General features: G+C 36.3%; 1 protein-coding gene and 1 long non-coding RNA gene across 9 annotated transcripts; one reads left to right on the plus strand and one right to left on the minus strand.

Moving 5' to 3' along the window:
- Positions 1 to 12380: 12380 nt before the first annotated feature.
- On the minus strand, positions 12381 to 112455 carry LOC5578392. 8 transcript variants are annotated; one of them, XM_021838338.1, is made up of 5 exons: positions 112265 to 112455; positions 85658 to 86026; positions 40342 to 40424; positions 15226 to 15350; positions 12381 to 15153 (listed from the first exon to the last, which is right to left on the minus strand). In XM_021838338.1, exons 1-5 carry the CDS (start codon positions 112270 to 112272, stop codon positions 14896 to 14898), a joined length of 843 nt encoding a protein of 280 aa, XP_021694030.1. In that variant the 5' UTR covers positions 112273 to 112455; the 3' UTR covers positions 12381 to 14895. The 8 variants fall into 8 exon arrangements, with proteins under 8 accessions (XP_021694030.1, XP_021694023.1, XP_021694067.1 ...); XM_021838331.1 differs by lacking the exon at positions 112265 to 112455 and adding an exon at positions 87824 to 87909; XM_021838375.1 differs by lacking the exons at positions 85658 to 86026; positions 112265 to 112455 and adding exons at positions 40779 to 41205; positions 67328 to 67454.
- On the plus strand, positions 45696 to 47988 carry LOC110674223. The gene is made up of 2 exons (XR_002498745.1): positions 45696 to 46204; positions 47473 to 47988. It is a non-coding gene; the product is annotated as an uncharacterized LOC110674223 (long non-coding RNA).
- Positions 112456 to 144179: the final 31724 nt, after the last annotated feature.

Consider the following 144179-nt stretch of genomic DNA (forward strand, 5'->3'; position numbering starts at 1 on the left):
CTTTGCCTCATGCTCAATTCTAAATTAATAGTGAATAGAATAATATTCTATCAGATGATACAAAAAAACGTATGTGTGCTTGTTGTCAGCTCAATGCAAATTCCAATGGCGGAGAAATGGGTGAAAAAATGTAGGGGATTATGGGGGAATAAAATATATAAGAATCTATGTCACTTCTTACTCCAGCTTTGAAACGAAGAACCGTTTGGGCAAAAAGTTCTAATATCTTTTATGAATTTATCAAAAAAAAAAAGTAATTTCCAAAGGTTGTGCAACCTCCCATATGAGATTAAAACCCCAAACGCACTCACAGCGAAATGGCTGCAGAATGCCAGTACCCTCCTCAGTGGTAAATTGCTGTTTTCATACATTTTGAGGCTCTCAACTTTTTTCGAAAATTTTAAGTTTAGGCAAACTTAGGCAAGAAGAATCTTCTTCAATCGAATACTTTGTCTTGAAAACGCGTTTCAGTATTTTTAGCATTGAGTGTTTATGTTTGTATTTCGTTGAAATTGATATAAACTAAAACTGATTATTGTTCAAGCTGGTACGTCTGTTTGTCTGTGCTTCAATCGTAATGTTCTTCCAATTTCACCCCCTTCCCTTCCAGCGTGATTCCGTACATAACCGTTGACGCTCCGTATCGCAGTTCCCGTCTTATCTTGAATTTCATGTGGCTCGTTTCCTAAATTTTCCCATTGAAGTTTCACATATACATGACGGGAAAGTAATGCAACATTAAGAGCATAGGCCAGGGGAAGTGGTTCACCCAGAGTGTATAAATTCACAGAGAAAAAGTAGATTTTTTATGAAAATTTATAGGAAAATGAATGACAAGTTCATCCACTTCTCCTGGCCTATGGACCAATGCACGAGTTCATTATATGACGTTTGAGCGGTGCCGTGTTATATATGTGTCCATGGAAACGAGTGAATTCGGCACCGCTCAAACGTCAAATTAGTGAACTCGTGCACTGATCCATGGATCAGTGCACGAGTTCACTATCTGACGTTTGAGCGGTGCCGTGTTATTTACGTGACCATGGCAACGAGTGAATTCGGCACCGCTCAAACGTCAGATTAGTGAACTCGCTAATTTGACGTTTGAGCGGTGCCGAATTCACTCGTTGCCATGGTCACGTAAATAACACAGCACCGCTAAAACGTCAGATAGTGAACTCGTGCATCGGTCCATATTGAATTTGTTTAACAAGAGGCAAAATAGAAAAAAAAAACTTATTATGTCAATGCTTGCTGAGAAAGTTTTTCCATAATTTCAGTTAATTGCATTTTATGGCATGTAAAGTTATAGCACGTTTGGCGCACCTCGGCGCACTGACGGCACAGCTGTGCCGAATAAAGTGCGTAGAGTGACCTCCCCCTTGTGGAATGAAGAATCTGCTAGATTGGATTATCTCCCTTCTAGTTACCTTGGTCAAAAGATAAAACAAATAGCAAGATTGCTGAAAATGGAAAAATGGCGGAATCGCCGTCACTGCAAGTTCACAGTGATCATGAATTCTCGATTACTTTTTCAAATCGACGTAAGTAACTTCCATACGGTTTTGAGAAAATAAATTCAGAAGAATCACAACCTGTCTTCTAAAACTGTTTTAAAATGAATCACTTTTTTAACATTTTTTGCCGTGTACATTGCTTGAAATTTGCATACAATAAGCTCGCGTTCAAAAACTAGGGAGTTCCTGTTATTTCCCACAACAATTCAATTACAAAATGATAAGCCGATTTATTCAGTTACTTTCGACGTTTTTGTACCAGTGTAAAAACGACTCAAGCACAGCCCTGTCGTCATAAAATTCGAGCTTCTTAGTCGTCCCTTTTTGAGGGGGCGTTGCTATAGCCCAGAGGGCGTTTTTATTCCCAGACGTTAATGATGTCTTCTCATAAGAAATAGCACAAATAGTTTAATATATACGGATCAACTGTGACCAACATTTTAATATATAAATATTGCAAATATCACAAATACTTCAATTCACATTCCTAACAAACGAAAACCAATATACTTTTGCACTTTTTACTTTGTGTTCCACTTCTATTAAAATATGGAACGAAGTACATGAACTTAAACATTATTTAGTTGAAAGATTTCCTAATGTAATAAGTGAAAGTTATGCTGTCCTTGTATCAATTGAATCTACCACAAAAATGCCTTATATACTACTGTATATGCTATGTGACTATTTCCTACAGTCTAACAACTAAGACTATTACGATATGCCCTTTCAAAAGAAATCTCAATCAATGAAATCAACTTAGTCTGTTAGAACCTACCACTCAAAGTAAAACGGATCATCTAGTGCCAATCCAAAAACCTCACCGACCGATTATTTCAAAACGTTTTTGTGTTTGCCTCAAATTTCGAATTTATTTCAACAAATTTCTTGAAGAAACATTGAATTTATAAAAAAAAGCTGAGTCTTTAGCAGACTAACAAGCTAAGGTCCAGCAATTTGAGTTAACTTAAACACTTCTCCTCTATATTTATAAAATTCAAGCGAACTACGACGCAAACTGAAATTCTAATTATGTATGCCGATGGTTACCGCGTTTCAGCGATAATAACTCAACCATAACTTGAAACATTTTCTAACGAAATATTATGCGTATTCTAGGAAAATTCAGTCAGACTAGGAAAATTTGTAGGCTTGACTGGAATGCAAAGAAAAGTTGTATAGTTAAACATAAATAAATACTTAAGATTCGATGTTTCAATGTTTGATTATGTTTGAACGTAAAATAATATATGAATCATACATATAGAAATATATTACATTTTTTTCTTTAAAAAAATGCATCAAATAAGGCTGATACAAATATTAATTTTCTTTTATGTCACCCCCCCCTTCGAAAATCCGAAAATTTTGAAGGGGAGAAAAAAAAAGATTCATCATTTTTTTGACATCAGTTAGGTTTTTTCAATTTACAAAGTAAAAAACAAGTAAAATAATGATCCAGAGGATGATTAAAAACAGTTTAACAACTATCATTAGAAATAAAAATTTTGAAAAAATAAGTTTTTTTTTCATTTTTATTTTTTTGTTCCTTATTTATTTTTATTCCCCCCCTTGTACCTTCCAAAAGGTCTCGGACATAAAAGAAATTTAATATTTGTATCAGCCTAATTAAGTTTACAAAGATTTTTTTGAGTGCTCTAAAAGCAGGTCATCGAGATCGTTTGAACAGTTTTTTTTACTTAAAGAACAGGTGTTCGATTATCAGCCAAATCCATGGCTTATATTAAAAATAAAATATCGCTCTTGAGGTAATATTAAAATGAAAAAAGTCAACATTTGCTCTGGATTTCAATATAATTCGCTATGATTTTATCTTTTGTAGTTTTACGTTAGATATATTAGTGAATATTGGAATTGTCAAGTATCAATTTAAGAAGACTTTCAAACTAATTTCATCAAATTTACAAACACGAAAATGCTGCTATTGGCGCATACTTGATTACGAAAGTTTATCATTATCACATGGAAAATTATTGGTGCAAAATAAGCTAGGCTATGAACTGACTGTCTTAAGAACATATAAGTTGAAGATTTTTTCAGCTTTCACCTTTCATCAAACTTTGAGAGTGGTCTTGGGCCCTTTAATGATCAAGTTCTTTTATTGAAGGATCTCTCGAGATATTTTGTGCTACTTTGCCTTAAATATTGATTCCCCAAATGTCGTTTCATCGAACGTCAGTCCCTTGAATGTCTGTTCTCCGAATATCCTGTTTCACAATTTCCTACATTTCAGAACGGACCGGTCATATGGTACGCAATCTGTCACTTCTCGAAGAGGCAGGTCATTCAAAAAATGGGATTCGAGGAAAATGGTTATTCGGAAAACTGTCATTCGCAGAAACGACATTCGAGGAAAAGTAGCACAATCGATTGACAAATAGTATGGAATAATAATATGATACAAAATATGTATAGATATTGTAAACAACATATAAAATGGAAAGAACTTACCAATATAATAAATAAATTGCTCGGCATACCCAATACGCTAATTGATCCTGATTGCATCGCTCGTTCCCGCATGAGCAGATAGCGTTACTGAAGGACCAAATACACTAAAGTTCTTTTTACACAGTTTTTTTTTTGCACGTTTTATTTTTACACGCCTTTCGGAATTTACACGGTACGTTTTTTACACGGATTGCGAAATTAAAACGGTTTTTTAATTCTTTACACGGATTGCGGAATTAATACGGATTTTTTTCTTATTTACACGGATTCCAGGATTGACACGGTACTTTTTCCACGGATTCCAGAATTAATACGGTTTATTTTTACACGGATTCCGGAATCAGCACGGTTTTTTTGTGTGGATTTTTTTTTTTGCACGGCACGGGGGACCGTGTAAAAAAAACCTTAGTGTACTACTCTTCACTTGATATACGTTACGATAAGGTCATAACCAGGAGTCGCATAACAGTTAACGAACAAAGTCGTTTATCCATACAAATTGCACCACTCTCGCACTTCATGATGGATGAAATCGTTTAATCGCTGAGTTTCCTCGCATAAAACGCTCTTTCTTGAGCTCATATGTACTTTTCGATTCGTACCGTATATTCGTTCAAGTTAAATCGGATCAATCCGTACCAGCCGTCAAATCAAATTGTTATCACAAATTGAGTCACTTAAAGGTACAGATAAGTACGCAACAAAATCTGCATTCTCACATTGCATGCTATTTTTCATCATATAAAACATGCACGCATATCGCCTCCACTTTTGTACGTATAAGGCTTTTTCGCAACATCTTATACGTGAAACTTTGCCAAATATACATTGCATAACGCAAAAGGTGATTTCGTAATACGTACATTCTGGTTGTCTGGAAAAGCAAACAAAATTTAATTGGTTTTCGATAGGGCTCTAAGAAGCAGCTGATCTACGTGAAACAAAGTATAATCACTTCAAGGCGTTGATACAGATTAAAGTTTTTTAATGGTTTTGATGTGCTACAGGGCGTTGAGATGTACCGGATTTTCAAAGGATAAGGTCAAATTACTCCAGGGTGTTCATATTGCTCAGAATGCTTGCACATTTTACATACAACTGATGTTGTGGCGAAGATTTCCCAAATCTTAATGAAGCAGACCTTATGTTGTGGGTTAAGCTTTGAGCTAAAAATAGAATTATATTTAGTGATTCATTTTCAACAAATTACAGAGGTCGTCTTACAATTTTGGTGAAAATCCCAGGAAAACTTTTGCGGATCGTGTCACAGACTGACTGCTACGAAGACCTAATTGAATAATTGCAGGTTAATTTAAAGCTACCTTAGTTCTAATTCTATGTAATTACCTCGAGTCTCCTATATATTCAATTTGAAAGGTATAATAATCGAATTCACTGATTGAATATTCTTAGAGCATAACTACAAAGAGCAAAGGTCAAATTACTCCATGGCGAAAATACAGTCTGTATCATACATGACCTACTTAAGATTTTCCAATTGATGTCCTAGAGGACGATAAGAAGTACCTAATGTACGTGAGAAATGAACAAATTAATCCCAGGCTTTGATATATTTTGAAAATTTCGGTGACATCAATCAGAGCGTTAAGATGCACCTGATCTTCAAAGGATAAAGTGACCAAATTACTCCACGGCGTTGCTAAAGCTTGGAGTTTTTAATTGATGCCCTGATCTACATGAAATGAGGTCAAATTACGCCAGGGTGTTAATAGGCTTGAAGTTTTCAATGGATATAGGGCATTAAGTTGCATCTGATCAACGTAAGAAAAGGTCGTAGGACAAAGAAAATAGATATCGAATAATATGAAGTTGATTTACATGACACGAGTTCAAATTACTCCAGAACGTTGATACAGTATATACAGATACGTAAGGCAAGATCAAATTAGTGGTGGGCGTATATACATCTTCACATTTGTCCCCCAGGTTGTTACAACGCAGCTTATTTAAATAGAACAAGGTCAAATCACCCCAAGGCGTTATTAAATCTTGGAATATTCAATTGATATCCTACAGGGCGTAAAGATGCACTTGGTCTACGTAAATGTGGTCATATTACTCCATGACGTTGATAAAGCTTGAATTTTCTATCCTACAGGGCATTAAGATGTATTTGATCGATATGGGGTTAGGTCAAATTACTCCAGGGCGTTGATAGAGCTTAGAGTTTCTATTGATGTCATACAGGGCGTCAAGATGCACTTACATGGAATGAGGTGAAATTAATCCAGGGCATCTATATAGCTTGAAATTTTTAAATAATGTCCTATAGGGCGTTAAGATGCAGCTGATCTATATGAGACAAATTCAAATTACTCTAGGGCGTCGATACAAATTGAAGTTTTCAATCAATGCAGGGCAGTGAGCTGCACCTAATCTACGTATGACAAGGTCAAATCAGTCAAGGGCATTTATACATCTTGACATTTGTCCCAAAGGGCGTTAAGATGCAGCTGATTTACATGGCACGAGTCCAAATTACTCCAGGGCGTTGATAATGCTAGGGAATATTCGAGTGATGTGATGTGATGGGGCGTAAAGATAGACGTAACGATTTACTTGTCCTACATAAGGGAGGTCAAGTTACTCCTAGGCATTGATAATGCTTGAATTTTTAATTTATGTCATACAGGACGTTAGGATGCTACGGATTTATATGGGACAAAGTGAAATTACTCCAGGGCGTTGATACAGCTTGGAGTTTTCAATTTTGATCTACGTGGAATAAGGTCAGACTACTTCGTCAAATTAGGGCGTTGATAAAGCCGTATGGAAATGGTGAAATTACTCTAGGGTGTTGATACAGATTGATTTTCTACAGGGCGGTAGTATGATCCTGTTCTATATGAAGTTCTATATGAAACGGGGGAAAATTATTCCAGAGCGTTGGTAGGTACAGGTTGGAAATTTCGAATAATATCTTATGGGGCGTTAGATTGTTGTTGATTTCGCACATAATTTTTTATGACTTCAGGTGAAACATTCTGAGATAAGCTTCTTAGTCGTCGACTAAGCGCGACTAAGCAGGACGACAGGGCTGCTCAAGCAGTGTTTTGTTTTGATTCGTGGTTAAGTCACTTTGTCTCTCCATACAGCGGAGCGGCGAAAGTAGTGGTTACGTTGCGAAAGTTGAAAATCTTACTTTCGTCGTTTTGTTAATCCGGAAATTGAACGTTCTAAAAATGAAAAATCAAGTTGGTTTAGAGCGAAATGTGTAGAATTTTGTCTGCGAAACACGTAGAATCGATAAAGTAAGTTTGTATAATTTTTTGACTTGAGTCTGTTTGAATACGTTTTCGAGAATTGGCGGGATCGCTATAAGCAGCATAAATGGCGCAATCGCCGTAAGTTGTAATAGCTCACCGGAAATAGAGAGATGTTTGGATATAACCAATATATTATTTGATTTATAAATGCTCTTGATCAACAAAATGAGTTTGTTATTTGTGTGACATCTATGACATTTTGCCAGAGAGTAGTCACATTTCACACGTTTTAAATGTGTAAAACTACGATGTAATATTACCGCGATTGCTAAATTGGATTCCCATTTTGAAACATTTCACCGCCAGACTTATTGTGCCATCATTTTATACAAATTGCTCAAAAGCCCGCCGAGAGATTCTCTTATATTGTTCTTCATCTGGGAGCACAAGTCAAATGATGTGAGTATGGAAAACCAGACGAAACGATACTGGACCAAATCGTCAAGAAATGTGTGTCGGACAAGCTGCGTCAAAAGATGCTAAAGAAAGGTATGACTCTGGATGAAATTGAGGCTATGGAACATGTATGGAAGAAAGTGAGAAAAAGCTGATGGAGTTCGAAACCACTAAAGTGACTGAAGATGTGAACAGAGTATCAGGAACAGTGCTGTAATCTTTCGACACATTGCGCGACGTTCGATTGACTGTCATGGTCAACAGACGTTTTATTTTCTGCATACATCCGCCACCGTCACCTCTTACACACAGCATGAGCGGTGAAACGAACATCAAGAAACACAAAACAAATGTCAATTGCCTGTCGTCTGACCGATGACATTTGCATGAATCATAATTTTTGCATATAATTCAGACATCTCGGATCATAAACAACATAAATAGATTGATCTTGCTCGATATGCTACATGTGACATACATACAATGGACCTATGCACGGGTTCACTATTTGACGTTTTAGCGGTGCCGTGGAAACCAGTGAATTCGGCACCGCTCAAACGTCAAATTAGTGAACTCGTGCATCGGTCCATGGACAAATAATGAACCCGTGCATAAGTCCATACAGTGTACAGTGAAAGCAGCGCCTATTACGAAAAATGACAGAAACATACAAAACCCTAACATTTCCTAGCAAAGCTTTCGTGGTCAGAGGCATTGAATTGACATTTTTCTTTCCGACATTCGTTTGATCGCTCGTGTTGTACAAGAGAAGCGCTGCCGAACATAGCGGACACTTGTCGACTTCCGTGATTGCTTGCAACACTGATCTGGAAAATCTACGACAAACCTATCGGATCGTGAGAGGCATATTCGTCAAAGAGGATTCACGCGAGAGTTCAACTAGGTATATCGACCATCTCAAAGAATTTTTTTTGGTAGCCGTTTGGTGGTCGGCGTGGACATGCAATAGGAGCTTCGTATTGTCCAGCCAAACAAGCTAAATGTTTGAATTACAAAGGGTTGAACACTTTGCGCGGCAATGCCGCCAACGTCTTAAGGCGAAGTAGGCCATCATTGAAATTTGTACGCGTCGTTAATGATTGTTGCTAATTCATCTCACGATTTCGAATCAAAGAAAATCAGTTGGTTTTGCACTGACACAGCTGAAAAAGTATCAGCATACTTTATGCATGTTAGCGAGTATAATGATACTTTTTCAAGTCAATATAAACTATCAAGACTGAGTTATATCACTTTGCAATGCTAGCTGAAAAGTCATCATTGTTGCCAAAACGAATGACGGGCTACTTAGCCTTAACAGAGATCCTCATCGAGAGCCAGTGAACCCTCTTAGCTGCTGGCTCTCGCTCTCGTGTGGTTCAAGAAGACCGAGAACAATAAGGAGATTCACACTTCAAAAATATCATGTAATTTTGTGTCATATAGCACCGACATATTAAAGCGAGTAAAATGACACAAAATTACGTTAGATTCTCTTTTTCACTCGTAGTTTTGTGAGCAAAAATTGTAATTTTACTGCTGTCAATGTTGTGAGCTGTAAATTGCAAACATGACGTAATTAGTAAATGTATATTGACATAACCTCAACCATTCAAAGGGATTCCCACTCATTTCTTTCGGACACTGAATATAAGTAATTAGAAACACTGTCTTTGACTGTTCCACATCTTGTTTTATTCTTTGCATAAATGTTTTACAATTAAAAATTATTCAAAATATCTGTTGGATTATTGTATCGGTGAGCGTGGGTGCAAAAGAAAAATCTTCTACGAAATCGATGGAATCGGTTGCTCCACGATGACACTAAACACTGTCGGCCACGATGACACTAAACACTGTCTTACAAATTATCACTAGCAGCTGTAAAAACGGATTTCTTGCACTAAATTGTGTATAATTTCGAGGATTTCACCCCAAAAAAAGTATTCACTTGCTCCATATGTTTTGTTTGATTCCAACGGTGTTTGACGTTTCACGAACATGCAACCGTGGATTATGTCACCGTTCGTGTAATTTTAAGTTATTGGCGTGTAAAATCAAGTGAAGTGATTGAAAAGTTCGAATCGCGTCTCAAAATGGAACTGGATTTACTGGTTTTCAAGTTTACGTCATCGTTATCTCAAAAATAAATCAAATTTTAATTTGCGTCATGAACAATTACGTCAATCTCGATGAGTACGTCATCATTAAAAATGAGAATTTTTTAGTGTGAATTGATTATGTTTTCTTTGCCATGGGAAAAACACTTTCTCATTCTCCGTGTGAGAAGTGGAAATACCCTTGGTAATAGATTCCGGAGCTGCTGTATAATAACTCAGTCAACATGGACAGAGATGAAGTGGCAGGGAGCAATAGGTAGAATATGACAACGCAGATTGACCAATCGCTTACGTGTTACGGATCAAAAGAACCGATGAAAATGGTTGGTTGTTTGACGGCATCTGTTGCAGGAGGAGGACGTTATCAAGAAGGGCCAGCAATGTCTTCTCAGAGGTGACACAGCGAAGCTACTACGGGTAGGGTCCTAAAATTTTAGATAAAAACTAGTTTTTATTAAATAACACTGTAGAGCGTTTTCTTGCTACTAGTTTGACAAATCTTCCCACTCAATAGCTTCAATTTCAAAAATTGGTCCAATATTGAACTTTGGCACTTTTGATCATGTTTGACGTTCACTTAGTCTACAAAAACGCCACCACGGCTCAACTTTTTAAAACTTGGGTTGTTCCTATCTGACATTTCGAAAGGGACACGGCAAACAAAATACATCCAAAATTTGAGTTTAAAGCGACAAAATCTCAAAAATCAGGAAAAAATGTCCTTTGGTCGTAAATCAACGAAAAGCATTTCAAAATTGAGTGAACATGTGTTTCTGGCCTAAACTCGAGCGTTTGGTACTAAAATTGGTACAGGGCTTTAGGACCCTATTGAAAGTGCATAAGGCACGCGTCATACTGCGTGGGTTTCGTTGTTGGTCGAATTTCGGGAGATTCTACGTGGAGCATCCGATAATGATGTGGTTGTCGAAATACCAGTGGATCAAAACGACCTCTAGTTAACTCGGATTGAGTAAAACCAACAGCTAAGGAGTTTTTTGGGGTTGGTAACATATGTTGGCCGTTTCGTGCCAAATCTGGCAAAAAAAAACAGAACCTCTTCGTAAACTTCTGTGAGCTGCATCAGTTATCCGATGGAAACCGGAACATAGTGTGGCATTTCAAAAGATCAAGCAAGCAGTTTGCAACATTGGATACTTGGGGTTTTTCAATCGTGTTAATCGAACATCGAACTCATGACAGACGCAAGCCTAGAAGGCTTAGGAGCTGTACTTCTGCAAAAAAATGAGAAAGGTGAAACTAGGATGATCGCTTTTGCTAGCAAAGCGTTAACGGATCTGGAGCGTAAATACTTCCAGGCGGAGAGAGAAGCACTGGCGAATGTATGGACAGTGGAGAAATTCAGCCTTTATTTGCTGGGAACGCGATTTAAACTCATAACTGATTGCAAGGCTTTTAAATATCTTTTAGCCCTCTATTTCGCTCTTGCCTATGAATTGAGCGATGCGTTCTGCGGCTTCAAGCATATGACTATAAGATTAGCTACGAACCAGAATCTAACAGCTTCGCTGATTCATTATCACGGTTGTCGTTATGTTCCCCAAAAGCGTACGACATGGAAACAGATGCTTATATTCGAACAATTGATAAATTGATAAGAATGATAAAACCTTCAAGAACTTATGCAGGCTCTCGAAACAAACATATAACCAGAAAGTGTCAGAGGATACAAGCAGTTCATACCCAAACTTCACACCGCAGTACAGTGATGCGAGGGCGGAAAAAAGTCGAAAAACCAAGTAACCAATAAATTCAAAAAAGATCATGATCAATATTTACCTTTCCTTTCAGTAAGCTTGTCTTAGACAAACATTGTTTTCATAACAAGCACTAAACTTTCATTGGCTCAACGTAAAAATGTAAAAAAAGATTATTTTTCAAATTATGCCAAATGGGGTAGAGTCATTCTTGGCCAATATCAACAATTGGCATTCCTAACATTCCTCCCCTTCCCACATGTCCGTAAAATGTGGTTGACAGTAGTTCTGATCACTTCCGGATAGTTACCTGTTCTTACGGAGAGGAGAATAAATGTTAGTTAGATACCCGTTGTTACTAAAGACCAAGAATATCTCCAGGCCAGTATTGTGAAAAACTTAATTTCTAACAACTCACGCTTGAGATTTTTCATGCGTGAGTTGTCAATCATGCAACTCATCAGTCAAAAAAATCATGGATGAGTTGGCTCACCTTTTTAACTCATTGTCTCGTATTTCCACAGTTTACTCACACACGGCAATAATTTCTTGTTAGTCTGGTAAAATTATGTTAATCCTTTCTAATGTAAACAACAACATATGGGTTTCACGAGTTTTTGCCGGGTTTTGCGATTGAATCACTTTTTACGGTTTAAGTTGATTGAGTTGATTTTGCATCAAAATCTCAAGCGTGAGATTTGTGAAGCAGATCTCTAATGAATTTGCTCTCACGGGAGAGCGTATTGATTGAGATTTTGAGTGTGAGTCTATCAGCACTGCTCCAGGGTTGTCACGATAGTAGTTTTTCCACTAGACTTCAATGCTTTCACAACTACAACAGCGTATTCACCTTACTTTTCAGAACCATGTTAGTTTTTTTAATTTAATTTATTTCCTTCAGGTTTCTTTATATCAGTTTTAATTAGGTTCTGGTTGTTTGTTTCATCTCTTATTCTCCATATTTCTGTCCATTAAACGATTAGGTTCTACTCTGTCGGTTTTAGACACACACTCTCTCGCTCGTCCTCGTTGGTAGCGACATTTTTTCGCTTCTTCGTCTTCTACTCCGAAACGCTACCAACCTTCTTTGCCATCATTTTCCAACCATTTCCGACACTCGTGACACACCACCGATCTCAAATCTCAAAAACCCTCTATCTCTGTACATTCGCTTTTCCGTTTTTTTTTTGGATTTTGCCTACCGAATCCAGCTTCCCTATTTGGTGGTTAATTACTGTTTCGCGCGCTTCTCTACATTGGGTGTAACGTGTGTGTTTGTTATCGCAATGTCTAACGTGACTTTTTGTTTCCTCCCCACATTTCTGTTTGATTTCGCTACTCGCGTCTGTTTTGTATTGTTCCACACTCCTGACCCTGGTTACTTTCCATACGGTTTTTTATTTCTTGTTCCGATTCTCTTCTCTACTTTGTATGCTTCGTTTGCTTTTGTTTCTTTAGTACGAAAATATATACGTTTAATAATCCATTTTTTGTGTGTGTTTGTGTAATTGTTTTTTTTTGTTTAATTTCTGTTTCATTTGCTAAGTAAATATGATCCTTTTATAGTTTTTTTTTCATTTGCTCTTAAATAGGATTTTTTCTTATTAGTTTTTTCTCTTTCATGCCATTTAAAGATGTTTTATACTTTTTTTTGTTTTGCGTAGTTGTGAGTTATGCAAAAAGTGTACAGAAGTTTGTATTTTGCATTTCCGTTAAATAGTCAATGATGTTCGATTTTTAGAGTAGTGAGTTGTTCTTACGGAATTGTAATGAAAAGTATTTTTTGTTCTCTTATCAAGTTGTAGTTTAACACATTAGTTATCGTTTTCGCAGTGTGATGTTATTACTTGTTGTTGCTATTTGGATATCGTTTGGGTACACGGTTTTTTTTCTTTCTTGCTGTTGTCAAAAGTTTACGGGAGAGCGGAGTGGCGTGCAGGCGCGTGAAACTGTTGTTTTGCAGGGATGTTTGCATTGATTTTGTTAATCCCTCGATTACAATACTCTTTTGTAGCACATAAAGCATGCTGATTTTTCAGTTTTCGTTAAACTATTTCGACACTTTAAACATTAGTTTTTTTTTCAGTTGTTTAATTATTATGCTTCAACTAACAATCACGTGGTTCTGTTTAGTTACGATTTAATGTTTACTACAATGTTTTTTTTATTTATCCAGCGCCTACTGCGTAACAGCGGTTACCATTATCCGTTATCGCTGCAGCCTACTTTACCGACTGAGTACCTGATGTGTGTTCTTGTATTTTCGATTCCAACAGACAGGAGGTGGATTCTACAGTTCTAATGAATGTGTGACTCTGTTTACAATGCTTGCTATGATTTACGAAATAATATACACATTTTAAACACATTGACTGAGAAAGCTCATTCACTGCTTTACGTTTGATTTCTCGCACAATTCAAGCCGTGATCAAATTCAACAATATAGCATTTGTTTGGAGTGGATATGGTTGAAAGTTCCTTTTTTGCAAGAAAATGGCAAAGTCAACAACATTTCATCATTTTGGCTTGGGACTTCTCTTATCCCATTGTTGACTGAAAGAGCTGCCAAAGTTCAGGAACGGGATCACGGCTGTTCCAAATTCGCACCTTCTATTCTAGCACTTCAGAATATCATCCTTTCCAACTTCCGAACCTAACATTGCTTAACTCAATACTAATCATAGAAGATTACCATTGTTTTGTATGCTTTAGAATATATAAATAAGAAACTGAGTCTGTTAATTTAAAATCCTATATATAAAACATAGTTTTGTGGACCGTACCGATAGCTCCTGAAAAAGGTAGGATCCTAACATTCCTACCCTGACAGAAACCGGCACAAACCCACGCTCGAAGCATTATTTGTCCTAAATTACAGTAAATTGTTACATAGGTTTACAGTTACACAGAGATACATAATCGTAATTGTTTCCTTTCCAAATTATGTTTTCCATTCTCTCGCAGCATTCGTTTCTGTCATTCACAAGAAAACATAAAATAATTTCGATACTTTTCCACTGTAAAGTAAACAACTTGCCCTACTCTTGTCCTAATTTCCGACTGACACTATTGTGAGAATGTAAGAACTAAGGCTACTTGCAACTTAAAATTGGCATTAAAAACTCTTACAAAACGAACTAACCAAACAAAAAAATAAACAATAATTTCGACAACGATGAAAGCAAATTCCTCCGTTTCTCTCTCACTCACACACGCGCATAGCCTGCTCATCGAATAACAAAAACCATCATGGATACTCGCACGCACACATCCCCGTACCGTACGTAACTACGCAACTCTCTCGCCTACTGTTCCTCCTCCTCCTTCCCTATGCACTTTGCACACGTGTGTCCAACCGGACACGACAATGGCGCACGCAGCGGGAAAATTACTGTATTACGCAGCAGGCGCACTTTTTCTTCTTCTTCTCGTCGATGACCACGTGGGTTGCCGACTGTGGTCCCGCTATCACCTGGTTGCTGACGGGGGTCGTCGTAGTTGTCTGAGGGGCCGCCCCTCCCTGGCTGGGCGTCCCCTGCGCCGGACCCGTCGAACCGTTCTTGTGGGGCGAGGCGTCCCCGCCGCCGCCGGCGCCACCCTTCTGAGGAGATTTCGTTCCGTTTGGCTGGCTCTGGAGTTGCGCCGCCTGAGAAAAAGGAATTGAGAAAGGGTTGAGGAAAATGGGCACGAAAGGGTTATTTTGAGGTTATGGGCATACATCGAGCTTTGTCGCAACGCCGTCCACCACTGTGCTGCCACCGTTTTCCGCCGGGTGACTGCTGTCCTTTGGTGCGCTACCGTTCAGCAGGTTCTGATCGCCAGTAGGTGTGATTGGTTTGCCACCTGGAAGAAAAACAGAAAGGAAAGAAGAATGTAATGATTATGTAGGAAGTTCCGGGACTATTTTGGTAAATGAGAGTTCGGATTCCCACAGTAGAATACACTTCAAAGGTCCAAAAACCTCGTGCAAAGATCTGTTCGGAACTTCTAGCTGTCTAAAAGATTAAAGCATGCTCTCGCTAAAAGTGCCCATATTTCGAGGAACATCTTAAGCATTTTTGAAGCTTAATAAGGGTTTCTATGTGAACATGTTCATTTACCGAAGACACTTCTCTTCTATCTATTTGGAATCTTAGATACGAATATTCAAAATAATAATAAACGCTCACTAGCGCTACCTAAAACCAAAACCGCTACTTGGAAAATTCAGAATCAGTCGTGAGTCTACTGGACAGTCATTTCTCTTTGTAGTGTTCAGAGGAAGGAACCGGTATAGGGTAAAAGCACCGGTTTTGGCCAGCCTAAGAGAAAATGTCGGTAAAATTTCAGTGGGAAGTCGTATTTATACTACAAATATGTCAAATGCAAGCTTCCAATCCATATTATGTGTGTGAAATATCAAAACTGAGCTAAAACCATTTTTTTGCCTTGAAAATTCCGTTGGTCAATATAGGCCAACGGAACTAGTTTCGGCCAGAGATTTACCTTTGGTTCCTAAAATGGCCAATTGCATTGATTTCTCATGAGAGTGGCCAAATTAGGAGTGCCCTGGCCAAATTAGGTGTATGGGAGTTAAAATTATAAGGAAAATTAATTGTTTTTCTTATGTTTTGAATCAATTTGGACGAGTAAATCAATGTAGCTGTATCATATGAATGTGATCTACTGAACACAAAAGGTTTCATGCTGATTGGCTATGTAAAACGGTGTATAATCCACTATGGCTACAATTGGCGTATGGCCAAAACCGGTGCTTCTACCCTATGCAAAGTTAATGGCTCAATCAGCCGAATTGCAACAGGAGCAATTCCAGCGCAACTTCATCACTCGAAACACTTTATACAGGGGACTGACACGGCTACATTTCGGCTCTTCCTCACATCGTTTTGGTACTTCGAGTTTTGGTACCCACTTTCTGGTCGGTTTGCCTTAACCTTGCTCCTGATTGTCGAGTATACGGCTCATACGCTGCTAGTGCTAGATTCTGGCAATTAAACATATCGCATTGAATCGTCGTATTTGATGACGCTTTTCATTAGTGCATTATTTTGTTTAATGTTTTACGCATGATCGAGGTGTACCTAATTGATGTCTCCTACCCATAAAAACATATGTTTTGTCCCTCCCAAAATAATCAAAACAAGAACACTGGACGCCATGTTGAATTGATGTTAGGTTGGTAAATATTGGCTCATGCCACTCCCCTGACTTTATAAGACTGACGTGTCATTCGTCTCTTCCCGTTAGCTTAGATTTTCCTTGTTACTCAAACTATATGCCCTTCTGCTTAATTTATATTTTAATTTTTTTTTTTTCTAAAAATTCTAAAAACTTGTTTTATTTCCGTTTAATATTGTAATACAATAAGTATGTATGTTTTTTGTGTTTTTTTCTATTTTGTTTGACATTGGTTGCGTCTTGATGTTAATTATGTGTTAGTGAGTTTATCCCTTCTCGTTTTATTTTTGTTAAAGTGCCAATTTCATGTCTTACAGTTCAAATTAAATACAAGTTCGGACAAATCCAGTTCTTCTCTGCTTCTGCTTTTTATGTAATTCAAATATTCAATAAATATTTTTGAAGCTTCCGTTCTTTCAAGCATATTAAGGCGACTCAATACAGGAAATTTAAAATCGTCGAAACTCAAATTTCGAGTTCGATTCCTATTTATCAATTTTATCTGGGTTAAGGAATACCACCAACATTTCCGCATTTTTTCGCAGTTTGCATATCTGTGCTTCCAGTCTTCAATCTCTTGAGGACAAAACACACACCTTTCACTTGCAGTTCTACCGAAACGAAATTGTTGTTTACCACACGGGATTTTTTCATTTACAAAAAGATACCATGATACTTGGTTTTCCGAAATGATTTTTTTGTTGAAAACATTCTTCCAAATCCGTTGCCACGTGCACTGTGGATATTTTTGTTCGATATGTGGTGATGGTAGTCTAGCTATATAATGATTATACAAAGCGTTAGCTGTTGAGTTTTGTCTGATATTTTCAGGAATGTATGGAAGCTCCAGATATACAGTTTTGAGAAAAGGTGAATTTAGGGGAACATCTTTTATGTTCGGAGGATTATCTATTTGATTAGTTAAGTTGTGGAGAAATGGTGATTCAGACTCTAAGCGCAAAAATCTATTTAATAAAAGTGCATTGCTTTTGAGGTTGGGTGCTATCAAACCCAAACCTCCACGTTTTCTAGGCAAGCATAATTGATCAAAAGCGACTCTTAGTGTAGCACGGTACCAAAGAAAGTTACCATAAATGTTCCTGATCTTAGCATTCCGTTTTTTGTCCAACGGCACCACCGATGAAACATACCAAATTCTTGATGAAGCAAATGTATTTAAAAAGATAACTTTCTGTATCAAATTTAAGTTCCGAAACTGGTTATTCCATGTTGAAAATTTTAACTTTTGTATTACGTTATCCCAATTCAAATTCATCATTGTTCTGCTGTTGTTGTGATAATAAATGCCTAAGATCTTAACACTCTCGGCAAGCTGAATCCAATCCGGCACGTTTGACGTATTATTTGTTCCTATACACATAGCTTTAGTTTTCAAGAAGTTAATTTTTGCCCCCGAGACTTTTCCAAAATTTTCAAAAATACGTTTGACCTCCTCAAGTTTAGTGAAATCATTCAAAATCAAACTAATATCATCCGCATAACTATACAACATATCTAACTCAGCATTGCAACATCTCTGTAACTTTTGTATTAGAGGTTCCAGATATAAACAAAAAAGTAACATTGAAAGAGGGTCGCCCTGCCTGACTGATCTTCCAATTTTTATCTGGTTAGAAAAACGACCATTGACCATAATTCTGGAATATGAATTAGTATGAATATGTTTTAAAAAATCGATGAATCTGTTATTAATTCCCATTCTGACCAAAGTTTTTTCTAAAAAGGTGTGACTGACCCTATCAAATGCTTTCTCGAAATCAAATGATACGAGAATGCAAGTTCTTCTTCTGCAATTTACTTCGAGTATCTTATCCCTGATGCCACAAATTGTATCAAATATGGTGTTTGGCGCATTAGCACATTTTTGTGCTTTAGACAAGAGCAACGGACTAAATTTGCTTAGACGAGTTTTTAGAATTCTTGCAACAAGTTTGTAATCAAAATTTAACAATGTGATTGGTCGGTAATTTTCAATACTACTCCTGGATCCTTTTTTATGTATTAAGATTATGATACCTTCAACAAATTTTTTTGACATTTTCCCATTGAGTACATCATTAACAACTTCAACTAACTCTGTTTTAATAATATTCCAACATTTCAAGTAAAACTGCTTGGACAGACCATCAATACCGGGGGATTTTCTGGATTGACTGGTTTTGATTGTCAACAACAACTCTTGTTCGGTCACGGGGCTCATCAAATCATTGTTGGCAGGTAGATTGACATCAACTGTTTTTTGAGGATTAAAACTATTATCAGATGTAACATCTGACGCTGAGTAAAGTTTTTGAAAATAATTCACTACTTCTTCTTCTATTTTATCTGCATCTCTTTCCGTGTTCTCTGCAATATCCAGTGATTTGATAAACGCCTTCCCCTTGTTCTTGATTTGCTCACCGACATGGAATATTGAAGCATCTTCCCCCGCGATCATTGTTTTTGAGTGGGAGTAAAAATTGTTTGATATTTGCTTCTGAAGTGCTAGCATTTTACCTTTGACAAGATTTATCTCACTAATCAAAGCTGGTTTATCAACATATTCCCTGTGCAACAGGTTCAAAGCTGCATAATAAAATTCCATGGTGTCATGATTTCGTTTCCTAGCAATGCTATTTTTCCATTTGAAAAACGAAACAATTTTCTTTTTCGCTAACTCGTTCCACCATGAGAACCAAGAATCATAATACCTCCTCTGTCTAACCCACCACAACCATTTAGTTCTAAATTCTGACAGAACTTCCTCCGTTAAAATTTTGTCGTTGAAACGCCAGAATTGTTTTCTGTAAGGCTTTCCTAAATTTGGTAATTTCACCTTCAAAATCACTGATTTATGATCAGAGAAGCAGCACACATTAGATTTAATGTCTACTACGTTCTGTTTAATTCCCTCTGTCACATAAAATCTGTCCAACCTTGCTCCGGATCCGTTTCTAACAAAAGTGTAATCTACTACCGTTTTATGTACGTGCTCCCATGCATCCGACAGTTTCAAAGATTCTACGAGAAATTTTAAAGAACTACTGTGATTAGAAGTGTGATTAGCATCTTTCTTGTTGATAACAGCATTAAAATCGCCCCCCAAAATCAGTTCGCCAGTACCATGATTGATATAGTGTGGAATCGTATCCGTGAAAAACTTCTCCCTTTCTGACCTCAAAGCATACCCTGATGGTGCATATATGTTGCAAATGGTTACATGTTGATCTATCTGAAGACTGATGATACGAGAATCAATACTGCGTTGAATCCCTGATGTTTTTATGTGCGACTTAACCATTATCTCTGTACCCCGCTTCTTATGATCGATATTTGAAAAGGAATCAAAGCCATTAAAATCAATTTGCTCAGGAACCTCCTGAAGCATAACTATATCTAGTTCCATTAAGTGAACGAATGCTCTGAGAGCATCGATCTTGTTCTTGTTGGAGATCCCGTTCATGTTAATGGAACCAATGTTATACGAGAGAGCGTTCATTTTCGAAATTACTTCGAGGTTTTTCTGGGTCTACTACGTTTCTGAACTTTTTGGTGAGAGGGAGAGGTGCTTCTGCTCCGAGTACCGTCATTATGCAATGACTCGTCGTCTGAAATGAGTGCCATAAACGTGTTGTTGGTCGGAATTCCCAACTGAGAGCCTTCTGCTAAGAAAGATGGTGATTTGGTGGCTGAGCTAACGCTCTCCGTGTTCATCTCATTACCCACAGATGGATCCGTGGTGCGATGAATAGTGACGGAATTGCCTTTTTTCGTGTGAGGAATTTCTGAGTTTGAAGCGTGAATAACTGGATCAACCGACTTGCTCGTATTAGCATTCTGCTCTACTCGGAGCAGTTGATTGAGACTTGTGAAATTGGCACTTACCTGTTTGTTAGCGCTACCTGTTCCTACGCTTGTTACGGGTTCTTGAGCCACTTGCTTTAACGCCCCTGCGTAATCTACGCCAGAAGCTCTCAATCTATCGCTGATATTTCCAGTCAACCCGGTCTGCAGTTGTAACTCCATGTAGTTGGCCTCAATGCACTTTCGTCCCCAGTGCACCGGTTTGTTGCAATGCCTGCATGTCTGTTGTTGGTTCTTGTACGTGACTAACGTGACTTCACCCCGGATGTTGATGTACGACGGTATGGCAGAATGCAACCGGATACGAACCGATCGGACTCCACTCTTGATTCCCTTCAAAATAGCTGGTTCAGTCCATGTTTCCTCCTTCAGCCAAATTACGTCTCCGTACTGCTCCAACGCTTGTTCAATAACCGAATTTTCCGATTGCGGTGAGATATCATGAATCCTTACGGTTGTTGCTCCATCCTCCATGTATACATTTACTGCATACTTGATGTTCTCGATCGTGATCTCGTGTTTTCCATCGTTTTTGTCCGCAACTGCCAACGCTTGCTCTTCAGATTGGCATTCCAGAAATACCAAGGATTTCCCCGTATTGTGTTGAAGTGATTGAACTGACGAAAATTGTATTTTCAAATTGTGATTGATGAAACGTACAATCAAGTCCATCGTGACCTTCCTCGTGGGCACTGTAGCCAAATCGATGACAATAGTATTGATTCGTGGTCCATTGGAGGTGAGGTGATATGGCGATACGGCCATTGTTCTCACGTGTTGTATTGTGTTGTGTTGATGAGCACAGTCTGTATTGACTGGCAAAATAATAGCTTCACTTTTAAACTCCGAACAATTGCAAAAGCGTGCGATCTCGCCGGCTGCCAAAGCGTAACTGTAATTAGTACCCCTCTCAATCCCTACATTCTCCTCCTGATCTACTCTTATAATAATAAGATTGTTTCTTCTATTAGGGTTCATTCACAAATTTCATAACGCCGAAAATGGCCATTTTCGACACCCACCCACCCCCTTGTAACGCTTTTTGTATGAATATTGTGCGAGTTATGTATGACCTGTAACATATTGAGAACACCCACCCACCCCCTTCAGCGTTATGAAATTTGTGAACAGGCCCTTATCTTTCAATGAAAAAAAATCATATTATCATTCATTCATCTCTTGCTTTCCTTGAGTTCATTTTGTTTCGACATCATCATCATCATGTTCCACATCATCATTCCTCATTCTTCATTACCCGCTTCTCACTTCTAATTCTTTATTCCTTATTCGTCATTCTTCACTCTTCACACCTAACAAAAACCCTTTTCACCTATTTCTACCTACATCCAAAACTGCTAAACCATTCATAATGTGTATTGCAATACTAAATTATCTCAAATTGATGCATATAAACTGAAAAACAATAATATCAACAAACGTACTCCGGATAATTGAGTCTAAAATTCCGGATAATCGAATCCTGGATAATCGAGTTGCCGGATAATCGAGTCTCCGGATAATCGAGTCCGACCTGTACCTCATTCCTCTTTCTTCACTCCTCCTTGCTCATTCCTTATTACTTACTCCTCACTCTTCATTCCTCATAACTTCCTCACTCCTCATTCTTCACTCCCCATTTCTAACTCCTCAATCTACAGCTATCATTTCTCATTCCTTAAATCACTCTTCATCCCTCATTTCTCGTTCTTCACTCATCACTTCACATTCTTCATTCCTCATTCCTATTACTCCTTACTTCTCACTCCTTATTCTCATTTCTTGTTACTTACTCATCATTCCTCATTCCTCACTCCTCACACTACAGACATCACTTCTCATTCCTCACTCTTCATTTCTCGCACCTCACTCCTCATTCCTCATTTATCACTCCTCACTCCTCATCTCTCATTCCTCATTTCTTACTCCTCATTTCTCATTCTTCACTCCTCATTCCTAATTCTTCACTTTTCATTCATCATCTCTCATTTCTCTTTCCTCATTTCTCATTCCTTAATCTTTATTCATCATTCCTTATTCCTCACTCTTCCTGCCTCATTCCTCACTTCTCACTTTTCATATCTCACTCCTCATTCCTCATTACTAGTAGGTAATGAGAGAATGAAAAATGTTTCATTCCTCATTTCTCATCCATTCAATTTTTTTCAATTCATTCTCATTTCCTTGATTCTCACTCCTCATTCCTCACTCCTCACATCTCATTTCTCACTCCTCACTTCTCATTCCTCATTTCTCATTCCACATTACTCACTCATCATTTCTCATTCCTTCCTTCTCACTCTTCAATCCTCAATCCTAATTACTCATTCCTCACTCCTCATTTCTCATTACTTACACCTCATTCCTTACTCCTCATTCCTCATAGAGTAAAGTGGGGCAAAAGTTCGAGTGGGGCAAGAGTTTCTTTTTAAGATTTCTAGCTCAAATCAAATCAAAACTTAGAAATGTCATGGTGGTTCGAATGCTATTCAAGTAAGAGACTTTCACTCCAAATATCATAAAAATCGATTGAGATTTGGAAAATTGATTACTATTTGTTGTTTTTCGACGTGAATATTGTAATATTTGGTCAAACTTTCGATGCATGGAACCAAATGAATATAAAATCTTTTTCAATATTTTATGTAAGGGCGTTTCTAGGCCTATCATAAGGATGCTTTGACGTGGATTAGATTTTCCATAAATAGTTGGAATCAATTTTAAGCCCATAGCGGGGCAAAAGTTTGACCCATGTATAAACCCACGGAATTTTTTTAAAATTTCCTGAAATCTACATATTATCTTCAAATTTAGCGAAATTTGCCTGAACGTACGAAAAATGTCACAAAAATTTTACATTTCCCTTAGTTTTGCGAAAAACTGCTATTTTTTGGGTGTATTACAATTAACCCTGTTTTGGGCATTTTTTGATAAAAATTTAGTGTGTATTTTTCGGCAAACATAAGTTTACGGCTGGTAGAAAGTATGCCTGGCATAAAAGTATTGATATTTTGTGTTTTAGCCAACGAATTTTTGCCCCACACTAGATTCGAACTTTTGCCCCACCGGTGGGGCTAAAGTTCGAATAAGACAATCAATTTTGAAACTGTTATAACTAATAATGGGTAGTGTAGAACTAGCCCTCGTGCGTTAAAATACACTCAAATAAAGATTAAAAAAAAAAAAAAAAATAATAATGGGTAAATATTTTGACACAAGTTTGTTCAGCAAAGTCATAGCCAATATGATGAAGGTTCGCTGTATGGTATTTGTTTTGTTTCGTCTGCTATTATTTTCCTGGAAACTTTGATTATACCACTAAGGTCGAACTTTTGCCCCACCTTACTCTACCTCACTCTTCATTCCTTATGTATCATTCCTAATTTCTTACTCCTTACTCCTCTTTCCTTATGTATCATTCCTCATTCCTCATGTATCATTCCTCATATCTCACCCCTCATTCCTATTTTTTTCTTCTTCACTACTCATTCCCAACTCCTCATTTCTCATTTCTAACTTCTCACTCTTCATTCCTCATTCCTCGTTCTTCACTGCTCACTCCTCACTCCATATTCCTCGCTCCGCATTCCTCACTCCTTACCCTTCACACCTCACTTCTAATTCCTCACTCCTCATTTCTTTCTTCTGATCCCTCACTCCTCACTCATTCTTCTTATTTAACTTCTTATTTCTCATTCCTCGTTTTCTACTTCTCAAAGACGGATGGTAGTCTTTAATTGAGCATTTTTTTTTCGATTTTTATCGACATCCGTGATTTAGATGTGCGAAAAATCCGAAATTTGACAACTTTTGAAAAAAATAATGAATAATCCAATTGCATGACTAGCACCGCCAGGAGTCAAAGTTTCGAATCTACAATCTTGTATTATTAAATAACCTGACGCACTGAACAACTTTGTCGAAGGGGCATTTTTCTAATTAGTAATTATTGAGGGGAATTTGGATTGTTTCGCGGAAATAACGCGCAGCAAGCAATCCCCGCAAAGGGGAAATGAACCACAGCAAGCATCGCAGGCTTTAGGAGATAAGGGTCAATGACAAAAGTTGCATACCGATTTTCTGCTCTTTCTCCTAGAATTAATCTATCATTTTCTTCACAAAGTTTGGGGTGGTTTGGAATTAACATTGGTGATCAGCAAACGAACTGAATCAGGCGTTCATGGATTTAAAAAGTCATCAGAATTAAAGAAAGGTGATCTGATCCTGAATTCTTGAATCATACCAGAGTCTTTGAAAGCATCATTCCGCCAACGATTCTTTTCTCACGAGAAGCGTATCACCCTTTCAATATTCTTCTTACAATTCGTAAAAGAAATCCTGAACGTGCGATAACTCTTGATACAACCTATCAAAGCATTGCTGAATCTCTTGATGATTTTTAAAACATTAGAACTCCCAGAGTGTCGAGAATTTCTTGGCCAGAAGGAAGTAGTTCTTAGTTAACTCTCAAAAAATGATTGCATCAAATTCCCACTGATATTTTCTGGTCTCTATTATAATGCAAGTTCCTAAAAAGTCTCTACTTTAAAAGAAGATCTTTGTAGGTTTTTTTTCCTTATTCTGCTTCCATTGACCCTGATGCAAAATTGTATAGGCGCCAGAGAAATTATCGGGTTTAACACGCTCTTCAAAAATTTCGTCCCAGATTCCTCGAGGAAAAACTTCAGAAATTATCATAGTGATTTTATTTAGAATACAGTAATACCTCGATATAACGTAACCTTGATATAACGTAACCTCTTTATAACGTAACTCGATATAACGTAATTTTTACCTCGATATAACGTAACTTTTTTCAGCACCCATTTATTTTTCAATTTTTTAATAAAAACATGATTTATGAGCTAGAATTAACATTTTTCAAGTTTCAAACACCAACCAATAATAAATCAAAGCAATGCAAGCGTTTAAACGCTTAATGCAGTCATAATATCGAGTGAGCTATAAGCTCAATGTTAAGAACAACATTTTGTACATATGTTTACATCATTCTTCTTTATTTTTGCTGCATTTACGCTCCAACTGGATCCAAGCCTGCTACTCACTTCAATTTTCTACAAAAACTTTTATGATTTTTTATTTAGACTTTGCAGTCAAAAAGACTACATCAAACTCAGATTACACTTGTGTGTCGCCGGGTCACTTTGCTCAATATGAACTTAACGGATTTCCGTCTTAAGAATTAATTGAGGAATTTCTTCAGAATGTTCTCATTGAATTTCAACAAAAAATGGTTCAAATATTCCTCCAGGAACTTCTCCAGAATATGTCTAAGGAATTCCGGATTCTATGCATTTTAAATTCAATGATTGTGGATTTCTCCAATAGTGTTTTTTAAATATATCTTTGAATTTTACTGTACCTTTACTTACACCAAGTAATTTTTCTATAGATTGTTTTTATTACAAAAATATATTCAGGAATTCAATCAAAAGCTGAGCCAGTTCCCTAGTTACTCCAGAGAATCCTTCTAGAATACTGCCGATAATTCCACCACGAATTCATTCAGAAACTTTTCCATTGAAAACCCCTCAAGGATAGTTCTTGTTTTTATTGGAGCGTTCTTTGGTTCTAATGACTTCTTCATAAATTCTGAAAAAAAAAATCATGAGTTCTTGGGACATTCATTCTAAAATTCGGTCAAAAAATTACCAAAGAATTTATTTTAAGAATTTTGCCACAAGCTCCTAATAGCAAAATTATTGAATTTCCATAATTGCCTACTAAAAATGTTCATGGACTGCTCCACATTAGTTTGTTTAAAGGTTTCTGAAAGATCTCATTTATGAATTTATTTCAGAGATTCTCCGAGTATTTAAGGATTCTTTCAAAGATTTTTCTTGAAAAAAATTTTCTAAGGATTACTGTAATAGAGACGTAAAAATAAAAAAAATTAAAAATTAAAAGAAAAATATAAAAAATTAGACACGAAAAAAAATCGAACAACTATGTAGGAAAGACTGAAAATGCCTGTTAGGTCAATAATATCAATTCAAGACCCATTCCTCGTCAAAAAATACATACTTACTTGATACTTGATGGGCTACAATCCACTACGTTGAATCTACGCCGAATGGATAATTCTTCTCCACTGGGCTCGGTCCTGAGCCAATCGCTTCCAGTCGCCCTGAACGTTAAGTGTCCTTAAGTCCTCTTCAACTGCAAAAAGCCAACGTGTGCGCGGCCTACCACGAAGCCGACGGCCTCGTCCGGGTTCTCTACTGAATATTATTTTTGCTTGTCGTTCTTCCGGCATTCGTACCACGTGACCAGCCCAACGCAGCCTGCCGTGTTTTATGAGCTTGATAATATCCACTTCTTTATATACTTGGTACAACTCATGATTCATGCGACGCCGCCAGATGCCATTTTCATGTTTACCGCCGAGTATTGTTCGCAGCACTTTACGCTCAAAAACTCCAAACGCTTTCCGGTCGACCTCTTTTAACGTCCAGGATTCATGGCCGTATAGAGCAACCGGAAGGATAAGAGTCTTATATAGCGCGAATTTTGTTTTCGTCTGCAGGCTACGGGACTTAAGCTGGTTACGGAGCCCGTAAAAAGCCCTATTCGCAGCTGCCAGACGCCTTTTCACCTCGCGGGTAACATCATTATCGCAAGTCACTAAAGTACCAAGATACACAAATTCTTCCACTACTTCAAATTTTTCACCAGCTAGCAGCACTTCACTACCAACGTCACGATTGGAACCACGATGTCTACCAGCGATCATGTACTTAGTTTTGCTGGTGTTGACGGTAAGTCCAATCCTCGCTGTCTCCCTTTGAAAAGGCACGAATACGTCTTCTACGGCTCGACGATCAATTCCGATTATATCGATATCGTCCGCAAAACCCAGGAGCATATGCGACCGGGTGACGATGGTACCGCTTCTTTGCACGCCCGCTCTCCTTAAAGCTCTTTCGAGAGCAATGTTGAACAAAAGATTCGAAAGCGCATCTCCTTGCTTCAATCCATCTAAGGTTACGAAGGAGGTTGAAGTCTCATCCGCAACCCGCACACTTGATTTCGATCCATCCAACGTTGCACGAATCAGTCTAATCAGTTTCGCCGGAAAACCGTGTTCTACCATTATCTGCCATAACTCATTTCTCTTTACTGAATCGTACGCCGCCTTGAAATCAATGAACAGATGATGTGTCTGCAAGTTGTACTCCCGGAACTTATCAAGGATTTGTCGCAAGGTAAACATCTGATCCGTCGTTGATCGGCCCTCACGAAAACCAGCTTGGTATTCGCCGACGAAGGACTCCTCCAGCGGTCTCAATCTGTTGAACAGAACACGTGGGGGCCCAGATAGCCGTAGCGGTAGACGCGCAGCTATTCAGCAAGACCAAGCTGAGGGTCGTGGGTTCGAATCCCACCGGTCGAGGATCTTTTCGGGTTGGAAATTTTCTCGACTTCCCAGGGCATAGAGTATCTTCGTACCTGCCACACGATATACACATGCAAAAATGGTCATTGGCATAGTAAGCTCTCAGTTAATAACTGTGGAAGTGCTCATTAGAACACTAAGCTGAGAAGCAGGCTCTGTCCCAGTGGGGACGTAACGCCAGAAAGAAGAAGAAGAACACGTGACATTATTTTGTACGCCGAATTGAGGAGCGTTATTCCTCGGTAATTGGCGCACTCCAATCTGTGGCCCTTCTTATACAGAGGGCAGATGAGGCCCTCCAGCCAGCTAGCAGGCAATTCTTCTTCCTCCCATATCCTTAACAGAGTACGGTGCAGCATTTCGTACAGCTGCTCACTACCGTGCTTGAAAAGTTCGGCCGGGAGCTCGTCTTTTCCAGCAGCCTTACAGTTCTTCAACTCCTTAATCGCTCTTCTAACCTCATCTAGCGTCGGGGGCTCCACAGCTTGTCCATCGTTGCTGATGATTAATCTGTTCTCAGACGCGCTCGTGTCCTCTCCATTCAACAATTGCTCGAAGTCTTCTTTCCACCTGGCAGCCACCAAGATTTTGTCTGTCAGCAAGTCACCGTCGCGGTCATTGCACATGACGGGAGACGGCGCAGTTTTTCTCCGTACACCATTGACAGTTTCGTAAAATCTCCGTCAAAAAATACATATTGAACGAAATTCAGAAAAAAAAATATTTTGCTTCGATATAACGTAACCTCGATATAACGCACATTGGGGAATTCCGAACCCAAAGGTGGAAAAAATTGATAACTTCCACAAAAGAAAGAAAAAAAATAAGCTTTATAGCTCATTCGAAAGGAAATTTTCTCAGGAATCGATTGGTGATGGTTTCATGAGTGTGGGGTCACTCTGGGATAAGCTATGGTGCCCGTTTTGCCCCGATTCCTTGAAAATTTTAGATTTTCATGTTGTTTTGAGTAAAACTGTTTTATTGTGGAGATTATTTCCCATGAAATCCATCATTTCTAGTCCATTCAACAATGTTTCACAGAGAACGTTATAAAAAGATGGAAATTTAGGGGATTATGGGGCCAAATGTACAATGCAATATTTTTAAAGAGGAATTTTTGTTTTAAATTTTTTCAACGTGTTTTTATATTGATATAAATTTTAAAATAGTCTTATAATCATGAATATAGCTTGCAGAAATAAGTTGTATTAAAATTTTTAGAATATGTGTAATCATTATTTATGCTCTATGCAAAATATTGTGAATAATTTACCTTCTTATATCACAAATTCCAAACATTTCCAAACGATGTGCGATAGTTTGGGTAAACGATATTGATCTAAATGATCGATTGCCGTTAGCCTCATTGATAGGAGATAGTGGGAGCATATAGTTTTTTGGCTATGTTTGCCCCAATTCCCCTAAAAATGATTTCTTTCATAATTAATTGAACAGATATCTCCAAATTAAATTTATTATGTACTAAATTGTTTATTCAATAGTTGATACAGTATTTAAATCATAAAACAATGGAGATTATGGGGATCTTTTACACATAAATAAAAAAAAACAAATAAAAACACTCAAAAATGGATCCATTAAGTAACCATCCGCAGTTTTTTTTCTGATTGAAACAAATCACTCAGAATTAAATTAGTTACACAATCATACCTGAAGAAATTTCATGAGAATAAAATTGCGTGGAAGTGCCCAAGTAGCTCTGCCTGTACCCTACTACTGAAAAAGTGATCATAAACAAACAAAGTCTTCCATATATTTCAATATGGCACATTTTGATTGAAGATGTAGTAGTTAATAATGCTTAATTCAAAATAAATTGACGCTTATATTGAGCTGTTCGGTAATCCTATCCGCATGGTTATTAACCCTCTAATACCCAAATTTTTATTTTCGATTTAAGTATTATTTTTCGTTATCTAAAATCGTTCTAAACACGGTTTGGGCATTTATTTATTTTTATTCGCAAATTTTTAAATTTTGGTTTTTGATTTTTATAATTTTTATTTTTGAACATCCCTAGCTTTTTTAAATTTTTTTTTGAAGCCTTTTCTAGTTGTTGATTTTTAGCAATAATAAAAATTTAAATTGTTACGGTATTTTGAAAAATATAAAATTTTTAATTTTTTTTCGGAGCGTATTTTATTTTCCGTGTAACTAACGGAAAACAGGTTTGAAATGATTTTAATACCACCAGGCTCTTCTTTTGTGATAGGTTAATCGTAGAAAAATATAAAAAGTACGATTTTTTATATTACACGTTAAATGAAGCCCAGGCATTTGTAGGTTATATAAGAATGCAATTTTTCAAACAATTTCTAAAAATACAAAAAAGTTTCAAAAGTCATAAAAAACTTTTCCTATATGCGTGTTATGAGTCAAGGTATAAGCCAAAAATAATATCATTTTGATTTCCGAGCTGCGAAAAAATACACAAAATTCCAAAGTGTACCCCGTCTAAAGACGGGGTTGGGTATTAGAGGGTTAAATTAATTAACTCATTACGCGTGGTAAAGATGGACAAATCATAGGTGAAATTATGAAAAAAATCCACGTGCTCGGCTGGGATTTGAACCCAGTCCTCTTGTATGCTAGACGAGCGCTTTACCAACTAAGCTACCAAGCCCGTAAAGCGCTAGCATACAAGAGTTCTGGGTTATCCCAGCTGAGCTCGTGAATTTTTTTCATATTTTCACCCATAATTTGTCCATCTTTACCACGCGTAATGAGTTAATTTCTTCATGTTATGCATTTTAGAAGGCTCTTGAACATGCTTGAAATTCAGTAAAACAGATGTAACCATAATTACTGTTTACAATATTAACAAAGTATGGTTCAACATGAGGAACATTGATGTCAACCAACAAGCAATCTGTTAACAGCAAATGTAGAGGCAACATAACAAACATAGTAACTATAAATAATACTAATGAAATGAATGATCGATTTTGGAAAAATCTAGAATTGAGCATTATTAACAACTGCATTATCACTTTTACGATAACTTTTTCTGTAGTGTATGATGGCAATTGGAATATTGAATACCAAATATCCATAAAAAGACAAAATTATTTCCCGAATAATTTCTTGTAAAATGCAATTTGACTCTCGCGAAATTGCTACAGTAATGATTGAATAACTAACCTGATCCTGAGTAATTTGTTGCAATCAGAAAAAAAAACGGCTGATGATTTCTTGATAGATTCATTTTTGAATTTTTTATTTGGTTATATTTTTGTTTATGTGTAAAAGATCCCCAAAATCTCCTATGTTTTATGATTTAAATATTGTATCAGATACAGAATAAACAATTCAGTACACAATAAATTTGATTTGGGAAAAAAAGTTGAATTAATTATGAAAGAAATCGTGTTAAGGGGAAATGGGGCAAACATAGCCAAAAAACTATATGCTCCCACTATCTCCTATCAATGAGGCTAACGGCAATCGATCATTTAGATCAATATCGTTTACCCAAACTATCGCACATAGTTTGGAAAAGTTTGGAATTTGTGATATAAGAAGGTAAATTATTCACAATATTTTGCGTAGAGCATACATAATTATCAAACATATTCTACAAATTTTACTTCAACTTATTTCTGCAGGCTATATTCATGATTATTTGACTATTTTAGAATTTATTTCAATATAAAAACACGTTGAAAAAATTTAAAACAAAAATTCCTCTTCAAAAATATTTCATTGTACATTTTGCCCCATAATCCCCTAAATTTCCATCTTTTTATAACGTTCGCTGTGAAACATTGTTGAATGGACTAGAAATGATGGATTTCATGGGAAACAATCTCCACAATAAAATAGTTTTACTCAAAACAACATGAAAATCTAAAATTTTCAAGGGATTGGGGCGAAACGGGCACCATAGTTTATCCCAGAGTGGCCTCACATTCATGAAACCATCACCAATCGATTTCTGAGAAAATTTCCTTTCGAATGAGCTATTAAACTTACTTTTTATCTTTCTATTGTGAAATTTATCAATTTTTTCCACCTTTGGGTTCGGAATTCCCCAATGTGTAACGTAACGAAAATAAAAATCGAGTTACGTTATATCGAGGTATTACTGTACTTTCAGGGTCTTCTAGAGGGATTCCTACTAAACGTCTTCTAGAGATTTCTTTGACCATTCCTCCAGTAATTTTCCAAAGCATGCTTAGAAGAATTATTCCAGAATATGCTCCATGATATCCATGAGAACTCCAAAGCTACTGCCTTCTGTAATTTCCTCAGGTATTATTTTGAATTTTTTTTTTCCAAAGCTGTCCTAGAATTTCCTCCAGGTGTTTTTTTATACTAATCCTTCAACCGAATTCGCCAGTTGTAGGAGATCTTCCAAAGTTCCCAAAGAAAAAAAGAGTTCCCTGAGATAATTTACAAATATTTATTCCAGAAATTTTTCAAAAATAGCTTAAGGGTTTTTTCAAGAAACTCTGCCAGAATTCATCCATCTGTTCATGTGGATTCCTTAAAAAAATCATCCAAGTTTTCTCCTAGGGACTCAGGAATTCCTTGAGAGGTTAATCGAACCAATTCATTTTTTTCTAGGGATTTCTCCAGCATTCAATCCAAATATTAATCCTACAGTTTTTCCAAATATTTCTTAAAATGTTTCTCAATCTCTCAGGCAGTCTTCGAAATCCTTTTTAAGTTTTTATACTAGTTAATACTACAGCAATTTTTCCAATAATTCCTCCAAGCATTCCTGCATTATTTTTTTTAGGGTTTCTGTCCAATGACTCTCAAAAAATTCCATTAGTAAATTCTGCGAAATACTATCCCAAAATTCGATTGACTTTTTATTCGATTATTTCAGAAAATTATCTATGAAATTCTTTATAACATCTTCAAAATTAAATAGTTCTTACAGTGATTTTTGTTTATTAAGGATGACATTAAAACACACACAGGTTTGTAACCAGTGTCAGTGTGATGTCTAGTGTTGTTGAGATTTGTCGCGTTTAGTTTCGTAAATGTGTTGTAAAGAAAAAGAAAACGTTGTAGATAGGTTAGTGTAGAATGTCCTGAAAACTCCCACGAACGCAGCCAACACAGCTCCACCCTATAGAAGGACGAGGGTAGTACCGCTAGTCACTACCAGGGCAGTGCTAAACCACACGAATGGGTGGCCATGATGAGGTGGATCATCGATGACGTAGATGGACGAAGATGGGTCAACGACCAAACGTTCGGGGTCAATGATCACCAGAACGACACTTCATTAGCCTGGTGATCATTGGAGAAGAAGCTAAGAGCAAGTGCTGTGCAATATTAAGGCCTTTTGGTGCGTCATCACAAAATGGCTTTTTCCAAAATCATTAACATATTGTTATGATAGGGGAAGCTGGTCCAATTCGGACCCTGTTCTAATTCGGACCATCAAGCATTTCTCAATACTGGCGCTATTGTAAAGATCGTGTGTAACTTTTTTCTACCCACGTCTGGGTAGGATCTAACACAATACAGTTGACACCATTCAGTTAATTCGTTTGATTTTTATATTAGTTTGTTGTTCTGAAGTGCTCTAGTGTGCTATCGGTTAGCATCATTTTCAAGCTTCTGTAATTGACAATAATTTTCCAATCTTTCTGTGTTATTTTATGATCGAATCCCCTTAGCCTTAGCTTTCATCTGACCATATGGTTTTGATATGTCTAGCACTGTTCGTGCTCAGCTAGTTTGAAAATCTCAAAATGTGTGTTGGTCCAATCCGGACCTTTTAATATGGTTCAATACGGACCTCCTCATTTTCATAGAGCAGTAACTCTATTTCATAAGCTCCACCCCGTGAAATTCATCTCGGCTTGATAGAAAATCACAGAAGTTGTAATATTGATGGATTGTACCTTTGTTTCTGTTGCAGTCAAGAAATAGTCTTCGAAAAAATCTAAGAAATACGGCAGACTACTCAAAAAAAAAGAAACCAGCTACTTGGAAAGCATCACCATTGAGGGGTCATGCACAAATTACGTCACGTTCCGAGGGGGGGGGGTCAAACCAAACGTGACAAGCCTTACAAAAATTTTGGAGAACTTATACATAAAATGTGACAAAGGGGGGGGGGGGGGGGGTCAAAAATATTGAAATTCAGCGTGACATAATTTGTGTACTATCCCTAATACCACAGTCTATTTTGAATACAGCTTTCATAATTTGTTTGACAATACGATACAAAAAAAACGACTACGAGTGCTGAGAACAATACAATCAACTTTTCCTTACCTGATATAATGTGTTTGGAACATTAAAATTTGAAGTTTGGCTTAATTTTAAAATCACTTTAATATAGCGTACTTTGACCCTATAATGTACGTCAATACTACTCCAACTTGTTGTCCCGAGATTCGATGCTGTCTCTTTCAGTTTCCCGAACAAGTTCACCTTTTTAACACGATATTTTTATGACATGATTCAATATGTTGAATTTTTACTATATTCTAACAAGCAAAAATGGCTTTTTCCAATGAATTTTGGCAATATAACAAAAAGCTCCAGAATAAAAAAATGTTCATTATCTTTTTATCTTCCATACACGATGGTCAGTTTAAAATCTAGTTAGAGAAAGTTTACTATACTCAATTTTGAACATGGTTCGGATTTCACCCATGTTTTTTTTTTAAATGAAATTAACATTTTACTTGAGCTAGTTCTGACTCGAAGTTAATTGGAATTTTTTACACATTGAGTTAATTTTTTATGCCTGCGCTTATAGAAGAAGTTCAACAAGCTTCGATACCAAACAAATCGGACCTATATTTAATAACTACCATAGCATAAAACGATAAAATATAGGATGGTCCGAATTAGAACATGGGGGGTCCGAATTAGAACAGGGCTGGACCAATTCGGATCTTTGGGAGAATTTTGTACAAACATGTCTAGTCATGTCCTGGTAAGAGATATCACAAAACTCTCTGAGAGAAAAATACGCGCGCTAAATCAGGCTTTCAAGAAAACATAAAACTTTTCATGCCGTCCATCGTGTTAAATTGATATGGCCAAAAAAATGTTACTAGGTCCGAATTGGACCATGTTCCCCTAGTATTGGTATTTGCAGCATCGATGAAATATAACTGCTTATCACCTGATTTAATGGATAATTTATGCGAAGAAAAATGCTTCAGGTGGTATTTCAATATATAAACAACACTTTCAGATGCAGCATTATCAATTTAGCGACAATATACATGAGATTTATATTCTCGAAAAAAATCTCCGATTTTATGCCGCATTTCATTGCCTCACACAACTACACTTGTAAATAGAAGGTGCTTACCTTTTCCATTGTAATTCTGCAGCAAGCATTTGTATTTTGGAATTTATATTGCGTTCACTACACTTCCACTAAACAAATCTTTCATTCACTTTCCTTAAAGGAACACATTTCAAACGGGAATCAAATATTTATAAAGTTTTATCAACCGCAACACCCAAAACTATTAGTGCGGTGGTTTTCACTAGCTGCGAATCGACGCCGCCACCGCACACTGAGACATGCCTGTGTTTATAGTCTAAAATATCCAACTTTTTTCCTGATGTATTAATTTTCAGTACGGAAAGGTTGGGCAAAGCATAGAAACTTGAAACTCATACGTTGTTTGTTTTTCGATTCTCTCAAATTACGAAAACCATCTCTACGAAGCATAAAATCATACCAAGAGTTTATCAATTTGGACCACCCAAAATAATTGAAAAGCTCCACAGTGCGATGCGTCGGGATGCGTCGGGACGCGTCTATCGTGTGTGCACAATCGCCGCTTCACCTTAAGGCCACACGGGACGTCATCATAATCACCTATCCATTTCAAGAAGCAAATCCTAAGAACCACTCCATATATCGATGCGAAAAAGTATCACTATAATTCTATATATGTAGTGCACAACCCGATAAATTTTCAGCATCATCGGTTCACTAAAACTCGAGATTTGCTTCCACAAAGTTTTGATGATTATTGTTAGAGTGAGACGAAAGATAGGGAAAATAACACGATCTCCCGTGTCCCCTTAAGCGTGTAACTCAAAGAATCATTAGAATCATCATTGATGTAATAGTAGTAGTGTCGCCTTTCCATGTATATTTTCAAAACAAACAAACAAAATATATAACATTTGTGTTTAGCATATTTTTATGTAAACACATGGGAAATTTAGTAGATTGACGAGTATTGGAAATCAAAATCAACTCTTCAATCGTACATATCAAAAGAAAACATTACAGTTTAATGAAGGGCAACGGAATTTTTCTGTTTTTAATTGAATTTATCGCATATTTTTGTTATGCATCGGTACGGTTTATGTTTGCAAGGGATGACGGTGTTGCCAGGTGATTGGTGACAGATTTTTCTAGCAATTGTTATATGCTTGTTTTCGGAACATTTGCTGCATATTATAAAAACTTATCATTTTGCAAATAGTTTTCCTTCACAAGATCACTGATTTAATAAAATTTCAATGATTTTTGTGATCAATTCACATTAAATACTATGATTTTACAGATAGCAACTCTGACATCACTGCGCTCAACGATCGCGATGATTGTGCACACACGATAGACGCGTCCCGACGCATCCCGACGCATCGCACTGTGGAGCTTTTCAATTATTTTGGGTGGTCCAAATTGATAAACTCTTGGTATGATTTTATGCTTCGTAGAGATGGTTTTCGTAATTTGAGAGAATCGAAAAACAAACAACGTATGAGTTTCAAGTTTCTATGCTTTGCCCAACCTTTCCGTACTGAAAATTAATACAACAGGAAAAAAGTTGGATATTTTAGACTATAAACACAGGCATGTCTCAGTGTGCGGTGGCGGCGTCGATTCGCAGCTAGTGAAAACCACCGCACTAATAGTTTTGGGTGTTGCGGTTGATAAAACTTTATAAATATTTGATTCCCGTTTGAAATGTGTTCCTTTAAGGAAAGTGAATGAAAGATTTGTTTAGTGGAAGTGTAGTGAACGCAATATAAATTCCAAAATACAAATGCTTGCTGCAGAATTACAATGGAAAAGGTAAGCACCTTCTATTTACAAGTGTAGTTGGGTGAGGCAATGAAATGCGGCATAAAATCGGAGATTTTTTTCGAGAATACAAATCTCATGTATATTGTCGCTAAATTGATAATGCTGTATCTGAAAGTGTTGTTTATATATTGAAATACCACCTGAAGCATTTTTCTTCGCATAAATTATCCATTACATCAGGTGATAAGCAGTTATATTTCATCGATACTGCAAATACCAATACTATCATAACAATATAGCTGTGTTCAATGACTTTGATCGAACTTGCTCGGGGTTGGTTGTACTAGCTCGTATTTTTTGTCAACAAATAACTGTCAAAGCTACTTCGAGCAACTCCAAGCTGCTTTCTCAATGAACGCTCTTTTTCGCTTCGAAATAAAACAATTCCATTTTTTCATGAAAAACTGTCACTCTCCGCACTAATTTACCGGAATTCCACGTGAAAAAAAAATTCGCGCACTTAACAATCCGTATCGCTTCGGAATTTTGCTTTTTTTTTCAATGTTTACGTTTTTAAACGTCAAAAACACGAGCTACTGCGAGCTGGTTGAACTAGCTCGGACTCTAGCTTCCAACCTGTTTCGAGCGACTCGGAGTTGGTTGGACTCGGCTCAATGAACACAAACCCGAGCGACTCGAAGTAGGTTGGAGTGGCTCAATGAACACCAAAAGCTGACTCGCAAGTGGTTGCAACCAAGTTCGAGCAGCTCGTTGAACACAGCTTATGTTAATGATTTTGGAAAAAGCCATTTTGTGATGACGCACCAAAAGGCCTTAAGGCCTTAAGTTTACTAGTGGAGAGGAGGAAAGTGTGAAGGATAACTGGACTTCCAGGTAAACCAGAACCCAAATTACCCCGAACCAAGACCAACCGAGCAGTTCCTAATACTCGCCCTTTTGTACCATGTCCTTCATCCATAGGACCTCGCAGTTTTAATTCGCAATCGCCATCGCGGTTTTTATTCAAAATCGTTAGTGAAGAACCTACTCGCCAGTAGTGTGTTCCTAAAGCCCTTAACCGAGATCGACCTTCAAGTGCGCCACAAAAACCAGGTTTTACCAGTGATTCCACGGATCACTGAATCCTCGAGTCCGTCACCACACTCGAGGGGCGCACGGGACAGGCATGAGGTCCACGAGAGGCTGCAGCCGAAGTAGGAGAGTAGTGAAGGACCATTCATCCGCCCCCTGGCCAGGAGAGAAGGAGAAGTTTAAGCGGTCGACAGAGGAGTGGAGAAGGTGCTGCAGTGCGCGGGGCCCCGAAGAAGATACGAAAGTGTAAGGTAGGAGTATTTGTAAGAAAGTGGGAGGCGTCGTCCGGTGTTGAGGACGGACGCAAGGATAGAGAAGGGAAAGTCAGGAGAAGAAGAAGAAGTAGGACGTCAATAAAGTGGAAATATAAGTGTGCACGCGACCACGAAATAGAGGGGGTTTTGCTTGAGCAAATCTTTAAGTGTTTTCTTTCGCGGAGTGTCACGAGCGTAGCGCCGACCCTGAGGCTTGGAGACGGGGGTCTCATCTAGGCTGGGAGTAACACGGCCTGCAAGTAACAGGTTTTATTAGAGGTTACTTCAGGATATCCTTCAGAAACACATCACGGATTTATTTTTCAAAAAAAAAAAAAAAAAATCTTAGCATTTCGCTGGAGACAGGAATGAAGTATTCCTGAAAAAGAACTTTCAAGACTTTCTTAAGAAAATCTCATAGAATCGATGGAGGAATTGCTGTAGATATCTTAGAAGGAATCTCTGGAGCAATTGCTGACGATATCGGATAGATTTCTAGTTGAGCCCTTATATAAATCCTGAAAGAAAATTTTATAGGAAATCCTTAGAAATCCCTGGAGTCATTTCTGGAGAAGTTATTGATTGAATTTTATAAGATGTTCTGAACAAGAATTTTGGAGGATGTCCCAGGGAAATCTTTGGATGAATCACACGATAAAATCTTGGAGGAATTAGAATTTTTTTTGAAAAATTTCACAAATAATGTTTGGAGAATTTTATTATGATTTCCGTAATCTTTGGAGCAATTCCATACTTGTGTTACTACTTGGAAAAATTCAGGCTGATTTATTGAGGTATTCTAAGCAAAAGTATTGAAGAAATTCCCTAGGAATATTCGTAATATTCGTAGAGAAATTCCTTGGATGGCTAAATGTACACCTTTAGAAATAATTTGTGATGATATTTCTAGCGATGATCATGAAAAAACACATACAGTAATACGACTAGTAATACTAGTCGTAATGTCACGAGGAATCATAAAAAAGTCTTAGATCCTAGAGAAATATCTGCTCTGATGATATGAAGAATCAAACTCTAATTTCCTGGCTCCTATTATATTTCGTTTTGCTTTCTTGCTTTCTGTTTGGCTCTGTTCGGCCTATTATTATATCCTTTTAGATCTATTTTTCCAGGCAACAGGTCTTTAATATCCTATTTTAAGGCACTCATTCGCAACCAGTCATGTAAAAACGGAAAGCTCTTGTGGTAATGACTTCGGGCCCCTTAAATATTGTAACTTTCAATTTCCAGTTAGGGAATCCATAGGGTTAAAATGTTTCTTAGCTTCACTGTACACAAAATATTTGTCAACGTTTGTCCTACCCATGGTTTTGAACGTGGACGCGCCTCTGCTAGTAACACAAGGCTACGTATGTGATGAAGAAATAAATATATGCTGATATTACTGACTCTATTACAACCCTCATTCCCTTCCATAAGGAGTAACACAATGTGATTTTATAATCTAAGGATGATCGCGTGGAACTAGTACAGAGATCCCAATAGCTATTGGGGTTCTACCTCTATAGCTTTAGATAGAGTTAGTTGCAGCTCAGCCATTATTGGAACATGTAGGCAGGGAAAACCAATGTATCCCATTCTATTTTATAAACCTATTAGTAAAAATATGTGGAATAAATGCAGTTTACTGTGCAGTGTTTTGTGGAAATCAGTGTACGCCTTCTGTGTGCTAACTACCACCAAATTCGATGCTGGGGCTTGGACAAAGGAAGCTCCCCGTGGAGTGGTCTTTTACCGGAAATCCTTTAAGAGCCGAGTATCGGTGGAATCGGTCCCAAATCTAACATGTAAAGATTCCTCCTAATGAAGTCTATGTAGGAATTTTTGGAGAAATCTCCACAGAAATTCTTGTGAGATTCCCGTGCAGTAATACATGAAGGTTTTCTGATGTAATATTTGTATAACTTATGAGAGATACGTTTTTCTTGTTGTTATAAAATGTTAGAATTTGTCTCTCTAAACATAATAATTTCCTCCCATTCTGATTTGCAGTTCCTCTGTTCGACTTACCTTTGATGAGATTGACTATTTCGTCTGCTTCCCGTGAGAGGTCTCCCCCGGGCCGGAACGGGTTGTCCCAACCAGACTCGGTACTGAAAGGAACAAGACGAGAAAATGAAGAAATGAATCATTAGAATCGTAGCCAGACTGTGCATTTCCACCCAGTTCGTTACATAGTGTGAGGATGCAATCTCGAAGTAAATATCCGCCGGACACGATTGGGTACCATTGCTACAAGTCCCTTTCGGGGGAAAGCGGAAATTGGGTTTGCAAAAGCAGAAATTTAATTTGACTTCAGCGAAATGACGGACGAAGTAAATGAAAAGTAATCTAAAAAACGTGGAGTCGGTACGGAAATCGCGAGGATGCAATCGAGACTGTCACTTCTGAAATCGATAGACCGTTATGACGATGAGAGGAGGACTACTGATGGCAGTGAGAAGTACCTGTTCAGTCGCGCCAGGATGGTCGTGTTATGCACATTCTGAAACTGCTGATGATGGGCCGCATACTGTGCCTGGTAGGACGCATTCGGATAACCTCCGGCGGAAGCTGCGGCATGGGCCTGGGCGGCACACTGCTTCATGTACTCTTCCCGGGGCACTTCCACCACGTAGTACAGGGCGCCGCCATGGGACTGGGAGGGCGTCGTCGCCGTCGAGTTCACCATGGCTCAATTCGTTAATCACTCTTTCTCTGTCACTGTCAGTTCGAAGATTCGATTATTCTATCGGTTTCGCTTCGTTTCGTGTGTCAATTTCACGCTATCTTCAACTCGTCGCACTAAGCTCTTCCAAATCACATCAAGTCCGTTCGGTAAAAGTCACCATCATTGCTGGTTTCAGTTAAATTCCCTTCGCACTCTTGACGATCCTTAGAATGGGAAACTTTGTTGGACTGACTGTTCGTACCCTTAAGTTCTGTTCATAAAATTGAATCCCTACGATTTAAGCAAATAAATGGGTTATCAACCCATTCACATCAGCTGGAAGGTTTGATCTCATCAGCAGTAAGAAAAGGAAACGACATCAGCAGTGGACATAGCACTATGGATCAGAAAGAAAAATTTCACGACAAAAAATATTTGGTTGGAAGCAAAAAAGTGTAAGTTTTTAATAAACAGTTGTCAAAACAAGCTGAACCTAACTTATGACTCTTTGGTCACGTTTTTCTTGCATTTTTAACAATTCTGAGAATCTTTATACAGTAATTTTGAAATGTGTGTTTTTTGACTTAGTTTTTACCACAATTTGCTTGTTTTTTTTTTTCTAAAATTTATAATACCAACAATTATCCTCAACTAAATAAAAAATGCATCTCAATCACTCCAAACACAACTTTTTCATGTGTATTTGAGTTTTTATTTCTCTTAGGTTGATATTATTCATTAAGTGTTTGGAATTCTGTCAAGAAAATCTGATTTCTGACCCCTAGTGAATAGTGTGTTGTGTGGTGGCCGCAAGAGCCCAACCCTTAACTTTGACGACCAAGACGACGACCACGATAGCACACTGCAAAAGCAGTATGAAAGTCGAGAGACTTTTATCGACAAATCTTCACGCTGGCTGGTGCTTTACAAAGTCAACTATCTTGGAAAAGGGCTCGTAAAAACCGAAATTAACAAGAAAAGGAACCCCATGCTGGAGCGCAACTTCCAAGGAGGGGACGTGTTTCGTGTCAATCTCGGTCGATGCGATGGTTGAAACTAGATAGATATGCATCATCAAAAGTAGTGTAGTTGGTAGGTTGCTGATTGTGCTATTGAAGAAAGGCATGAATAGTTGAGTTGATATTACTTTTATGAAGCTTAAGAAAGAAAAGTCACCTCCACTGTTTCGTCTAGAGAGAATGTTGAACCGAAACGGGAGCGAGTTTGATTGGAAACGATGAATAGCAGTGCTTGAGGCACATAATTTATTAATTGTGAATCAGTTGTTCAATGCAAAAGAAGAGCGAGAATTGTTTAAAATAAATATCCAACTTGTGAAACGTATTACAACCGAATTTTCGCAGATTTTGTTACTACGTTAGCAAGTTTAACTCATTATGTTATTTTCAATAACAAAATCCGATATTTGTAACACATGTGATACTATTTTGGACGGGTTGCTGGGAAGAAGTAACTACTACCTGAGGATCATAAATTGTCTATTGGGTGGTATCGATCCCAGTTTATATTTCGGCCAACCTAGTTTGTCATATGTTGACTGTCGGTTATCGTTCACAATCATTTGTTGCTAACTATATCGGTAAACTTGTTTATTTGCAGTGTTATTCAGATTTGGCGCTGTTCAGTTAATTAGAACTTCTATTAGTGCTGTATCAAAACGCTTGATCACATTTCCTTCTTTATTTACCACATCTATTTGACAAAGTGATTGAGTCTACTCATAGGTATCGATTCAATAGAATAAACGGTTAGGGTAAAAGCACCAGTTTTGGCTATAGCACCAGTAGCTGCTGAATCCCGTGTCAGCCGCCGAGTTCTGAAAAGCGGTCACGTAATGACTATCATAACGGTTCTAACAGTAGTGATGGAAATCCTCGTAAAAAGAAAAATTTGTGTCCTGTTCTTGAACCAAAACACGGATTAAACCGCCCAATCTCGGGAAAATTTTCGGTTCAAAATCGTTTACAAATAAATACAAATGCACGCTCTGGACGAATTGAAACGATACAGAGCGGAAGCAATCCATCTTTTAGTGCCGTTGTACAATACGTTAGGGTAGGAATCGTTCCGAAGGACTACCCCGACGTAGAACTTTCTTCCCAGCAATTGCTAGCAACACGAAAAGCTATTTTGGCAAAGGTTGTACAGCAACGCAAAGAAATGGTGAAACCTAAATTTGGTCAATGTTCATTCAAAACCGGGCATTTAATTCTAGTCTGCAAAAACCAGGAAACAGCTGACTGGTTAAAAAGCATAGCTTCCACACTATCTATTGCTGGAGAAGTAGAACTTGTTGCTTTAGACGAGAATAAAATTCCTCGTCCTGAAATAATTATCGGGTTTTTCCCAGTGAGTGCTGAAGACAGCACTGATGAGATTCTAGCGCTCCTGGAAAGCCAAAATGACGGTTTAAATACTGACGAATGGAGAATAAAGGAGAGAAAAATTATCAATCAACTGCATGTTGAATTAATTTTTACAGTAGATGGAGCGTCAATGGACACGATCAAGAAGTGTGAATTCCTTCTTGATTATAAGTTCGGAACAGCTCCACTTCGTCGTAAACTTCCTCCAAAACACAAAACGCCTGATAACTCGGACGAAAGAGTTGACAAATCTGGTGATAATTTGAAACCAGCAAAGCAGAACATTACTCTGTCTGGGGTAGGAGAAAATAAGCAGACGAAGATCCCTACAGAACACTTAAAGGATACTGGAGACACTGCACGAGGAAATAAATCGAATCCAAATCTAAACCGACCTGGTACTAGTGGGATTGGGAGTACAGGTAATCTGGGCTACCCAAAAATCTCTAAAGAACCTCGCGGCGTTGATGTAGGATTGGAAAACACTTCCCAAGAGTCTTCAGGACCTAAAGCTCTATTAGAATCGAAACGATATGCTAAAAATTCCATCCATCATGGTCAAACAAAAAGAGTTTTAGACAACAAAGACCCTGTACATAAAAACAAATATATTTCTAAATACATAAAAAGTTTGGGTAATCACGAAACCAACATAGGGGGGGCTAAAATCACCCCAAGAAAGTGAAACTTCTATGAATAATGCAAGTGAAAAGTAATGAATGCAATAATTTGAATAAACATATTTTGATGGATAACATTACGCGAACCAATAATACCAGTATCAAAAATACCAACATTGATACTAACACAACTAACTATAATCAAGCAAATAAGCAGATTAAATTTGTTCAAATAAACTTACACCATGCGAAAGGCGCATCTGCTGTACTACACAAAACGTTCACTCATAGCAAACTGGACATTGCACTGATTCAGGAGCCGTGGACGTATAATAATAGAGTATTAGGCATAGCAGAATCTTCTTGCAAACTTATTTATGATGAAAATCAAACTGCCCCCCGAACTGCTATTCTAGTTAATAGTAGGATTAATTTTTTGCCGGTAACAGAGTTTATCAAAAGAGATATTGTTGCAATTTCAATGGAAGTTCCTACTTCTCGTGGAGTAGCGGAAATGTATGTATCCTGGAGATGCAGAAGACATTCCTCCCCAAGACGTTTCAAATTTTGTTTCTTTTTGCAAGCGTCAAAACAAGCCCTTCATAATAGGATGTGATGCGAATGCTCATCACACATCACCGATATAAATGATAGGGGGGAAAACCTCCTAGAATACATAATCAACAATAACATTGACATTTGTAATAAAGGACCTTTGTTAATTCCATTAGGAAAGAAGTTTTGGATTTGACACTTTGTAGTGCAAACATCTCAGAAAATTTAAAAAACTGGCATGTATCAAACGAAATTTCCCTGTCTGACCACAGACAAATATTGTTTGAGTATCAAGCAAATAATGTTAAAACTGAAGCTTATCGCAACCCTCGTAAAACAAATTGGGATTTATATTATTCAAAACTTTTGACTGAGTGTTACAATCAGTCCAAGAGGCATTCCATGCGAGTTGCCCAATCACTGTACGTTCCACAAACAGAGATGTTTCGTGGTGGAATAAACGCCTAGAAATTCTTAGAAAAAATACTAGAAAACTATTCAATAGAGCAAAGAGGACCAGGGAATGGGACCAATATAAAATTGCTCTGACTGAATATAATAAAGAAATAAGAAGATCTAAAAGACTGGACTGGAGACATCCATGTGAAAGCATTGAAAACACTACTACTACGAAAGATTACAAAAAGTCCTATCGAAAGATCATACAAATGGTTTAGGTACTGTAAAGAAAGAAAACAACTGCCTAACATCGAACGCAAAAGAAACGTTGGAAGTTATGATGCAGCCACATTTTTCTGATTCTGTACTGATTAGGGACTTTAATGACACTTTCATCGAATGTTAAAAATCTGGGAGTCATTTTAGATCGTAAATTAAACTGGTGTCTACATCTAAGTAACATACTCGATAAGGCAGCAAATGCACTATGGATAAGTAAAAAAACTTTTGGAAATAAAAGGGGACTGCGGCCAGCTATAATTCACTGGATATACATGGCTATTGTGAGACCCAGAATTACGTATGCTTCATTAGTATGGTGGCCGGAGACTTTGGAAAAGTGTGCAATAAAAAAATTAGAAAAAATACAAAGGCTGGCTACTATATCCATAACAGGCGCAATGCGCAGCACACCTACAAAAGCATTAGATGCAATGCTTAATCTACTCCCTCTGTATCAATTCGTTCAACTAGAAGCTGGAAAAGACGTAGGTACAATGTAGTAGAGCCGGATCGCTCTGTCTGGGATGTGGGAGGCAATGAGTTACAGAACAGGTGGCGCAGTTCCGTATAATAGTGTGTGTGACAACTGTATAAAGTTGAAAATGACACCTAACACCAATACATCGCTGATCTTGCCTACGTCACTATTTGTGTTTACAATTTAAAATCCCGCGAAAGCAAAAAGTGCGCGAGTTCAGAAGTTTTTCCACTTTATTTCGTACAGTTTTAACAATTTCTGGTAAATTTTGATAGAATGCCGCAGTGTGCAGTCAATGTGTGCAAGATAACGACACAGGAAGCGAAGAACAGTGATATTTGCATAAGTTTTCACACTTTCCCCAAAGAACCTAGCAAACGATCGAAATGGGTGAAATGTTGTGGGCTCATCAAAGATCCGGGTACATCGCTTTATGTATGCTCCCAGCATTTCACATCTGACGATTTTGTGTTCAATGCTTCGATCCGAAAATCGTTGACAGGTGCAGATCGAAATAGTCTGGTCCGAGGCGGTAAGATTTCTTTGTCCAGTACCAAGAGACGTAATGCCAATTGGGTCCTAAAATTTTTAATGAAATCTTATTTTTATTCAATAACACGAAAAAGCATCTTACTGCAACTACTTTAGCAATTTTTCCCGCTCAAATAATGGCTATATCATGTTTAAACTTTAATTTAAAAATTGGGTCCATAAATGAACCTTGACACTTAAGATCATGTTTGACGTTCGCTTAGTCGACAAAAACACCACAGGGGTTTTAGTTTTAACACATGTAAGGTCAAAGTACCCTTTAAAGAGTAAAAAAGTACCCACTTTGAGAGAAACTAGTTTAACTCATAAAAAGAGTAAAGGCCCTGTACTCATTAAAGAGTAAACGGCTTGTACGTCAGATCAACGAGTGAATTTTACCCACTATCCGAAAAACATATTTTGAGGAACAGAGTAAAATTTACTCTTTTTTATATATGAGAATTTACTTTGATTTGTATGCTATTTTCTTAAAAAACAATGGAATCCTATTAATATAAAAACATCAATTTATTTCAATTAATATTAATAATCAACAACAATTATTTGGTATCTAATGCAGGAGAATCATTTGTCATCAGCCATGTAGAGTTGCTGGCCTGGAAAACGGGGCTGCTTCTCCTGGAGGTTTTGTGCTGGGATATACTCGGCATTATAATCATCCTGTAAAATTTGATTTTTCTCCTAGTTAGTGCACACGGCAGGAATAGGAATTCATTTAGTTCACCTACCTTAACCTTGACCTTTCTGAACACATATTTCTTTGTTTTGGGAACGAACTACTATGCGTATCACAAACTGCTGCATAATATAATGGGAAGTTCCACAATTATTAAATCGCAAGGAAATTTTCACCCATTATAGAGTAAAAGAACCGAACATAAAAAAGGGCAAAAAATACCCATTATCTGAAAAAATGAAATACCCCTCATTTTGACGTTTCCATATATCAGAAAATAATGGGTACTTTTTCCACATTAAAGAGTAATGCTGAGTTTACAGTGCAGGGGTTGTTCCTATCTGACATTTCGGAAGAGACACGGAAAACAAAATACACCCAAAATTTGAGTTTAAGCCAAGGGGTGTGACAAAATCTAAAAAAAATGTTTTTTGGGCTCAAACCAACGGAAAACATTAGAAAATTGAGTAAACATGTGTTATTGACCTAATCTTAAGCGTTTGGCATTAAAATTGGGACAGGGCTTTAGGACCCTATTACAGCTTTTCCCACCATTCGTACTCCGGAATCGTCATGCGTTGATTGTAGAGGTCGTTCCCAACGTTATCAACGAAACGAGCGGAAGGAACTTGTGGCTAACCTTTTGCAAAATCACTGTTCACTGGAGGCGGAGAAATCGAAAAACGTTAATAGTTGAAAATGGATCTTCTTGCGATGTTTCACCGTTCCAAAAGGAACAGAACATACGTGATTCCGACTCAAACATGGATGTTTTGTTAGAGGTGATAGAGCTGGCCAATCTGTCTACTGCTACGAAGTTCAGATGTTGATAGCCTGAACGATTCCGGTTGGTCAGAGTTCATCAGTCATGATGGGCTCAATTCTACTCATGTCATGTTAGAGGAAGCGGTAAGATTGGTAATGCTGAACACACTACGAACGCTGATTAAACGCAAGCAAGATATATAATCCAGCCAATGACAACCAAGTATGTACCTTATTGTTTCTGAGCATTGTTTCACCACAGTGTTGTTTAATAACGTGTTAATCTATTCATCTGCTCAGAAACAACAAGCTACACACTTGGTTACTAATAGTTTTTACGGCGTCATCAAAAAGTATACATTAGTTATTTATACAGATGGAATACCCTATTTCGTGTTAGGCAAACCTCAATTAAATATATGATTATTTTGAATGTTTTTATGTCTATTGTGTTGAAATAGTCCAACGATAAATACAATAATCAAAAATCATCTAGTTCGAATTAAATTTCATGGTATGCACCACAATTTTTTATGTTACATTCAATTTGTTTAAAATATCCCATATCTACTCGTGCTTGCAACCAAATAGTGACGTCACCACTATTTTGGTTACCAATACATATGCAAATCATGGTCTTCTTCACATGTACTGTAGCTCATTGTGTGGGAGGACCACAAATTCGCTCAGGTTCAATAGTCTTCTATACTGACGGTTCCAAACAAAACGATCAAGTGGGAGCTGGTGTTACAGGTCCCGGTGTATGTCTATCAGTCTCAATGGGTAGATGGCCAACCGTCTTCCAGGCTGAAGTACAAGCTATACTAGAATGTACTTCTATTTGCTTAAAAAGAAAATACAAGCATTCCAACACATGCATTTTTTCTGATAGTCAAGCAGCGCTCGCTGCTTTGAAATCATGCACATGTACTTCAAAGTTTTATATTCTGCAAATAATAATAATATGAATAAAATAATATGTTTATCAGTCCACAGTCCGGGCATTCTCCTCTTCTGCGCTTACGTCAGCCCGTATTTATAGTTCAGAAATACGTACAATTTATGAATCAGCTGACTTCAAAAAACAAAATTATCATCAAACTTGTCACAAAACATCACAGAATTATTTTTACTGATAAGAAACTATGTGTAAAAATAATTCTGTGATGTTTTGTGCCAATTTTCATAATAATTTTGTCTTTTGAAATCAGCTGATTCATAAATTGTGGGTGATTCAACTGCGTGGGGTCACTGTACGATCAAATAAAAGGTACCAGAGTCATAAGGAATATCATTTGAGATAGGTAGACATGACACAAAGTTGGTTTGGGAATGTACTCTCTTACTTTAACCCGTATCCGACCGGGTTAAGAAAAAAAATTCAAAAAATTCTCGTGAAGCTATTTTCTATCCGATTTGCAAACTTCTTTCACTATATGAAATCCAAACTCTTCTATTTTCCTATGCTGGGGAAAGTGGTCCAAAATTTTGCCTGTGGCCGGAGTTATTCCGGTGTCCTCCTGGGTCAAGTCGGGTAAAAAAATGATCAACTTCCTTTTCTGAACAGTTTTATAGTACTAAACTGTCATTTAACTACTCAAGTTTTGTAGGAATAGTCAATCGAGCAACATGAAAGATATTAAAGTGATTTAAGGAGTCACTTTCATGGAAGTTTCATTGAAAACCTGAAATATGCCTTCCGGAAGATCCGGAACATCCGTAAAAGTGGTCAAATCATTAGAAATGACTAGGAAAGCCGCGGTTTTTTTTTTCAATCTCACTTGTTTTCAACAAACATGGATATAAACAATGCTTTGAGTGCATAAAACCCTATATGGCCATTGGGGAGCTCACCGTAAGATCTGGAACATCTGTAAAAGTGGTAAAATCGTTGAAAATGAATTGGAAAGCCGCGGTTTTTTTCAATCTCATTTGATTTCAACATACATGGACATAAACGATGCTAGTTTTCAACATACATGGACATAAACAATGCTTTGAGTGCATAAGACCCTGTACGGCCATTGGGTGCTCACCAGAAGATCCGGAACATCCGTAAAAGTGGTAAAATCGTTAAAAATGACTTGGAAAGCAGTGATTTTTTTCAATCTCACTAGTTTTTAACATACATGAACCTAACCAATGCTTTGAGTGCATAAGACCCTGTATGACCATTGGGGAGCTCACCGGAAGATCCAGAACATCCGTAAAAGTGTTCAAATCGTTAGAAATTACTTGGAAAGCCGCGGTTTTTTTATATGTCGCTAGTTTTCAACATACATGGAAACCCCCAAAGTAGTCAAAGCTGATCATAAAGCGTTCGATTTATTAGTTTCGTCCTTGAATGTAGAAAACTAGTATAATAAAAAATAACAAAGAGAATTTCCGAGACATCTTCTATAATAAGGCCAGTTTTACGGATGTTCCGGATCGTTCGGGGGACCAATCAGAAGCCAACTAGAGTCACATGGTGGCCTAAATACTGATACTGTTTATGGTCCGTGAAAACAATGAATTTTCAAAAAAATGTGGTTTTGTAGGGTAAGTTATGCGAATTGTCCGCTTTTCCAATAGAAATAATAAACCATAGAAGAATAATGTCGCTGGTGTTCGCTTTGTTCTTGCTCAGAAACATGTTGGGTACATAAGTATCAAACTGCATACATTTTCGCGTTGACATTTTTAGCCCCGCCTATCTCCGCCAGCAAAAGATGTTCCTACTGCGACGCTAGCGACATTCTTCTTCTATGGTTTATTACTTCTATTACTTTTCCGGATATTTCGGATCTTCCGATGAGCCCCCCAATGGTCATACCGGGTTTTTACACTCTTATGCACTCAAAGCATTGGTTATGTCCATGTATGTTAAAAACTAATGAGATTAAAAAAACCGCGGCTTTCCAAGTCATTTTTAACGATTTGAACACTTTTACGGATGTTCCGGATCTTCCGGTGAGCCCCCCAATGGCCATAAAGGGTCTAATGCACTCAAAGCATCGTTCATGTTCATATTGAAAATATTGATATTGGAAAAAAAAGCGGCTTCCCAACCCGAGCAGAAGAAAATAACTACTGAATACCAAATTGAGGTATTCCATACCAGATAATTTCCAATACTACATACCTGAATGAGGTATGGATTAGCCCTGCATAAGAGGTAAAATACCTCAAATAATATCTCAAGCATATTCTACGAACACCAAACTGATAACTAGATCAGGTATTGTAATACCTCAATAATACTTGATGGGTTTTCATAAACAAATGAAATTTTTTAATTGTAGTTCAATACCTCCAGCAGACCTCAATAGCTGTTCAATACCTCAATGAAGTATTTTTAATTGTTTTAAAGATATTTTTCAATACCATTATAATACCAAATTGAGGTATTGACAACTGAACAATACCTAATTTTGGTATGATACCACAAAATGGTATGCATAAGTTATTGGAGAGTTATTTGTTCCTCCTCGGGAAGTCATTTCTAACGATTCAAACGACCACTTTTTCGGATGTTCCGGATCTTCCGGTGAGCCCCCAATGGCCATACAGTGTCTTATGCACTCAAAGCATCGCTTATGTCCATGTTTGTTGAAAACTAGTGAGATTGAAAAAAAAAACGCGGCTTCCCAAGTCATTTCTAACGATTTGACCACTTTTACGGATGTTCCGGATCTTCCGGTGAGCCCCCCAACGGCCGTACAGGGTCTTATGCACTCAAAGCATCGTTTATGTCCATGAATGTTGAAAACTAGTGAGATTGAAAAAAAACCGCGGCTTCCCAAGTCATTTTTAACGATTTGACCACTTTTACGGATGTTCCGGATTTTCCGGAAGGCATATTTCAGTTTTCCAATGAAACTACCATGAAAGTGACTCCTTAAATCACTTGAATATCTTTCATGTTGCCCGATTGACTATTCCTACAAAACTTGAGTAGTTAAAAGCAGATGAGCAAGAGTTGGATCATCCCAACCTTTACAAGGGCCAGAGCCTTTCTGTGGAGTCTCACCATGCTCCATTAAAATGGAGCTCAGGAACTGGGAAAAAGCCATGGTAAATACCAACTGGAATAAAACTGTTGAAGCCCGCCAATATAAAAAGTTTATAACACCCAATAAATCAAATACACAAAAACTTCTCACCCTGTCAAAAAAAGACCTGTGTGCATACACAGGACTAATTACAGGACATTGTTTAGTTAAATATCATTTACGACTAATCAAGAGAATTGAAGATGATATTTGTCGCTATTGTAGTGAGGAAACAGAAACCTCTGAACACCTTCTGTGTAACTGCGTTGCACTTTTTGCTGTGAGATTAAAATATCTTGATCAAGGGTTTCTACAGCCCTCTGATATATGGTCCTTAGCTCCATTCAAAGTAGTTCGGTTTATACGACATATTATTCCCCATTTTGAAAATACCGAAATCAGGAGTTGAGGATAACTAATCATAGTAATCTATCACCTTGAATACGGTTATACATTAAAATGGGTAGTGTATCACAATAGATCAAACAAATGGTCGCAGTGATTATACACCCAACACAGGAAAAACAAAGCTGCTGATGTGAATTGAAGATCATTCCACGGAGTACATCAGCATAAATCATTTCGCGTTTCAAATGGTAGAGTTTAGGTACTTTGATTGAATCGCCAAAATAATTTCAATTTGCGCAATACTAGTTATTGACCAATATTGGCCATTGTTTCTGTCCAGCTCCGATATATTTTTTTTTTCAAAAAGTATGAACAAAAGCTTTTATTTGACGAAAATTTTGTGGGATATGTCCATGGACTCACATGTGATTTCCAAAGGTATTTCTTCTTAGGCTGGCCAGAATTGACCCTTCTACCCTATTGCTATTTTAATCAGTAGAGGAAATTTGCAACCATTCCATATCACAATAGTTTATCGAGTCTGTTCATATATTATAAAATGGGACGCGTAGTTCCCTTTCTAACTATTATGAAGCCGGTGCAGACTTCTGCCCGCGTCTGTGTCATCGCATGTGTGCCCTGCCCTCGCATTTGGGGCGATTATTGGGACGGCTGTAGATAGAGTTCAGAACAATTTCCGCTCCGTTCGTGCAGATCGCTATTTCGCGATTGCATAACCAACCTTTGCGTCGTCAGTCACGTCGTGTACAATATACTATAGGCACAGGCAAACAGACATACCACTGACGGATTTTCCATCAAACACTCATTTAACGATCATTTTGAATTCGCTGTGTTTCAAACGTTGCAATCAGAGTCGCGCCTATCGTTTTTCTTCGTATTTTACGTTTTACACTACACTACCGTTATCTGCAAGTGTTGTTGCACGAAACAGTACTTCGGCCAACATGCTTACTAGATGATGATCGTGGATACTGGGCGATGGTTTTTAAAGGAATTTGTTTTACATATTACGTCTGTTTGTCTGTGATACAGATATTGCTGTTCATACCGCATCACTGACCGACCGGATCGGCCAACGTCTCTCTGTGTGCAACGGTAGATTGTTGACATGTTCTATAACGGGGTGATGATCTAAACAAAACTTTTATATACAATAATAATAATAATCGGCGAAGCGGCTCGAGAGACACGAACCCACCTCGAAACGTCTTTCGTCCGGATGCTTAAAATAATGACTTTTCTCGCTGAAAATTAGCAGGATTAATTATTGTCGGAATTTGCCAAGTTAAGTACCTGCAGTCAGGACTTTTTCCGAGAAACACTATTCGGTTTTGCGCAGAATTTGCGGTCGCCTTTGCCTCTTAGATGACTGGATGTCTGTGTCTGTTCAGTTCTAAAGTCCCTTGATTAGCGACTACTTGCTAATCAGGCGAACCAATACGGCGACTATCGATGGTGTGCTGTATTGGACTTCCATCAGCTAATTCGTGTTGTCCCGTTGTTGGTGTTCATCGCCGGCACGACACAATGTATTGTTCTACATTTCCGTTCCGTCACGTGGAATGCGGAAACATTCGGGGAGCATCCAAAGGGAAAATGGAACTTCAAAGCGATTCGATTCTATTCCATTCTACGATCAATTCGCAAGTTTGTGCAGGTCTGTTGGAGCACGTTGAAGCGATGGGGGGAAATGGTCCAACCCAGTTAATCCACTTAACGGCTTGTGACCTTGAACTTCCCCTGGCTTTATCGCTGCCACCTGTTTCCATTCCCATCATTGGAGCATTGCGTTTCACAGAGCATTTACTTTACTGTACTTGCTCTATGTACTCGTATGACGACGCAAATAAACGTCCACAGACTTGGGGGAGGACGATCCATTTTCAAGCGGAACTCACCCAATAGGAGGGTTGCGGGCGTAATACGCACCAATACCAGGGCGAATGCGGAATTAGTGCAGCATCGTGATATTCAAGCATTGCAGATTTAGGATACAGATGCATCAGGGTTAGATGATAATTCAATTATCTTTTGGGGGTCTCTTCTTAGAGACTTGGTCTCTATTTTAAGTAAGTCTCTATTCTTAATTAGAAGGTCTCTAAAGTCTCTTCTTCAAACCAAATCTCCTTGCAGTGAACTCTGATTCTAATTACCTAATCATGAATTTCTACAGGGATTACACTGAAAATACTTTAGAATGCTTTTCCAGGATTTCCTTCAGATATTTTTCCACCAATTCCAGTTTTCCACCGATTTTGTCAGAAATCGCTCTAGTAGTGTTCCGTTCCCTATAGGATTCGTTCAAAAAATGCTTAAGAGTTTATTGTAGGGTTTTCAAAAAAATTCGTTTAAGGCTTTACCTGGAATTCCTACTAGAATTCCACTAGGAGTTGCTGCATATTTTTTCAGTTATTTCTTCAATTGGTCGGTGTTCAGACAGACTGAACCAAGTGCTTTTTAATGGTTTCAGAAAAACGTACCCCAGGCATTCGAAATGTAGAAATATTGGCATCATTCGCTGCAATAATGTAACTTATCTATTTGATGGTACATCTGTATCAAAACAGCATCGGGAAAATCAAAATTGATAGAGTTCTTAACGTATATTTTGAACGATAAAATATCATCTAGTCCGGTCTGTCTGAACAACGACCAATTGTTTTCATTTGAATTCACATACGAATTATCTCAAGAATTGCTCCAGGGATTCTTACAGAGATTATACCTGGAAATCTATTTAGAACTCTCCCAAGAACTCCCCAATAAATTCAACTAGTGATCATTAAGTTTAAGTGATTATTAAAATCCTCCAAATTGTAGGCCGTGCGGTTAGTGTCGTTGAGCAGGTAACCGCATCGTGTCATTGGGTGTGACTTCGATTCCCACTTCGCCAGAGGATTTTTTTAGAGCATGCTTTTTGTGTGTTTTTAATTCTCCAATATTTCACCAACGATTACTCCTACAGTTATTCCAAACAATTCTCGTGTAATTTTCCAAGCAACATTTTAGTGGATTTTTCCAAATTTTATTTGAGGTTTCACACCAGAAAATACTACAGCAATTATTCCTACCATTTCTATAGGCATTTCTTCAGGGATCTGTTCAAAATTTACAAGAAATACAGTATTGGACAAAACATTTGCAACTTTTTCGATTTTCCATACAAAATGACCAACTTTGGTAAGCTATATCTCAGTTATTTATAGACCGATTTGAATGAAATTTTGGCAGAACATCAGACATAACTTGAATTTTAACATATATTTTTGAGTAATTTTTCCAATCACAAGTTCAAAAGCAGTAACGGTTTGACTAAAGTCAATTTTTTGACGATTTTTTATAAATGTCATAACTAAACATATTGAAGGAATAGCTTCATGGTATCTTCAGCAAAGATTTTAACAAGGTGAACAAGTTTGCTGAAGACAGTTTTTGTGTAGGGCTATCAGATTTTGAGATAAATAGTTTTGAATTTTTCGTCGAAAATTACACTTTAGATAAACCGTTATAATTTATAAACCCGTGATTGGAAAAATCACTCAAAAATATATGTAAAAATTCATGTTATATCTGATGTTCTGTAAAAATTTCATTCGAATCGGACGATAAATAACTGAGATCTAGCTTACCAAAGTTGGTCATTTTGTACGGAAAATCGAAAAAGTTGCAAATGTTTTGTCCAATACTGTACGTCCAAAAAATCCTACATAATTTTGATTAGAGATTCAATTGATTATTTCATTTGGATTCTCTCGATGCATCAACAATTTCCAGATTTTTTCAGTACTTTCTTTAATAATTTTTGAAATGCCCTTGACGATACCGTGGAGACATCCCTGGGTGATTTCTTAAAGAATTTCTGCTGGACTTTTTTAAAGATATCGTCTAAGGAGTTCTTGGTTCAAATTTCGGACAAAATTGGTTAAAGAATATTTGAAATAGTTTCTGAAGAAAATTATGATCAAGTAATTAGAGTAATTTCTAGGCATATCCTTAAAAATCAAGCAGAGTTCTTTGAGGGATATGGAACTAAATGGATGAAGAATGCTCTAAAAAGGCCGCAGAAAAAGAAAAATATATTCTTTGGGAAAATATCTGATTTGGTTCTAAATAAAATTTTAGCAAACAAACTTGAAAAAAAGTAAAAAGTAATACAGTAATAAGAGCAGTAGTAATTGTAATCAGAGTTGGGAAAATTCATGATGTCGATACCATTCATCGATAATTTATGATACACCCCAATGTCTTTTTACGACCGATATAAGGGGGTCGTAAAAACTTTCCGAAATGGCCGTTCAAGTTTTCATATTTTGGTAATAGATGGTAACACTGCTCGATTGTTATCAAAAGAGCCAATTTTATGGGGATGTGATATGCAAATACCAAAAAAATTTAAGGATAATGATACAGAATGTTCACCGAAGTTGAAGGAAGTGTTGCGTGCCATACAGTCGGCCGAATCACAAATGTTCACGTGGCTGGCAACACTGTTTAAGAAGAATAAAGAAAAGATCGAAACTTGAGCGAAACAGAAAAATAGAATGCTTAGCAATATAGCAATACTCTTCAACTGTAATCCAGTTTTTCATTAAGGGTTCAAAATTTTGTCGTAGCTGGCAACACTGCTTAAGTGCAGTTGTGCCACCAGTACAAGTGTGCATGCAACTTTTGTTTTGCGGATAGCTCAGGATCCTGACCACTTAGAAAGATGGCGTCTTCGGCAAAGTTGTTCAGTAGCTCAAGGACTATCATTATTCTGACCAAGAGATTCGAGATGTTGCCACCAGGCGGCGCTAGTGAGCATAGAACTTTTGTTTTGCGGATAGCTCAGGATCCTGACCACTTAGAAAAATAACGCCTTGGGCGAAGTTGTTCAGTTAGTTATGTTAGTTCGAAGTTATGCTAGTGAAGAGATAAAAGGTTTTTCCACCAGGCAGCGCTAGTGAGCACGATTTCTTTTGTTTTGCGGATATCTCAGGATCCTGACTACATAGACATGGCGTCTTGGACAAAGTTGAGCTACTCAACAAATGTACCAAAGACGCCATCTTTCATAGTGGTCAGGATCCGGAGATATCCACAAAACAAATGTTCTATGCTCACTAACGCCGCCTGATGGCAAAATTTTGAATCTCATAGCTTTTATAATGATAGTCCTTGAGCTAATGAACGACTTTGCCGAAGACGCCATCTTTCTAAGTGGTCAGGATCCTGAGTTATCCGAAAAACAAAAATTCTATGCTCACTAGCGCCACCTGGTGGCAAAATCTCGAATCTCTTGGCTAGAATAATAATAGTCCTTGAGCTACTGAACAACTTTGCTTAAGACGCCATCTTTCTAAGTGGTCAGGATCCTAAGCTATCCACAAAACAAAAATTATATGCTCACTAGCGTCGCCTGGTGGCAAAATTCTGAATCTCATAGCTTTTATAATGATAGTCCTTGAGCTAATGAGCAACTTTGCCGAAGACGCCATCTTTCTAAGTGGTCAGGATCCTGAGATATCCGCAAAAAAATCGATGCTCACTAGCGCCACCTAGTGGCAGAATTCCGCAATTCAATGACCACCATATGTTAGCCCTTGAACTACTGAACAATTTTGCTGAACATCATGATCCGCTATTTTGAATACTTTTTAAGATATTGATCATTTATAAAAACGGTCGGTAATCTGAATTTCGGTCGCAAAAAAAATGGTCGTAAAAAGAACCGTCGGTAAAAAACGGTCGTAAAAAGGGGTTGGTGTGTACTACAGTTGCCAGCGAAGCTATTGAAACTCACCATGCCGATCGCTGCTACAAAATGCCTTGAAAGTAGTAAAACACCCGTTGCTAAGGCAATCCAAACTGACTGTAGAAAAATGCACAGATTCACAAACATTTACAGTAAGTGATGACACAGATGATTTGAAAAATTCATGTACCCAAAATAGGCTACTTGATGTGATTTAAGCATTTCAACTACTGTAATTATCCTCATAATCAGAGTTGCTTGCTATCACTATCAACACTTGAAATTTGCTGATTTGTACAGGCCGACTGTGATACAATTCGGATCATTCTTTATAACATCCACATCATGCTGTCTACTCCATCACCAATGCATTGATGGCGATAGACTATGGATATCACTGATAGGTCAAGTTATGCCTTAAATTAATCAAATAATATGGCAGTTTATCAGTACGATATTCTGGATAGTGCTGCAGACGGATTGAAACTGTGTGTTGGTCAATGAAAAACATAAATAGTGTGGGTAATAACCACGTGATCACTCATTCTGCAGTGATTGTGATCTAGAGTGCGATGTCGCATCACCGCTGTTGGTTGTCAGATCAAAATGATATTGATAGTTAGCAACTGATATTGATAGCTTTAGTCTATCAGCCATCAGCTGCTATGACTGATATTGTGCAAAAATCTTCATCGTTCGCGTCTGTAAGAACTAAATAAATCCCTTTGGTTTTAGGCTGTGAATGTTAACCTATAGATTCAAGAGATTTTTCTGAAAAAAAAATGTCTACACATCCTGGATATAATAAAAGGGAAATTCTGAAGAAACTATTTGTTGAATGAAGGAGAATTAAAACTCCACGACTATCACCGCAATTCAATAATTCTCCACTGCTTATCGGCTTTCCAGAATCCTCAGATAAATCCCAGTATACTCACACCATAAAACTAGAATGTCCATTGAAACTTCCACTAATATAATAGAATTCCCAGAATTCTTATTGAAAATTAAGGATTTCCAGAATGCTGATAAGAATGACATGATTTGCTTCAACAACCCGGTATACCTGTCAGAATGTCTACATTCTTACTGAGACACTGAGACTTCTAGGTGAATGCCTGTTGAAATCCTAGAACTTCCATCGAAACCCAATGGAGTAAGTTCCACTCAGAATTTCACTCAGAAAAAAAAAATCGGATACAACAGGTATTCAAGATCATCCAAGTATGTACTTTCAAGAATGCCCTAAATCTGTGTAATCAATCCGTAGATGATTTTAAGTACTGTACATACCATAATCTCAAAACGAAAGTAAACTAAATAGTATATTCGTAATAAGTTTTACGGATGTTCTCGATTCTTAAAGCTTGATGATGAAGAAAGGCCACGATACATGGCACGGCTTCTAACCTTAAAAAGTTAACGAAATTTAGTACTGAAAGCTTGAGGGAGTTAAGGACTCAATTGCTATAGAGTCTACTAGTGTAGTCAAATTTTCAAATGTTTTAAATCCTCCAAGGACACGATGGAATATAGGCCTAGAGTTTATTTGGCATAGACCATTAATGTTCATACAAATATAGGAATTATTATACTTTGTTGTACGAATAATGGGTCAAGATCCAATAACATAACAGAGAGGTTTCCACATAGATCATCCACAAAGGTCTTCATAGAAGTTTCATCTTCGATATATGTTATGTATCATTCTACAATAGATACCAAATAATATTCGTACTGCAAAACTATGCTCCAGGAAGTTCTTAGATGACCCAGAACAACCGAATTTAGACTTAATAATTATTTTTTTAGCCCACCCGTTTTAGTTTTACAACGAACACAATTATATAAACGAACAGAAGCTTCAGTCATCTTCTGGCTTTAAAAACACCGATAAATTAGCAAAAAATCGACAGAGTTCACAAACAGCCATAAACAACTCGCCCCGGTTCAGTTTCCTTCGGTGCACTCAACTAATTACTCTTTGTGTAGTGAACTAATGTCCGAAAACAACGGCCTACTTCCATTCTCATCCGAGTTATAGCATTCTAGCTCAGTAGGCCCTGCACGCGATTTTGTCGCCCGAAAACACACAAATCAGTCAACGTGTCACACAAAAAGCACTAAACGCGCTTTCGATAGCTTGGATCCCCATTCGGCATCAAGAGATGACTCGATTACAGTTCAACTTTGACTATTATAAGCTATACGACGAGTAGTTGGTGTAATGCTCCGAAATCTAGGTCAAAACAAGTGACCAACGCACACCAAAAACCAATCCTTCAACTGCTGCGACTGGGGGTTTGTTGAGCCACCCCTTTCTCTTACTTTCCCTATGATATTCATATTGTTGTTGTGCTGTTTTCTCGGTACCAACACAAGTTTAGAATCTTCTTCTAGGCAACACGCAGACCGTTCTGTCCCGAAAGACAGGTTGGATCCACACGAGTTTCACTTTCCCAAATGTTGAAATCCAATTTTGGAAAAACACCAACTTCTCGCTTTCAACGATTTTTCCACCACTCCCCCTCCACTGACTGTTACCACATTTCCTTCAAATCACAAGGCACACGACGACACTCCCATCCCTCATCATTCTGCCGCTACTAGGAGGAAGCACAGTAAATTCCAATGCAAACCACGACGATGACAACGACAGAAGATACGACGAAGGGCGACGTGGAAAACCCGAAAAATTTGCACGCACATTCCTACCCTTTTCTTCCTCGTGCGTTTTCACTGCCCCCTGTCAAGTTTCCCTTGTACACTAAAGTCGATGTGAGGTACGCACACTAACCACCGCCCATCAAACACTCCGCGAGGACACAATCAAAAATCAAATGAAATTCCTCCAACGAAGCTAGTGCATAGTGGGAAAAATGGATACAAGACGACACCAAAATCATGTCACTTATTGCGGTTCTCGAAAAACTCCATATTCTATCGAAAAAAAAAGGAACCGAACGAAGACAGCTTCATTCACCAAAATCATGTGGAAATGCCCGTTTTGCCCTAAGATATTCAATTTTGTAGAATAAAGAACAGTTGTAGCTGCTTTCGGCTATCATATATTTAAAATCCCAGAATTGTCTGTCAATAACACATTGAAATCTTTTGTTAAGCACTACAACATAATTTTTGAACACTACAACAGTTTATATAAGCGTTAGGAAATTACAACAGCCATTTCAAGGAAGAACAGTTCTATGTTTTTTCCAGGCCATGCATGTTTCAGGAATAAATTCAGGGTTTCTTTCTTCTATCATCCTCAAGAATTTGCACTTTAAATTTCTTTAAAAATTCCTCTTAAGACTCCTCGCAAGTTATTGTAGGGTTTCAAAAAATTCCTTTAGAGGTCCCTTCATAAACTCCTAAAGGAATACTTCTAGGGATTTCTCAAGAGCTCAAGGCTTCCTTAAACTCCTCCTGAGATGACTGTGGGTATTTCTTCCTAAGATTTTTTCCCGCATAACTTAGGAATTCTTGTAAACAGTCAATGGATTCTGGTGGTAATTTTTCAAGCTTTTTTTTCCTATGATCTTCTAGAATATTCTCATTGGATTTCTGTAGAAATTTGTCTTGGGATTTCTCTCAAGTTCTTGTAGGGTCTCGAAAAATTTCTTCAGGTGTTTCTTCACAAATACCTATAGTGATACTTCTAGGGATTTCTCTGGACCTTCTTCCTAAAAGTCCTCCATTGATGACTGCAGGTATAATTTTTAAGATTTTTCCATGCTAAGAAAAAAAAATCGTCAAGGAATTCCTCTAGAAATTTCTTTAGGGAATACGCAATCCTGTAAGTATTTCTTCAAAAATTTCTGATGAGATGCCTTCAAGAGCTCCTTTATCCAGTTAATGCTTTAGGTGTATCTTCAGGAAGTTGTCCAGCAAATTCTCCAGGAACTTCTACAGAATTTTTCCACGGGTTATATTCAATTATTTCTCCTACGGTTCCATCAGGAATTTCTTCAGAGACTCCTTCAGAAATTTCTCCGGCGCTTCCTTCAACAATTCCTCCGGGGATTGCTTTGGGCATACTTCTGAAGATTCCTACAGATATTAATCTATAGGGTGTCCCAGAAAGTATGGGCACGACTTCAATAACGAGAATCACAATATTTTTTCAAACAAATTAATATTTTTAATATTTGCTATTTTTCTTTGGGGCATTATCAATACTGCCTGTGAAAATATTGTTTGAATTTATAAACTTTTATAATGGAATTTTTGATTTTAGAAAATCAATTCCCTAAGAGGAAGTTTTTTCCAAAAATTACTATAAGAAACTAGTGAAATTCCTGATGGTATGCATATAGCGGAATGATGGAGTTGCATATAGCGGAATTATACAGTGCAAGAATTGATGCGGGATCTTTAGGAGAATTATCTAGAGTAATCGTACAAGAAATCTATGGAGGAATTGATAAGAAAATTCTTCGCGGAATCTTTAGAGATCATTTCGAAGAAAATTTGGAAAAATTAATGAGGTAATCATTGCAAGTGTTTATGAGAAACATTAGAAGAATTCTTTGACGAGCAATACACGAAGGACCCCTTGAGAATTTTCTGGATAAATCCCTAAAGGAATTCCTGACAAAAACCATACAAAAATCTGAAAGTATTCTTCAAGATAATTAGAGCAGAAGTGAATGAAGCCATCCTACAAAGATTTCTTCGAGCAATCCGGATAAGAATTCCATGAGAAAATACTGAAAGAAGCTCGAGAGAAATTATTGCCGGTATCCCTGTAGAATCTTTAGGTGAAATTTCTTCGGATAACTAGTAGATTGCTTGGGTTGAGTTTGAAAATGTATGAAGGAATTCCTGAAGATTGTTTGAAGAAATTTCTAGAGCAATGGCTAAATGAATTCGTAGAGGAGTCCATGAGGGAGTTTCTGGAGGAATCCCTGAAAGAAAACATTAACGGAGTTTCATGTTGTAAACTCTTCAGGATTCATAAATTTTCCAGGTCGTTTAGCAAGAGGTTACTTCAGGAATGCTTTAAGGGACTCCTCCATACACTCCCCATGAATTATCCCTGCTAATTCCCAACAAATAGGGTGCAGAGCTACATGGGCATTTCTATGATTAAATTGGGAATAAAGGGGTTTTCTCGGCAGAATTACCTGAAACTTTGCAAGTGAATCAAAAGTGCAAAGACTAGGATCGGGCTCCTCACTACAGTTTCTGGAAGTCTTCCTGAAATTTGTTCAATAATTCCTTTAGAAAAACGTCTTCAGATTTCTTCAAGAGTTCAGGGACTTCTTTGTCAATCCACTAGAGATTTTTCTAGCTATTAGGATTTCTTCCGAAGATTCTCTAAGGGATTCTACTAGATATTTCCCCAGTTATTCCTTTGGAACCTTCCAGAAATTCCTGCCCGCCGGTATTACTGAAAGTATTTTTCCTTCGTATTTCTCAAGGATGAAAATCCTAGGATTCATCAAGAGGTCTTGGGATCTGATTTCAAAAAGTTCCTCCAGGAATTGGCTCAAAGGTTTTCGTAGGGGCTTCTTCCAGGAATGACTAGAGACATTCTCATTGAGATTCTTTCAAGCGTCTCTCCATTGATTTGTCCAAGAATAAATATATTTTTTAAAGGATTCCTCCAAAGAGTCCTCTAGAAATTTCATAAGGGATTCTGGAAGACATTACACCTAGAATTCCTCCAATAATTTCTCATTAGTGAGCTTCTATAGATATTTCTTCAGTGCTTCATGTATACCTTCAGGAGACATTCCTTGAAGTTCGTCGAAGTTTCCTTCAAATATTCCTCTTTACATTCCGTCAAGAATTCCTCCAGGAATTTCTTAGTCAATCTCTCTTAAAATTCATCCATAGATTTTTCTAGATATTACTCTAGGACTACTTCCAGAGATTTCTTAGGAGAATCTACTAAATATTGCTTCAGTTATTCCTTTTGAATCTTCCAGAAATTATTCCTGTGTATTTCTGAAAAATTTCGTAATACTTCAAGAAGTTCTACGATAGTTCGTCAAAAGATTTATCAAAGAATACCTCAGCGGTTTCTTTAGTTATGATGTAAGGGATTTCTTTAAGAAATTCCTTCAGGAATGCCTACATTTATTCTTCCTGAGATTAACCCCAATAGCTCCTCCAAAGATTCGTACATAAGTTGTTCTATAAGTTCTTTCAATGATTCTGTCAGGAAATCATTTTACGGCGAAGTAGGCCGTCATTGAAACTTGTACGCGTCGTTGATGATTGTTGCTAATTCATCTAACGATTTCGAATCAAAGAAAATCAATTGGTTTTGCTCGGACACACCTGGAAAAGTATCAGCATACTCTATGCATGTTAGCGCCTACAGTGATACTTTTTCAAGTCAATATAAACTATCAAGACTGAGTTTTATCACTTTGAAATGCAAGCTGAAAAGTCATCATTGTTGCCAAAGCGAATGACGGGCTACTTAGCCTTAAAACATTCTACAGTTCATTCCACTATTTTTCAAGGAACTGCAGAATAAGTTTTTCCAGAGATTCATCCAAAAGCTTCTCATGAGATTCCTCCAGATATTTTTCTGGGATATTTCCAAAATTTCCTCCAGTTATTCTTCCTGTAGTTCTTCGATGAATTAATCAAAGAATTCCAAAAGGAAAAATCAAATTGACAAGAATTATCACAGAAAATCTTCCTATTCATAGATTCTCTCAGGAGTTCCTCATGAAATTCCTTCATTTGTTCTTACTGGAACATCTTCAAGGTGTTCTCCAGTTATTTTTCCTCAGAGTCAATGGATTTTTGGAGGAAAATTCGCTTCAGGATTACCAAAAGAAACTATCCAGGAATTCCTTCAAAGAATTTTAGAAGAAGTTTCCGGATGAATCCATAGAAAATCGCCTTGTTAAGTCCCAAAAAATCTTTTAAGGAATAATGGAGAAATTCCTGATGGGATTCTTGTAGGGAGAAGATTTTTTCCTAGAGTAATCTTTGGAAAACTCCTTACGGAGTCAAAATATTAGAGGTGCGGAGTTCGTACAATGGTTCATGCAGTTTTTCTTGTACAATTTCCAAAAGTCCTAGAAGAAATTTATTGATTGGAGAATTCTTTGAGGAATCTCTGGAGGTCTCTAGGAAGAAATTTATGAACAAATAATCACTGAAGGTGTTTAGGGAAAACATTGAAGGAATCCTTCAACAAGCAATACATAAAGTCATCCCAATAAATTATGTGGAAGAATTCTTAAGGGAAATCCTGACGAAAATCCTGAAGAAATTTCTTAAAAAGCAGACCATTCTTGAAATATATCTTGGTGCAATCCGTATAAAAATAAAACTGAAAGATCTCTGGAGAAATTATTAGCAGTATTTTTGTAGAATTTTTTTAGGAATCTCTGAAAAAAATTCGAGTAGATGACTTGGAATAAGTTTTGTAGTAATATCTAAAGAATTTAGTATGTATAAGGATCTCATGATAGAACTTCTCAAGGAATCCTTAGTATTCCAATGTCTAATTCTTCGAGAACATATACTTCACAACATACTCGCATTAATGTATGATTCCGTGGAGTGAATATCTGAATACGATAAAACTTCTGTAGACGTGGGTTATGGCTACGCGTCGGTCCCCCAAGGATTTTTTTAATATCTCCAGATCCAGCTGACCAATTATCAATATCGACACATTTTCTTAAACTAGAAGAGTTTTTTGAGGGCTTGTGAAGAAATGGTGCAAAAATATACAAAAAAGTTATCGCTATTTGAATATTTTTTTAGCGGTAAAAAATGAAGCTGCCGGTAGAGGGGTTAAGCATGATAAAATACATGGATTCCGTTAAAAGTCATTGGTTTGACCGAACAAATGCCTAACGGCTCACAGAGCAGCGAAAGCATCCACAATCAAAGGAATCGTTTTCAACTTTATACGCACAAGTTTTATTCTCAGTCCTGACGAATGGAAAACTTTGCTTACGCTCTCAATTTTAGGCGGCTGTTGAGGTATTTTCTTAAAATTTCGGTTATTATGGAAGTTTTACCAGATCCGTCCCACTCGGGTTCAGATTGGGTACCACTTCTAGTACTGCATTGGGTCCCTTGGTACAGCAAAAGGTAGTTTGACACATCGCAGTACACTTTGCACGGCATTCTAGATTTGCAAGGGACATGGAGGTCTTTTTTTTGTCTTTGGTTTTACGGCGTGTGATTGGTATGAAATCCTTCAGTGAAGATGTACGGAGGTTTTCCATAGAGTAAATAAGTGCCCGGTGAAGTAAGTGGGGTGGCTCAGTCGATCGCTAATCAGATTTCGCTTGGTACGTATTCGTCCATGCAGTTTCGATGAAAAAATGCAAAGTGGATAATTGAATTGAAGTTATTTATCTAAATACAGTAGTTCTACTGCATTTTTAGTGTACAAGTGGGTGGACCATAATAGCTTTCACAAAATTAATTAGCACGCTTGAAAAATGAATCTATGTTGCAGGTAAGTTTGGATATCCACCGTAGCGGAACATTTTAAGTTTAATACGACGAATAATAGCGCTTACGACGAAGTAGATCGAAACCCTAGCTTTATTGGTTTCAAGGTGCTGAGTCAGCCTTTTTTATTCGATTGGCTGTTCTTTTGACTTATTTCCCTAGGAGTTCTTGGCATCAGCCGTTTAGTCGAGAACAATTCAATGTTCGAGAAAATTACACTCGGGGAAAATTAGCTCAATCCAAATACAAATCGGTTCAAAAATAATGTTTAATTGCGTTCCAAAGCCATTGGTCGTTATTGACCCTCAATGTAGAACATGTAACTAAAAACGTTGTTTTAATCATTGACATTGATGGAAGTTTGCTCCAGATTATTCTACTCTAGGAAAATTATATTTACAGTAATTATGTTCAGAAAAAAATATAAATTTTAAGGGCAAAACAGGCACTTCCACATGGTTATGGTCAACGAAACTGTCACCATTTGATTCCTTGAGGTTTTTTCATGGAATATGGAAATTTTTAAGAATCATGCATTTTGGGCCACTTTTGGATTCATGTTTTTCCCACTGTGCACTGTGCTGCCATCGGCAACATCATCGAACGCGCGCGCCTTGGGTTGGCAATTTTCCGATTTGGTGGTTTTTCCGACGCCGCGCGCGAGCAACGAGAAAATAAACTTTGTATATTTTTAGCTTTGATTTCGGTTTCATTGCCGCCACCGTCACCGCCACCGCCAAACTTCAATCTTCCTCCTGTCGTTCTGCAACTGAAAACGTTTTCTTCTTCTTCTTCTCCAACAAATTGGATTAGGATTTCGTCGATGTACACAATTCCTGTCGCACCCCTCTGCCCCTTCTACGAAGGAGGGTGTTTTGCGTGCTATCGAGGGAAAATTTTCACCGAAATCACTCACACAAGCGAAACCAGGATTTTCACCCTCCCCGATTTCCGATGGGTGGTGTTTTCCTGTTTCGATCACTTCCAAAAGGACGGAAAAAATCACATACTTTTGGGGGTCACTTGAATCACTGAATCCGAATCCGTCACCTGTTCATTCGTTTCCAGATTTTCCACTGGTTAGAGTAAGGGCTTTTGATCCCAAAACACGTCGCGACGATGAAAAAACTTGTGCGAAAATCCCGTCTGAGTTCAAGAGTGAAACTGCGATGAGTGGCTACGCGGACGATATTCTAAATAGTTGACCGAATTGAGAGAGGGAGCGCGCGCGCTGGCAATCGACTATCGTTCACACAGCGCTAGGCTAGAAGAGATCATGGGCGTAGCCAGGATTTATTGTAAGGGGGAGGGAGATGTCGAGCGACATTTGAATCTATTTCACATACCGTTTTGTCACGAACAGGACCCATACTCCGAATTTTAGACATCCCTGAGGAAACTCAGGTAAGTCAGATGTGAAAATATTGTATAATATTGGTCCCGAAATGCTGCCTTGAGGAACACCAGCTCTTACAGGATGTTCTGATAATTAACCTGAAGTATACGATTTGACAGATAACTTTGAATTATTCTAACAATGTACGTTGGAAAATTAAAGTTTTTTAATTTTACGGTGAAACCTTCATGCCAAACACTGTTGAATGCTTTTTCTATGTCTAGAAGAGCAAGAGCAGTAGAATAGCCTTCAGATTTGTTGGAACGGATCTAATTTGTTACACGTAAAAGTTGACGAGTGGTCGAATGTCCATGGCGGAATCCGAACTGTTCATTGGCAAAAATTGAATTTTCGTTGATGTGGGCCATCATTCTGTTCAAAATGACCTTTTCAAAAAGTTTACTGATGGAGGAAAGCAAACTGATTGGACGATTGCTAGAAGTTTCTGCAGGATTTTTGTCTGGTTTTCAAATTGGAACAACCTTAGCATTTTTCCATTTGTCAGGAAAATATGCTAATTGAAAACATTTGTTAAATATATCAACTAAAAATGATAAGCTACTTTCTAAAAGTTTCCTGATGAGGATGTCGAAAATTCCATCATCGCCAGGAGCTTTCATATTTTTGAATTTTTTAATAATAGTTCTCACTTCTTCCAAATCAGTCTCCCAGGCATTTTCGAAAACGTTCTCTTGATTGAGAATATTTCGAAGTCCTGAGTAACTTGATTTTCAATTGGACTAGTAAGTCCTAAATTAAAATTGTGCGCACTTTCAAACTGCATAGCAAGTTTTTAAGCTTTTTCGCAATTAGTTAGTAATAATTTGTTTTCCTCTTTCAATGCCGGTATTGGCTTCTGAGGTTTTTTCAAAATTTTAGATAATTTCCAAAAGGGCTTAGAGCCAGGATCCAATTGAGAAATCTTATTTTCAAAATTTTTGTTTCTCAATTGTGCAAAACGTTTCTTGATTTCTTTCTGCAAATCCTGCCATATAATTTTCATAGCAGGGTCGCAAGTGCGTTGAAATTGCCTTCTCCTCACGTTTTTAAGACGGATCAAGAGTTTAAGATCATCGTCTATAATCACGGATTCAAATTTTACTTCACATTTTGGAATTGCAATGCTCCTGGGTTCAACAATGGAATTTGTTAATAATTGAAAGTGGAGCTGATAGGATTGAGAATCGCTTCATGGGATATATGAAATGTAACAGGGGCATGATCAGAATCAAAATCAGCATGAGTAACTAATTGGCTACAAAGATGACTAGCGTCGGTTAAGACCAAATCAATCGTAAATGGATTTCTAGAAGAGGAAAAATATGTAGGGTTATCAGGGTATATAATTAAGAAATATCCTGAAGAGCACTCTTGAAATAAAATTCTGCCGTTGAAATTACTTTGAGAATTATTCCATGACCGATGTTTGGCATTAAAGTCACCAATGACAAAAAAAAATGACTTATTGCGAGTCAATTTTCGCAAGTCAGTTTGGAGCAAATTAACTTGCTGTCCAGAACATTGAAAAGGCAAACAGCAGCTATGAAAGTATATTTATCAAGCTGTGTTTCAACAGAAACACCTAAAGTTTCAAAAACTTAAGTTTCAAATGACGAAAACATTTGATGTTTTATACGCCTATGAATGATGATTGCAACTCCCCCACATGCCCTATCAAGTCGATCATTATGATAAACAAAAATAGGATCTCTTTTGAGTTTGGATCCAGGATTCAAATAAGTTTCAGTAATAACTGCTATATGTATGTTATTAGCTGTTAGAAAATTTAACAACTTGTCATCATTTCTATTCAAAGAACGAGCATTCCAATTTAAAATATTTAAAAAGATGTTTGGATTCATTAAAGAAACGTAATCTGATAGCGATTTTATTAGTAAATTTTACACCACTTTGGACTGTTCCAGCCACCACTATGGCTTTGAACATTGCATCAATCATTTGATTCAATAGTTCAGTTAAAAAATCAAAATCAGAGGGAGACATTTTACTAGAAGTAGGTGCATTTTCTGATGATTTTTGTTGGGATTATCTGTTAATGAGAAGACAGAATAGGAGTTGCCTGCAGCGACATGGTGTTTCCATATGATTTGAAATAATTAGAAGGGGAGGAGCTGAAACTCTCTGCTACAACATCGACATAGAAGTTTTCCTGGATAAACCCATTCATAATTAAAAGATTCGAACGGCTACCCGACGTTTGTGAATGAGCATGATCATAATTTACCTGATGGGTAACAATCGTTGACTGGAAAATGAGCATTGTTAGAGATTCTGCCAGGGGAATTACGGGGACGAAAAACTTTACCGTCCATCCACCTGGTACGAGCCTCGACGATTCGTTTACGCGAAGGGCAAACCCAAAAGTTAGACTTATGGTTGCTCCTGGAAGTTGCACATACAAACTTTTTGGTATCTTCCTTCACAGGAAGGTCCATGTGGCATCCATGTGGCAATGTTTTTTTTCCATGACCCCACTTTTGGCACCGACAGCACTGAATGGGGTTCTGGAAATTCCCTCCAGGTTTCTGGAATTATTCCCATGTAACACAGACATCGAAAATAAGTCTGAGGATATTGAAGAGCATTTGCTGAGAATTTTTAAATTGAATCATTAGATGAATTCTTAGTAAAATAACTAGTGGAATCCAGGAAGAATTACATAAAAATTCTTTGGAGTAGTTTACGGAGGAATCTTTGCAACAAATGTTAGTATCAAATTCATGAACTCAGGCATTGTTTTCTATAGCAAAATATTTGAAAGTTTACATCGAGAAGTTTCTGGAATAATGCAAAATACCCTGAGAGAAAACTGAAAACCAATCCTAGGAAAAACTGTACAAGAATCCCCAGACAAATTCCTGGCAGATTTTTTGTTGGTTCTGTTGTATTTTGCGCACTATGAAAGAAAAACGATCACGGAGTAATTAATAGTTTAGTTCGTGAAAAAACTTTTGAAGTCTACTTCGTCCCCTTTAGTAAACCCAGGCTACACCCATGGCGATGTGTGTTGTTGGGTTGATGTTTCTAGGTGACGGATCCACCGCCGAGTGCGACCTGCCGGATACTGGTGTTGGTGTCACCCCCCTTCGAGAGAGTGCGAGCGGAAATTCAAGTTCGCCCTTCATATGTCGTTGGGACGACGGAACGAGCAGCTATCATAGTAGTCTGCTCTGTCGCTTACGATGTGATCAGAATAGTAGGCGAGAAGTGAGAGAGAAGGCAGGCATTTTCCACGCAGACCACGTGAGAGCGGGAGAGTTGAAAAATGGGTGCCATATGGTGGGTTGTTTGGAAAACACAGACAGGAAAATGCAGACATGCAAAGGTGGTACGGGGGAGAGTTGGGTAAAAAGCAAAAGTGGTAAACGCGCAACTATTCAGAAAGATTATGCTGTGGCTCAAGTAACCACCTAGCACCTAATGGTCCAAACTGACAATTTATTCAAAGACGAAATAAAGAAATACATACTCAATCCCGATTTTCTTGTTCGGTACTTTTTTTATACTGGGTGTGAATCATTAATCATAAAAAATACTGAACATTCAGCTTTTTGATTGAAAACTTCTGAAGTTCAGTAATAATTTTAATTTATAACCGAACTACGGTAGCTGTCAGACCAATTTCTACAATATTAGTACGGCATTATCGAACAGGCCGAAAACTCAGTTAGAATAATTACTGACTATTCATTATTTGAATTATTTTACTAGCTGAATGTGTCAAACGAGAATCTTTTGCTGTAAAATCAGCCGGCATCAGGAGACACGTCTGTGGCGACCAAACTTTTCCTCCACGTATTTTATGCTTTCTCGTGCTAAGTAGTCGAAATATAGTGACAAAGTTAGCCATTTCAAACAATGATCAGCATGATTTTAACCGTTTACACTGGAAAATTTCGTTGGTTTCCTTATAAAAAGTAAAAGTAACCATCATTGAGTTTGCCTCTTGTATGGAAACCGACGAAATAATAATGATTTTGTCAAACATTTTTCGACTACTTACATTGACTACTACAGCTTATGGTATATGTTTATTTTCACGAAAATGCTCGATAAGGGACATGTTCATGTCGATTGGATTTTTAATAAGTATTATTTTTGAAGTAATCAGAATCCGGAAGAGCAAAGGGTGAATCATGAGTAACTGGAAAAGCCTGTAAACACTCTACAACTTAACTGACTAAGTCAGTAATTTCCATCAATCAAAATATATTTTGGTTTAATGTTTTTTTTCGGTAATCGTAAAAATTATCGAAAAATCCGTAGTTCAAAACCCTGTGAAATTTTACTGGGGTCGGTAATCGAAATTGGCTTTGTAGTAGTCGGGCTCAGAATAAGTACCACTTCTAGTACACCATTTGGACCCTTGATACTACATTCGGTACCCAAGTTTGACATATTGCAGCACACTTTTTACGGTATTCTATATTTTTTCTCAAAACAGTAGAAAAAGTCAAAAAAGTTGAAATTTAGCGTGACATAATTTGTGTACCATCCCTTAGGAACAGGATTGGACTATAATCGAACTGAAATTGTAAGTTAGCCAGCCTTATACTATAAAGAAAGTTATTCACGAAAATATAACCCTTCTAGCTTGAAGCAATTTGCTATCCAAGATTCAGTGGCGGTTCCCCAACAAAGTTATTTGAATTTATTTTTGAACATGTTTAATCAGTTACCATACGATTGATGTGATTGGGTGTAGGTAGCTATTGTTAAAGGGGGAAAGAAGGGCGAATGTAGATCATTGTAGATGAAATGTAGATGCAGAAGTTTTCTGCAAAACGATGAAAGTTATTTCTGAAAATATTCTGAGTCGGAAGAGAGCTCTATGCAAGACAAGATTTGCACAAAATCTTTATCATAATAGCTTCAGTTTCCTGAGCTGCATTTTTTGCAGGAGAGCGGAGAATCTTGTGAATTTGTCAAGAATCCTGGATATAATTTATTATGAACAATGAGTATAGTTCATCCATAATGAATAAGGAACTTTGAGTAATTCCTCAGAATTTTTAGATTAATTTTTAATTTTTTTCGAAGACAATTTGTCTAAAATCCTGATTAGAACTTTGTTTAACAATAGGATTCGTTTCTAATCTTGCATAGAATACGCACAGAATCTTGAGAATGTTTTACAAAATTCAAAGTAGGATTTGCCCAGAATCATAAGCAGTATTTGCTTATAATCCTTTGCAAGATCTCGTGCTGCGCTTCGAATATTGAGCAGAAATGACTCATCAAGCAAGATTGTTTCAGAATCACAAGGTAGCAATAAATTCTACTGAGAATCTTGAGCAGAATTCACTCAAAATTCACTCAATAAACTAATTCTGAGTAAGATATGTCCTAAGCGAAATACGTCCAGAATCCTGATAAATTTCCTCAGATTTTTTTTCTTCGGCCTAACCTTTTTCTTTCTTTTACAACGATTTTTGAGAAGCCCATAATATTCACTTAGATCTGGTTAGATGAACACGATTTTCTTGGAATATTGAGCAAGATTATCTTAGACTCGTAAGAAGAATACGTTTGGAATTCGATTAAAAATTTTTGGTGAACAGCTTTTCGGAGCTATGTTATTTGATTATCTAAAGCATTTTTTTTCAGGGTCTCTTGAGAAGAAGCTGCTCAGCATTTTATGCTGAATAGGGGAAGTGGTGGTAAAATAAACAGGGGTGGTAGAATGAGTACCGTGCCTTTTACCGAGAAAAATCGAATTTCAATGAATTTTTATATTGACGGACGATTTTGGGCATAAATCGGTGTGTTTGGGTAAATACGGAGTAAAAAGTAGTAAAAATAACAACAAAAACTAAGAATTTAGAAAAAAAAAACACGTTTGAAAATTAGAACTAACGTACCGTAAAATGGGGTGTTAAGGACTCGTGAGGTTTTAAGGGATTGAACTTCTCCATCTAGTTTGACAAGTCTCAAAAACGTCGATGTATCAGTAATCTGAAATGCTTCATTTGTTCGGAGGATTGTGAACTGCATTATGTGATAAGGGTTGACTATTAAAATAATGTATTGTGGAATCTAGATATTGAAAACATTTTAAATCACTTTTGTTCGAATTTCATAGCCTAAATACATTTAACGACAAAACTGTGAAACAATATTGAGAAAAATATGTGTGTAACTTAAAAGATAAGTATATTTATTTAAGATCATAATGTAGACAAAAACTTTTGATAATTTTATCTAGAATTCGACTTTTAATAATATTTATGGAAAAATTCTCTTTTTGAAAACAAGTGGGGTGTTAAGGGATTATCTTTTCTACTTTTTCCAAGTCACTTAACTCATTGGATCTATGCCGTAATATATTCCAATATACTTTTGACTAGTTCCGTGAAGTGAAACTGCATTGTAAAAGTTAAGGGGTGTATGGCAGCGTCCATTTATTACATAACGCTAAAATTGGAAATTTTTGACCACCCCCCCCCCTCCGTAACGCTTTTTGTATGAAAAATTTAAAATGTTTGTATGAGTCGTAACGCTTGAGTCTACTCCCCCCCTCCCCCTAGAGCGTTACGTTATTTGTGGATGCCCCCTATTTTGTTTGTTACTGAATATTATCAAAAATGTCTAATCTCGAAAATTGGTGAAATTGGTAGGAAAATTTGGATAACAACGTATTAAAGTAAATATGGATTTTTTCTTGATACTACAGTCAACTCTCCCTAACTCGATATTAGGCTAGTTCATCAATGATTCGTTATTTATTTTAGTGTTTTATTTACAGGGCAAATTGACCATTTCTCCTATTAACACTAAAAGGTTGTTGAAATTATTCCTATATGATAGGTTATTTACGAAGTTGCTCTGCATAGTTTATAGGAATTGTAAACTGCAAATGTATAGGTTATGATCCTGTTGCATCTATATAAATAAAAATGGAATGGTGTTCGTATGTCACGAAATGACTTACGAACGGGTGAACGGATATGAACGATTCTTTCTCCGTTTTGTTTGTTAAGGGTTCCGACGTGTTTGTGTGTATAAAAACCCTAGGATATTCACCGGGAAAGTTGGAAAAACGAACGTGAACGGCACTGTCATTTTTATGGGTCGATCAGTAGTGTTTTTCAACAGCCTACTTGATGGCAAGGCGAAGTTTGCCGGGACCACTAGTATAAGTATAAAATAAGACAATTTTACCATGTACTGATAGTTCCCAAAAAGAATTATTAACTATGACAGATTAAGCAGTTAAAATTATACGGTTTGACCTTACCTGACTTCCAAGTTCAATAATATTGATGTATTATTTGATTAAGGTTGAACATTGACCAAAAACGATTATGTTTTGTTGTTGGCAAAAACAAAATTTCCTTAACACCGCATTTTGCATTTCCGTCAAAAAGCACACATTTTCATGATAATCACAAAAAACAGTCATAGTATCCTCATAATTGTATCTGGCATTTGATATACCGTGATGCATCAATATCCGGACACTCAAGACGGAACAAATGTTTAAAACCCTCTTTACGATAGGTTTCCTTCGGAATTCATCAAATCCATGGTACATAACGAACAGTTTTATGTTTGAGCTTAGTATAAATGATTAATTTTACGATGAAATTTGAGACTTTACATTGAAAATAGTTAAAACAATGAAGCGTTCCGTGTCTTTAAATCCGGACACCTGCGACAAAGCATGACGATAAATCCGGACACTTTTGAATCGAAATCCGGACAGCTATGTTTTAACATGGAATTATCAAATTAAACTGTGTTAAACTTTTTAAATGCATCAAGTTTCACTTTTTTTTTGAAAAATCAATCGAGAGAATATGTTCTGTTATGGTTTGAAACTAAAATTCTGTTCGAATTGAATGGTTCGTTACCTGTACTGAAATCTCTGCGATTTGAACTGCAATCATCACTAATTACTTCAGTTTCTCTGCATAAAACGATGCACTGCATTGTTCTGATCTCTTTTAAGAAAATCTTAAAAGCTTCCCTGCACTTTCTCTTGGAAAATATGTTGTAAATCCTTCGAAAAATACGTTTTCAATTCAACGTCCGGATTTACAAACACTTGGTCCCAATACCGGACAGCCTGTTTTCACTATTTTCTACTTGTATTTATCTTCTAGATTTACAATGTGGTGCCACTTAACTGTTAAACAATAACTTAACGAACGATTATGTTGAAATCACTGCACGAATAATATAATTTTAATACATTATAGCTAATAAACATTGCAGGGTACGTTCGACGACGCCATCGCAAAAACCTATTGCACCGCGGCGAAAAGACGTTCAACAGGGGCAACTTTTTTGTTTTTATTATCCTTAATTATTTGGCAAGGGTAACTAGATTATAATTAAATGTAACAGCTGTTTTTATAGCCAAAGTAATGAATAAAAATAAACATATTAACATATAACTTTGCCTTTAATTAACAAATATAATCAGAGTGTCCGGATATTGGTACCGTCCGGATTTTGATTCACCACGGTATACGACGCGAGAATTGTAGGGCTGTCCTTTGTCCAATAATTGACATACTAGAAGTTGATTGGAATTCGAGTTGAAATTTTTTTCATCCCTTAACACCCCATTTTACGGTAACTTTCCGCTCGAAGGTCTTAAGCTTTTTCAGTGAGGTGAATATCGTTATGATATGATGTCAAGTCTGATATTTTTAAATTTCTTTTTGAATGGGTTACAATCCTTAATAGATATATTTTCGCATATGCAATGAAAATTTTCAAAAATATTTGTTTTTCTCACGTTTTTGCATGATGTTCATTTTACCACCAACAGCTATTCATCTCGATAACCACTTGCCCAATTGTGATTTGTAGCGAACGAACAATTTTACTGAACAACTGATAAGAAAGCTTATTCGTCTTATTTTTTATTATGAGAGAAGGTTATCCAAAAAATCCTCCAAGGATTTATCCAGTTTTAAGAAAGTTTTTTAGCATCATACTTACAATAATAATACTTTTTCTGATCTTTCAGGAAGGAAATTTGTAAGAAGCGAGAACTTTGATCTTATAACATTCCTAATAAAACCACAAGGGTTGATTCTTAGTTATTCATGATTTTTTTTTCTTTTTGCAATGATGCCTCCGGAATTTTTCATTGGAGCTCATTATAGGTTCATTTCAAGGCATGATTTCGTCAGTAAGATTATAAAAAAACGTATTAAAGAAAGTCACATTAAGAAATCATTAGTTTTAGATTCATTATGCCAAACGACCAATATGCAAATGACCTCTATGCCAATCTACTTTGTGTCAAACGACTTTATCCCAAATAACCTATCATTAATTAGGATTTAGAACTTTTTAGAAGTTCGGCTAAAAAACGTCTGTTAAATGTAAAATTGTTCAGAATATTTATCAACAAACAAACATTGTTTGAGCTTCAATGCCAATGGGAAGAAGTCACTATACTTATAGGGTAACTAGGTGTAATACGCTCCAACGGAGCAATACGCGCTTCTTCATTTTCACGGGATTGAGGCTTCTTTTACACGTAAATATGATCACATATCCTAAATATTCGTGAAAAAAATATGTTGCGCATAAATGTCCTTAGAGAAGTACAAACAATCAATAGAAATTCTTAAAATATCGAAAATCGGGTTTTTGGTTTAAAATGATAAGCAAGTCTCAGGGTAAATGAAACCCATTCTTTACTATTGTACTTCTTACAAAAATTTTTACCGGAGGACGAATACTAATGGACCCTTTCAAGCTTAGCAGGCGGTGGAATTCTCCTTGGAAACATTTCTACAATGCCATGGGCCTTTTTTTCTACGGGAGGGGCGTATTGCCCGGGTTGTTTTGAAACGTAAACATTGGGACCGTTAACAAAAAAAATAAAACATCTTGTACACTTTTTTGAAGCAACCGTGCAAAGCATGACCAACTAAATAAGGGACACCTTGACATAAAAATCTTTAGAAGTGATGCATTTGCTACTGCGGTAGAGCTAAAATTCCTTAAGGGGGACGTATTCCACCTTTTTACCTTACATGTGAAGTTTATGCCAGCTTTTAAGCTAATAGTTCTTATAAATCTTCATTTCATAACATCATCATTACATTGCAATTATTCATTACATTATATCTTCATTGCAGTGATTAAAAGTATTGGTCGATGTCACATGTCAAGTAATTCTTAGCATTCACGTGGCTTAGTGATATCGAGTTATTTCCAGTTTTAAGTTTATCATAGCCCGAGGAGAAGAAAATTGCAGCTTGCAATACTTACCATCAGAATGAGGTATGAAAATAATATATCATGCATATTCTACAAACACCAACCTGATAATTGGGTCAGATTTTGCAAAATTTGATGAATTTTGATGTAAAAGAGAAATTTTCCAATAGTAGTTCAATAACTCAAGCATTCCTCGATAGCGCTCGAACATTCAATGAGGTATTTTTAATTGCTTTAAACAATATTTTTAATACCATAAATTAAAGTTTTGAAATTGTTTATCGGCATATCGGTCTATTTTGCTCGAAGTAAGAGGGAGCATGGAGAAGAAAGCAATGAATACTAGATGGATAGGTACCGTAAGGGAACGGCGAGAGAAATTGGATTAGATGTTGAAGAGGGCATACCATATGAAACAGTATTACTTGAAACGTCACTTCCTTGTGGCTAACGTCCCCTATGGGAACGGCTTGGGTGTGTTTTGAGAATGACACTACCAAGACAGCCTGTCACCTGTATTCATTGCTTTCTTCTCCATGCTCCCTCTTACTTCGAGCAAAATAGACCGATATGCCGATAAACAATTTCAAAATAAAATCATCACGGTCGATACCTTTGTACATAAATTAAAGTTGTAACTACTAAACAATACCTGAATACGATATGATATCAAAATATGGTATTCATTACGAGCGAGTTATTCGTTCCTGACCGGAAGGGGGTGCATTTCGTACCATTTTTCCCAATAATGAAGGGGAAAGATGTGCGCACACATGCAAGAAGTGTGAAGGAAAATTCGAGGTTATCGTTAATGAGAAGATTGATTTTCTGTGAGTTACTCAGTGCAGGACAATGAGTGGTACCGTAGCAGGGCGAATACCAGCTAGACAATTTAAACTGATGAACTTGCAGTCAAATTGTTTTGATAAGTTTACATTATTTTGTCATTTGGGAGGCTAGAATATCAAAACGAATAATCAGATTTTAAACATTTCTTTCAAAACACTTGTTAAAATCGAAAGCGAACTAAAAATCATGGGTGACTAGACCAAATTGGTCATAGAGCCGAAAAAATATACAACGGTCTGATAATCGTAAGGTTTAATTAGTTTTAGATTAAATAGATCTCAACGTCAAGATTGTTTTAGACCAAATTACATTACGATAAAACGGTCATTAGGCGCGTTCGGTTATCATAGTGAATTGGTAATTAGACCTGAGTCTCGGTTGAACTGAAAACTGAAAGTCATTTGACAGAATGGATCATAAGGTCGAATACAGCAATTCTCTTTTATTCGGCATAGAATAGAACTTGTTGAATCATCAAATTATGAAAATTAATGAAAATGTTTGAGAATAACGTATTAGTTCACAATGAATAACAGTATAGCAGATGGCTATTGCGCAACTTTTCAGCGCACGAAGAACTCAAACAAGCCCATCTCTGGAACTCACTCTCGTAACAGCTATACTACGACTTGCCAATTCACACATAAGTAACGCCTCATTCATGTGACGAATCGCTCGAAATTTAGCACCCAAACCACCAGCATGTAAATTTTGTAACATAAACACGCTTTTTGAACTCTCTTGATTGAATGATCCACCCCCAGAACTCTCCTCCATTTGGTGTCCCCATCTGTTGACAAAACTACGTAATCGCTAAAGCAAACACATATCCATAATACGGCTCTTCTAGCTTTACACAGTCGGGGAAGATGCTTTGGCCAGTAACATAATTGACATCATCAATTTCTATCGGTCCTTCACCAGTGTATACAAGCCCTAAGCGGTAGAGAACCGACTTCGAGTTGCTAATTGGTCTCCCATCTTGAGAGTGGAAATCGACAGTCAACATAAGGGGAAAGGGGGGCCCCTTCCCCTCTTTCAGGAAGAGCACCGAGTCGTGGACTCAGATGAGGGAGATATTTTTGGAATCGACTTCTGTAAACATTATTACAGCCGGTCGTCCAAGTCTGGGCCAAGTGGTTCCCTGAATTCATAGCTAGAATCTGCGTTCGCGTTGGACAATGGAGGATTTCTGCGGGGAGGGAAACGAAAGATTTATGCGTGCAAAGTGATTTGTAAGCCAAGTGGATCTAGCTAATCTTCTGTGACAACGGCAGAAGGAAAACATAAACTTTGGGTTCTGGAAACTAATTTCTGTTTCGATGATGGGGATTTCGCTCTAAATTTCGATGACAGACTTATTATTTTTTTCTTTGAACGTAGCAAGCATTTGCTCGTTTTCAGCATTGAATCGTCACAAAGATTGTGCACTTCAACGCCTACTTGTCCTGTTTTAAGCGATCTGCTCTTGGAGCAGAAGCTGTCCATTCAATATTTTGTCTTTAGACCTTGTGTCATAGATCCATGTTATTAAACTAGAAATTGTTGGCAATGACAAATGGATTTATTCGTCAACAAAAAAATTTCCATCTATACAGTATGGCCCATAAAAAAATGCGAAAATGGTCATATCATGTTTTGTGAATGAAACATAAATATTATTCATTACGTGTATTGTTTAATCTATTGAGACTCAGTTTTTCGCTTTGGATATGATTTTTATCTGTTACTTTCACCTTACCAGAGAGGAATTGGAAGCATACCTTCAAATTTTATCATGAAGACGTCGAGTTCAATATCTGTGTGATGAAAGCTTCTTAAACATCAACGATGGCGTGGTATTCTTCACAGGCCTTGTCTCCAGCATACGCCCATATCAAATGACAGAATTGATTCATACCTGGGTAATTGGAGACTTAAACATATTTTCGAAAAAACGGCTCATTTTGCAGAGCTTTGATTGAACCTTCATATAAGTGTGATAAGCGGTTCCGTTTTGTTCAAAACCTATGAGCTAGTATTGATATAAGTTGTCTCTAACCGATGGAACAAATTTCATCCTCAAAAATCTATTATAGGCCTCTGTATTTATTTTATATTCAACTTTAACAAAAAATAAAGGCATTTCAAACCTATAAGACGTAAATGCCCTCAAAACTATGACCCTGGCATAATATTTTATTGTGATCATGAAAAACACGTTCTCTAAGAACTCCTCCATCCTCTGATACCAAACAAACTAAAATTTTCAACAATAAAGTGTGATTTTTGATGGTGGAAAGTTTATCACCAGAGTATACGACAATCAGACGCTGTTTCTAGCTTTGGGCGGACAAAACCTTTGAACTTATTTACTTTATTACATAATTTAGGACAGTAAGAAAAATATGACAAAAATAGTCCTGAATAGCGAAGTTATGTCAGAATATACTACATTAGCCAGAAATTACATTCAATATAAAAAACAATGAAAATAACGCTTGTGGATGCTATATTCACGTTCAAACAATTTTCGCATTTTTTATGGGCCATACTGTACTAGCTCTCTAATATGCATCAGTCTATCGTAGATAAGTATGTGAATCCCGTCGGCTGTTTTAACCCATTCACGTAATATCCACTCATACACGTCATTGCACGGTTGATGACCTCACATCATATACCTTTATCCTTTTCGAAAACCCCCCTCTTTTCCGTAAAGAATTTTCTCATTTTCCCATTCTTGGAATCGTTTGGAATTCAAAGGAAAGGGTTGAAGGAACTTTCCAACAACGCCTACCTAGTTTCCAGATGAATGCCCAGCGGCAACGATGTGCAGCAGTTTGTTTAGTAGGTTTCTAGGGTCGTTGGTCGGTCGTTCAGTTGGTTGGTCGTAGTAGCCTTTGACAAAGCTCCTGGATAATGAGGCCGCGTTTACATAGTGTTAAATGGCTGAGCCGTCTTCACTCGGAAGGGATGAATGGATGTCGATGCAGCTGTGTAAATAGATGGAGGTTGGGGTGGAGCAAGTGGGGGTGTTGATGGCAAATAGACTGCTTTCAAAGAAGAGAATGTTTGCGGAGCATATATAATTGACATATGTTTAGTAGCTGATGATTCAGGTTACTGTTGGTATGAATGGAGGAAAAATGGCAAGCATTAATAGGGTTTATTATTCTGCAGAAATTTCAAAATAATCTTCCAAATGCTCGGAGAAGCTTCTGTAAAAAACTTTTTTGAACCTCTGAACCTTTTTGAGAGCTTCCTACAGAAGCTTTGAGAGCTTCCTCCAGAAGCTTCGAGAGCATCATCCAGAAGCTATGGGAGCTTCCTCCAGAAGCTTTGAGAGCTTCCTCCAGAAGCTTAGAGAACTTCTTCCAAAGGCTTTGAGAGCTTCCCCCAGAAGCTTTGTAAGCTTCCTCCAAAAGCTTTGAGAGCTTCCTCCAGAAGCTTTGAGATCTTCATCAAGAAGCTTTCTTCCAAAGGTTTTGAGAGCTTCCTCCAGAAGCTTTGAGAGCTTCCTCCAGAAGCGTTGAAAGCTTCCCCCAGAAGCTTTGAGAGCTTCCTCCAGAAGTTTTGAGAGCTTCCTCCAGAAGCTTCGAAATCGAATCGAAATCGAATCGAAATCGAATCGAAATCGAATCGAAATCGAATCGAAATCGAATCGAAATCGAATCGAAATCGAATCGAAATCGAATCGAAATCGAATCGAAATCGAATCGAAATCGAATCGAAATCGAATCGAAATCGAATCGAAATCGAATCGAAATCGAATCGAAATCGAATCGAAATCGAATCGAAATCGAATCGAAATCGAATCGAAATCGAATCGAAATCGAATCGAAATCGAATCGAAATCGAATCGAAATCGAATCGAAATCGAATCGAAATCGAATCGAAATCGAATCGAAATCGAATCGAAATCGAATCGAAATCGAATCGAAATCGAATCGAAATCGAATCGAAATCGAATCGAAATCGAATCGAAATCGAATCGAAATCGAATCGAAATCGAATCGAAATCGAATCGAAATCGAATCGAAATCGAATCGAAATCGAATCGAAATCGAATCGAAATCGAATCGAAATCGAATCGAAATCGAATCGAAATCGAATCGAAATCGAATCGAAATCGAATCGAAATCGAATCGAAATCGAATCGAAATCGAATCGAAATCGAATCGAAATCGAATCGAAATCGAATCGAAATCGAATCGAAATCGAATCGAAATCGAATCGAAATCGAATCGAAATCGAATCGAAATCGAATCGAAATCGAATCGAAATCGAATCGAAATCGAATCGAAATCGAATCGAAATCGAATCGAAATCGAATCGAAATCGAATCGAAATCGAATCGAAATCGAATCGAAATCGAATCGAAATCGAATCGAAATCGAATCGAAATCGAATCGAAATCGAATCGAAATCGAATCGAAATCGAATCGAAATCGAATCGAAATCGAATCGAAATCGAATCGAAATCGAATCGAAATCGAATCGAAATCGAATCGAATCGAAATTGAATCCAACCATCTTCTGCAAGAAGCTTTCCCAACTTCTGGAAGAAGTTTTCCCAGCTTCTGGAAGAAGCTTTCCCAGCTTCTGGAAGAAGCTTTCCCAGCTTCTGGAAGAAGCTTTTCCAGCTTCTGGAAGAAGTTTTTCCAGCTACTGGAAGTTCCAGGAAAGCTTTTCCAGCTACTGGAAGAAGCTTTTCCAGCTTCTGGAAGAAGCTTTCCAGCTTCTGGAAGAAGCTTTCCCAGCTTCTGGAAGAAGCTTTCCCAGCTTCTGGAAGAAGCTTTCCCAGCTTCTGGAAGAAGCTTTCCCAGCTTCTGGAAGAAGCTTTCCCAGCTTCTGGAAGAAGCTTTCCCAGCTTCTGGAAGAAGCTTTCCCAGCTTCTGGAAGAAGCTTTCCCAGCTTCTGGAAGAAGCTTTCCCAGCTTCTGGAAGAAGCTTTCCCAGCTTCTGGAAGAAGCTTTCCCAGCTTCTGGAAGAAGCTTTCCCAGCTTCTGGAAGAAGCTTTCCCAGCTTCTGGAAGAAGCTTTCCCAGCTTCTGGAAGAAGCTTTCCCAGCTTCTGGAAGAAGCTTTCCCAGCTTCTGGAAGAAGCTTTCCCAGCTTCTGGAAGAAGCTTTCCCAGCTTCTGGAAGAAGCTTTCCCAGCTTCTGGAAGAAGCTTTCCCAGCTTCTGGAAGAAGCTTTCCCAGCTTCTGGAAGAAGCTTTCCCAGCTTCTGGAAGAAGCTTTCCCAGCTTCTGGAAGAAGCTTTCCCAGCTTCTGGAAGAAGCTTTCCCAGCTTCTGGAAGAAGCTTTCCCAGCTTCTGGAAGAAGCTTTCCCAGCTTCTGGAAGAAGCTTTCCCAGCTTCTGGAAGAAGCTTTCCCAGCTTCTGGAAGAAGCTTTCCCAGCTTCTGGAAGAAGCTTTCCCAGCTTCTGGAAGAAGCTTTCCCAGCTTCTGGAAGAAGCTTTCCCAGCTTCTGGAAGAAGCTTTCCCAGCTTCTGGAAGAAGCTTTCCCAGCTTCTGGAAGAAGCTTTCCCAGCTTCTGGAAGAAGCTTTCCCAGTTTCTGGAAGAAGCTTTCCCAGCTTCTGGAAGAAGCTTTCCCAGCTTTTGGAAAAGCTTTCCCAGCTTCTGGAAGAAGCTTTCCCAGCTTCTGGAAGAAGCTTTCCCAGCTTCTGGAAGAAGCTTTCCCAGCTTCTGGAAGAAGCTTTCCCAGCTTCTGGAAGAAGCTTTCCCAGCTTCTGGAAGAAGCTTTCCCAGCTTCTGGAAGAAGCTTTCCCAGCTTCTGGAAGAAGCTTTCCCAGCTTCTGGAAGAAGCTTTCCCAGCTTCTGGAAGAAGCTTTCCCAGCTTCTGGAAGAAGCTTTCCCAGCTTCTGGAAGAAGCTTTCCCAGCTTCTGGAAGAAGCTTTATCAGCTTCAGGAAGAAGCTTTCCCAACTTCTGGAAGAAGCTTTCCCAACTTCTGGAAGAAGCTTTCCCAACTTCTGGAAGAAGCTTTGCCCAGCTTCTGGAAGAGGCTTTGCCCAGCTTCTGGAAGAAGCTTTACCCAGCTTCTGGAAGAAGCTTTACCCAGCTTCTGGAAGTAGCTTTGCCCAGCTTCTGGAATAAGTTTTTCCCCGCTTCTTGAAGAAGCTTTCCCAGCTTATGGAAAAAGCTTTCTCAGCTTCTGGAAGAAGCTTTATCAGCTTCTGGAAGAAGCTTTATCAGCTTCTGGAAGAAGCTTTCCCAGCTTCTGAAGAAGCTTTACCAGATTGGAAGCTTGGAGAGCTTTCTTCCGAAGTTTGGAGAACTTCCATTAGAAGCTAGAAGAGCTTTCTCCTAGAATGAATTTCCAAGAAAACTTGGACTAAATTTCCAGGGGAAATTTTACCAGAGCTTCCAGGGGAAATTTTCAACTGAATTTCTTGAGGAGAATTCGTTTGAATTTCCCAAAGAAAGATCGCCTAAATTTTCGAAGGAATTTTCTTTAAAAATTACGACTGAATATACAAAAGGAAATTCGACTGATTTTCTAAGGAACATTGCAAGGAGAATAAGTCAGAATTTTCAAGGGAAGTTTGTCAGAATTTTCGAAGGAATGCCGTCTAAATATTCAGGTGAAATTCAACTGGATTTCAAGAGGAAATTCTACTGAATTTCCAGAGGATTTTCGATTAAATTTTCAAGGGTGGTTTCAACTGTGGTTTCCAAATAACTAAGAAAATTTTTCACCTAAATTATTTCACTCAATAAATTAATCTTTAAATCGAAGAATTAAAGTTCTCTAAATGTTCAAAGTCAACTGTTGATAATTAGTTTTGAATGACACAAGATTGGGGATCCTGATAAAAGAGTATTTAGCATTAGACTTTCTTTTCGAACCATCATTCCAAAGAATTCGTAGTCCCAAACATCCGGATATACTTCGAGATATGCATCCAATGTGCATACAATCCTGAATAAAACATTAGACTCACCTCATCTGCCGATCGTAGGCCATCACTGCGGCCATGGCTGCGGCGGCTGCTTCCGGATCGTCCGGATTGTACGAGGGAAACTGCTGCTGGATCTGGGCCGCCGTCAGATGCTGAATGTGATGATGGTGTCCACCGAGCAGCGAATCGTACTGCTGATTAAGTGCCGCCGAGGTGATGTAGGACGCGTCTAGCAGGGAATTGTTGTTGTCATAGCCACCTCCGCCGCCTCCTCCTCCGCCACCACTTCCGGGGCCGCCAAAGTGGATGAGATTGTAGCTGCCAGCGCCAAACAGGAGCGACTCCGGGGGGCTTATCGATTGCGGTTTACTACTCTGGAAAAACGACACACGCACTTTGGAACGTTCGACTCTGTTGGGGAGCAAAAGCGGGAAAGAAGGTGGAAAACTGGGTTAGTGTGATGTTGGGTGAGCTAACAAAGAAATGGATCTAAAAGAGAACGGAATACGAGCTGCTAATCATTCAATTTCCTTATTCTCACCCAAGCACATAAGAGTGACTGGACTAAATTGCTGGCTAAATAAATATTTAAAGAGCATACCTATTTAGCAAGTTTCCTTGAGGTGCTGTAGAGAATGCAGTTTAGCTTAAGAATAAACTTCAATATGGAGATAAAAAAATGAAGACTCTCAGACTTGGAGTTCTGATAATTAACCTGAAGTGTACGATTTGACAGACAACTTTAGATTGTTCTAACAATGTATTTTGGAAAATTAAAGTTTATTAACTTTAAATCAAGTCTTCATGCCAAACACTGTCGAATGATTTTTCTATGTCTAGAAGAGCAATACCAGAAGAATAGCCTTCAGATTTGTTGGAAGGAATCAAATTTGTTACACCTAAAAGTTGATGAGTGGTCGAATGTCCATGGCGAAATCCGAACTGTACATTGGCAAACATTGAATTTTCGTTGATGTGGACCATTATTCTGTTCAAAAATTTTACTGATGGAGGTAAACAAGCTTTTTAGACGATAGCTAGAAGCTTCTGCAGGATTTTTGTCTGGTTTTAAAATTTGTTCAACCTCGGCATTTTTCAATTTGTCAGGAAAATATGTTAATTGAAAACATTTGTTAATATTATCAACTAAGAATGATAAGCTACTTTCTGGAAGTTTCTTGATGAGGATGTAAAAAGTCCACCATCGCCAGGGGCTTTCATATTTTTGATTTATTTTTAATAATAGTTTTCGCTTCTTCCGAATCAGTCTCCCAGGAGTTTTCGAAAACGTTCTCTTGATTGGGAATTCTTTCGAAACCCGGAGTAACTTTCCCCAAGAAATTGGTCCTGCTACTCCTCTGTGCAACGGTGGGCAAGCCAGGAAAAACAGAGTCCACAGAGTGCTTCCGGCTAACAGCAAGCCAGCCAGCCAGCCAGCGTAGCCCATTAACTTAGTTTTGCAGCTGCTTTGTTTGGTTTGGTGAGCACACGCGACGCGATGCGAGAATCGATTCTAGCTTGGCGCCTAAATGGCGACCACATGCAAGACAGCAGCAGTGTTAACGCTCAACACTGTGGTGCTGGACTTTATGGAACGGTATGGTAGGTAAGGTGATGACGAGCATCGCGTGCGATTGTGGTGCAAGTTCGCTAACGATGTGAATGCACGGTTTGTTTGGGTCGATTGTCTGGCACATGAGTATTCGTTTAGTTATCGGTTTAGTCTGTCTCAGCTGGAAGGAAATCGCATGCAAGTAAGAAGGTAATTGTGTACAATGTCTCAAACTGTGGAATGGTTTGATATTTGCTATAACGAAATTTCATCATGCATGATCGCTTCGAAGTTGCCCTCTGTGATTGACCAAAATAATCAAAATTGCTTAGAGATTCAATCAATTTGGATTGGCTTAGCAATGTGCACGTATCGAGAGCTCAATATTTAAAAGTCAATAACGGCACCTGCCACGCCGAACACGATCATCTGGGAAGGGAAGGAATGTTAGTTAGACAACCATTGTTACTAGAGACCGAATAAACCTCTGCATTTCCATAGTTGTCACGGAAAGGATATTTGGTTAGTAGGATGTGGTAACCCCAGTGACATTATTAGTTGAACTACAGTTTTTTTTGAGCTGAAATTCTGCTTTAGAGCGATTTTTTCAACTCTTATTCCACCAAAATGTTTGTTGGGAAGGATCTGGGAGTTACCTGTGATTGGTGATTCGATCCATGATACATTCACGCCATATCGGATTCTCGATATTACTCGTTTAAGGCCCAAGTCAGTGGAGGATCTGGAATCAACCGACAATTTGAAATTTATTGAATGAACATCTTTACCGAAATGAACTAATCACTACCACATGCGCAAGGGAATATTTCTCTACCGAAAAAAGTATTGTTATCCTCCACATGAGAATATGCGATAATATTATGAATGATTATCCACAATATTTAAAAATCTAACAGTACCACTTAGCTTTAAAAATAATAAACTTTTCGTTATTTATAATCCCTCTGTATAGCAATCCAAGTCACCATGCATGATATGGTTTATCATATAAAGAATGCACATATAGGATAATGCCACTTCATAATTGCATTACAAGGATTCAAATATCCCGTCAAAAATATTCAGTAAATAATTCTATTGCAAATTGCCAACGAATACAAAATTGATGCACGACCACAACAGTTCAATACCAACTTCCAGAGACAGAAAGATCTCGTTGTCCTCCGGGTATGAACTCCCACTATTAGCAATATTATCACAAGGGAGTAGATGTCAACAAAATATAAAAATATGTTTGCTAAAACCTGATAAAGAGGTGTTGTTATGTTCCATGTTTATTTGAAAATGATGAGTAAACTACCTATCTAACTGAAGCTTTTCTGAAATAAATTTGACTGCTCCAATTGCAATATTGAAATTATATGAAAATTTGCATGCCCACCCTAGCCGTTGAAGAAATGAACCGTTACTCTTTGAACGTGGCAAAGGATGGTATTACCATGGATGGTGGGTGCGCTCGTAAGACATGCAGTTGTTTGCCCCAAGATTATTTGGTTTTCTAATATGAAAGCATACATTTTTTTATATACCAATGAATTGCTGAGAAAATTTGCAATCTATTGGTGCTAATTATAAGGCTGAAAAATAAAATTCATAGCATACTTTTTCAATTTCCATTTCATGCGCAAATGATTTCCGCTGCAACAGCAGCGGGCCGTGGGAAGAAGGAATACGAAAAACCGACCAACAAGCGATAAATGAAATGTGTTCATCTAACTGTGAGTCATTTTGCTAATGATGTAGGATGGGTGATCTGTTGATATTGATATTGGTATCACGTGTTGATTACTTCGAGCCTCAAATTCTTGGATCAATTTTAATTTTATCTGCAAATTGTTCTGAACAAATCTTCTTAATTTTGTTGAACAAAATATATTGGGGGATTAGAGATTTCTAAATTTGTAAATAATACGTTATAAGTCATTTTTAATTTCAGAGCGGTCGGTTCTCAGCTTGCTCCTGGCGATCAACATGCTCGTGCTGTATGTATCAAGCGAGCGTGCTTGTGCGAAATGTACTAAGTATACGATGCAACTGATCTTGAATTAAATATTTCAAATTACAATTGGCATTGGAAATTCCAATTATATATTTATCTCAAGGCTTTCTAAGTGGGATGCTCGAAATTCATTGAAAATTTTCTAATTGTTTGTGACTGAGAACTTTGGACAGACAATTTGAATGTGATTATTGGGAATTTGCTGAATATTTTCCAATTACTGGTAGACACTGAAAAAGGCTGCAATATGAAAAGATGATTGCTTAAAAAGTCTTTGATAAAGTGTACAATATTTTGAAATACATCGAGTTGAAAACAACCAAAGCTATGACAAGAACACTATTTGTATGACATGTAGGTTTATTAAAATAAATCCTAATAATATTTGAGATTTTTATGGAATAATTTGAATATTTCCGAATACCTGATGACAAATGGGCATTTCAGACAAATATTTGAATGAGATGAGGAGCTTTTCCAAAATTTTGAGTAATACATTACATTCAAATGAAATAAGGGTTTCTAAAAATGCTCTCTCGAAACATTCGCATATTTTCGAATACCTGGGCATTTCAAAGATTCCGACAACTTTTTTTTTAATGAGATTAGGGTATAAGAATTTTTTTTTAATTTTAGAAGTTGCTGAGTATTTTTTCAGCAACTTAGAAATACTTGTGTTTTGTGGAATTCTTTAAATTATTTTGAATATTTGATGGCGATTGAGAATTTCTGACTTATATTTGAATAGGATTAGAATATTAGAAAATTTCTGAAAAAATAGAGTATCTCGTCAGTGATATTTGCATAAAAGGAATGTTTTTAAAGAAATTCTGAAGTATGCATGATTGAGATAAGTATTTTTTAATGCAATTTTAAATAAGACGTCTCAATATTATATGAATAAAATTAAATAAAATTTTTAAACAATATATGTTCCTTTTTTAAGAATTACCGCTGAATGTTTGACTGAGATGAGGATATTTTAAATGACTCCGGAATAATTCAGTTATTTATGAAAATTTTGAATATTTCTGAATATTCGATGTTACAGTAATACCTCCATGAGTCGATGTTCCATGACTCGATATCGACTCATGGAACCATACTAGAAACGAAATTTCATGGTTACTATGATGGTCCCTAGAAAATTACTGTTCCATGACTCGATATTTCCATGAGTCGATGGCCCCTTCAATATCGACTCATGGAGGTTTCACTGTATTTGAGAACTTCTGGCAAATATTTTAATGCGATGAGCATTTTGAACAATTTAAGTATAACAAAATATTTAAATGAAATGAGTTTCTCGTGAATAATATTCATATATGGTTTCTGAATGAAATTTTGATAAATGTATGGATAAGATGAGTATTTTTATTTCACTTCAATATTTAAAATATTATGGAGTTCTTTGGAAAAAATCCGAATTATCGATGGCAATATAAAATTTCTGACAAATATTTTAATGAGATGAGGATTTTTACGAAAATTCTGAGAAATATAAGAATGCGATAAGTATCTTGTAAACAACATTCGAATAAGACTGAATTTCTAAAATAAATACGGTATCATGCATGAATGATACGAGTGTTTTCTAAATAACTCTCGACTATTTGAATGCTCTCTGGAATCTTCCGCATATTTTCGAATATCTGCGAATTTCATAGATTCTGACAACTTTTTCAATAAGATAAGAATATAAGAAAATTTCTAATAATAGGAGATAAACATCTCGAAAGTAATATTTGCATATAAAGAAGTGTTTCAAAAGAAATTCTGACGAGAATGGGATAGATATTTTCTCAATATAATTTCAAATGATATGAGTGTCAGAAAATTTATTAATAATATATGAATAAGATGAGTATCTCATGAATGACAATTGAGTAATATGCTTTTTACAGGAATTCCGCTAAATGTATGACTAAGATGAGTAATTTTTTAATCACTCCGGAATACTCGAATTATCGATGCCATCATGCCAATCGGGAATTTCTGACAAATATTTTAATGAGAAGAGGATTTCAAAATATTTCTGAAAAATATATAAATGTGATGGGAATTTGAAAATGATATTAAAATTATAGAAAGGTTTCTTAAAGAAATTCTGAGAAATGTGTAAATGCGCTGAGTATTTTTTCAGTAACTTCTAAATTCTTGAGTGTTTTGTGGAACTCTTCAAATTATTCTGAATACTTGATGGTGATTGAGAATTTCTGGCATATATTTGAATAGAATATTAGACCATTTCTGAAAAAAGTTGGAGTATCTCTTCAGCGATATTTGCATAAAAGGAGTGTTTTAAAAGAAATTTTTGAAGAAAGCATGAATGAGATAAGTAGAGTATTTTTATAAATCAATTCTAAATAAGACGAGGATACTAGAAAATATCCATATAATAAATGAATAAAATGAACATCTCGTGAATGATATTCAAACAATATAAGTGTAAAATAACTTCCGCTGAATGTGTGACTGAAATGAGAATCTTTAAATTGACTCCGCAATATTTTAGTAATTTATGAAAACTTTGAATATTTCCGAATACTCGATGCCTATTTAGTACTTCTGATAAATATTTTAATAAGATGAGGATTCCAGATAATTTCAGAAAAAAATATATGAGTGAAATTTCTCGTGAATGTTATTTATATACGATAAGGGTTTCTTGATGAAATTCTTATGAATGTATGAATGAGATGAGTATTTTTAATTGACTGTAATATTTGAAATGTAATGAAATTTGTTGAAAAATCCGGTATTGATAGCAATTGAGAATTTCTTACAAGCATTTGAATAAGATGAGGATTCCAAAATATATCTGAATAACATATAAATGAAATGCGTGTCTTGTTATTTGAATTACATAATTGTTTCCTAAAGAAATCCTGAAAAATACATGAATGAGATAAGAATTTTATCAATGACTCTGGAATACTTGAGTGTTTTATGAAATTCTTTCAAATGTTTCGAGTACTTGATGCCAATTGAGAAATTCTGACATATGCTTGAATGATTTTAGGATATTATAAAATTTCTATTTTATGCATATAAAAAGTGTTTGACAAGAAGTTTTGAAGAATGCATGCATGAGATAAGTATTTTTGTTTCATTCAATTTAAAAAAAAATCTAGAAATGTATTGATACAATAATAAAATTAATATCTCGTGAATGATATTCAAACAATATAAATACTTTTTTTAGAATTTCCGCTAAATATGACTGGGACGAGAATCTTTTAAATGACTCCGAAATATTTCAGTTATTCATGAAAACTTTGAATATTTCTAAATTTTTGATGCCAATTGAGAACTTCTGGCAAATATTTTAATGAGATGAGGATTCTAGAAATTTTTAGAATACAAGATATATAAATGAGATCAGTTTCTCGTGAATGATATTTATATACAATAAGGGTTTCTGAATGAAATTTTAAATTGTCTTAAATATTTTAAATGTTCTGGAATTCTTTAAAAAAATTAGAATTCCAAATGGCAATTGAAAATTTCTGACAAATATATGATTGAGAAATGTAATAATAAGATGAGTATTTCGTAAATTGCATTTGAATAAGATAGAATTTCTGAATTAAATACGAAAGAAAATATTCTAAATAACTCTTGAATATTGCAATGCTCTCTGGAATCTTTCACATATTTTTGAATACCTGGGCATCCTGGGTTTTTGAAATCAGTTTTTGAAAATTTTCTGAATAAGACTATGATATTAGATGATTTCTGAAAAATAGGAGATAAGCATTTCGTAAGTAATATTTGCATACCGCAAGTGTTTTTTAAGGAAATTCTAAAGAATGTATGAATTAGAAAAATATTTTTTTAGTTTAAATTAAATTGAACCGAGGATACTAGAAAGTCTCTTTTTATTATATGTATATGATAAAAATCTCGTAAATGCCATTGAACAATATAAGTGGTTTTTAAAGAATTTCCGCTAAAATATATGACTGGGATGAGAATCTTTAAAATGACTCCGGAATATTTGAGTAATTTATTAAATGCTTTGAGTATTTCCGAATACTCGATGCTAATTGAGGACTTCTGACAAATATTTTATAAGATGAGGATTCAAGAAAATTTTAGAAAGAAAAAAAATGAGTTGAGTATCTCGTGAATGATATTCATATACGACAGGTTTATCTGGTTGAAATACTAATGAATGTATGAATGATTTAAGTATTTTTAAATTACTTTAATATAAGAAACATTATGGAATTCTTTGAAAAATCCTAATTATCGATAGCAATTGAAAATTTCTGACAACTATTTGAATGAGATAAGGATTCCAAAATATTTCTTATATATAAAAAAATGAGACAGAGACGAGCCTACCAACGACTGAAAGCCTTTTTAATAAAGATAGATAATGAAAGTAGAAATGAGGTTTCCACCTTATAAGTTATATTTGAATTATATAATGATTTCTCATATAAATTCTGAAAATTGTATGAATTATGAGTGTTTTTCCTATAAAGACCAAGCTGAGGGTCGTGGGTTCGAATCCCACCGGTCGAGGATCTTTTCGGGTTGGAAATTTTCTCGACTTCCCAGGGCATAGAGTATCTTCGTACCTGCCACACGATATACGCATGCAAAAATGGTCATTGGCATAGTAAGCTCTCAGTTGATAACTGTGGAAGTGCTCATAAGAACACTAAGCTGAGAAGCAGGCTCTGTCCCAGTGGGGACGTAACGCCAGAAAAGAAGAAGATGAGTGTTTTTCATTGACTTCGGAATACTTGAGTGCTTAGTGCTATTCATTGAATTATTCTTTTTATTTGATGGCAATTGACAAATTCATGTTTTGAATAAGATTAGGATTTTAGAAAATATCTGAAAAAATTGGAGATAAGTGTGAGTGATATTTGCATAAAATAAGTGTTTTAAAACAAATTCTGCAGAATGCATGAATAGGACAATTTTTACCTTAATTCAATTTCAAATAATACGGGGATACTACAAAACATTTTAATAATATATTAATAAGATGAGTGAATGGCATTTAAATAACATAAATACTTTTTTTAAAGTAATTCCGCTGAACGTATAACTGAGATTAGTAATGATTCCGCAATATTTAAGTAAATTATGGAGTACTGTGAATATTTCCAAATACGCCTGACGCCAATTGAGAACTTCTGAAAAATATTTGAAAGAGATGAGGATGAAAGAAAATTTGAGAAAATTATTATTGAAATAAGTATCTCGTAAATGTCATTTGAAGGGTTTCTAAAAGAGAATAAGGTACCCCGGGGCAAGTGAGAATACGGGGTAAGTGGGACCTTCCGTCATAGCTCGTTTAGGAAAGTTTTTTCAAGGGGGTATTCTTCTAGAAAGTTGAAGATACATTAATAAGGAATGTATTCAGTACAAAATATATTGTTATTTTTATTACCATGTGCCCCTTGTAACACTTGTCAGCTCAGCGCCATTTTCAACTTGCATGATAAATTGTGACACGTTTCACGTTCTGCATTGGCTCGCAAAAAATAATTGTGTCATAAATCGAATTACCATCGGTAACTAACATTTTTAAGTATTATTATAAGTCGCTTACGATAAACATATATTTTATTTTCATTTCATATGAAAATTTCTATAGTCTAACTCACCCCAAAATATCTTAATACCCGGGGTAAGTGGGACACATCAAAACAAGCACCAGAATTAAAACTTTTCTTACACGTTTCAAACATTTTCTTAGAAAGTAGCATTCAAACATTCAAACGAATGATTTCTATCCAAAAAAAAATCAATCTTATGTTAAAAAATTGCTGAAAAGGGAGAAAAAATGACAATTTTTTATATTTTTTTTTTTTTTTGAAATGCGAATTTGAAATTGAGCGAAGATAGAAATAAAATTTAAAATACATCATGAGAAAGATTACTTTTATATATTTTTGAGCTTTATTTGCTATTTCTACCAAATTTAGTAGTTGCGGAAAACAATTCCATCCCATGAAGTGGTTTTCCGCCATGCATAAGAATAATAACAGATTATATTCAAGTATTCGTCAATTAAAGAAAATTTACTTGCTGCATTTCGATTGATAACTTATAAATGATATATTTTGAACATGTTTTTATTGCTTTACGCTTTTAGTGAGAAATTTTCAGTTAAAATTAAATGCGATGGGACATATTAATAAATGCAGGGTTTCTTCCTAAAACGTTACGTATTTTATGGTTGATCCCTTATGTACATCAAATATGTACTAAAAATAAAATATCTATAATTTAACAATTCCATCATTGCAACGGTTGACTTACTGATGTGGTTTTACGCACGAAACTGGGTGTGTCCCACTTGCCCCGTTTGTCGAGGAAACTGCGTCTAATAACTCATTGTACATCTTTCTTCTAAGGTTTTCACAATTTCGAAATTATTCGATCAAATTCATGCACAAACCAGCAAATATGTTCCCGAAATGTAATCGTGTTGTTGGATTTGTAAAATATTGACATTTGAAAACTATTCTGAACAATTTGTTTGAACTATCGTTTTTTTATGTCCCACTTGCCCCGCGGTACCTTATGACAAATGTATTTTTGTAATGTAATTTAGTACAATTTTTAGCAATTGAGACATTAGAACATATATTTGTATGAATAAGTATTGTCTTAACTCAATTTTATATAAAACGAGAACATATATTTGTATGAATAAGTATTGTCTTAACTCAATTTTATATAAAACGAGAACACAAGAAATAAATTTTCGATATATAGCCTAAAGTTTTCAGAATTTTTAAAAGTACTCCATAAAACACTCAAATATTCCGAAATCATTGAAAAATTATTCATCTCATACATACATTTTTCAGAACTTATTTAAGATACCTAAGACTTTAAGATACCATTATATATTGGATATACAGTATTGGGAATAAAAAAGTAAACAAATGCCAATTTTTAAAAATGGTCATGTTTGGAGGTATATAGCTCTATGCGTATTTATCAAAATGACATGAAATTCGATGGAGAACAAAAAATAGCGTGAATTTAGCATATTCATTGGATTTTGAGATTATTATACACATGCCCAAAAAATTTAGACGGATTGATATTGGAAATAAAAAAGTAAACAACAACAAGGTCTTAAAACTTAGGAATGAAAACAAATATGATTTTTTACCAAATTAGGTTTGTCATCCGGCACAGCCCTTACACAAAAAAAAAACTATGGGATGATTTTGTAATATATATATGTTTTAAGTTATTTAACATTGATGTTGTTTACTTTTTTATTTCCATTTTAAAACCGTCCGGAACTTTAAGACATGTGCATAAAAAATATTAAAATCCAACAAAAGTAGTAAATTCACTTTATGTTTAGTTCACCACCGCAATTTCATGCCATTCGGATCATTGCACACCGAACTACCGGCCTTCAAACATGACAATTGACGTCTTATTTAAAATTGAATTAAAAAAATACTTTATCTATTCTTCAGAATTTATTTTAAAACATTTCATTTATTCAAATATCAGTTATGCTCAATTGCGATCAATTTAAAGAATTCCACAAAACACTCAAGTATTTCGAAGTTACTGCAAATATAATCAGTGCATTTATATATTTCTCAGAATTTCTTCAAGAAACCTTTCTATAATTTTAATATCATTTACAGATTCCCATCACATTTATATATTTTTCAGAAATATTTTGAAATCCTCTTCTCACTAAAATATTTGTCAGAAATTCTCGATTGGCATGATGGCATCGATAATTCGTAACTGTTCAAAGTATTTCATAAATTATTCGAGTATTCCGGAGTGATTAAAAAATTACTCATCTTAGTCATACATTTAGCGGAATTCCTGTAAAAAGCATATTACTCAATTGTCATTCATGAGATACTCATCTTATTCATATATTATTAATAAATTTTCTGACACTCATATCATTTGAAATTATATTGAGAAAATATCTATCCCATTCTCGTCAGAATTTCTTTTGAAACACTTCTTTATATGCAAATATTACTTTCGAGATGTTTATCTCCTATTATTAGAAATTTTCTTATATTCTTATCTTATTGAAAAAGTTGTCAGAATCTTTGAAATTCGCAGATATTCGAAAATATGCGGAAGATTCCAGAGAGCATTCAAATAGTCGAGAGTTATTTAGAAAACACTCGTATCATTCATGCATGATACCGTATTTATTTTAGAAATTCAGTCTTATTCGAATATTGTTTACAAGATACTTATCGCATTCTTATATTTCTCAGAATTTTCGTAAAAATCCTCATCTCATTAAAATATTTGTCAGAAATTTTATATTGCCATCGATAATTCGGATTTTTTCCAAAGAACTCCATAATATTTTAAATATTGAAGTGAAATAAAAACACTCATCTTATCCATACATTTATCAAAATTTCATTCAGAAACCATATATGAATATTATTCACGAGAAACTCATTTCATTTAAATATTTTGTTATATTTCAATTTTTCAAAATCCTCATCGCATTGAATATTTGCCAGAAGTTCTCAAATAACATCGAATATTCAGAAATATTCAAAATATTCATAAAGAACTGAATTATTCCGGAGTCATTTAAAATATTCTCATCTCAGTCAAACATTCAGCGGTAATTCTTAAAAAAGGAACATATATTCTTTTATTTTATCCATATAATATTGAGACGTCTTATTTAAAATTGCACTAATAAATACTAATCTCAATCATGCATTCTTCAAAATTTCTTTAAAAACATTCCTTTTATGCAAATATCACTGACGAGATACTCTATTTTTTCAGAAATTTTCTAATATTCTAATCTCATTCAAATATAAGTCAGAAATTCTCAATCGCCATCATATATTCAGAATAATTTTAAGAATTCCACAAAACACAAGTATTTCTAAGTTGCTGAAAAAATACTCAGCAACTTCAATTATTAAAAAAAATCTTATACCCTAATCTTATTAAAAAAAAAGTTGTCGGAATCTTTGAAATGCCCAGGTAATCGAAAATATGCGAATGTTTCGAGAGAGCATTCAAATATTCGAGAGTTTATTAGATAACACTCATTTCGTTTATACATTGAACCGTTTTTTTTAGAAACCCTTATTTCATTTGAATGTAATGTATTACTCAAAATTTTGGAAAAGCTCCTCATCTCATTCAAATATTTGTCTGGAATGCCCATTTGTCATCAGGTATTCGGAAATATTCAAATTATTCCATAAAAATCTCAAATATTATTAGGATTTATTTTAAGAAACCTACATGTCATACAAATAGTGTTCTTGTCATAGCTTTGTTTGTTTTCAACTCGATGTATTTCAAAATATTGTACACTTTATCAAAGACTTTTTAAGCAATCATCTTTTCATATTGCAGCCTTTTTCAGTGTCTACCAGTAATTGGAAAATATTCAGCAAATTCCCAATAATCACATTCAAATTGTCTGTCCAAAGTTCTCAGCCACAAACAATTAGAAAATTTTCAATAAATTTCGAGCATCCCACTTAGAAAGCCTTGAGATAAATATATAATTGGAATTTCCAATGCCAATTGTATTTTGAAATATTTAATTCAAGATCAGTTGCATCGTATACTTAGTACATTTCGCACAAGCACGCTCGCTTGATACATACAGCACGAGCATGTTGATCGCCAGGAGCAAGCTGAGAACCGACCGCTCTGAAATTAAAAATGACTTATAACGTATTATTTACAAATTTAGAAATCTCTAATCCCCCAATATATTTTGTTCAACAAAATTAAGAAGATTTGTTCAGAACAATTTGCAGATAAAATTAAAATTGATCCAAGAATTTGAGGCTCGAAGTAATCAACACGTGATACCAATATCAATATCAACAGATCACCCATCCTACATCATTAGCAAAATGACTCACAGTTAGATGAACACATTTCATTTATCGCTTGTTGGTCGGTTTTTCGTATTCCTTCTTCCCACGGCCCGCTGCTGTTGCAGCGGAAATCATTTGCGCATGAAATGGAAATTGAAAAAGTATGCTATGAATTTTATTTTTCAGCCTTATAATTAGCACCAATAGATTGCAAATTCTCTCAGCAATTCATTGGTATATAAAAAAATGTATGCTTTCATATTAGAAAACCAACTAATCTTGGGGCAAACAACTGCATGTCTTACGAGCGCACCCACCATCCATGGTAATACCATCCTTTGCCACGTTCAAAGAGTAACGGTTCATTTCTTCAACGGCTAGGGTGGGCATGCGAATTTTCATATAATTTCAATATTGCAATTGGAGCAGTCAAATTTATTTCAGAAAAGCATCATTTAGATAGGTAGTTTACTCATCATTTTCAAATAAGCATGGAACATAACAACACCTCCTTATCAGGTTTTATCAAACATAATTTTATATATTGTTGACATATGTTCCCTCATGCAAATCATAATTAGTGTGGAAGCGTCAAATCAATTCTAACTCGCGCAAAAGTTTTATCAAGTTGTTGTATATTTCTTTCACTGCTGAACTGGGAATAAAAGTGCGAGATTGCTTCGAACCATAGTGGTGTCTTCAGATCATTTATTCTTTGGACTGCGATGAATAATCCCGCTGAAGTAACTGACTCGATTTGATGCCATCGCGCACTTTCATTAGCGTTCCCGCACTTGTAAAAACTTTTGCGATAGTCCAGTAGTGAAATAAGTATCATTATGAACTTTCACCATGAAATTGTACTTATCCAAGAAACAAAATATCTCTATCATCAAAACTCATCAACCACCAGAAAGTTTCCCATTAGCTGCAACGTGGATTACTCCTAGAATTCATTTTGCCCACTTGGATGAACTATGCCTGATTCATCGATCGTTGCATGGCTATCGTTGGCAATTTGATGGCTAATTTTATGAGAAAAATGATGATTTTTAAATCGCGTTTAAAAGACATTCCCGTATTCCTGCCTAATTTTTTTGGAAATATTTTTTTACAGGAATAATCCTTGAGGAAATATCTATCGATGGATGTTTTCCAATTTTCAAAATATGCCCCCAAACAGCTTCTATCAGATGAAATAGCAAGCAATGTCTTATATTTTCGGCATTTCATTTGCCACTCAAAAGACATTCCAGCTAAATCTAATAACTTTATGAACATGGTTTCTTCACAAGAAATAATCTCCATTTAATTTCGAAGAGACAAGTGAGTTTAGAATTTTGAAAAAAGTGGTCAAATTTGTTAAAATTGCGATCAAAGTAGCCCGCGCGCATTTCAGACGCGCCACTGACTTGGGCCTTAATGCATTGCATACCAAACGAGTGTGCTTCCGGTCCAATCGCTCGCTCTCACAGGAGCAAGTGACACAATCAACGGTTTGATCCGTTTCATATAAAACTTCATATAAAACTCGCAAAATTTTCTTTCTTCAATATACATGTAGCGGCTAGTAGCGACTGATTGCCTTGAAGATAGGAACTTAAGAGACCTCTTGCCTGGAAAAAGAGACCAAAATGGAACAAAAAGATACCGAAAAGAGACTAAACAGGAATCTAGCAAACAAGACAAAACCTAATACGAACCAGGAGATGAGAGTTTGATTGTTCATAGAGTCCGACCAGATATTTATCTACAGAGGCGCGTCCACGTTTGAAACCATGGGTAGGACAAACGTTGGCAAATATTTTGTACACAGTGAAGCTAGAAGATTAGCTCTAGACTGGAAATTGAAAGTGTCTATACTTGAGGGGCTCAAGCGCAAAAGGGTGTAAATTACATTTTGGTCGGTTTTTAGTTGAGTTGAGGAAATTCTAGAGAATGTTGTACTGTATACTGTTACCAAGCGTTCTAATGATATTTTCAGGTGTTTTTTCGCTCAACCCAAAAAAATTACATGATTTTCAGAAGCAGAAGTTTGTTTTTTAACTCCCATACAATTAGTACATAATGAAGCATTTCTGAAAATACTTTTAGGGGGCAGGATCCGTCATTAATTTCAGAATATTCAGAAGCAGTTTTTTTCGTGGAAAATAAAAAAAAAAAAGATACAGGAAAATGTGTTTACTGTATTCTATTCTTCAACCGGAACGCAGTGAACACATTTTCATCGAATAATATTTAGTTTTGAACAGAAAAAATGCTTTTGAAGTTTCGATGATGACGATGATTACGATGACGGAGCGTTGAACGTTAAAGTAGATTTTCTTCAAACAAGGTCATTGACACTCCTCTGCTTCTGACCCCTCATTTTCATACCAGTCGTTACCACAGGACTAAGTGAGCTTTACGTCTTTATAGGGCTGGTAGCGACTGATTGTCTTAAAAATAGGGAATTTAAGACCTCTTTCCAGAAAGGAGAGATTTAAAAGGAATCAAAAAGAGGCCGAAGAAAGACCAAACAGGAATCAAGAAAACAAAACGAAACCTAATATGAGCCAGAAGATAAGAGTTAGATTCTTTATAGCATCAAAGCAACTATTTCTCTACGGTTTAAGACTTTTGTTTGAGAATTCTTCGTGACATTACAACCAGTATTACTGAATGTGTTTTATTTTGTTCATGATTTTCTTTAGGAATTTCAGCAGAAACTTATTTAGGTAGGGTGCAGAATAGAGATGGGCAAAACATTTTATTTAAGTGATCGGTTCCTATCCGAATCACTCATTTTAGTGAACCGGATCTTTACAACGGTTCAGTGATTCAGCGGCTCGCAAAGCAAGAGCGAACTGAACCGAGCAAATGGAAAGAAAGAGCAGTTCCCTCCCTGTTGCGCGACATACGTCGTACCTTTCATATTTTTGCTCTCTTATTCTTCGTACATTCCTCCCCAGGAACTCACGATATACTCGGCCGATTTCCCCTACCCGAACCAAAAGGAAGAAGCAAAATGTGCTGTGCCATTCAAGTGAGCAATATTTTTCTCTATCTCTCATCTGCCTATATGCTAGTGGGCGGGGCGAATTAGTTGTTCTGCTGTGTTTGCTGAGAGTGCAGAGCTGGAGCAAACTGTGTTTGCATGTGTGCCGTGGCGCGCAAAGCAAGGCACGTGTCAAGCGTTATAATAAAACCGAGATCGAACGAAGGGAGAAGGGGGAACGAATCGATTCGTTCTTTTCCGGGTAACTTTTTGCCTGATCAGTGCTGATCAAATGAACCGAATCTCGCCATAAAAGAGCCACGGGTCACTCGTTCTTTTGAGTGATCCGGATCTTTTGAACGGCTCTGATTCTTTTTGCCCATCTCTAGTGCAGAACCACTTGGGCACTTCCATGAATCACTTTGGCATGGGGGGTTTTCCTCGACCGAATGGTCTGAAACTTTACAATACGAAGCACTTCAATACGTCACATATTGTAGCCAAATATGAGCTCGGTAGCTTTCAAAAAACCCCACTGCTGAAATGAATCAAAAGTGCCAAGAATAGGACCCGGCTCCCTATTTGCCCAAATGTTCAAATATTACTCCGGAAATTTCTAAAGGAGTTCATTTAATGATTATTTTCCAAGCACTTTCTCCACGAATTTTCCTAGGGCATTTCTCCTGAAATTTTGTTGGGGATACTTAAAAAATTCAACCATGATTTTCCAAAGGAGAACCACAAAAGTAGAATTTCTCCAATTATTATTTCAGAAATCATCTGAATTCCTCCACAAATTATTTGAGAAATGTTCCCAGAAAATCCTAGCTCCTCCAAATATCTTATCCAGTGATTCATCCATCGATTTTCTTTGGCATCCTCCAAAATTCCCGGCCGAAACGTCTTCTTAAATTCAAACAATATCTTCCCCAGAAATTTCTCCAAAGACACCTTCAGCAATTGCTCCGTAGATTTCTACAGAAATTCTTCCAGTAATTCTTTTTTATAAGTTTATATCAGAAATTCTTCCAAAAATGTTTCCAGGGAAATGCAAAGGATTCTGAGGTATTTGAAAAAACATAGAATAACCTCTGATAAAACATTGGTAAGTTTTAAAGTCATCTTCAATGAACAAGGATCTCTGAAATAACACCTGGGTTCCTGAGGAAGTTTGAGATGATTTTTTTAAATAACTTGCTAATCGAAAAAATCAATTGAATCTCAGGGAAGAGTTTCGCACTGCTTTCTAAAGAAATTTCTATAACAATATTAGAAAGAATCTCTGTAGAAATTTATGGAATTATTGAACCGAATTTTGAATTTCTGGGCGAAAACGTGCATAAATTCTTGAAGGAATCCACATGAATAGGCGGAGGAATTCTTGCAGGGTTTCTTAAAAAAAATCTTGAGCTATTTTTTTCGAACACTCTAGAATAAACCTCTGAGGATTTTTCTCAGAAGAAATTCTATAAAAATCTTTGGAAGATCTCCTAGAATAACAACTGGAGAATTCAGTTGAAGGATAAGTGGACAAAATAAAATTATACCTGATGAAAGTACTAGACGTAGTAGCTTTGGAGTTCTCAAGGATTACCTGGAGCTACTTCTGGAGAAATCTGTAGGATTTCTGGAGATATCCCTTTAGAAGACCCTGAAAGTATTCTAAATAAAATCACTATGCTAATTCCTGAAGTTTTTACTCGTGGAATCTGAGTCGACATTCTTGTAGAGCCAATTGAACCCGTTATGGTTTCTGAAGGTTTCTTTGCAGCTTGTACAATTTTGCATAAGAATCAAATGCAAGCAGAATAAGTCAAAGAGAGATTGAAGAAACCATTTCGAAGAAAATTGATACTTTAGAGGCCTTGGATCAAAAATAGAGACTTTTAATAGACTTGCATAAGGATAGAGATCAAGTCTTCGAAAAAATCTACTAGCAGTTATCCTTTCCAGCTATCCGCACCTACTAGCAATATCCTTTATAAATCAATATAATTGAACAAATTTGACTAAAGTACACTAAACTGACCAAATGTTTCATCGCACAGAAACTCCATCATATATTTTGCTGGAATTCTACAATTCTGCAAAAAAAAATCAAAAACTCGTCATAATGTACTCTGAACATTTTATGCATATACAAGATTGTAGATATTTTCAAGAAACCATTCATTGATTCATTCAGAAATGTCATATAGGATTGCTCCATTTGTTTTTCTAACGGTTCTAAACGGTTTTTCAGGGGACCATCAGGAATTCCTCCAAAAGTTTTTGAGACATTTTCCAAAAAATAACTGTTTATAACTTCAAAATTCAACCAATAATTTCGCCAGAGATACCTCCATATTTTTTTTTTGTTTCTTAGTTCTATAAAACTGCCTTTCAGGATTCTTCAAACACTTCAACTAGAAGTTCACTAAGGAATTCATCAGGAATACCTCCAGAGATTTCTCATAAGAGTACTTCAGGAATGCTTCTAGTTATTGTTTGAGATAGTTCAAAGATTTCCTCAAGGCGTTCTTTTAGGAGTTCTTCAAAAAAAAATTTCGAGGAAAATGCTAAGAATTATTTACGACGAGTTCCTTGATAAATCACTAGTTGAAGGAATTTCTGACTTGCAGTCAGTTTCTATTGGACAGTAGAAAAAAAAACACTGTTTGAATTGAGAAAATTTCTATAAAAAAAACTGAGAGACCTGATGATGAATGTCAGGTCGAATTTATTGAGGAAAACCTGGAATAACTCTCGAAGGAATCTATATGAATAGGCGGAGAAATTCTTGCGGGATTTCTTGAAACAAATCTATTAATTGATTTCTAAAAAAAACTCTAGGATTAATCTTTTTGAATTTTCTCTGCAAAAATCCAGTAGGACTCTTTGTAGGACTTAGGATCTTCTGAAGTAACAGCTAGGAATTCGGTCGAAGATTAGTGGAAAAATATCTGATGGAAATCCTTGGACAGTTCTTCAAAAAACAAATCGTAGTAGTTGCGTTGGAATACTCAAGGATTTCCTGGAGCATATTCTGAAAAATTCCTCTGAGCATCCTTTGAAAAATCGCTGAAAATATGTCTGAGACAATTGGTAGGTGAATCTCTAGTAGCATTTCTGACGAGATTCCTGTGAGAGTCCCTAAAATTATTCCAGAGCTTTATGGAGACATCAATAGGATAGAGACTTTTTAGAGATTGGAATTGAAATAGAAACCAGGTCTCCAAAAAGTAGGGTGCGGCTTATTTTTCCTTATTTTTCGAAAGTTCTCAAAACCAAAATTTCGTGTACTTTTCTGAATTCATGTGAGTGGAAAAAAAAACTCACAGGTTGAGCCAAAAATATTAAGATTGACAAGTGGCGCAAGTGACTTGAAGGTGAAGTTTCAAGCTATATAATATGACATTCAGTGAAGTCCCCATAACTTTCTTATATTCTAAAAGAAATTAACTTTTTAGCACTTTTTCTTTTTAAAACTATATTTAAATGTTTGCAGAAAATCCAATTTGTTAAAAAATAGTCCTAAAGTAGTTTTCTACCAATTTTTCGTTTTACTGAAAAATTCAACTTTTTTTTGACCATATCTTAATGAATACTCAACCGATTTCGAATCTTTTCATATGTTTTTGAAGCGAATTTAGTTGTTTTGAAATTGTGTATACAACACATTTAATAACAAAAAATGTTTTGACTTAATTATTAACAAAAAAAAAGTACTGGAAAACAATAATATTTAGTGAATAATACCTTATATTTCAGCTCTTTTTCCTAGTTAAACGGTAATTTTAAGTAGAAACTGTGTACCGTAAATTCGGGTAAAAATGATCACCGTGTCACATGATTTTATTTCTTGCTGATGGTGCACAAATAGCAATGTAACCTTCAGTGAATGAACTTTGATTGCTGTAATCATTGTCCAATTGTATGTTGTGAAGTTTTTTGCGTTGAAGAATGTTCATTTTTATGAAAATAATGTAAAATTTCAGAGTCATGTGCGGTATGGTTTTGAGAAGCATCCATAAACTCCTAGTTCTAGACAAGGATTTGAACGTGGTATCAACCTCAAAGTTCGTGAGGATACTGAACATATATCCTCAAACCTGATGTTATCATCAAAACTTGTACCAATTAGCTCATTTGGTTGAAATAATTGAATTCCTGGAAGACATAAGGAAATTCCTTTGTAAATTGCCTACTTTTAGGCGTTTTCCGGGTCGTTCTTGCAAAATAATACAGTCGCCTCTCCATAACTCGATATTCAAGGGACCATCGACTTATAGAATTATCGAGTTATAGAATGTACCGAAACAAAAAATCACAAAATCGAAGGAACAAATTTCTGTGTTTCTAATTCATAAATGATCACCTCTGTAAGAAAGTAATATTATTTTGTTGATTGTACTCTACAAACTTTTATTTAAAAACTTTTTTCGAAATGCTCAAAAAATCACATTATTTTGACCGACAATATTTTTTTTTATTTTCATGTTTTTCAACTTGTATTACAACTTGCAAGTATTTTTTCATTTCCAAACAAGAGTTAGATCACGTTTCCCCAAATAAAAAATATTTTGAAATTGATATCGAGCTATAGAGAGAAATTTTCCATTCACGTGACATCGACTAGTGGAGACAGAGGCGCGGCCACGTTCAAAACCATGGGTAGGACAAAGGTTCTCAAATATTTTGTGCATTTTTAACCCTGGACTAGAAATTGAAAGTTACTATATTTAGGGGCTCTCCAGGAATATCATCAGAAATTTATTCAAGTGTTTGCCCAAATGTTCAGATAGAAATTTCTAAAGGAGTTCATTTAGTGATTATTTCCAAAGGAATTTCTTCAAGACTTTTTAAGGATACCTCAAATTCAACCTGAATTTTCCCAAGGAAAACCACAGAAATGGAATTCCTTCAAAGATTGTTTCTGAAACCATCTGAATTCCGTCAAAAATTTTTTGAGAAATTTTTCCCTGGGACATTTTCTAAGGCTCCCGGCCAAAAAATCCTCTAAAATTCAATCAACAATTTCTCCAGAAAATTCTAGGCATTTTCTTTAAAATTGTCTATCAGGATTTATAAAAAAAAAACAAAGACAAAATAAAAAGATTTTAACGAGGGATTTCTCTAAAGATACCTTCAGCAATTGATCCAAAGTTTCCTTCTAAGATTTTTACAGAGATTCTCAAGATGTTCGTTGAGATTTTCTCAAATATGTCTCAAGTAAAAAGAAAATCCGAAATTCTTCCAGGAATGTCTCCAGGGAAATGCCAAGAATTTTTTCTCAAAAATAAATCCGTAAGGTATTTCCAAAGAAAATTCAAGAGTACCCGTTAATAAAACTGGGGTAAATTTTAAAGTCGCTCTTTTGAGGAAGTTTTTAAAAAAAATCCTTGATAATTTGCAAAGATAACTAAAATAATCAATCGAATTTCTGGATTGTATTCCGCATAATTTCTGAAGAAATTTTTCAAAAAACATTGGAAAAAATCTCTATAAAATTTGTGTCGGAATGATCGGAGCATTTACTGTAAAAAAAACTGTAGTATAAACTGGTGGTGATAAATTTTTGAAGATTGCATGAGAATTTTTTGAGATACTTTTTAAGTAATGTTATGTAAAACTGCAGGAGTCATACTTGGATGAAATGCTGAAAAAATCCCTTGAAACAATAGATTTGTCCGAAGAATCCCTCAAGGAATTTTGGATTTATGGGAGGATGGATTCTTGATGGAATCAACATAAACATTTGAAGAAATTGTCAAAAAAACTCTTAAGCTATTTTATCTGAACACTCTGGAATAAACCTTTGTGAATATCCTCGGAAGAAATTTTGTAGAAGTTTTTTAAAAATCTCTATGAGTAACAACTGGAAAATTTGGTTTAAGGAGTTGTGAAAAATATCTGGAGGAAATTCTAAGATAGTTTGGAAAACAAATTTTAAATGAGGAAATTCCTGAAAGTAGTAGCTTTGGATTTTTCAAAGATTTTTGGAGCGAATTTAGTAGAAATACGTCTAAGCATCCTTTAAAGTATCGCTGGAAGAGTTAATGGGAGAATTGGTAGAAAAACATTTGCAAGAATTTCTTTAAAAAAAACCCTGTAGGAGAAAGTATTTCAAATAAAATCACTATGATAATTCCTGAAGCTTTTCCTCGAAGAATCTAAGGAAAATTTCTTGAAGAGGCTCTTGAACCCATTATATTCTCTTAAAGTTCATTTGGAGCTTGTACAATTATGCATCAGGACCCAATACAAGCAGAATAAGGAAAAAAAATGCTTTTTTGACTAAAAAAATTAAAAATACAAACTTTTAAGAAACTTGCTTAGAAATAGAGACCAAGTCTCTGTAAATAAACCTACCGTAAAATGGGGTATCTTTGATAATGCGGGTAACTTTGATAGTGCGTAACCCACCACATACTAAACGAAATATCATTATTTCTGTTAATCGGTTAAGCAAAACGAATGCAAAACTGAAGAATATTAGTATGACTCTTCATGTAAGAGCTTTTTTCATTTGAATCGAGAACATTTGAGGCTTTTTATACGGATTTTAAAAATTGACACAATTTTAGCATTTTCGAAACGCTTACAAACAATCTGTTCCACGATCACTATTTTATGTAGTTTTGAATAGTTGGCCACTTATCTTTGACAGCCTAGTTATCATAGAACTTGAATACAGTCACAAATGTCTTAGCGAAAAGCATTTTTACAAACTGGGACCATTTTTGTAAACCAAGTCAGAAATTTCCATATAACGTTAAACGCCTAGAGGTATGCAATGCCCTACAAATGTTCGTTATTCATTCAATTTTGTTCGATTCATACTCCATTATCAAAGTTACCCCAAAGCAAAAAACCGACTTTCGATTATATGGAAAATTATATATCCATTCAGAATAAATCTTTTGGCAATCTATCAACTGCAATCGATAGCTAGGATGCCAGTACTTGTTTTAAAAATATAAATTGTAATTCTTTAAAACAGCATGCATAAATATTAAAGTTTTCTTCGAAAAAACTATCAAAGTTACCCCGTTTTACGGTACTACAAATCCTGTCGTTTGTATCTTTCATTGAATCAAGTTTTGTTATCATTCATATCGAAAAATATGTATATCCTTTTTATGACAATTTTATTAAACAAATTTGACAAAAACAGACCAAAAAGCTTGTAAAGGCAACCAGTGAGGTTGTTCTAATTTCCTCATATATTTTTAGATAACAAATGGTTGAACAGCAAACATTCTGTGAATTTGTGTTGTTATTTTTTCTTTGCACTGAAGTTTTTTTTGTTGAATCGTGGGTAGGACAATCCTTTGACTGACCTACTCAGGTGTTTTTGTGCGTAGTACATGTCCTACCTGTCCTACCCACTTCCCGCGCCACTGAGTGGAGATATCGAGTTATAGAAATTTCGACTTATGGAGAGCACGATATGTGGAAAGTTGAAGGGACCGAAAAATCCATCGACTTATAGAGTATATCGAGTTATAGAACATCGAGTTGTGGAGAGTCGACTGTAATTCATTATTCCTATTAATATTGTATTGTTAAGAATATTTGGATTCAGAGAGCTCAAACTCAGTATGTAGAGATGTTTAAAAAACTAATAATAATCGCATTGACAAGTGATCAATTTCACCCCGAAATGGGATTCCACAATTATTTTATTTTAGAGATGATTTTAGCACTAAAATTGAATTTGTTAGAAAATTTCGGTACATGAGTCAATGAGGCTCACCGTCGTACTTGTTTTCCTGCATTCAGTTGTTTGACATTGTCAACATTGTAGAAAAGAGACAAGAAAAACCGAAATTTCGGTATTCCCGTTTGTTTAACCTTCAGATGCTTTATAAACTTCAGCTTAATGGTAAAAATGTAATTTCCGGCGAAAAAAAATTAAAAAGTGCGAAGAATTTTATTGCCTTTTTTATTGAAAAATTATGTGTTCAGCAGTTTTTGTTAAATAATTAGGTCAAAACATTTTTAAATTAAATGTGTCGTATACACGATTTAAAAAAGTTATGTTAAACAAAGAATATTGAGAGAAAACTACTTTTAATCAAGACTAGTTTTGATTTTAGACAAATTTGATGTACTACAAACTTTTCGTAAATTTAGTGTTTTAGAATGATGCTAAAAACTTGTAAATTGGTTTGGAAATAACTAAGTTATGAAGACTTCACTGAATGTCATATTTAATAACTTTTAAATCCACCTTCACCTCTAAATCTTAATATTTTTGACTCGAGCTTTGAGGTTTCTCTTTTAATGTGATTTGAATTCAGAAAAGCACACGAGTTTTTGTTTTAGAGAACTTTAAAACAAATAAAAAAACAACAAAAGGAAGAATGAGATCTGATTTTTAATCTAGGATTGTCAGGTAATGTATAAATTATTCCCAATAGTTTTCAATGTGAAAATTTCGATTGCATCCGATTCAGTGCTGTAAACATTCGACATTTTTCGCAACGTTCGTTAAAAAGACACTACACGTTAATGCTTTCAGTGAGCTATTTGCCCTTTGAAGGAAGCACCACACTAGACAACGGACTAGCATGCAACGCCCAGTGGCACAGTCGGAAAACATTTCTTTCGAAAAGTTTTTCAGCCTGAAGCGGGAATCGAACCCACACTCCGTAGCACGATGCGGCTAAATGCCTCGGTGACACTAACCGCACGGCTACGAAGCCCACTCCCACTTCCCGTTCGCTTCCAACAGTCATAGAATTTCTCTACACTCATCCGCTACCGTCACCTCTCACACACAGCACGAGCGGTAGAATGAACATCGAGAAACACATAAAAAAGTCAATTGAATGCAGGGATGGGAAATGTACTGTAGCAAACATTTACCACCTCGACATTCGCATTTTTCTACACGACCATCAAAATCCAAAGCAAACCATGACCGTTCAAAAAAAAAAAAAAAAAAATGTCATGGCTTTTAAAAACTGTAATCTTCTTCTTCGCAACGTTTTTTCAAACCCGAATGCGAAATGACCCGAGCCCAGTGGTGACACGATTTTTCCGGTTTTCGGGGTTTTGCATTTTTGCTCGATAAAGGCAGCATGAAATTGTACTTGTTTATATGTATCGCAACGGAATGATTGTGCTCTTGCTGTTAGCGCTAATAGATTTCAATTAGTTGAAAACACAAGCGACATATTAGCGATTGAATTATTTAACATTTTTTCAATCATTCACCTCGAGATGGCTGCCCGAAAACGGTCATAGTGGAGAGACAAAAACAGTCAAGCAGTGTGTGAACCGTTGGCAGCGCAACGCTGCTGCTTTGTGTTTTGGTTGACTGGCAGAATCGATGAACTGTGGCAAATTGTGATCACAGTTCCCAAGCCTGATTGAATGTCGTCTGACACGATGACATTTGAATAAATCATAAGTTTTACATAGAGTTCGGACATATGAATAGTTTGATCTTGTTATGTTGAATGTGACACACATACAGCGCCTATTACGAAAAATGATAGAAATAAACAAAACCGCAACATTTCTTAGCGACGCGATCGTGATCAGAGGCATTCAATTGACATTTTTCTTTCCGACATTCGTTTGATCGCTCGTGTTTTGAACTATTAAGGCTAAGTAGCCCGTCATTAGTTTTGGCAACAATGATGATTTTTCTGCTGGCATTTCAAAGCGATAAAACTCAGCCATGATAGTTTATATTGACTTGAAAAAGTATCACTGTACGCGCTAACATGCATAAAGTATGCTGATACTTTTTCAGGTGTGTCAGTGCAAAACCAACGCATTTTCTTTGATTCGAAATCGTGAGATGAATTAGCAACAATCATCAACGACGCGAACGAATTTCAATGACGGCCTACTTCGCCTTAAGGGAAGCACTTCCGAGTATTGGAGAAAACGTGTCGACTACCGTGATTGCTAACATGGAAAGCGTATGTAGCTTGCTGCTATGATATAATCTTGTAAGAACAAATTATCTTAACCTCATAAACTAAGAATCTTCGTCAGCTTCTTTTCCATCTACTACGAGTGACCAATTAGTGACCAGAATGGATGGATTTCTATAAATGGGCTCATTTACGTCTGATAATTATTAAATGAAATGGTCAGTACCACACGTTTCGAGCTAACTGGTATTGAATGAAAGTGGTTTCACCATTTATATTGAAATCACGTTCAAACCCTAAACATAAAAGTTGGAATACAGTTTGCTCATTACATACAAGTCTCCATGCCTCCTATTACCACTCAGCACTCCACTTACACTTCCATTGCTTCGTCGGCACCATAAACCGTCCCACACACGTAATCACTTGTAGGTACACACTTGTTGTAGCCGCGCGGTTAATTAATCTGTCGTCGATCTCTCCGAAACTGAATCACCGCCACGTGTTCACGCTCTGTTTACAAAACAAAGCCAACCGGCCGGCGCGACTTGACGATCGGAACTAAAGGCAACTACAGATTGCGCCGGGGTAAGTTACAGTACAAAACCTATCACCAATCTATACGTAAATGCGATGGAAGCGGATCACGATCGGATCTAGAACTCAACTGGAGACTGCGAAAAAATCCGACAATGCGAATTCTATGCATGCGGCCAGTCACTCGTAGTTTCCCACTGTTCTGTCCATGTTCGCATAGTTGACGCAAGCGTCAATATGATCAAAATACATTTTTTTTTCTTTTGCAATGTATTCTTTACCTAATAACACACTCGTAGGACTTGCGAACAGCACTTAATTGTTCGAAAATGTTTGAATAATAACTGGAAAAGGATTGACATGGATTGACGAACAAACATACGTTTTGTTAAGCTTTTGTTCGGATAGTTTGACGTACAAACCAGGTTGCTATGATAGTTATCTGGTGCTTACGTCAGTTCATACATATACTCGTTAATCAAACTTACTGTTTGGTCGCATAAAAACGCATTTTTCCAGCAAAGATAGTGCTGGTGGTTACGTCGACTATGCGAACATGACCAGTTTTATTGTTTACTACTAATTGATTCCAATATTTAGCGCGAAATCCTAACACGTACGGCATCACGCTGGAACACTGCTGCCATGATGATGTTGATGCTCGCCAGACGGCGGAAAATTGGTAAAATAAACAGAACGTCCGAAAAGTTTTGCCGACCGAAGATTTGTTTTGAGAGGTATAATTTGTCAAATCCCACGCCCCAAGAAAAGCGTTAAAAACTTTTCGGTGTAAATACAACCGACCGACGGAACCAATTTTTGGCGGAATTTGCGATTGTGATAATCTGCTTTAGGACAACGATGAGATCACCGCACGGTGTGTAGCGATCAATACACGAGCCCGTTCACGACTCCGCCATAAGAGTCATTTAGCTATAATCTTATCAGACGAAGCCTCGAACGGGCAACACCGGTTTGAAAAAAAGTAATGAATTCCAGCCATCGACCGAACAGAGTACCGAGAGCATGTACTGCCTGCTCATAAAAATTAAATCAAATTAACCAGTGTGACTCCGGCAGGCATAAGCACTAGGGTGCGGCTTATTTTTCAAAAGTTCTCAATTCCAAAAGTTCGTGTGCTCTTCTAAAATTAAGATCATATAAAAAGACAAACCTCAAAGTTTGAGCTAAAACTATTAAGATTTAAAGGTGTCACAGGCGACATTCTCTTCAATATTGAAAAGTTGGTTTAAGAACAAAACTAATTTTGGTTAAAAGTATTTTTTTTTCAATTTTTTATTATTGTAAAAAGATGTGCTTAGTTCAGTTTGTTTCAAGGTTATACGGTAGACCGTGTTATTTTCCCTATCTTTTGTCTCACTCTAACAATTTTCATCAAAACTTTGCAAAAGCAAATCTCGAGTTTTAGTTAACTGATGAAGCTGAAAATTTAATCGATTGTGCACTACATATGTAGAATTATATGATAAATTTTTCACATCGATATATGGAGTTGTTATCGGGTCACAAACAGAAGTTGTTAAACGAATAGCTTGCACCACAGGAAAAACAAGAACAAGAAGAAGAAGAAGAAGAAGAAGAAAAATACAGTCGGAAATTATCCTGAATTTCCCTTGGAAATACGTTTCAATTTCCCTTGGAAATTCGCTTGAATATCCCTTCCATTCGCTCATTGAAATTATTCTGAATTTCATATAGAAATTCTACAGCATTTTTCATGGCAATTCATCTGAATTTTCCATGGCATTTCCCATGGAAATGCTTCTGAATTTCCCTTAAAAATTCTCCGGAATTTCCCTTGGAAATTCTCCGGAATTTCCCTTGGAAATTCTCCGGATTTTCCCTTGGTAATTCTCCCAAATTTCCCTTGGAAATTCTCCTGATTTTCCCTTGAAAATTCTCCGGAACTTCCCTTGGAAATTCTCCTGAATTTCCCTTGGAAATTCTCCGGAATTTCCCTTGGAAATTGTCCGGAATTTCCCTTGAAAATTCCCCTGAATTTTCCTTGGAAATTCCCCGAAATTTCCCTTGGAAATTCCCCGGAATTTCCCTTAGAAATTCCCCGGAATTTCCCTTGGAAATTCCCCGGAATTTCCCTTGGAAATTCCCCGGAATTTCCCTTGGAAATTTCCCGGAATTTCCCTTGGAAATTCCCCGGAATTTCCCTTGGAAATTCCCTTGGAAATTCCCCGGAATTTCCCTTGGAATTTCCCCGCAAGCCTCATTTCCTTAAACTCGTGTTTTTAGCAGATTTTAATAATCCATAACAGAGCCAAGATCTTGAAGGGAGAACATCAATAAGCTGTGGTGGCCAACGGACAAACGATGAGATAGATTTCTTGAACTCTGAAAAGATAATTGAAAAAGGCGGTATCATACAACATAACAAATTTCATTTAAATACTCAAAAATAATTTTCATCATAGAAAGAGATTTACTGCCAATAATATCACGAATGGATGAAGGTACAGAGTGGCCTAATGTTTGACAATCATCAAGAATTTTCTTTCTAGGTAAAACATAATTCTTGCAATGAAAAATAATGTGATCAATATCTTGATAAGACTCGCCACAGTCACATAAATTAGAATCTACAATATTAATGCGATATAAATAAACAAACTTCTCAACAATAATAACAAATGGTGTGTCTTATAATGAAAATTAATGGATTTAATAGCATTTATACAACTCATACTATCAGTACATATAATGAAAACATTTGGAGAGCACTCTTTAATTAAGTTACATGTAAAATACAAAGCAATCAATTCGGCAATAAAAATGGAACAAGGAGATTGCAATTTGAAAAAATGAGTAACGTCTACATGATAGACACCAAAACCAGCATTATTATTAATGAGCGATCCATCTGTATAAAATATTTGCTTTCTATCAAATCCATTAAATTTACGCTCTAATAATAAATTTGAAAAATGACGATGCACATGATTTGGAAGTTGTTTCAATTCAATGTGTAAAGATAAATCAATCAAAGGATGGAAAGAGTGGATATTTATGTTACAATCATAAAACATATTGGAAACAAATGGAACAATATTTTCTGTAATTGTATAATTAAATGAGCTCAACAATTTACATGTGGGGTTTATTTCACGTATATCTTTCAAAATTCCAATTATTGGATGATTATTACTAAAGCATTGAATTAGGAATTTACAATTTAATTCATTATAACGAAATTTAAGTGGAACTACGCCAGCTAAAACTTCAACATATTTAGTATGAGTGGAATTCATTAATTTTAAACAAATTCTTAAACAACGAATTAGGATTTTTTCAAGTTTTGAAAAATAAGTTTGAGTAGCTGAACCAAAAGTAAAACATCCATATTCCAAAACAGAACGTATTGTAGTTTTGTAAAGAGTAATCATATCAGAAGGATGAGCTCCCCACCAAGTACCTGTAATGGTGCGAAGAAAATTAATTCTTTTTGAACAAATTTTTTGAATATATGTAATATGTGAATTCCAATTCAATTTGGAATCATACCAAATGCCTAGATATTTATACTCACATACCTGTTCAATTTCAAACCCATTTAGATATAAACTTACACTTATGGTGGAATATTTACGTGAAAATATAATAAATTTAGATTTCGGAACTGAAAAAGTAAAACCATTATTGAAAGCCCATAATCCAATATTATCTAAACAAATTTGCATAAAATGGCGAATAATTTCTCTATTTTTCCCACTTACAGGAATAACCTTATCATCAGCAAACTGAATTAAATGACAATTATTAGGTATTATGTCTGAAATATCACTTGTAAACAAGTTATATAAAAATGGACTCAAACAAGATCCTTGAGGAAGGCCAAAATAACTATAACGGGACATTTTTGATGAACCATTATGATAAAAATGCATAATTTTAAATGAAAATAAATTGTGAATGAAATTGGATAAAATCGAAGGAACTTTATAATTATTCATTTTTTGAATAAGCAAATCAATAAGTATTGAATCATATGCGCCAGAAACATCTAAAAATGTAGAAATAACATCTTGTTTTCTGTTGAAAGAAAGTTGTATTTGAGAAGCTAAAAGAGCTGTGCAATCTCGAGTACCTCGACCTTTTCTGAAACCAAATTGTGATGAAGAAAAAATATTATTTTTTTCAGCCCACAATTCAAGACGATTCAAAATCATTCTTTCCATTAATTTACGAAGACAAGATAATAAACTTATTGGTCTACGACTATCAAACAAATCAGGATCTTTTCCAGGTTTTAGAATACTTACTACTTTAATTGAACGCCATTCCAATGGACAAATATTTTGAATAAGGAAAGAATTGTATAAGGATAGCAAATGATTTTTTCCTTCAAAAGGTAAATTTTTAAGAACAATAAATTTAATATTATCAATACCTGGAGCTGTATTTTTAGTAATAAATAAAGCCAAATTTAATTCTTCTAATGTAAATCGAGAACTTAACTCTGGAAAATAATTAATATTGTTATTATTTTTAAAAGTAATAGAACGAGGAACAAAATCAGGACAAATTTTAGATGCAAACTGATCAATCCAGTTATCGGAATATTCCAATACGACAGGCGAAGAACTATCTCGATTTCTCAAATTTCTTGCAAAAGTCCACAAAGTAGGTAAGGAAGTTTCTTTATCTAGATTACTAATAAAATTCTTCCAATAATTCCTCTTTTTAAATTTAGTAATACGTGTAAATAAAGCTTCTTCCCTACAATATATCAAATAGTTTTCTCTTGTGCAAAATCGACGAAATGTTTTAAAAGCCTTAGATTTATTCTTCAAAGCATTAGAACAATCATTATCCCGCCAAAAAGTGGGACGCCTTTCCCGTTGAGTATGTGAAATTATTTTCCTTTTCTGAGACTTGAGTAAACATTCAATTAAAATTTTGATGAATTGATCATAATTTTCAACTACAGAACTACAGTTTTCTAAATTAACTAACGACATTGAAATTATATCGGAAAATTTTGTCCAGTCCACATATTTTGTAAAATCATGTAAATTTTGGTTTTCCAAATTTTCATTATTAGTAACTTGAATTAAAATAGGAAGATGATCACTTCCATTTGGGTCATTGATTATCTTCCAAGATGATATAAAAGATAAAATACTCGAACATAAAGACAAATCAATACATGAATTTTGCAAGGGTGGAACAGCAATTCTTGTAAAAGAACCATCATTGAGGATATTTAAATTAAATTCATCAATTAAATCCATTAATAAAGAACCCCGACCTTCAGTTCTATCACTACCCCAAGAATAATTATAAGCGTTGAAATCGCCTAAAATAAAAAAAAGGAGCAGGAACATTATCTAAAGCCATTTTAAGTTCAGAAATTGAAAAAGTTGAATTAGGGGGAGTATATAAACAAATAATACAAAATGTACATTCGTTATGTTTCACAGAAATAATAACATATTCAAATTGTACATCAAATGCAAAATCCAAATATTTAAACTCCAAATCATTTTTGATGCCAATCAAAACTCCCCCATATGGAGTATCCCTATCTTTTCTTATGATATTAAATTTGGGAATACGCAAAAATTTGGAACTAGTTAACCACGTCATTCAAACAAAAAATGTCTATATTGTTATAACTAATTAAAGCTTTCAATCTATCTATTTTAGGAATAATGCTACGGCAATTCCATTGCAAAATTTTCAAGTTACTCTTCACATTCGAAGCCATTACGACGAAAACAATGAAGCAATGAAGGGACCAAATGAATTCAGCTTATCAAGTAAAGAAGCAATAAATGGTAAAATCATTTTGATAATCTTTTTCCAAAAATCATTAAATCCCAAAAATTCAACTAATTCTTCCAAAATTCCTAAAATTGAAGTTTTATCATTGGCACTGGTATCATCATTTGCTTCTACGTTTGCATTAAAATTACTGTTTGATGGATCCGAATCAACACGTTGAAATCCAGGTACTGTTCGCGATGCAGATAAATTTAAACGTGGAAAATGTTTATCAAATGATTTAGTATCAGGACTGAAATTATTTTGAGCATTTGTAGCAGATTTTTGAATGCGCTTTCTTTTAGAAGGGGGTTTGTAAACAAAATTGACCGAATCAGGAGAATCATCTTGCTCATCATCACTTAAAGATTCATATATATTGGGAGCAGAAATATCTTCGGAATTTTTTAAAATTTCTGAATACGATAATTGATTTCTACTTTTTAATTTCTGATTAATTTTAGTTGGTTTTTTATGTAAACAGAGCAATCTTTCAATGAATTATGTTTTTGATTACAATAAACACAAATGTCTGGTTTTTTATTACAATCAGAAGCTAAATGTGATAATCCACATTTAGAACATTTGGGTTTATTAGAGCAAAATTTAATAGTATGTCCAAAAAGAAGGCATCTCTCGCAGTGCATTAATTTTGGGAGATAAAGTCTTACATTACTCCATCTACCTGAACAAAATCTGGAAGAACTGATCCAGCAAAAGTAATTTTAATACAATTCCTTTGTCATTCAAAAGAAGCTTGGATAAGCGTTGGCAATCTAAAATGTTTACTGGCGGTATAGATTTATTTTTAAAAATACCATTGCCATGATTTTTAATACCATCACATTCTAAAGATTCATCGTATATTACACCACTGCTTTCACAGAAATCACATGGTGCATATACACGATATGACCCAGAAAAAAGCTGAGATTCAAGAAGGGAATTCGCTTCATCACGAGAACCAAAAACAATTCTCAATTTATCAAGAGAAATCTTTTTGATTTCCTTGACTGATGAAAAATTTTCATAAACTTTGGCACAAATTAGTAAAACGTTAATCGGTTTCTCTTTTTTCCGAAAGAATACTACATACGGCCCAGAAAAAGAAGCCGGATAAATTTTAATACGAAATGACTTTTCAAATGAGGAAGATGTACCAGGAGGTGGATCACCTTTTAAAACAGAGTCATTTCCTTCAACATCCATAGTCGAGGAGCAACAGAAAAAATAATACAAAAAAAAAAGTTACACTAATTAAATAAAACGAAAAGATACTTAATATTTCAAGCTTGCTAAATCCTCTAGCTTTCGATGGATCGAATGCCACCAACGCTTGAAATCTCCTTCCGCGCCACACAGGAACTCCAATCACACACCACACAGGATTACAATCGGACCACACGATCCAAATTCGACCAGCACACGCACCAAATCTTCTTCTTTCGCGCCAAATAACACCCGTTAAAACTTCTCCTACCGCGCCACACAGGAACTTCTAAACCGCACCACACAGGAACTCAAGATCCAAATCGAATCTTCACCTTCTTCTTCAAACACGCCGTTCAGGAAATCTTGTTTGTATTCCCGACCAGAACCAAATAACAAGATTATAACACGTTTCTATCAGCAGCTGTTAAAAATAACAGAAGTTGATAAAATTTTGTTATCAAGATGGCTTTGTTCTCAACTTGTTATATTTTTAGTAACAAATTTATAACTAAATTTGTTATATTTTTGACATCGCATTTATAAGTTTGTTGCAAATAACATCCGATTTCGCACCACACAGGAGTCGTATTTCCAGAATCTTGAAAAAAATTCTCCTGAAAAGAGAAAAATGTCAGATGATGGAAAAAAAACGTCTTACCCGTTCAAGGCCTACTACAAGAATGATTTTTTCACATCGTGTTCGTTTGGCACATAGTGAATTATTTATTTTTTTATAAGAGCATAATTCTTATAAAAAAATTCGTTTCCTTCCATTTTTTTCATTTCGACGTTTTGGCATTCGACGTTATAGAGTTCGACATTTTGTCACCCATAAAATATTTGAAATCAAGTCAACTCATGTTCACATTCACTTAAAACTAAAAAATGGTAAAAAACTAAATGGGGAACAATATTTTTTTTAAAACACTCATTTGAAAAGCTTTTTCTAACCAGAAGATGCAATGAGAATTTTCATTAAACCCCATCAACTAAATCGAGTAAGCTGTCGCCTTATCTCATTGATCGATTACACAGCTTTATCGCCGATTCCGCCCTGCTCTTCATAAAGCGAAATCAAATTTCATCTTATCGCATTCCCTTTGGTAGTCGACATCACCGTTGTCGCGCAAACCTAACCTCAATCTCGCTTGCATCTCGATGTCAACCACCATCATCGTTGCCGTAGGTATTGCCGGCAGTGGTACATTCCTAATCGCATTTACCGCAATCTGAGCCCAGCCTGGGCCGTGTCTGGGAAGTGTGAAAGTCTTATACCTACAAACTGCATTGCCGCGACACCGCTAATCAAATTATCAAGCTGCGCTCTTCAACTTCACCAAGGACCGAAAGACGGCGAAGCGATGCGACTTACTTTTTTTAAAGGGAAGACGACACTTTGCGGGCCACTTCCGGTATTTGGCCGCGACGAGCGAGCTATTAGGTCATAGACACGACGACGGAGCACGCGACTTGCCATTGACCACGAAATTCCAAAGCACCGGGTTTCAATATCAATGTGAGTCGAGTAGACTATAATAGGCTCATAGATAAAGGTGTGACTCTGGCTGGGCATAGCACGCATTACACCAGGCAACACTGGTTTTCGCACTTTAGACCATCTGTGATAGCTTCAATGGATTTTTACTAAGGAAGGTCCATCAATTACATTCGTATATCGTCTGGCAAATACGATAATAGTCTATGCCCCAGGGAAGTCAAGGTAATTCTCATTACGAAAAGATCCTGGACCGACCGGGAATCGAACCCAATACCTTCAGCATGGATTAGCTTTGTAGTCGCGGACGTTACCAATAGAAGGCCACTAATCTATTGTATTCCTTGCAAATAGTCAAAGTGCGTCAAAAAGGTTTTGATTTTTCCACCTAGTGTTATCAGATTTGTATATCTAGACGATAGACAAACGATCGGATTTGATCTCTGAAACGGAACGACGGCACACTGATCGAGGTCGACATCATTAGCATTCACACCAAGCAAGCCCAATAACAAATGTGGGTAGGTAAAGGAGGGCAACCGATCGGAAATTCAAATTCAGCTCGTTGTCTTTCGTCGTATCGCATTGGCGATCGGTCGTTGATCGGCAAGTTTGACATGAGTTTTGATTGGTAGTTTAACAAACCAAATAGTTCAATCAAACGACGGGAAGTTTCCCACACCTGTTGCCGAATTTCAATCACCATATGACGAAACGTAGAAGGGAATCGGATCGAAGGAGGTAATTTAAGCCACCGCAATCAGAGGGCGAAGCCAAGTAAAGTAGATAACTTGTCATTCTCGTCTCGTTTGCTTAATGCTTGTTTCTTAATCTCGTGAGATAGAGCTGATCGGGGATTGGCTTTGGGTTCACTTCCCGACAAAATAACGACGTTCCTCTTTCGACCAGTAAGTCTCACCAGTAAGATCGATCGTTCACATGGCCATCGATCAAGCACGGATCGATTTGATTGATTCTTGCGGTTTCGATTAGCTGAGAAAGAAGGCGCTTTCTTGCAATTCGAAACGGTAAAGACATATTTTTTTGTCTGAACGATGTAAAGATGATGATCAACGATCGTGTGATTAGAATGAAGGAGAAAAGATATTTGATAAAGCTGAACGGACGAAGCAATGAAGCAATTACTGTTTACCTTTCGTAGTTTTTAGGGGAAATTCTACGAAATTTTAACCAGTATTTATCTAGTTTCGTCAAAGTTCCATAGACAAATTTTTCAAATTTCCGTACCAAACTCCTTTGAGTTTCCATAGAATATATCTTAGAATTTCTACATTTTTTTTTTGATTTTCACAGAATTTCTACTAATTTCCACAGAAAATTACTTACAAATTACCGTAGGATATTCCTTCGAGGATTTCCAAACAAAACTTTTTCACCAGCAATGTTTTTGAATTTCCACAGAAAATATTTTCCTATTTTTTCGAATTTCTAAAAGTTATATTTTTGACAGAAGTTTTCTTCAAATCCGTTACTTTAAATTGCCGTATGAAATTCCTTCGAATTTCCAAAGCAAAAAACTTGAAATGTTTGCAATGTGCAATGTTTTCGAATTTCCACAGGAAATATTGTTAATTTTTTCAGGAATTTTCACCGAATTTCCCCAGGAAAGTGATTCAACTTTTCCTTAGAATTTCCAGAGGAAATCCCATCGAATCACCAAAAAAAACTTCCCCTGACTTAGCAAGATTTTTTTTCCGCAAATTCCTATTGGTTATTCGTGTTGGTTTCATCTGGAAAAAGTTTCTTTAAATTGAACTTGTTGCATGCTTGCAATGCATGACGATGATACTGTCATCACCAATTGGAATAATTTGGTTATAAGAATCGCAACTTGCCGTTGGCACACAACCTAATTCTGCTCGAAAACGAGTCATTGATGATGTCATTTCCATCGCCATATCTTCTTCATCATCATTATATCATATTATTCCCATGCACCCAGCTAGCAATTCTCGTTCCATTTTTCCTTCTTCCGACGTTTCGCGATTTTCTCACGACTCACCGAATAAACAATCGCAACAAGTGCAAATATGTGTAAACCTACATGTGTTCGTATGTGCGATCGGTTTCGCCAGGCTGATATTGCGCACCACGAGCCAATGTATGGTCAGTCAGTATCTGCCGGGCTTCGTCGAATGAGATGAGCAAATTTTATCTATATTGACACTGCACTACACCTTGCTTCTTCCATTCCTGAATGCATGCATGATCTCAGCCGGTCGAATAGTTTCCGCTCCATCACCCATCCATTGCTTGAACGAATATCGTGGAATGGGCACGTGTTCGTCGCCTCAGCACCCATTACTCGTTTGCACATTTTAATACTTGTGGCGCGCAAATATGGTCATCATCATCAGCATCTTGTTGTAACGGCCTATTAGGGTGAAGCTTATTTGCTCTTCTGAATTTGAATCGCAAACAAAGAGAAACTGGAGTATTTCCAAGGGAAATTCCGGAGAATTTCCAAGGGAAATTCCGGAGAATTTCCAAGGGAAATTCCGGAGAATTTCCAAGGGAAATTCCGGAGAATTTTCAAAGGAACCTCCGGAGAATTTCCAAAGGAAATTCCGGAGAATTTCCAAAGGAAATTCTGGAGAATATCCATGGGAAATTCTGGAGAATATCCATGGGAAATTCAGAAGAATTTCCAAGGGAAATTCAGAAGAATTTCCAAGGGAAATTCAGAAGAATTTTCAAGGAAATTCAGAAAAATTTCCAAGGGAAATTCAGAAGAATTTCCAAGGGAAATTCAGAGAATTTCCAAAGGAGAAGAATTTCAAGAGAATTTCCAAGGGAAATTTCGGAGAATTTCCAAAGGAAATTTCAGAGAATCTGCAAGTGAAATTTTGGAGAATTGCCAAGGGAAATAATGGAGAAATTCCAAGAAAAATTCGCGAGAATTTCCAAGGGAAATTCGGGAGAATTTCCAAGGGAAATTCGGGAGAATTTCCAAGGGAAATTCGGGAGAATTTCCAAGGGGAATTCCGGAGAACTTCCAAGGGAAATTCCGGAGAATTTCCAAGGGAAATTCCGGAGAATTTCCAAGAGAATTTCCGAGGAAAATTCAGGAGAGCTTCAAAGGGAAATTTGGGAGAGTTTCCAAGGGAAAATCGGGAGAATTTCCAAGGGAATTTGGGGAGAATTTTCAAGGGAAATTCAGGAGAATTTCCAAGGGAAATTCAGGAGAATTTCCAAGGGAAATGCAGTAGAATTTCCAAGGGAAATTCAGGAGAATATCCAAGGGAAATTCAGGGGGGAATTTCCAAGGGAAATTCAGGGGAGAATTCCCTAGGAAAATTCAGGAGAATTTCCAAGGGAAATTCAGGAGAATTTCCAAGGGAAATTCAGGAGAATTTTCAAGGGAAATTCAGGAGAATTTCCTAGGGAAATTCAGGAGAATTTCCAAGGGAAATTCAGGAGAATTTCCAAGGGAAATTCAGGAGAATATCCATGGGAAATTCTGGAGAATATCCATGGGAAATTCAGAAGAATTTCCAAGGGAAATTCAGAAGAATTTCCAAGGGAAATTCAGAAGAATTTTCAAGGAAATTCAGAAAAATTTCCAAGGGAAATTCAGAAGAATTTCCAAGGGAAATTCAGAGAATTTCCAAAGGAGAAGAATTTCAAGAGAATTTCCAAGGGAAATTTCGGAGAATTTCCAAAGGAAATTTCAGAGAATCTGCAAGTGAAATTTTGGAGAATTGCCAAGGGAAATAATGGAGAAATTCCAAGAAAAATTCGCGAGAATTTCCAAGGGAAATTCGGGAGAATTTCCAAGGGAAATTCGGGAGAATTTCCAAGGGAAATTCGGGAGAATTTCCAAGGGGAATTCCGGAGAATTTCCAAGGGAAATTCCGGAGAATTTCCAAGGGAAATTCCGGAGAATTTCCAAGAGAATTTCCGAGGAAAATTCAGGAGAGCTTCAAAGGGAAATTTGGGAGAGTTTCCAAGGGAAAATCGGGAGAATTTCCAAGGGAATTTGGGGAGAATTTCCAAGGGAATTTGGGGAGAATTTTCAAGGGAAATTCAGGAGAATTTCCAAGGGAAATTCAGGAGAATTTCCAAGGGAAATGCAGTAGAATTTCCAAGGGAAATTCAGGAGAATATCCAAGGGAAATTCAGGGGGGAATTTCCAAGGGAAATTCAGGGGAGAATTCCCTAGGAAAATTCAGGAGAATTTCCAAGGGAAATTCAGGAGAATTTCCAAGGGAAATTCAGGAGAATTTTCAAGGGAAATTCAGGAGAATTTCCTAGGGAAATTCAGGAGAATTTCCAAGGGAAATTCAGGAGAATTTCCAAGGGAAATTCAGGAGAATTTCCAAGGGAAATTCAGGAGAATTTCCAAGGGAAATTCAGGAGAATTTCCAAGGGAAATTCAGGAGAATTTCCAAGGGAAATTCAGGAGAATTTCCAAGGGAAATTCAGGAGAATTTCCAAGGGAAATTCAGGAGAATTTCCAAGGGAAATTCAGGAGAATTTCCAAGGGAAATTCAGGAGAATTTCCAAGGGAAATTCAGGAGAATTTCCAAGGGAAATTCAGGAGAATTTCCAAGGGAAATTCAGGAGAATTTCCAAGGGAAATTCAGGAGAATTTCCAAGGGAAATTCAGGAGAATTTCCAAGGGAAATTCAGGAGAATTTCCAAGGGAAATTCAGGAGAATTTCCAAGGGAAATTCAGGAGAATTTCCAAGGGAAATTCAGGAGAATTTCCAAGGGAAATTCAGGAGAATTTCCAAGGGAAATTCAGGAGAATTTCCAAGGGAAATTCAGGAGAATTTCCAAGGGAAATTCAGGAGAATTTCCAAGGGAAATTCAGGAGAATTTCCAAGGGAAATTCAGGAGAATTTCCAAAGGAAATTCAGGAGAATTTCCAAAGGAAATTCAGGAGAATTTCCAAAGGAAATTCAGGAGAATTTCCAAAGGAAATTCAGGAGAATTTCCAAAGGAAATTCAGGAGAATTTCCAAAGGAAATTCAGGAGAATTTCCAAGGGAAATTCAGGAGAATTTCCAAGGGAAATTCAGGAGAATTTCCAAGGGAAATTCAGGAGAATTTCCAAGGGAAATTCAGGAGAATTTCCAAGGGAAATTCAGGAGAATTTCCAAGGGAAATTCAGGAGAATTTCCAAGGGAAATTCAGGAGAATTTCCAAGGGAAATTCAGGAGAATTTCCAAGGGAAATTCAGGAGAATTTCCAAGGGAAATTCAGGAGAATTTCCAAGGGAAATTTCAGGAGAATTTCAAGGGAAATTCAGGAGAATTTCCAAGGGAAATTCAGGAGAATTTCCAAGGGAAATTTCAGGAGAATTTCCAAGGGAAATTCAGGAGAATTTCCAAGGGAAATTCAGGAGAATTTCCAAGGGAAATTCAGGAGAATTTCCAAGGGAAATTCAGGAGAATTTCCAAGGGAAATTCAGGAGAATTTCCAAGGGAAATTCAGGAGAATTTCCAAGGGAAATTCAGGATAATTTCCAAGGGAAAATTCAGGAGAATTTCCAAGGGAAATTCAGGAGAATTTCCAAGGGAAATTCAGGAGAATTTCCAAGGGAAATTCAGGAAGAATTTCCAAGGGAAATTCAGGAGAATTTCCAAGGGAAATTCAGGAGAATTTCCAAGGGAAATTCAGGAGAATTTCCAAGGGAAATTCAGGAGAATTTCCAAAGGAAATTCAGGAGAATTTCCAAAGGAAATTCAGGAGAATTTCCAAAGGAAATTCAGGAGAATTTCCAAAGGAAATTCAGGAGAATTTCCAAAGGAAATTCAGGAGAATTTCCAAAGGAAATTCAGGAGAATTTCCAAGGAAATTCAGGAGAATTTCCAAGGGAAATTCAGGAGAATTTCCAAGGGAAATTCAGGAGAATTTCCAAGGGAAATTCAGGAGAATTTCCAAGGGAAATTCAGGAGAATTTCCAAGGGAAATTCAGGAGAATTTCCAAGGGAAATTCAGGAGAATTTCCAAGGGAAATTCAGGAGAATTTCCAAGGGAAATTCAGGAGAATTTCCAAGGGAAATTCAGGAGAATTTCCAAGGGAAATTCAGGAGAATTTCCAAGGGAAATTCAGGAGAATTTCCAAGGGAAATTCAGGAGAATTTCCAAGGAAAATTCAGGAGAATTTCCAAGGAAAATTCAGGAGAATTTCCAAGGAAAATTCAGGAGAATTTTCAAGGAAAATTCAGGAGAATTTCCAAGGGAAATTCAGGAGAATTTCCAAGGGAAATTCAGGAGAATTTCCAAGGGAAATTCAGGAGAATTTCCAAGGGAAATTCAGGAGAATTCCTCCTGAATCTCCTGAATTTCCCTTGGAAATTCTCCTGAATTTCCCTTGGAAATTCTCCTGAATTTTCCTTGGAAATTATCCTGGAATAATTTCCAAGGAAAATTCAGGAGAATTTCCAAGGGAAATTCAGGAGAATTTCCAAGGAAAATTCAGGAGAATTTCCAAGGAAAATTCAGGAGAATTTCCAAGGAAAATTCAGGAGAATTTCCAAGGAAAATTCAGGAGAATTTCCAAGGAAAATTTCCAAGGGAAGTTCAAGAGAATTTCCAAGGGAAATTCAAGAGAATTTCCAAGGGAAATTCAAGAGAATTTCCAAGGGAAATTCAAGAGAATTTCCAAGGGAAATTCAAGAGAATTTCCAAGGGAAATTCAAGAGAATTTCCAAGGGAAATTCAAGAGAATTTCCAAGGGAAATTCAAGAGAATTTCCAAGGGAAATTCAAGAGAATTTCCAAGGAAAATTCAAGACAATTTCCAAGGGTAATTCAGGAGAATTTCCACGATAAATTCAGAAGAATTTTCTCGGGAAATTCAGAAGAATTTCCACGATAAATACAGAAGAATTTTCTCGGGAAATTCAGAATAATTTTCTCGGGAAATTTAGGGAATTTCCATACGAAATTCAAGAGAATTTCCTCGGGAAATTTAAGAGAATTTCCTCGGGAAATTCAGAAGAATTTCCAAGGAAAATTCAGAAGAACTTCCAAGGAAAATTCAGAAGAACTTCCAAGGAAAATTCAGAAGAATTTCCAAGGAAAATTCAGAAAAATTTCCAAGAGAAATTCAGAAGAATTTCCAAGAGACATTCAAGAGAATTTCTAAGAGATGAGGAAATTCAGAAGAATTTCCTGTGGAAATTCAGGAGAATTTTCATGGGAATTGCAGAAAATTTCCAAGGGAAATTCAGAAGAAATTCCAAAAGACATTCAGTAGAATTTCCAAGGGAAATTCAAGAGAATTTCCACGGGAATTTCAGAAGAATTTCCACGGGAAATTCAGAAGAATTTTCTCGGGAAATTCAGAAGAATTTTCTCGAGAAAATCAGGGAATTTCCACGGGACAATTCTGGAGAATTTCCAAGGGAAAATCAAAAGAATTTCCACTTAAGAGAATTTCTAAGGGAAATTCAAGAGAATTTCCAAGGGAAATTCAAGAGAATTTTCAAGGAAAATCAAGGGAAATTTACATGGAAAATTAAGGAGAATTTCTATGGGAAATTCAGGAGAATTTACTTGAAAAATTTAGGAGAATTTCCATGGAAAATTCAAGAGAATTTCCATTAGAAATTCAGGATGAATTTCATGAGAATCTTCAAGGGGAATTAAGCAGAATTTCCAAGGGAAATTCAGGAGAACTTACAAGCAAAATTCAGGAGAATATCTCAGGGAAATTCAGGAGACTTTCAATGGGAAATTCAGGAGCATTTCCAAGGGAAATTCAGGAGTTTCCAAGGGAAATTCGGAAAAATTTTAAAAGGTAATTCAGGAGAAATTCAAGAGAAATCCAGAATAATTTCCAAGGCAATATCGTGAGAATTTACAAGCGAAATGTAGGACAATTTCCAGTGAAAATTCCGGAGGATTTTTAATGGAAATGCAGGAGAATTTACAAGGAAAATTCAGGAGAACTTTCACGAGGATTTCAACGGAAAATTTAGAAGAATATCCATTGCAAATGCAGCAGAATTTCTACGAGAAATTTAGGAGATTTCTTCATTCATTAGGGAGGAGTTTTGATATGAAAAACTTCATATCATTCTTTCAAACTTCCATGAAAAGTTATACGGAAAATCGCAGAACATTTCAACGAAAAAAAAACCTGTAGTTTTCATAGATATTTTTTTCTGATTTTCACTGGATAATTCTGAATTCTCATGAGAACTTCTTCTTGATTTTTATAAATAAAACTCTTTTCAATATCGACAGGTAATTCTCCCGAATTTCCACAGGAGAATCCAAGAATCCATTTCAATAGAAAAATCTTATGAATTTTAACAGGAGATTCATTCGAATGTTTTCTCACACGTTTCTACTTACTCTTATCATAATTTGATTTTTTTTAAGTAAAAGACCTTCTCAGCTGATTTTAAAATGCTAGCAATCTTCTCAATTAAATTTCGTAAAATATACGAAGCGTAAACATGTTCCTCTTCCTTGACATGGATAGAAATGTTTACGACGCAGAACTAACTCTGACGAAACTCGATGTGGTAATCAACTTGAAAATCTCTCCTCGCTTGAGAAATAATCAAATCAACCATGCAACCAGACACACCCGATCGTAACGTAATAATGGTAATAAAGCCCCAACCACCCAACGGGGAAAGAGCCATGGAAAGAATCCATCATCTCCTCAAGGAATGTTTAGTTATAAACATCCCACCAAACGAAGGCGACGACGTGGGGCCTGGCCTGGATACTCTTTAGCCTTGAATTAGACCGGATTTCTCTCTGTACTCATGCAAAAAGCCATTAATTCCTAATGACGTCTAGCAGACGTCATGCAGGGGGATTGTAAGAAAGGGGAAAATCTCCCATCGTTTCCCATTTCGTTCGATTTCCTAAGCCACTCGTAAATCATTTTCCACCAAAAAAAAACTAAAGGAGCGGCGGAAAATTCGAACTGCCCGTCGACAGTTGAACCAAGCCAGATGTGTTCTATCGGCTTCCCGAAAGCAAAAGAAAAAAAAATCTGCTCAAACGAGCGCGAAATGAAATAAAACTCAATTGAAAGTTAACCTCGGCCCGAGGACCGAGTGGCGATGTGCGACGTAATAAGTGCACGACCCTCGAGTTTTGTACGGGGAGATACCAACCAGTTTTCTAGGGTGATTCAAATTACAAAAAAGTTTGAACATTCAATCTTCTACATATGTCCTTACAATCTTATTGACAGAAATGAGGCTTTGCAAAATTTCATAGTTTATGGAACTTAAAAAAATATCCAAACAAATTTAATCCTAAATGAATTTGTAAATTCTGCAAAATATAAAATAAAAGACGAAATTGCTGAAAATTCTACAACACTCTATTTTTATCGATAAGATTACAAAAAAGAGAAGAGAAATAGGATTTTCAAACTTTTTTCAACTTGATCCACTCTAGTGCACACCTAGCCACCCAGAATGGCGGTCGACTGTCGAGTGCTGATAGCAAATTTATTCGTTTGACATTTGCCACCTCCTGTCGTGTTGTCGTTTTTGTTGCAATCCGATGACATCATGAGGCACAGGCAACATCCACCACACCAGCTCCAGCAGAATAGAACGTTTTAACCTTTACGTTTCCGGCCATCAAGAAAGTATTTGAAAATAGCTGTCATTTTATCAATTTGCATTCGAATTATTTGAAAGCATCATCAGATGGTTATTTGACATAAATAGGCCATATGGAAACCGTCCTGTTTCAACTAATTTGGTGACTAAACTCATTAACACTTTCGGGTTTTCTCATGGTATTATAACTAAACTAAAATTGTTATTGGGGTAGATTCTGCTGAGACTTATTTGGGATATTTCCTCTACATGACCAGGGTGCACGACGTCAGGCATAAATACGTTAGGCATACGGACATTAGGCATAATACAGGCATAAACACGATAGGCATAATAGACGATTGGCATAATTTTCAAATAATGATAAACTTGAAAATCAATCAATCAATCAACAAATTGAAATCAAACTTGAATTCATTCTAGCAATAGATATCTTGGTTTTGCAAAAGGCGTAAGAAGTTCAAAATTACCTCAGGGTCAATCTTCATAAGAAAATATGTCAAGCAAGCTAGTGATGCTGGACATGATTAAATTACCGCTTAACGTTGAATGATACTATGACTTTGTAAGTGGATGTATGTCGATTAAAAAGGTACAAATAGATATGAATATCATTCTATGAAGATGCAATTTATTTTGCTGGTCCTCTTCCGATTGGGGTAATGCATGAATAATTGTTACTATATTCATCAGATGTTTTACCTTCTTCAAATCAAAGGCTGTTCTTTATTGTTATAAATTATTTTCCATAGAACTGTTCATATCTGAATATGAAACATTATTTTAGGACACCGACACATTTATTTTTCCAGTGGAAGATACCCAGACAACCAGAAATCGCATAGCAGTATACGAACGAAGTCGTTTATTTGTACAAACTGTATCATTCCCGCACTACATGGTGGATGAAATCGTTTGATCGATGAGATTCCTCGCATAAAACGTTCTTTTATGAGTTCATACGTACATTCCATTTCGTCCCATATAGTTGTACAAAGTAAGTCGGATCAATTCATAGCAGCTGTCAAAACTTTGTTATCATAAATTAAGTCGCATAAGAGTACATACTACTTCGCAAGAAAATCTACAAACTCGCATTGCATGTTATGTTTCATCATATGAAATATGCACGTATATCGCCTCCACGTTTGTACGTATAAGGCCTTTTCGCGACATCTTTTACGTGAAACTTTGCACATACAGTCGACTCTCCACATCTCGATGTTCTACATCTCGATATCTCTCCCTATGTCGATGATTTTTTCGGTCCCTTCAGTCTGCGTACATTTTCACTCTCCATATCTCGATATACTCCTTATCTCGATGTCTCCCTATCTCGATGTGATTTTCGTTCCCAATTTTCTCTCCGTATGTCGATATGCACATTATCAAAGGTTACTAGACTAGATTTAGAGATACGAAACAATTTGCGAAGACGAAATGACATCTGTTTGTTTTTATTTTCCTGGTAACGGAGAGATTTTCAATCTAGTATTCGTTAAAAATTTGTTCTATGTCTCGATCTCTCCCTATCTCGATGGCCCCTTCGATATCGAGATGTGGAGAGGCGACTGTATAAGCATCGCATAACGCAAAAGGTGATTTGGTTATATGTACATTCTGGTTGTCTGGGTATGCCCTTCGAAGAAAGCATCACACAAGACAACGGACTAGCATGCAACGCCCAGCAGCACAGTCGTAATGCGGTCTTGACGAGGTTTCCGGACTGAAGCGGGAATCGAATCACCATTTATTCGATCGATGTGGCTCATTTTTGGTAACACCAACCGTATAGCCTTGTTTTAAACATGTTTTTCCGAGTCATACCGTGTCTGTTATTATTGGCATACTAGCTTAAAAAATCATTTATTTTCCCTTCTTTGAATCAAAGGTTGTTTTTTGTAGTTTTTCTTCCTCAATTTAAAAATTTCTGGTTATGATGTATAAATTACAATTACGAATTTTGTAACAAGAGTTACTTGTAACTTACTAAAAATCAATTTTTAATAGAAGAGAAAAAATCTGCACCAATAATTTACCGAAAGCTCAGCACTGGTAACAAATGCAATATTTTAGAAAAATAAAACAAATTACATTACCGTTGCATTTCAGATAATGTGTAGCATATCTTATTGATGATTTTCAATTTGGGTTACTAAACTATTACATTGTAACTTACGCTTTGTTTACATTACATAGGTGTTGCATTTTTACTTGCATGTAACTTAATCTAGAGCTGTCAAAATGAATAAGTTACATTGAAATTGAATCTGTGGTTGCATAGAAACAAATAACACGCTAGGTTACATACAGATTGCTAAGTCACATGTGTGTAACAGCATAAAGTTTGTTTACCATTTGTCTTAGGGGAAGGGGTGGAAAAATGAACAGGATGGTTAAATGAACACCGAACTTGTTACGCATGAACAACAAATTTCAATAATTTTTATTACACACGGATGATTTAGAGCAGTGCTTCCCAAACTTTTTCAACTTTCGCCCCCTTGAGGCTAATATTTATCTGAAATCGCCCCCCTGATTTGCGATTCAATTATTCCAATTAAGCGCAGTACGCCATAATATGTCCTCGACTCGCATATCCATAGAATCATATACTATTATTTACATTTTGAAATATTTTCTTAAATATCGAGACAATTATTAGGAAAGATTTACTAGCCTGGAATTTATAAGAGCAATTCTAACAATATCTCACGTGCATTACAGACAGTTTTCGATACAAGTTCGGCCCAGCTTCAACTATTTAAATATAATGTATATATGGGCGCCAACTTAGTTGACGTGATTGGGGGTGAAGCTCTCCAAAATTGAACCAAATAAAATGTTTTACGAGCAAACACCTTTCTCTTCTCATAAACATGTCTTATTTGAGTAAACTGCATTGATTTTGTTTGCAATTGTGCGTTTTTGGAAGGACCAGTTGGCACGTATATGTAATATGGTTTGTTAATTGTTATTTCATTCTGATTTATCTGCTATTCCTAAAATTACCGCAATAATTTTCAGAAATTGTGAATAATAAATGTTTGACGTTTCTGGGAACATTTTATTTATTCAATCCAAAAACACTGAAAAAATATATGAAAATCCTGAATGTTTTTCAACTCATTTCCAATGCAATATATCAAAAATATATTTTGTCTGACACCAAGACAAACTCCGATTTTTCGGACTTTCTGAAGGTTCAAATCCGACGTTTATCTTATATTTATTAAAACCTAATTTTAAATAGAATGTTTGTTGTCTTCGACATCAAGCGTTTTTATCGTTGGAATCTGATTTTTGTCTGCCTAATTTATCATAATTTGTTTTAAAAATGAAAATTGATTCTAAGAATGAGTGCAACCAACTTCAAAATATTTTTTTTTTTCGTTGAGAGTTGGATGCCAATAATAGATAAATCTCTGTGCAACTTCGATTGCTCTGGTCAATCACGGAATAGCAACAACGAATTGTACGGTCATTTATGATCATGCTCATGCTCATGAAAGCTGGATACCAATAATAGAAATATGAGCCTTCTAATCTCAAAGTTCCCATTCAAATAAAAACCCTTATATAAAATATTGGCCTTCTAAATAAATTCTTAAAAACATGTTTTGTACATCCAAAATATGTTGTGTGTTTTAAATGTTATCTGTGATTAATTATTCCGACCTAATACTCACTCCATAACACAATCATTTTCTGTTTGACAATCGTCAAGTGTTTTTTACCATAATTTTACAATGACCATGATTTGAAATAAACGATCTAAGGATAGATGGTCCTGGAATTAGTAAAGTTTGGAATTGATTAACTTTCAGATGTATGTCTGCCAAAAGCTAAGTGCATTTTTTTTTCAAACTCTCCCGTGTTCGCGTTTTCGCCCCCTTTCAGAATTTTTCGCCCCCCAAATTAAGTTTTATAAATTTTCGCCCCCTTGAGCCTGAAAATCGCCCCCCGGGGGGCGAATTCGCCCACTTTGGGAATCACTGATTTAGAGCATGAATAAGAGTGTTTTAGTTGATACGGAGATAAATTGAAGTCAGAACCACGGTCAGAAATTAAAACTGATGTAATTTTAGGCACGGAGATGTTGAGGTTTTTCAATGAGGTGAATATTGTAATGATATGATGTCGAAGCAGAAGCCTTTAGAACTGTTTTCGAAGGGATTATAATCATTCATAGATATTTTTTTAGGACTGTGATAAAAAAAAATCAAAAATGATTGTTTGCTCGTGTGTTTAACCACCAACATAAAATGAATATTTTTTATAATATTTTAATGATAATAAATCTTCGAGCTGTTTAGTTGAATACCTATAAGTAGATGAAAAAAACGAATTTAGTACTATACCATTTAATTCCACTAGAATTTGTATCCTTTGACAGATACGCGTATTTCGACCTCAACTGTAAGACCGTCTTCAGTGTCGTGTACTACAGTCTAGTACACGACACTGAAGACGGCCTTACAGTTGAGGTCGAAATACGCGTATCTGTCAAAGGATACAAACTCTAGTGGAATTAAATGGTATAGAACTAAATTCGGTTTTTTCATCTACTAATATTTTAATGACGATGAAAGTATGTGAAAACTTAGCTGTCAGTCTCAATTCGTGTCGCTGCGTTAATTAACATCTCTATTTTTGATGTTGTGCGATAGAACTAGTTATAATTAATAAACAAATTAATAAATGAAGGACAATTTCTGCGAGGACATCGAGTTACATTTGTAATGTTCTCTTTACTACTTTTGTGGGGAACGCCAATCTTTGAGCCAATGACACGGAATGATGAGTTTTAGTTTAAGGGGGCAGGATCCGTCATCAACTCGATAATTTTCAAAAGCGGTTTTTTCGTTCAAAATCATGACTATATTCATGTGTTCACTGTATTTTATTCTCCAACCGAAACACATTTTCGACGAGTAAATTTCAGTTTTGAACAGAAAAATGATTGTTGAAGCTTCGATGATTACGATGACGGATCCTTGAACGTTGAAGTGTTTGGGTCCTCTAGACAATTTTTAATCAAACGTCAACATTCCACCGCAAAATCGCTAGTGTTTGGAGGTGATGTTAACTTCAAAATTTTGAAATTAACATCTCCAACTTAGTTCTAATATCCTCCGTCCACGAATTATTGTGGCGCGTCGATCGTCGCAAGTTTCTCGTTAAACAGTCAATCCCGTAAATGATTGTGTTTTGTTAAGTTTTGTCTTTGAAAAACTTATCGAAGGACCTAAACTTCAATCAACAGCTGTTGAATTCAAATTCTACCAAACGTAATGCCACGCTGAAGTAACGCGCAAATTAGAACCTTACAAATGTAATTTTTTCGCATCAGCATGTATCTATTATTGAACAATAACATCAGAACAAACGTCTGTAGGTTTGCATTATATATGCATAATCGATGAAGTGAAATAACTCATGTTAGTTAGGTCCTATTGATGTGACATCACAGAAATTCACAAGGGGCTACCATTAACAACGCGGTTATTTCTCCCAATTTTAAACCCACCTTCCCCAAAATTTACAATTTGTATGGACCGTGGTCATTGGGCAGAATCTCTCCCCTCCCCCAATAAATGACTATGTGATTAATAACCATAAGCACGCATTAATTGATTTATTAACCCTAGAAATACTCAAACGGATGGATGTTGTTACTACTATTTGATAGAGCACATAATTAGGGAGATTATAATAAAAAAAAGCATATTTTCACATCTAAATCGCTATTTTCCTTATCATGGGCATATTATCCTCAGTCCCTAATATTGGCACAAATTGATCAATTTCTAAATTCAATTCGTCGTTTCACCTCAAGACGCAAGATTGCATTACTTCCTAGCGTCTTGTAGTGAAAAAATGTTAACAAACCCGCATCTTGTCACCTTTATTCACAGAAGAGAGGATCGATGAGAAGAAATCGATCATGCGACTTGTGCCCTTATTATAGCACACGCTTGAATTTACTTTCTTTCGAGCTTTTTGAGCCATTTGAGCACATCACAAACCATGTGCTTTCTTGGACGGAGCATTTAATTTTCATACCTTTGTAACTGGAAAGTTAATTGGCATAGGGGATTTTTGTACATTATTTGATGATTTATCGCAAATTCATCGTTTTTCCCATTAAAAGCAAGACGATATCGTTTAGGTGTTCATTTTAATACCCCTTCCCCTATTGACAGCAGTGTAATTTATTGGCAGTTTCAGTATAGTTACACATCAGCTTCAAAATAACATAAGATTTCTGGGTAACTAATGTGTAACAAACGAGTAACTTGCTGACAGTGGTCAACACTACATGTCAAAAATTTTTATACGTATTGTGAATTTTGATATAAGAACTTTACTATTTTATGACTAGTTATTGTTTTCATAGATATTTTCCCAGTGATTAATTAAAAATGTTGAATTTACAATTTACAGCCTCTCTAACAGCTTTTTAATAGTTTTTATCTTTTAAGATTGGCTGTCCTCAAACAGTTATGCAGAAGTGTTTCTGCAGCAAGATGAAATTAAATGGCGATTTATGATAGGCAACCCAGAAAATCCAACTGCGGGACACGAAACAACGTGATTTTGGAATCACAATCTTCACAAAGAATTAAATTAAAATAAAATAAAAAAAAACACTGCTGATTTGAGTAACAGTGTCAATATCCATTTTTTTGTGTCAGTTCTAATGGAATAATATCTCAACAATCCAGGTATCATGTGTTATTCAATATGCAATTACTATCTATTTTATGAGCGCGTCAATTTTGAGCAAGTAAAATGATTGATTTCACCACAAATTCAAAACGGCATGTTAAATCTATTATGTACTTGTCCATAATTACGCGTTCGAAAATCATACGTATAACTTTTATTGACATTCAATTTTAAAATGGTTGTTCGGTTCCAAAACCGTCAGAAAGAAACAACAACTTCAACGCCGTTTCATTTATTTTGTCGCAGGAAAACCCATGCGTAATCAACAAATTACATAACAGTCGCTTTTAAACTTCTTATGTAACGAACAAACAAGTCACATAAGGCTCGAATTTTTGCGCTTTTTCGGTTACATAGCAGTATTTTTCCATGTTGCAAATGTATTATATTGTAACTATTGAATATGTTAAGTAGCCGTTGCTGTAAGCTACTTGTAACAATATGTGCTGCTTGCTGAGCTCAGTCACTTACTTTAAAAGTATTCTCAGAACAAGGAACTTATAATCAGGCTTAGTTCCACTGAAAATTGTATACCACAAGTGGGTTGAATGACAACCAGGAAATTTCTGTCAACCGTGTTCTGTTCGTTTGATATATCCAGCATTATCGAATACTTGCATTTCAATCAACAATGTTTTTATTCAAGATTTGCCCTTCTTTATTTTTAAGGGCGTTTATCCGACGATTACATGCAAGAAGAGTATGACTAAAAAGAAGATTTTAAGATTTTGAATATAAATGCATTGGGACACTGAGATGATTATTTTTAATTTAACTACTGTAATCAAGGCGCCTCAAGAAACAACATTCTGATTATATAGTACGAAAATAGTTGATTAGTTTATAATATAGGAGAGACTCTAGTCGATCCCACCACATGGGAAAGTTAAAAAATGTCGTTTATCGTTTTTGGGTTTCTAGACCCCATCTTCCATCTGTCACGCATTTTTCAATGCTTAAATTTTCTTAGGATTCCCTCCCCTTCTAGCCCCAAGTGATGTATGCGTGAGTAAAATATCTGTTTCCAATAAATTAGTACACCTACATGTTATTTTATGTCAAACGTTTTTTATGCCATACGTTTGTTATGCCTAACATCTTCATGCCGAACGTCCATTATGCCATACGTCTATCATGTCTGACGCCCTTATGCCGAACGTCTTTATGCCTAATGGGGTATACAGGGTGTCCGCAAATTATCCGAACAGCAAAATATTGGAAAGATGATCTCGCATTGAAAACAATGAAAAAATCAAAGTCCATGTACCTTTTATAATACATCTATGTGTTAACACAAAATACAACTTCAAATAATTTCGAAATGATTGCTTGTTACTGAGATAGGCAAATTTATTTTTTTCGGAGACGTTTTTCTTGAGGGCCGCTAGTCATACTGGAGATGTGTTATCCCTAAAATCTAAAAGATATGAACCCATTTCCTATTATTATTTGATGTTACCTGCAGTTTAGTGGCTTCAAGTTAGACTGGGAATAGAAAATTATACGGTCAAATCCAGTGTGTTCTATGGACATTTCTCTTCCGTCAGAAGCTCGAAAAACAGCCCCTTTTAAGACACCTCAATACATTTGGCTTGGTTTTGCAAATATAAAAAACCGGAAATGCGTCAAACTTATTTCTTCTTTGCGCTTTTTCAGCGAAATCGCAAGGACGAAGCCGTACCGAGCGAATTCTGATTAGCGATCGACTGAACCACGCCGCATTACGATTCAAATTTCTTCCCGCCCTCTGTATAACTTACTTCACCGGATTCTTAATTACACTATGGAAAACCTTCGTACATCTTCACTGAAGGATATCATTCCACACGCCGAGTGACTTCTATAATTCACGAAATTTAAAGAAGTCTCCACAACGACCACCTGCACATAATTGATGATGTAAGCAAAGTTTTACATCGTCCGGACTGCGAAAATAAAAGCATCAACGTGTGCGTAATGTTCGGCGTAGAAAGCGGTTACTTTCAGTGGGGCGGTAAGTGTCCTACCCACAAAAATACCTGAGTAGGACAGTCAGAGAGTTGTCGTACCCATGTATCAACACGAAGTGACATCATTCTTACAGATCTTCTACAGCCAGATGTAGATGTTCTTGGATAAATTTTCATCAGCATTTCTGGAAGTATTTCTTGGCATGTTCTGGAATACGCATGATGAACTATAAGGAGATTCCTCAACAATCGTTGGAACCATTCATGGATTAGCTGGCGATGGCCGATGATGCTCTTGATTATCCAAGACATTTTTGGAAGAATCTGTTGACTATGTATCTGTTAAACAATCTCTTCTGAACTCCCGAAGCACACTCTACATAATTTCTTGGCTAAATTGTAGTAAACATTTCTGCAATATGTTCTTAATTAATTCCCAGGGTAGTCAAGAGAATTTTCAGTTGTCAAGAAACTTTAGCTTGTTAGGTAATTTAAAAATTAGCTCGGATATTTCAAACTTCGGTGACTAGATATCACTACTATGAGTCGCAAGTCAAATTGAGTTGATATCAGTGTTTAATATATCTTTCAACGATCTTTCAGTTGCACTCTGGATCCAGCATGACTTTTTCTGGTAATCTGACAAAAAGCATAGCATAGCATAGCATAGCATAAACTGACTGTTTTTTTCTGGTAATCTGACAAAAACGCGCAAAAACTTCTCAGTGTTTTTCCTCAATGTCTACTTTTTATATAAATGATTGACTTGCGATTCACGACAGTGCAACAATTATAAGATTCTTTCTGTGAGGTTAAAAGTATTTTGAAATCGAATGCAAATAACGAAATTTCTTATAATTCAGTTATGGGAAATAACACATTGAGTTATATTTTTGTTTAATTTGAAACAAAGAAAGTAATATTTTTGTTAAAATTAAAGTGTATGTACAACTGTTATAATATTTGCTATTTTGACTTCTAAACAGCCAAAATTCAACATATTTTGTTAGAATAAAATGTGCTCCATGAGTAACAGAATCTGTTACAACTATGTTGTCGGGTATTTTGCCAACGTTTGTTCTACCCATGGTTTAGAACGTGGACGCGCCTCTGGTTCCTCTGATTGTGGTATGGAAGATTTGTTTTCGCTGCACTGTAGGCCGTCAGGGGTTTATTCGGTCAAAAGTAATTGTGCTTATATGTTTGGGCTGTATTTTGATGGGGTCAATGAATTTTAAGGGGAATTCTAATGTTCCATCATGCTGTTGGAAAGAAGTAGGATGCCCGAAAATATGAATAAATCTAGTAAAACATTTTATATACAACGTGGAAGTGTTGTATTTTGACCACTCAGTACAACACGGTGAACCTTTAGTTGTGAGACGAATCAAAACCGATTGTGACCGAAATAAGAATGGATACGACGGATAAAGGCAACGGAAAGTGATTCAGTAATGACCCGATTTTGTCAGCCCCCGATTTTGTCTACCCCCGATTATAGCACCCTTTTTGACCCAATTTTGTCTACCCCCGATTTTAGCATCCTTTTTTCCCGATTTTGTCAGCCTTAAATTTATATTTATTTTATTCAGAGTAAACACGTCTATACTGGCAATATTGGATGCATAAAGTCAATTATAACCTTGGCCACGTCTATATAATCATCAATAGACCGAAATTTTGAAATTTCAAATTTTCAATAATTATCCATGTAATTGATTCCATGGGAAATTCTTCTGAATTTCTTCGGGAAATTCTCCTGAATTTCTTCGGGAAATTCTCATGAATTTCCTCAGGAAGTTCTCATGAATTTCCTCAGGAAATTCTCCTAAATTTCCTCGGGAAATTCTCCTGAATTTCCTCGGGAAATTCTCCTGAATTTCCTCGGGAAATTGTCCTGAATTTCTTCGGGAAATTCTCATGAATTTCCTCAGGAAGTTCTCATGAATTTCCTCAGGAAATTCTCCTAAATTTCCTCGGGAAATTCTCCTGAATTTCCTCGGGAAATTCTCCTGAATTTCCTCGGGAAATTGTCCTGAATTTCGTCGGGAAATTCTCATGAATTTCCTCAGGAAGTTCTCATGAATTTCCTCAGGAAATTCTCCTGAGTTTCCTCGGGAAATTCTCCTGAGTTTCCTCGGGAAATTCTCCTGAATTTCCTCGGGAAATTCTCCTGAATTTCCTCGGGAAATTCTCCTGAATTTCCTCGGGAAATTCTCCTGAATTTTCAAGGAAAATTTTCCTGAATTTCCTCGGGAAATTCTCCTGAATTTTCAAGGAAAATTTTCCTGATTTTCCAAAGGAAATTGACAATGAAAATTCTCCTGATTTTCGAAGGGAAATTCTCCTGATTTTCCATGGAAATCGACCTTAATTAATCGACGATGAAAATTCTGCTGAATTCCCAAGGGAAATTCTATAGAATATCCAAGGGAAATTCTTCTGAATTTCCAAGAGAAATTCTTCTGAATTTCCAAGAGAAATTCTTCTGAATTTCCAAGAGAAATTCTTCTGAATTTCCAAATGAAATTCTTCTGAATTGCCAAGAAAAATTTTCCTGGAATTCTAAGGGAAATTTTCCTGAATTTCCAAGGAAAATTTTCCTGAATTTTCAAAACAAAAAAAAACTTGTCAAAGGTCGGGAACGTAAAGGTTAATGCACTTGTCCGTCGGTCGTTCGGTCGCCAGTCGGTGGATGATGACGAGTTTCGGCGACTTGCAACGGTTCCATTTCGTGACCGCGGCTGACGGAACGCGAAACATGCTGGATTTCAATCACATTCGGTGCAAGTCGTTTCAAGTGGGTCATGAAGCCTGTTGTTTTGTCCTCTGAGAATCAAACGGATTACCGAGGTTGTGTTTATAAAGCTAGGTTTAAAATTGGAGGTTTTTGTATTCGACGTATTCTTTGTCTACAGAGCGTTTAAATGTGTCATTCTTTTCGATAATATTTGACGAACAATGAAATTATGCCTCGCCTAGGGTTAACACCCTTGATATCAAACCAGCGATTCAATGCCAAAAACCGCCGCGCCTGATTTGATAGGAATGATTGCGATAACGGTCCAATTGGCTAGATAACTCCAAATCAATTTGTAGCTCACAATATTCCTCGAATTAAAAATAAGCACACTGGACGCGATGATGATTCAGAAAATCCTGTACTGCGCAATGCCTAGTGAGTAGAGTTAAACACAGGGTTTGGCTTTGACTAGCCAGCGACTTAATTCGTGACGCCATTCCAAAACACAGCAGCGCATCGCGGATCGGGGAGCTAATAAAATCCAAAATAAACAAGCAACTATACACAGAATGGACACGACGACCTGCAGCTGGAAATAATCTATCGGGAGAAATTGTTGACTGCGGTGTGGCCGGTAGCTGGCGATAGGCCGGATATTTTATTGCTTTGCTGAAGACGGCGAAGTGTAAACATGTGTCATTTTTAAGAATATGCTCATTTTATTTCACCGTATAATCCAAGGGAAATTCTCCTGAATTTCAAAGGGAAATTCTCCTGAATTTCCAAGGGAAATTCTCCTGTATTTCCAAGGGAAATTCTCCTGAATTTCCAAGGGAAATTCTCCTGAATTTCCAAGGGAAATTCTCCTGAATTTCCAAGGGAAATTTTCCTGAATTTCCAAGGGAAATTCTCCTGAATTTCCAAGGGAAATTCTCCTGAATTTCCAAGGGAAATTCTCCTGAATTTCCAAGGGAAATTCTCCTGAATTTCCAAGGGAAATGCTCCTGAATTTCCAAGGGAAATTCTCCTGAATTTCCAAGGGAAATTCTCCTGAATTTCCAAGGGAAATTCTCCTGAATTTCCAAGGGAAATTCTCCTGAATTTCCAAGGGAAATTCTCCTGAATTTCCAAGGGAAATGCTCCTGAATTTCCAAGGGAAATTCTCCTGAATTTCCAAGGGAAATGCTCCTGAATTTCCAAGGGAAATTCTCCTGAATTTCCAAGGGAAATTCTCCTGAATTTCCAAGGGAAATTCTCCTGAATTTCCAAGGGAAATGCTCCTGAATTTCCAAGGGAAATGCTCCTGAATTTCCAAGGGAAATTCTCCTGAATTTCCAAGGGAAATTCTCCTGAATTTCCAAGGGAAATTCTCCTGAATTTCCAAGGGAAATTCTCCTGAACTTCCAAGGGAAATTCTCCTGAATTTCCAAGGGAAATTCTCCTGAATTTTCAAGGGAAATTCTCCTGAATTTCCAAGGGAAATTCTCCTGAATTTTCAAGGGAAATTCTCCTGAATTTCCAAGGGAAATTCTCCTGAATTTCCAAGGGAAATTCTCCTGAATTTCCAAGGGAAATTCTCCTGAATTTCCAAGGGAAATTCTCCTGAATTTCCAAGGGAAATTCTCCTGAATTTCCAAGGGAAATTCTCCTGAATTTCCAAGGGAAATTCTCCTGAATTTCCAAGGGAAATTCTCCTGAATTTCCAAGGGAAATTCTCCTGAATTTTCAAGGGAAATTCTCCTGAATTTTCAAGGGAAATTGTCCTGAATTTCCAAGAGAAATTCTCCTGAATTTCCAAGGGAAATTCTCCTGAATTTCCAAGGGAAATTCTCCTGAAATTCCAAGGGAAATTCTCCTGAATTTCCAAGGGAAATTCTCCTGAATTTCCAAGGGAAATTCTCCTGAACTTCCAAGGGAAATTCTCCTGTATTTCAAAGGGAAATTCTCCTGAATTTCCAAGGGAAATTCTCCTGAATTTCCAAGGGAAATTCTCCTGAATTTCCAAGGGAAATTCTCCTGAATTTCCAAGGGAAATTCTCCTGAATTTCCAAGGGTAATTCTCCTGAATTTCCAAGGGAAATTCTCCTGAATTTCCGAGGGAAATTCTCCTGAATTTCCGAGGGAAATTCTCCTGAATTGAATTTCCGAGGGAAATTCTCCTGAATTTCCGAGGGAAATTCTCCTGAATTTCCAAGGGAAATTCTCCTGAATTTCCAAGGGAAATTCTCCTGAATTTCCAAGGGAAATTCTCCTGAATT

The sequence above is a fragment of the Aedes aegypti genome, chromosome 1 (genome assembly GCF_002204515.2).
Source record: "Aedes aegypti strain LVP_AGWG chromosome 1, AaegL5.0 Primary Assembly, whole genome shotgun sequence".
NCBI classification, from domain to species: domain Eukaryota; kingdom Metazoa; phylum Arthropoda; class Insecta; order Diptera; family Culicidae; genus Aedes; species Aedes aegypti.

Coding starts and splice junctions, on each gene's coding strand:
- LOC5578392 (XM_021838331.1), bottom strand. CDS start 87,846: ATGGATCGAATCACCAATCACAG. Junction 86,027..87,823: donor GATCGAATCACCAATCACAG/GTAACTCCCAGA, acceptor GCTCCCCAACAG/AGTCGAACGTTCCAAAGTGC. Junction 40,425..85,657: donor GCCTACGATCGGCAGATGAG/GTGAGTCTAATG, acceptor TGTTCCTTTCAG/TACCGAGTCTGGTTGGGACA.